General features: G+C 40.3%; 2 protein-coding genes, 1 long non-coding RNA gene and 1 pseudogene across 7 annotated transcripts; 2 read left to right on the forward strand and 2 right to left on the reverse strand.

Annotated features, from left to right (window-relative positions):
• Positions 1–27,835: 27,835 nt before the first annotated feature.
• LOC309644248 (uncharacterized protein) lies at positions 27,836–54,996 on the reverse strand. 2 transcript variants are annotated; one of them, XM_082427912.1, is made up of 4 exons: positions 46,146–54,996; positions 45,117–45,418; positions 41,475–41,618; positions 27,836–29,458 (listed from the first exon to the last, which is right to left on the reverse strand). In XM_082427912.1, exons 1-3 carry the CDS (start codon positions 46,156–46,158, stop codon positions 41,550–41,552), a joined length of 384 nt encoding a protein of 127 aa, XP_082284038.1. In that variant the 5' UTR covers positions 46,159–54,996; the 3' UTR covers positions 27,836–29,458; positions 41,475–41,549. The 2 variants fall into 2 exon arrangements, with proteins under 2 accessions (XP_082284038.1, XP_082284037.1); XM_082427911.1 differs by lacking the exon at positions 27,836–29,458 and adding an exon at positions 31,164–32,035.
• Positions 45,494–82,347, forward strand: HNRNPLL (heterogeneous nuclear ribonucleoprotein L like). Of its 3 annotated transcripts, none has more exons than XM_082427769.1 (13): positions 45,495–45,972; positions 56,491–56,609; positions 61,132–61,369; positions 62,834–62,914; positions 64,635–64,736; positions 64,825–64,897; positions 69,191–69,262; positions 73,498–73,715; positions 76,274–76,395; positions 76,850–77,051; positions 77,725–77,782; positions 77,873–77,971; positions 80,629–82,347. In XM_082427769.1, exons 1-13 carry the CDS (start codon positions 45,778–45,780, stop codon positions 80,682–80,684), a joined length of 1,635 nt encoding a protein of 544 aa, XP_082283895.1. In that variant the 5' UTR covers positions 45,495–45,777; the 3' UTR covers positions 80,685–82,347. The 3 variants fall into 3 exon arrangements, with proteins under 3 accessions (XP_082283896.1, XP_082283895.1, XP_082283894.1); XM_082427768.1 differs by having other exon boundaries at positions 45,496–45,972; positions 62,834–62,919; positions 64,640–64,736; XM_082427770.1 differs by lacking the exon at positions 69,191–69,262 and having other exon boundaries at positions 45,494–45,972; positions 62,834–62,919; positions 64,640–64,736.
• Positions 82,348–112,237: 29,890 nt separating this feature from the next.
• Positions 112,238–114,089, reverse strand: LOC309644259 (tyrosine--tRNA ligase, mitochondrial-like; annotated as a pseudogene). The gene is made up of 2 exons: positions 113,415–114,089; positions 112,238–112,995 (listed from the first exon to the last, which is right to left on the reverse strand). The product of its transcript is annotated as a tyrosine--tRNA ligase, mitochondrial-like (transcript).
• Positions 114,090–114,481: 392 nt separating this feature from the next.
• LOC309644299 lies at positions 114,482–142,114 on the forward strand. The gene is made up of 2 exons (XR_014254362.1): positions 114,482–114,524; positions 138,237–142,114. It is a non-coding gene; the product is annotated as an uncharacterized lncRNA (long non-coding RNA).
• The last annotated feature ends 2,065 nt before the right edge of the window (positions 142,115–144,179 follow it).

The raw sequence follows: 144,179 nt of genomic DNA on the forward strand, positions 1-144,179 counted from the left end.
CTGCCAACAGCCTGGACAGGGTCACGTGTAGATGGATTAGGGCCTAGTTTATATGGAGGCAATCTCTGACTTTCTTTTCTTCAGGGAACCGGAAAAGGACCTTGGGTATACACCCCTTCTTGTTCCTGAAATCCAAAGTTCCTTTAAGAAAGGATTAAGGATAAATATTTATTAAGGTCCGCATTAATGTCATATACTGTACTTTTATTATCTACTTTCCATAAGCAGAAAAAGGCTTCAAGTGGGACTTCCATGGCAGTCCAGTGGCTAAGACTCTGCGCTTCCAGTGCAGGGGATGTGGGTTTGATCCCTGGTCAGGGAACTAAGATCCTGCATGCTGTGGGGCGTGGCCAAAAAAAAAAAAAAAAAAAGGCTTTAAGTATGCACTGCTAGAAGAGAAAAGACACAGAGGTCATAAATAATAGTTATGCTTTGATGTGCCTCACAATTATCTACAGAGATTTTTAAAAATGCATATCCCCAGGCCCATACCTGGAATTACGGATTTTGTGAGTCTAGGGTGAAACTAGGAATCTGCTTTTTTCACAGGTTCCTCAGGTTATTCTTATGCAGTTTATCTGGGACCAGACCTTGAGAAATATTGCTCCAGGTTTTGATGGCTAATCTCAGATTTTTTTTTCCCTCTGATGGCAGAGGACTAAGATAGAGCTACCAAAAGCCTTAATAGGATTGTCAGATAAAATACAGGGGCCTGGGTTATTTCTTTTTTTTTTTTTTTTTTTTTTTCACACACACACACTGTATTTTATTTTTACAAGAGATAAATAGACTGACACCAAGCATTGTACATGGATGACCACAACAAAAGCAACAATGATTGCAATTACCAAACATGAAACACACTCATAGTATGTCATAATATTGACATTCAGTCCAGTAATCCTCCACTGTAACAGCTCCTTTACTTTGCAGTGAAAATTGATTTGTATATTCTTTGCCTCTGAGTCCTTGTGGGATTTTTTTTTTTTTAATTCAGACAGAAAGTCACAAAAATTATACTCATCCTCATCAGTTCACTCAGTCCCATGTAATTAATTTTTTTTTTCATCTTGATCTTTTGTTAGCACTTTTATGAGTTCATCAGTTTTTCATTAGAGTTCTGAAAATGCTTATTCATTCAGTTCAGCAGTACAGTCAGTTACCAGAAACCTGTACTTGTCAGAGTCTTTTCCATGAATTTCTTGAAGATGAAACCCTTTTATAGGAACATATTTGGGGCCTGGGTTATTTCTTTGCTAAATCTGTCCAGACAGTACTGGACCTAGGAAGGGGGACGATTCTGGAAGCCTGACGACATGTTTTACTTGACCACCTGTATACTCAACTCATCTTTGCTTGACACTGCTTTTGATTTGGTTCCTAGATACTTCATAGGGGATCCAACTAGACTGTGGTGAAAGCCAAAATGCATCTATGACTAGGAAATTAGGAGAATTGGGATCCCATTCCTGGAATCAGATGCTAATAAAACATAACAGTCTCTCAGCCCTGTCTGTGTAGTTTGAAGGAATACTTAACATTCTTGCCACAAAGCCTCAATTCTCATTCATGAATCGGGGGAATTCTGATAGCAAAGGAAAAAGAGAGCTTGCAGCAAGCTTCAGTGAAGCATAACATATAATAACAAAAAGACCCAAACAAGTCAAATTATAGACTGCACTGTACTCATACAATAACGGATAGGCACTTTTGGTGCTGCTTCATCAGAAATTCCCATAAACTCTGCCACCCTCATCAGCCCACTTAACATTTATGTGTATGCTGATTCAGACACAAGCCCTTTCTGCAATGCTGTATTAGCGAGGATGTCTTAGAATCTCTTCTGTGAGCAGGAAGACCGAATTTTCTTTTCTCAGCCACCAGTTCTCAATGTTCTGCCAAGCTCATGTTGTCACAGAAATAAATAAATGCATCTGGATGGCCAAAGCCAAGTGTCACCAGTGGGTGTCTTGTAGCTTGGCTTGTTGGAAAATGAAACATACCGTGCTGTCTCTCTAAGAGCTACACTTCTTGATTTCATTTTCCTTTAGCTTTGAAGGGTTTAACATATTGTCCCAAATAGGACTACTTTGTGCTAAGTCAGATGTCAGGCACAAATCTTGATTTTTCTTACCAAAATATCTTATTTTCTTAATCTCACAGTGATAATTTAAAGGAATATCTGTGCACTTAAAAAGGAGAAGAAGAAGAAGAAGAAGAGGAAGAAGAAGGAGGAGGAGGAGAAGAAGCTGAAATCTAAGGAAATATTCTCCATCCCAAATGTTGGATTGGGTTAAAAGCAAGGTAGTGATCTTGAGAATGATGAGAATGAAGCATTGTCAAATTTTAGGGGGTATTTACTTTTATTTGGGGGATAGGGGCTGAGGGTGAGGTTATGAGGCAAAGGGAGTGGGAACTGTGACATTTAAGTCAAAGAGGAGTTACTTAAAGTGGATACCTTTTCTTTCAGCCAGAGAGTGAGGTATCAGGGTGGACAGGTCAAGAATAAGGTCTGTTTTTCTTCTCAGCTGGAGGTTAGTCCCCAAAGCTGAATGCTAGGAGAGTCAGGAATGAGGAATCAAGGCCCTTGCTCCCTGGGCCCCGCCTCCTCTTTCTACATAGAAACTGCAGGTGGGCTGTTCCTAGGACCCATTAGACCCTAAGCCCATAAAGATGTCTCCAAAACCTTAAACTATTGACAGGCTGCTACGCAGAGGAAACTCTCTGAGATATAATAATAGTAAACTCTCTGAGCTATAATAATAAAACCAACTCACAATACCTCACAGTTTGTCAATAAAGAGACCTAGAATAGATTCTCTTCAGTCAGGTTGATACATTACCACCCTTCTGTTTCCTTTCTCCTTGCTCAGAACTCCAATAATGTTTACTGTCAGTTCTCTTCATCAGGTGCTCAGTATGCACTGTCTTAGATCATCCCTTATCTTTCCATGAATACATTTTATTGTTGTTATTGTTTATTCAACTATTGTCTCCCTGACTCAATTTTTTGACTCTTATATTTTTTTTAACCCAAACAACACTATATTTGGTTTCAGATGAAAACTACTTGTATCTGGAAGCCAGGCATACTTGGGAGAATGCAGTCGAGTTCATGAGAGGTAGGATTCTTCACAGTTCAATTCATCTCCATTTCATCAACAATTTTGAAGGAGCTGCTGGGGAAGGTATTATGGGGACAGGTGAGAAGTTGCTGAGGAAGATAGATTAAATTTTCCTGTATGACATGTTCATTTATCAAATAGTCAATAAGTATATGCCAGGCACTGTGCTAAGTGCTGGTTGTACACTGGTAGGTAAAACATGATCTTTGCCTTCAAGATGTTTATAGTCTAAAGTGATATAATGTTCATCTCTATCCTCCATAAAAACTTCAGTAAAATCTTCAAAATTCAATTCATAGTCAATGCTAGATGAAACAAAGTACTGGGACTGGCCTCAAGACAGCTTTAATTTCAGGCTTGCCCAAAGATGATCAGCCATATTGGGAATATTTTAGAATTCTCTAGCACCAAGCACAGTGACAGACAATTTTAGATGCTCAATAAATAATTATTCAACGAATACATCATACATTTATATATACAATTTTCTAGTGGAGAATTGGTTCTGGTGCCAGAAAACCCAAGTTCATGAGGCAACAGAACTTACTGTCTGGGCAATTTCTTCAACCACTTTGGACCTCAGTTTCCTCATCTATGAAATGGGAATAATATCACATGATTGACCCATCCAATTGTTAATTGATCACTAGTAAATATTAAGTACTAAAAATTTACTGAGCACCGTGATAAGCTCCCCAATGAGTCAGACACTGTTACCTTATACAGAAATTGAGACTTAGAGAGATCAAGTAACTTGTTCAAGATCACATGGTTAGTAAGTCAGGAAACCAAGATTTGATCCCGGGCTGCTTGACTACAGAGATAGGAGCATTTAACCACTTCCTTATATGCTGCCTAGAATTGTGGTCAACTGAGAACATGGATTCCAAAGCACTAACTGAATTCTAAAACATCACACTAATGTAAAATATTCATCTTCTAATTTTACAGTAATTGCAAGTTTTAAAACATCAGTTTCTGGAACTAGGTCACACTGGGTTCAAGAGGGCATTGTATTCACTTACTGTAGGTAAAGAAGGGCCCAAGGAGAAGAACTAGTCCTTGGTACCCAAAGACTCTGGAAACAAGGCACTCGTCACCTCTGGACCTATTATATACTCATTTTTTATTTGTTATTATGTCTCCTGCCAAGAAAATGAAGCTCCAAGAGAGCTGGAAATTTCACTGCTGCATCCCAGTACCTAGAACAGATTAGTAGATCACTAAAAAAATATTTGTTGAATGAATGTTTGAGTGCTAGAAAGGATGTGAAGCATCTCTTTTACAAAGCTGGTGAAAATCTCAAGTGATAAAACTCTGGAGGACAACTTGTCAATATCTAGTAGAGTCAAAGTGCATATAACTCAGCAATGGTCCATAACCAAGCAATTATATTCCTTGGAATATACCCTAGATGATCTTTTGAATATAGGCATAAGAATATTTACGGCAGTAGTATACATAAGAATGAAAATTTGGTTAAAAAAAAAAAAGAATGAAAATTTGGAAACAACCTAAGGTCCATCAATTGAAAAATGAGTAAAAATATTGTGGTAGGGGACTTCGCTGGTGGTCCAGTGGTTAAGAATCAGTCTTGCAATGCCGGGGACGCTGGTTCTATCCCTGGTCAGGGAACTAAGATCCCACATGCCCCAGGGCAACTAAGCCCTCACTCGCCGCAACTACTGAGCCCACGTGCTCTGGAGCCTGTGAGCCACAACTAGAGAGAAGCCCACGCACCACAACTGAGAGCCCGCACGCTGCAGCAAAAGACCTGAGCTGCAACTAAGACCTGACGCAGCCAAAATAAATAAATAAATAAATAAATAAATAAATAAATATTTAAAAAAATATATTGTGGTAGATCTATGTAATGGAATATAACATAACAGGAAAACGAATGCACTAGGGCTCCACAGGACCTCAAGCATGAATTTCATAATTATGATGTTAAGGGAGAAATAAATCAGTGGCAGAAGGATGCAGATATATCATTTATATCAAATACAAAAATTTGTAAAACAAACTAGATCTCCCAGAATTTGAGCCATTAATTCAGGGTCATTTAGCTTGGTAAGTTGTACAGCTAGGATCTGAACCCAGAGCACTTTCCACTATGTCAAAATGCTTCTGGTAAACACTGAGAGGCAGATATGGATTAGACCTTCGTAGAGCTCTGGAAACCTTATTGATTGATCTTTTCTTAGCTTGAGTCAGTTGTGGTGGCAAGCGACTGGCCTGGAGGGTAGGTCTTTTCTTCTCCTCATTCTTTGATATGAATAATAGATGTTTAAGCAAAATTATGTAAAGCAGCTTTAGAACAAGTCCCTCATCCATTACCTCTGGCTTGATTGTAGCACCTATTTAGATAAATTCTGGAGCCACAGCTAGCCTGAGCACATTCTTTCCTTTTATACAGACTAGATAGCAACTTCTAGGTATCTTTTGTGACAGCAATACTTTCAAGAGTCAAAACTCTTTTATTTCTGGAAGGTATAAACCACCTCAAGCCTGGCTTAGGCAAAAAAGGGAATTTATTGGCTAAAGATAGCGAAAAGTCTAGAGATGTTCAGGCATGTTCAGGCATGGCTGGATCTGGGTTAAAACTATGTCAGTAGGACTTGGTATTCCTCTTCCTCTTGGTTCTGTTTCCACTGCATTGGCCCTATTTTCAGGACTGCTTTTTCTATATATGATTTCTAGCATCCCCAGGCTTATATTATCCTATGATAGCAATCTTAAAATAAATCAAACTTCACATTCCCAGTAATATCAACAAAAGTCCCAGTACTGAATCTCACTTGGTCATGTGCTCTTCTGAACCAATTACCTGCTGCTTGGTAGGGTGGAGTCAGGTTGACCCAACAATATGGACCGAGGGTGGGAGGCGGAAGGTAATTCCCCAAGGAAAAATCTGAATGCTATTCCCAAAGAGAAAATGGATGCTGTTCAGGCAAAAACAATGTGTGTCCACCAAAAAGAGTAATGTCATTAGAGTGTTAGAAGTTGGAAATAAAAAATAACTACACAGGGAAGAATGTAAATTGATACAGCCACTATGGAAAACTGTATGGAGGTTCCTTAAAAAACTAAAAATAGAACTACCATATGACCCAGCAATCCCACTACTGGGCATATACCCTGAGAAAACCATAATTCAAAAAGACACATGCACCCGAATGTTCATAGCAGCACTATTTACAATAGCCAGGACATGGAAGCAACCTAAATGTCCATTGACAGAGGAATGGATAAAGAAGATGTGGTACATATATACAATGGAATATTACTCAGCCATAAAAAGGAATGAAATTGGGTCACTTGCAGAGACGTGGATGGACTTGGAGAGTGTCATACAGAGTGAAGTAAGTCAGAAAGAGAAAAGCAAATATTGTAAAATAACGCACATATGTGGAATCTAGAAAAATGGTATAGATGATCTTAGTTGCAAAGCAGAAATAGAGACGCAGACGTAGAGAACAAATGTATGGATACCAAGGGGGAAAGGGGTGGGGTGGGAGGAATTGGGAGACTGGGATTGACACATATACATTATTGATACTATGTATAAAATGGACAACTGATGGGAACATACTGTACAGCACAGGGAACACTACCTAATGCACTGCAGTAACCTAAATGGGAGGGAAGTCCGAAAGGGAGGGGAGATCTGTATGTGTATGGCTGATTCATTTCGTTGCGCAGTGGAGGCTAACACGACATTGTAAAGCAACCATACTCCAATAAAAATAAATTTAAAAAAATAACTACACAGGGAATTCTTGTAGAGAGTTCAAGCATTTAGAATATTTTGACACATCAGAGTACCTGTGTCTCATGAAGAGCTTTCAACATTTTGTCAGTGCTTTCAGTAGCAGGTGTTGCCACATCCTCACATCTATTCTTGTTTTACTTTTGCCTTGGTCTTTTGACTAATGTGGTACTGACGCAAACTTGCTGGAACCTTTCTCAACATTTTCAATTACCCTTCGGTTTTTCAAAGGACATGAGCCACCAACATTCTAGAAAGAATGTTAGCTTAGATCCAGCCTAGCCTAGTCTGAAGCACATTAATCTTTGCCTTGTCTGAAGACAAGGTGGATCAAGGAATTGCTCTCCAAGTTTATCTGAACTCCATCCCTCATAATATGGAAACATATCAAAAATCATGGGTGAAGATAATTCTTGGCATAAAATAGCATTCAAAAAACATTTTAAGGGACTTCCCTGGTGGTCCAGTGGTTAAGACTCCACCCTTCCACTGCAGGAGGCACAGGCTTGATCCCTGACGGGGGAATTAAGATGCCACGCTGTGCGGACAAAAAAAAAATTTTTTTTTTAAAGACATCTTACTCAAATAAATGTGGAGAATTCGCTCTCATGATTTTGCCTGCCTGATTCAGTAAGCTTTGATTCAGTCCCTTCCATATCTGCTAACCATGGGAACCAGTCATAGTGTGATCTTAATTCCTTAATTCCTATATGCTATGTCACTTGTTCAAGAGGTCCCAACAATTTTATAATTTCCTGCTTTTGAATGGATCATATTTGGCTCAGCTTGAATGATACATTTCTGACAAGATGTAATAAGCAATTTTTTTTTTTTGCCAAATCAGAACTTCAAAAAATTACTCTTTGATTAGTTAGAATTATATTTGGCTGTCTGTAACAGACACCCAAAATAATAGTGGCTTAAAAGAGATACAAGTTGATTTCTTTCCTAAAAACAGTCCAGTGGTAGGTATGTGAAGTTCTGGGGTTTTACTTTACTTGCAAGCTAATAAATTACTGTTTCACGGATGCTGGCTGAAGATACAAGATTCCTAGGTCTGAGACAGAAGATTTTATTACTCACTGCATCCAAGCATCATGGGCATCATGTTGGTGCTGGTTCCTCATGCCTTTCAAAACCCACGGAGGGGTACTTCCCTGGTGGTCCAGTGGTTAAGACTCCATGCTCCCAGTGCAGGGGGCATGGGTTCAATCCCTGGTCGGGGAACTAAGATCCCGCATGCTGCATGGTGCGGCCAAAAAAAACCATGGAGGCAGCATGGAGGGACCAAGATGGACACTCTACATATAGTGGGTTTGCATTTCAACTGAAATGTACCACTTTTACAGTGGCTGGTAAGCAAGCCTGCTCTTTGTCTGGGAGAAGACGTTACATTATCTCTTGAGCCTGTTGATTGAAAACTCAACTCTGAGAAATGGTTGGCTAAAAGCAGTCAAGGTCTTGCACTGCTGGCATACCCAAAAGGGATGTTCAGGGATGCTCAGGCTCACCACTGCTTGTTTCAACATGTGGTCCAAGGTTGGGATGGCAGCTCTGCTCAATATGGTCATCTGGGACCTAGGCTCCCTCTAACTTGTTGCTTCATCATCTGTAGGGTGTGGCCTAAAGTCCACTTGGCCAAGGAGATATGCCACCATGTCCACAATTAGAGGAACAGGGTGGAGGAGAGGAGACAGGGAGAGGAACTGTTGGAGAAAGGGCAGCCCCCCTCCCTTTAAGAACACATCCTGAAAGTTCTATACTTCACTTCTCTTCATCTCCCATTGGCCAGAGTGTATTCACATAATCATATCAATGTTCAGGGTATGTTGGGAAATGGATAATCTTTATTCTAGGTATTCTATTAATGTAGTATAAAGGAGAAGACATTGGAGAATAAGTGGCACTCTGCCATATTTTTTACTAAAAGTTGGTGGTATTTAAATAAATACTTTCCAGGGACCTTAGAGGGTTGCTAATCACCACTTTGTTCCTCCCATTCTTTGTACATAATGAGAATCTGAGCCTGTGGCTTGGGTGGGTACTGGTCGCAGCCAGATATCTATGAGTACACACTTGGGATGGGACTATGGTATCAGATTCTCTACAGGCACTGCCCAAAGTGAGAACACAGAGAAATCATATGACTTCCAAGGATCTGGAAAAAGACAGAGATTTTACTCCAGATGATGGTGTGTTTGTGAGTATGGTGCTAGAGACTCCAAGGATCAAAGTTGCAAGGTCTGGAAGAGCTCTACTTGGAGAAGTTTATTATGTCCAGAAGGTGGGTGGTGCAGCTTGGGAACCATTTTAAAGAGCCCAAGCCACACAGGATTTCCCCCCAACCCTCACATAAGTGGATCCTGTAAAAGACGTGGAGAACTCCAAGTCAGTCAGCCCAGGACAAGGGCTATTTCTGTCATGGAAGAGGAGACAGAACCACAGTTGGAGGGAGGGATTTCCAAGAGTCAGTGTTGACCCAGTATAGGTACAATAAGGAATTTCCCAAGGCCAACTGACTGGGAGTTGCTTGGGGCACTATCCTAAGTAGTACCCAGCTGAGGTCCCTGGGATGACCTTGAGGCTGGCAGGTGTTCTCTACTAGTTAATGGTGGCTCTGGCCTTCTAGTCCCAGGGAAGCTTCTCCTTCGTGGAAGACTTGAGCCTCTGCTCAAAGTAGAAGCATTGCCTCAGTCATATCCCTTGATTTTGTACCATCTCTTACCAAATTGGCTGTGTCTCTCTCCCTGCAGGTGGGTAAGACAATTATTGACCAGGTTAACTTTGTCCTGAACAGGGTTCTGGCAGAAGAAATCCTTGTCAAAAATTATCACATATTTAAAAAAAAAAAAAAAAAGACTAAGAATGAGGCCCTTAGAATGGTTTCAGGTATGTCAGCAGATATACCAAGATGTGTGGCATTGATTGATGAAACTATGTGGCTTCTCTAGGAAGAGAGAGAGAGCAGAGAAGGCAAGGAAGTGAGGGGATAGCATTTTAACAGCAAACGCTGGGGGCACAGGAGGCCTATCAGATGTGAGGCCAGGATAGGAAGGTTTATCAGAAAAGACTTTACCCGGACTCCTGGGGCACATTCCAGTGGAAATCGCTGAGGGAGTTTATCGCAGCAACTTTGGGGCACTGATAAATAGCCAAGAGGAACTGGGGCAGAGAATCTAGCTAGAGGGAAGGGGCCTGGTAAACAGTAATGACCAGGCTCAAAAGGTTACGGGGCAGCTCAGGCAGGGTCCAGCCAGAGTCAAGGTGGTCAGCTAGTCCATAGATGATTCCAGTAAATGAGCTCGTACCCTACTGTAAAGCAGGCCTTTTGCTCCCTGGTTTGTTGCAGACTGTCTTCTGGGTGTGCTATGGATTACAGTCAGCATGTCAGAAGCCTATAGGCAAATTCTGCCCTCCTTTTGGGTAGGCTTGAACAGGGAAAATTTTAGCCCTACTTCTATTCCTCTTCAAAAGGTCAACACTGAATTTAGGTCAGAGAATTGCAGCGGAATTGGCTGTTTCTTCTGGGCTCTACCACATTCTGTAAAGAAGTGTAGTTATACAAGGGCCAGGTGAAGTCAAGAGGAGACAGAATGTGACAGGCCCCTGTGTAGTGTTTTTTTTCTGACACCACTTCTGATACGAAACGTGTGTTGTTTTTCCACATACCAACCAATTCTATGACACTAATTGAGTGCCCAACAATTCAATTCAATTCTGACACTATCTACCTAGAATTAGGGTAAGATCCCATGAGTTAAGGGGCTCAGTCCCACATGACTGCCCCTACTTCAGACCAGCTGCAAATGGGGTACGCAGGCTCCCCACTCTTCTGCCTGGCTAACTACAAATTTGGGAGTTCCAACGAGCTCCCCTCAGGTTTTTTTTTTTTTTTTAATTTTATTTATTTATTTTTTTATACAGCAGGTTCTTATTAGTTATCTATTTCATACACATCAGTGTATACATGTCAATCCCAATCTCCCAATTCATCCCACCACCACCCCCCTGCCACTTTCCCTCCTTGGTGTCCATCCCCTCAGGTTTGATAATATTCTAGAATGACTCATAAAACCCAGGAAAAACACTTTACTTACATCTACCAGTTCCTTATAAAGGATATAACTCAGGAACAAACAAATGGAAGAGATGTGACAGAGAAGAAAAAAAATTTCCCTTACCCTTCTTGGTTCTTCTGGTTGGTCTAAGAATTAAATTGACATGAGAAAGATTAACAGGAGAAAATCAAACAAAAATTTAATAACATGTATACATGGGAGAGACCAAGGAAAACTGAGTAACTCACCAAAATGGCCAGAATCCTCACCTTAAACACCGTCTTCAGTTAGAGACAAAAGAGGATGTTGGGGGTAGTGGTTTGGGACTCTAAAGGGGAGGAAGGCAATTAACACGAGGTGGAAAAGCAAATGTTTGTTGGTAGATAAATGTTTGCTGGGTCATGCAGAGACAATGGGACACAGAGTGGAATTTTAACAGACTTTGCTAGGTTCCTCCCTGCCAATCATACCTAGTTCATACTATAGTTGTCTATGGTGATAGCTCCCTCCCTAGAACAGGGCCTCTACCTACATTCTTTAGGCAGTTAGGGAGAAGGTCAAAAGTTCTTCCTAAGTCTTTTGGGCCTTGACAGTTTTCAGTTCAGAATAATCTGCATGTCAAGAAATATTTTGGGGTGGCAAATTTTGCTCCCCTACAGATGCATAGGGCCAGTTATAGGGGATGGGGGTGGGGAGTGGGGATTGTCACAGAGCTTCCATGCTCTCTCCTGTCGTGCCATCTTCCCAGCACATGAATGTGTTCACCAACTTGGAAGCCCATGAACTTATTTTTTAGGTTTTTAATCAAGGGTTTATTAGCTAGGCATGATTAATTAAATTACTGGCCATTGGTGATTGAACTTAGTCTCCACCTCTCTCCTTCCCTGTGGAGGTCAGGGGCTGGGGCTGAAAGTCTAGCCCTTTCATCACTTGGTTGGTTTTTCTTGTGACCAGTCCCCATCCTGAAGCTATCTAGTGTGGGTCCCCCCACTTAACCCTCCTAAGGGTTATCTCATTAGCATAAGACACTCTTATCACTCAAGAGAGTCCAAGGATTTGGGAGCTTTGTGCCAGGAACTGGAGACAAAGACCAAATTTTTTTTATTATTACCACAGCCCTCAACTGGGTCCCACCACCCACTCTGTCTACCAGAATAACTAGGTCAAGGAGGAGAAGAGAGACACTTCCAGACAGGGCAGTGATTCTCATACTTTGGTGCACATTAGAATAATCTTGGAAACTTGTTTAAAATGTAGATTCTTTGGTCTGACTCTCAGTGACTCAGTGACAGTCACTGAGAGAGGAACCTGGGTATCTGTATTTTTATTTATTTTAAAAATTTTATTTATTGATTATTATTATTATTTTTTTGGCCGCTTGGCATGCGCAATCTTAGTTCCCCGATCAGGGAAAGAACCTGTGCCCCCTGCAGTGGAAGCGCAGAGTCTTAGCACCTGGACAGCCGGGGAAGTCCCTGTATTTCTAATAAACTCCCTAAATGATTCCCATGCTCGCTGAAGGTTGAAAGCCAGGGAATGAGCATTTCCTTTAGTCTTACCCCCAACCCGAAAACTACTCCTTTCTATAAGCTTGTCCAGTCAGAGCCCCAAGTCTGACTGTAGGTTACCACCTTCCCCTGACTTAAAGACGAGGAAGAATTACAATTGAGTACAAAGGACTCCCAGGTGAAGCAGATCTTTAGGATCCTGGAGATTCTGCCTCAGGTTGGAATCAGAATCTCAACAAAAGGAATCAGAATTAACACTGGTCAGTGTCTGCTGTGTCAGGGATGTGCATGCTAGGTGTTTTCATGTGGTTTATCTGTGAGGAAGGTATAGCTGTTATTATTTCATGGCTGGGAAAACTGAGACTCAGAGAAGATGTGGCCAACTAGGTACGGCCGGTATTCAAACTCAGGCCTGCCTGGCTCCAATACCTACCTCAGAATGGTAAGTAATTAAAAGCGAACATGCTGAGCTGGTGTGACTTAACTGTGGGCTGGAGTCGCTGCAGCCACAGTACCGAAGGTCAGTCACTCCATAATCACTGCTATGGAAATGGCAGCGCTGACATGGCAGCACTGGGCTGCCAAGTAGGAAAAGCTTCAGCCTACAAATGCTACTTACTGAAAAGCTACTTTCTCAGAGCCTCCCTGGGAAATCACCAGTCCTGCTGAATGTTTTCCTGTCTTTTTGCTGAACTCAGATCCCTGTGGTAGGAGAGCCCAGCCAACGGTTCTGGAAATTGCTGGGATCATCACATCTTGGGCTGAATCTGGTTGAGTCCAGCGTGGTTGAGTCCAAGTTGTTCCTCTTCTGACAGGAAGAGTGTGCCCTGGAGAGTTCTGTGCATCTAAGTCCTGTCGGCAAGGCCAGGGCAGGCCTAGTGGGAGAGTAGCCCTTCAGTTCATGGTTGGGGTAGAAGGAGACAGGCTGAAATAGGAAAGGTGTCACCCAAGGCTTTTTGAGTTAGCCAAGGTCAAATCCAATGGGAGCAGTGGGGAAATAAGTAGGAGAAGGAATAGAAAAGTCAGCATCCAGAATTTTTTAGTTGGTCAGAAGGAAGTGGACCAGGTGATAGGAAGTGGTTCAGGGATGAGTCACTGAGTGGACAGCTTGGCCACCACACCTGGAGTGTGTCATGGGGCAGGCGCAGGACCTTAGAAGAAATATGTGGATCTGGCCAGATTCTGTTCTGCTTCCATGTAGGTTCTTCTCGGTCTCAACTGGAGTCCACAGTGTGACATGACATTGATAGAAGGGGCAGGACAGGGAAATAGTGGTGTCACCAGGAGAAACTGGCCAAGGGATTACCAGGGTTTGGATTCACCCACGAGTCCAGGGTCTAGTCCTCAGCCTTTCAGGCAAGAAACTCAGTCTTTTTTTTTTTTTAATTTTTCAATGAACCCCCAAGTTTTTTTTTGTTTGTTTGTTTGTTTGTTTTTAAATTAATTTATTTTATTTATGGCTGTGTTGGGTCTTCGTTTCTGTGCGAGGGCTTTCTCTAGTTGCAGCAAGTGGGGGCCACTCTTCATGGCGGTGCGCGGGCCTCTCACTATCGCGGCCTCTCTTGTTGCGGAGCACAGGCTCCAGATGCGCAGGCTCAGTAATTGTGGCTCACGGGCCTAGTTGCTCCGCGGCATGTGGGATCTTCCCAGACCAGGGCTCAAACCCGTGTCCCCTGCGTTGGCAGGCAGATTCTCAACCACTGCACCACCTGGGAAGCCCAACCCCCAAGTTTTTTGGGGTTTTTTGGCTGCACCACACGGCTTGTGGGATCTCTGTTCCCTAGCCAGGGATTGAACCCAGGCCGTGGCAGTGAAAGCCTGGAATCCTAACCAGTAGGCCACCAGGGAACTCCCTATTGAAGTACAGTTGAATTATGATGTTGTGTTAAGGAAACTCCGTCTTGTTAGAGCCCCAGAATGAGTCCTGCCTAGGGCGACTAATACCAGCTACACTCTTATGAGACTGATGTATAAAATAAAAGCCCATTCTATTTCCTTAAAAGGAGGTTATCCTTTTCCACTGCCAGCCTCTAGTACTGAAGAACTAGTGATGATGAATTAATAATCAAGGACCATTTGATAAGCATGGATTGGAGCAGAAAGCTGGAGAGTTTGGGCCAGGTCTAGGCCCCCCAATATGTACTTGCTCGTAAGTGGGAGTTGTCTCTGATGACTGGATTGCTGACGCCCCACGGATTCAGTGCCTCCCATGGCGGGTGCGGCATATAACCAGCCAATGTTTGTATTTTCGACTTGGCTTTTTTTGTGTGCTTCTGATTCAGAGTGTATAATTCAACTTTGTTGTGCAGAGAAAATGGATTTTCCTATTATTTTGTCCATAACTGATGTGGTCTTCTCTTGAGCTCCCACCTACTGGTTAGTTGTTTGTGGTGGTGATGATTAGCCAAACGTCCTAACTGGTTTAAAGCATGGTAATGCTGATAATTGAAATGAGCCCTTTAAGTATGTTAAAAGATAAAGTGAGGCATTTAAAACTTTTTAAGAGTTTGTTTGAGCAAAAATGGATTGGCATAGGGCAGCACCAAACTGGAAGTGGTCAGGAGCTCTCCACTAACAGGAGCCTGGAGAGACACTTTTATAGAAAAAAAGTGGAAGCAAAGTAAGGAAATTATTGATTGGATATATATAGATTTTTGGCTGTGCTGTGCAGCTTGTGGGATCTTATTTCCCCAACCAGGGATCGAACCCAGGCCCTTGACAGTGACAGTGAGGAGCCCTAACCACTGGACCGCCAGGGAATTCCTGATTGGCTGTATCTTAAAGCCCAGTTGGCTATTTGTGACTGGTTGTCCTTAGGTTTCAATTTCCTAAACTTGAGGCATTGACAGGCTTAGATTTTGGTTTGCTTACATAGGCCGCTATGGCATTAGAGCCACCTCAGTTTAATGGCCTCCTTGTTGAATTAAACAGGTATGTTCAGTTTCTCTTGCATTAAAACAAACAGAAAACAAACCCCCCTCCCCCAAAAACAACAACAACAAAAAAATCCAAACTCTCAGATAACCTCCCCTCTCCCTGCTTCTTTTTCTAACTTGTTGAGCAGGTGTTGAGAAGAGGGAGGGGTATGGCTTATGAGTACATGTCACAGCAGGAAGAGCCAGGGTCCTCGGCTGGGGGTCCCTTGCCTCCTCTGCTCCCATGTTCACTTGTTCGCTACGGGCCTCACTGGTTTCCAAAGCTGCAGCCTGCTGCAGTTAACACGTGGCTGTTAACAGCCTTGGCAATGCTTCCTAGGAATGTTGTCCCCCCTCTCCCTTGCAGACTTGGCCTCCACTCAGCTCCCTCTGACTGTAAGCCTCTGCTTCATCCTCCAATGGCCTCCTGCCCTGGGGGTCCCCTGCAGCGTCTGCAGTGGGGTTTTCTTAACGACCTTTATCCTCTCTCATTAGTTCTACTGCAATATTCTCCAAATAGCCTCTATGGCCTCCTCCAATCTCTTTTTCTTTCTGAAACACCCACATAATCACATCACTCCCTTCCTTCAAAACTTCTAAGAGCTTCCAGTTTGCTGTAGGATAAAGTTTAAACTTTAGTGTGCTTAGCCTGGTATATAAGACTGAACAATTTGACTTCAATTTGCTTTCCAGCCTCATCTCCCCTTCTCCAGCCTCCCACGCCCACCTAACACATCATGCCCTTTCATGCTTCTGAGTTTATGTATTCTTCTGTCTGGAATTTTCTTCTCTCTACATTCTTTAAGGCCTAGCTCAAATGTGTTTCTGTGAAACAACGTTTTCTTTTTCTTCATCTTTGCATAGATCTCTAGTATGGCACTTATTAGATCTTTAAGGAAGATAAAATATTTTAAATTAAACTTAAAGGCTTAAGGAAAATTTGTGTCTTCGATAAATTATATAACAATTTAAACCCAGATTAACTATAAATGGTCTTTTCTGTGTACAACAAGCAGCCCCTGGACATTAAAGTAAACCCACTTTGACACTGACATATTTAGATAATTTTTAAATATAAAAGTCTCATAATTGGCTTGTTAAAAGTGCTTGCTTGTGGTTGCAAGTAACAGGATACTTGTTTGCAACAAGTCATAGTAGGTTAACAAAAAAGAGTTTTCTTTTTCTCACATAATGAGAAATCCAGAGCTGAGCAGTCCAGCACTGGTACAGCTGCTGAGAAATGCTGACAAGGACCAAGTCTTTCTGCCCCACCTTCCTTAGCTTATGGGCTTTTATTCTCATGCTTGTCCTCTCATGTCACCAACTGGCTGTTGCATCTCCAGGCCTCATGCCTGCTTTCTAGGCAGGAAGAAGGAGGAAGAGACAAAGGAACAAAAGGGCTCTGCCAGTTGTAATTATCCCTTTTAATCTGTAAATAAAACTTCCCTGGAAATCTCATCTGAGAGAGTTCTGCTTACATTGTATTGACCAGAATGAAGTCATACAGCTGCTTCCAGCAGCAAAAATGGAAAACGAAATATAGTCGTTGGGGGATTGGTTCCAGGACCCCTTCAGATACTAAACTGTGGATGCTCAAATCCCTTATACAAAATGGTGTAGTATTTGCACATAACCTACTCATATGCTCCCTTATACTTTAAATCCTCTCTAGATTACTTATAATACCTAATAAATGCAAATGCTATGCTAATAGTTGTACAAACAACGTAAATGCTATGTAAGTAGTTGCCAGCATGTGGCAAATTCAAGTTTTGCTTTTTGGAACTTTCTAGACTCTTTTTTTGCTTTGAATATTTTCAATCTGAGGTCGGTTGAATCCATGAATGCTAAATCCATGGATAAATACAGAGGGCCAACTGTATTTTGCTCTCTAGCCCCTATAGTGGAAAAGGGCGGGAGAAGAGGACATTGTGAATGGCTTTTGGGTTGCCAATCCCTGAAGTCTATCACAGGGCTCCACTGGGTTATATTATTCATGTGATAAATTATAAAGAAGGATCTTGATGGAAGGTGGGGAGAGAAAATGGTGGAATATTAGGATATATTGAATCAAAAACCTCAGGTCTGACCTTTGTTTCCTGGCCTTAAAGCTTAGCAAAAAGATTACTCAAATCCAAGAGACGTCTCTTTATGGCACTCTTTTCTCTTTCAGATTCCTCCTGGAGAACAGATTTTAAAAAAATCTTTATTGAAATAATCTGCAAACCATAAAATTCATCCATTTAAAGTGTACAATTCAATGGTGTTAGTATATTCACAGAGTTGTGCAACCACCATCCAAATCTAAGTTCAGAACCTTTTTATTATCCTAGAAAATAACCCCCTACCCAGTAGCAGTCACTCTTATCCCCACCCCTAGCCCCACAAGCCTAGGCAACCACTAATTTACTTTGAGCACACATTTTTAAAAGAGTGATTTTCTGCTGGAAAGTCAGTAGGAAGCACTATAAAAATGAGCTTTGGGGGTAGGTAATTTGATGTAAATATATCATGGAAGGCAATTCATCTGCTGTAGTAGAGTTTTGTGTGTGTGTGTGTGTGTGTGTGTGTGTGTGTGTGTTTGAAGGAACTGATGCAGTATTGCACCCAACGAAAGCAGAACTTTTAAGCACCTCATCTCTTTCCTCATTTTGTCCTATAGAATCATGTTGTTTTCTAAATCTTGTCTGTCTTATATTTCAGCCTTTCTTAAAGGTAAGTGAGATTTATAAAGACATAAGTTAGATATAAAGTTGCAAAACTCAGAATTCAAATGCAAAATCTCATTAGTGGAAAGCCTTTAATTAAAAAAAAGAAAAGAAAAGAAAAAAAAAAACCCTAAGGCCTGAAGGGGCCAAACATTTGCTGATTGAAAGTGATAACTGAGCCAGGTGCATTTCCTTCTCCCCTGGTACGGGTACAGCCCCTGTACCTCTTTGTGTTATCTGCAAGACAGAATATCATTTATCTACTGAAATGAAAATGAGCAAATGGGCCTAAGACTCAGAGTAATTGCTTTCATTATTGTTTGCAGCATTCCCTCTAACTGTCATATCCTGCTCTACTTCGTACCTGTTGTATCTAGATGAGAGAGAAAACAGGAAATGAGGCAGGTACTGAGCAAACAACTATCACCAGAGAGGTCTAGAACCAGGGTTTTCTGACCAGAGGTCTGAGGAACTTTGGAAACAGAAAATTTGTGCCAGATAATATTGAGAAAAGAAAATCCGTGCCCAAACAGAAGTGAGGGAACATTTCAATGAGACAGATTTTGATATTGGGTTACGTTCCACTTAAGGTAGAGATCTTACCCCTGAACACTGCAGATTTGAACGTTGTTCATTTGGTTTCAGACACAATCAAACTATCAAGTTTCTTTTCCTCTTAGCTACATTTTTCCTTTGCCTTTAATTACTATCACTATAGCAGGAAGACATTTTGAACCAGTTTGCCATTAAAAATGGTGTACAGTTAAGTTAGCTTTCTATTTATTTTTATCTTATTTTTTTGAGATTTAAATAAATCAACAGCTGCGTGGATGCTTTAATAACCAATAATTTCACCTCTGAAGAAAAGATAAATCCCTATTTTAAAATCTTTTTCCAACTTATAAAGTTCATAGGACTTCCCTGGTGGTCCAGTTGTTAAGACTCCACACTTCTGCTGCAGGGGGCATGGGTTTGATCCCTGGTTGGGGGAACTAAGATCCCGCATGCCGTGTGGCACAGCCAAAAAAAAAAAAAAAAAAAAGTTCATAAATGGGAAAGTAATATTTCTGGTTTCTAGAACAGTACGATTTCTTCATAAGCACAGTTTTTAATTCTCTGCTTATATTTTTGAAGCATGCAAAAAAAAATAGAGAAAAATATAATAAACAGTCAAGTTTCAAATCTTGGTTAAGAAATAAAACATTGCAAATACAATCGGCCCTTCTGTGTATTCTTCACCTAGTGCATTCCTCACTTTTCCCACAAAAGAAGAAAATTCATACCTGAATTTGGTTTTTACTCTCAGACATGCCTTTATAATTGTGATACATATCCATGTAACCCTTGTTAAAAACAAGACAATAGGCCCAAAATGGAGTCACTTAAGCTAAGCCCTCAGTCTCTCAACTGAGACTTAACTACAGTTTGGTTCTCCCAGAAATGAAATCTTAAACCAGTCAATTAGGAATCCCCTGATCAGCACTAGTTAGGTAATCTGCCTGACAGACCCCTGTCATCTCCTAAAGGAAAATAACCTTGCAATAACCAATCTGCCTTTTTGCCAAGTACAACTTCCTTGTACCTGCTCCCTTCTACCTATAAAAGTCATTCATTTTGTACCACTCCTTGGAGCTCCTTTCTATCTGCTAGATTGGATGCTGCCTGATTCGTGAATCATTGAATACAGCCAATAATATCTTTAAAGTTTATTCAGTTGAATTTTGTTCTCTAACATCCTTAAACAAAATCAGGTTTTCTGCATATTTTAAACTTTTCGGAGTGAAGGAAGCACTACAGTTCTGGCAGCAGCTTTGGCTTTGGGAAGGCCAAATAGCTGTATCCTGCTTCAAGATCATCTCTGGCACCCAGTTCAGGGATCAAGGCATGACCAATGATCACATGATCTTGTAGTTAACTTTATAGCTAATCAGTGCAGCTATAACAAATTACTTGAACAAGACGTGTAGTTTGGATTTATTGTTAATATCTGGAAATTCCTTTTCAAATATAATTTAGCTTTCTAGATATAAGTGCTTTAGATATATGCTTTTGTATGTTGAAATTCTATCAGTCTCTGAAGTAAAAATATGTATTTATTATTGCAAGAGGAATATGCCAGAATAATTAATGATGATTATGAAAGATGTTAATTTTATATGAAAATTATTAAGAACTTTTCAATAGTTAAATAAATAGGGAAATAGATGGACATTTAATACAACTATTAAGAGTGCATTTGCTAGACTGTTGTAGGAAGAACAATAGATTTATATTGAGTCAATAAACGTAAATCCTTATGAAAATAATAATACAAGTCAGAATAATACAGATTATATCATAATTTTAATAATTGTGCAATTATTTGTATACTGGTACAAAACATTAAATAAAATAATCTTTAAGAACTCCACTGTTTAGTTTTAAAATTCTGTTTAGATCATGAATTGTTCAAGAAACAGTGTCATTTGGGAAATTTCTTCTTTTTATGAAGATAAATTTAAAGTAGAATGTCAATTTTGCCAACTCAAAGTTTCACCAAGAGGGGAAAACTCCAAAATCATGTACAACATCTATAATAAATCATTTTTGGTTCAGACATAATAAAAGTATAAAGTATATGAAGAAAAGAAAAAAATATTGGAGAAAAATTAGATAATTCCCAAATACCTTGCTTTTCTACTGACCTCAGTTAAAAATGAGTGTCTATTTAGTATCACACATAGGTAGATCAGTGACTGCAGGAGTGAAATAGCATCTGACAGTGCTAAAGAAATGATTGTTTATGTATTATGATGCAATTACAATGTAATTACAAAATTAAATAATTAAATAGTGAGAAATACTTTAAGTATAATTCAGATTTTTTCCTGTATCCCAGAAGTCATTCTTTGATGTTGATATTTACCTTTGTCCTCAACTAAATATTGATTTCAACTTACTGGCCTTATGCCAAAATGTGTATTTGGTACACCTCTATTACACTTTATTTTATTTTATTTTGAATTTTTGAATTTTATTTTTTTATACAGCAGGTTCTTATTAGTTATCTATTTTATACATATTAGTGTATATATGTCAATCCCAATCTCCCAATTCATCCCACCCCTCTATTATACTTTATACTCTATTACTTTTTATACTTTATATATTATACTATATGCTTTAAATAGTCTTCTTCAACCTGATTTTTTGCTCAACTTTATATTTGTGAGATTAGTTCACGTTTTTACATGTAGTTCAAGTTATTCATTTTCACTAGTGCTGCGCAGTTTAGCATGAATTGTATTTACAATTAATCTCTATCCCTTTTCCTGTTGATGGAAATTTAATTTTTCAAATTTTCAGAATTACAATTTTGCTACGTGCATTTGTGTATGTATCGCCATGTGAGGGCTTCTTTAATATTTGTACCTAGAAATGGTAGTGACATGCTGGGTCAAAGTGTGCTTCTTTTTTTTCCCCATATGTTTTCCCTACAAGTGTTTATCCATTTTTATGAATTAAAAAGATCACCTTTTGAATGATGACTCCCAAATCTACAACTCCAGTCTGATCTCCCAGGCATCAGATCTCTCCATTTGCCTAGCAAATATTCTAAGTAGAAACTTGGATGTGCTGCCACTACTGTACACTTATCTTATCCAAGACAGAGCTCACTGTTTCCTCCCAAGCTTCCTCCTTACAAAACATGTGAGTGTTACAATTATAAAAACCTTGTGCATGCAAAACTGTTCGTTACAAAAAAATGAGCATCTTCTATTTAAAAATCTATTTATAATTCAGACATGTTTTCCACTTTTAAAAATCTATATACCTGTATACAAACATATACACAAATTTATATGTTTGGAATAAATAGAAAGATGGGCTGGCCTTTCCTGCCTTGCTCTAAAGCAAGGGTCAGCAAACATTTTCTGTAAAGGGCCAGAAAGTAAATAGCTCAGACTTTATGCCATATGGTATTCTTCACAACTACCCATCTCTGCCATTGTAGTTCAAAAGCAACCATCGACAATACATAAAGAAATAGGTATGGCTGTGTTCCTATAAAACTTTATTTGCAAAAGCAAGCAGTGGGCCAGATTTGGCCCATGGGTCATAGTTTGCTGACCCTCTTCTAGAAAATCAACAGTTTTCACTTAATAAATGATTACTTGCTTCCTGGACCATCTGCATAGAGCGGTGCATATGAGAAGCAGCTAGGTCACAGTTCTGCACATTAACAGTATAATTTGGTGAGCCTGCTCTTGTGGTTTCTGATTTCGGTCTCATATTTGAGATCACTCTTTGTTTTCCCTGCCTGTAATATCTTCATATATGTTGTGTGTCTCTCTCAGGGAGCACTCCCAGTGGCCTTATGCTATACTTCAGCATCAGATGCTCTGGACAGTACCACTCTCTAGTCCTCCCCCAGTGTGATTTCTTTTGCAAACCAGGTAGCCTATGTTTTATGTCAGATCTTTCTTTGCAAATATCCCACTTAAATTTAGTGAAAACTGGTCTGGAATCTTACATTTATTTATTTAATTAGCTATGCAATGGTGAGTTTTACCACTTACTAGTTGTATGATTTGGGCAGATTATGTAATTTTTCTGTGTCTGAGTTTCCATTTGTAAAATGAGACAAGTAACACTTACCATATAGGGTTTCTGCAATGATGAAATGAGCTAACGCATATAAAGGATCTTGTGGCCAGGCACATAGTGATGATGACAATAATAGCAAACACTCCCATTGCACTCGCCATGTGCTGCATTGTTCATGTGCCCTATGCATGTATCGACTTGAATAAACCTTATAATAATCCTATACAGGGTATTATGATCATCTCAATTTTACAGTTGAGAAACTGAGAGAAAAAGAGGTTACACATCTAGGAAGTGACATAGCCTGGATTTAAAACCAGGCAGTTTGACTCAAGAGTGCATGCTCTTACTCCTTTATTCTTAGCTTGCCCTAATAAGATTAAAAGAGCCAGGACATGCTCTAATTTACAGGCTATTGTAGTACTGCACTGTACGTCTTTGTTTTTATATCTTTGTTCATATATCAGATTACTTCTTAAGACCCTTGTGTATTTTTATTTACAATATGAAATCAAGGGCAAGCGACAGATGTGGAGACGCAGGAGTCATGCTGACGCACGTGCCAGGAATGAATTCCTGCGTGTCACTTGTACTGGCTGGATGGAGTGAGCTCTGAGCTCTAATAAAGGCCATCTATGACAAACCCACAGCAAACATCATTCTCAATGGTGAAAAACTGAAAGCATTTCCTCTAAGATCAGGAACAAGACAAGGATGTCCACTCTGCCACTATTATTCAACATAGTTTTGGAAGTCCTAGCCACGGCAATCAGAGAAGAAAAAGATATAAAAGGAATACAAATTGGAAAAGAAGAAGTAAAACTGTCACTGTTTGCAGATGACATGATACTATACATAGAGAATCCTAAAGATGCCACCCGAAAACTACTACACTAATCAATGAATTTGATAAAGTTGCAAGATACAAAATTAATGCACAGAAATCTCTTGCATTCCTATACACTAACAATGAAAGATCAGAAAGAGAAATTAAGGAAACAATCCCATTCACCACTGCAACAAAAAGAATAATATACCTAGGAATAAACCTACCTAAGGAGGTAAAAGACCTGTACTCAGAAAACTATAAGACACTGATGAAAGAAATCAAAGATGACATAAACAGATGGAGAGATATACCATGTTCTTGGATTGGAAGAATCAATATTGTGAAAATGACTGTACTACCCAAAGCAATCTACAGATTCAATGCAACCCCTATCAAGTTACCAGTGGCATTTTTTACAGAACTAGAACAAAAAATCTTAAATTTGTATGGAGACACAAAAGACCCTGAATAGCCAAAGCAGTCTTGAGGGAAAAAAACAGAGCTGGAGGAATCAGACTCCCTGACTTCAGACTATATTACAAAGCTACAGTAATCAAGACAGTATGGTACTAGCACAAAAACAGAAATATAGATCAATGGAACAGGATAGAAAGCCCAGAGATAAACCCACACACCTATGGTCAACTAATCTATGACAAAAGAGGCAAGAGTATACAATGGAGAAAAGACAGCTTCTTCAATAAGTGGTGCTGGGGAAACTGGACAGCTACATGTAAAAGAATGAAATTAGAACACTTCCTGACACCACACACAAAAATAAACTCAAAATGGATTAAAGACCGAAATGTAAGGCCAGACACTATAAAACTCTTAGATGGAAACATAGGCAGAACACTCTATGACATAAATCACAGCAAGATCCTTTTTGACCCACCTCCTAGAGAAACAGAAATAAAAACAAAAATAAACAAATGGGACCTAATGAAACTTAAAAGCTTCTGCACAGCAAAGGAAACCATAAACAAGATGAAAAGACAACCCTCAGAATGGTAGAAAATATTTGCAAACGAAGCAACTGACAAAGGATTAATCTCCGAAATATACAAGCTCTGGGTACATTGACAAGCTTCGTTGCCTGAAAGACTTTGCCGTAGAATAATTGGGTAGTGAACTAGCCTTATTATTGGGGGATCCTCTACTGTCAGTGTCTGGAGGTCTCTTCTTTGGGACTGTCTACTTTCTCTACAGGGGAATCTCTGATTGGGCAAGGGTTGGGGCTAGGTATATGCTTGGTTACTGGCATTCTGGGAGCAGGAAAGGGACATGCCTGGGGCTTCCATAGTTCAGTATATAGCTTCTTACATAATATACCAGTTTTCAACTCTATTACTTACCCTTGCCCTGCATGTGGCTTAGTCTCCAAGTCCAGAGCCTTTTGGGTTGATTTCTCCAGAGTATGAACTTCCATTCTCCTGTGCAGTGGTGAGTAGAGGGGAGTATTTATCTGGCTGCTTAGAGTTACGTGGGGACCTAGGACTAGAGATCCAACCATTTTCCACACATATAGTCACCAATCCCACTAATTTTAGAGTCATATCTTCACTTCTACCTTTTGTGGTACTTGCTGCCTCCAAACACTGAGACTTTCAGTTTCCAGCTCATTCACTGGAATTCCCCTCTGAGATGCTTAGATTTCACCTTCCTCTGTTCTATTAAGTTAGTTATAACTTCATTTACTTTCCATCTTCCATAGTTTGTTGAATATTCTTTGTTTCTATTTCCTTTCCAACGTTGTTGGGGGTAGTGCATTTTTATTGTATATTCCTTTACTGCTATTTTATTGGTGCTTGAGAGGAAGAACAGACATGTGGTCACTCTGCCATGTCTTTCTTCCTTTATCTAGTTAACTTGATTTTGAATCCCAGGAATTATGGTAGTGAGCATTCCCAATAATTGGCTGTAGGAATAAAAACCCCAGAGAAAGGTTTTGAGTCACTTTTTAGTGAAAGAAACCCTATGCAAACAGGCTCAAGCAAAAGGAGAATTGGCTCATGCAAGTTGGGAGGTTCAGGGGATTGAATGAACAACTTTGGTCTAAAAGAGAAATTCAGAGAAATAATCTATTATGTAGGAGGAACACAAGCTATCTATGTTAATTAGTATAAGTAAAATAAGTTAAATTAATAAATTCAGGACAAAGTGAACATGTCAGCTAGAAGTTTTGGAAGGAGACAAAACAAGAAGAGAAATGGGTAGGAAATGCAGAATGCCTGTATTTTTGTGAACACAAAAGCAAGGGCAGTGAAGAACACAGCGGAAATTGAATCTGGTGTGGTTCAAGCTTCACTCAATTGTGATATGCATGCTCTTTCCCCACAGTTGTTCTGGCAATAGAACATTCTCTTTATAATAATGACAAAGACCACATGCAAATGAAGTAAATAACTAGTAGGGGCAAAGTCATAGGTAGTCCAGCTAACTGAACCTTGGGGGACTACTTAGAGAGGAGTTTTGGAAGTGATTTGACCACAGATAAAACAGTAATATCATGAGGAAAATTGTTTGTTTGTAAAAAGGATTATCTATACCCTGTGGGCTTGAGAGAGCTTCTAGGTACTTCCAACCTGTTATTTTTCTCCCTGACTTTGGTCAAAGTTAACGAAGACAACAAATCATGTGCTTGCATATTCTTATTGTCTCAACAGTTGTTTCATTGGCACCAATGCCTGAAGGAAACCCTAGGAATCCAGGACTGGGAAATAGTGGGAGTTTCTACTCCTGGTGAGCTGGGTAGATTAGTCTGGGACTGGAGGAATTGAGCCCACTGCTCCAAAGCAGATGGTAGGAGAAAAAATGAGTTAACATGGAGTTAAAAGGAGTTAGGTATAACTGGATCCAGGGGCTCAAATGATGTCATCAGGGCTGTTTCCCTATCTCCTAGCTCTCCTTCTCTCTTGCAGTTTCATTCTGGGTTTCTCAAGTCCCAGATGCTTATGCTCCCAGCTTAGCAAATCCAGCAAAAAGAGCAGCCTTTCCCAGTAGCTCTGACAAAAAACTCCTGAAGGTGATTCTGATATGTTCTGCTAGGTCACCTACACATCTGTGAAACAAGCAATGACACTAAGGAAATGGGGAACTCTGGTTGTCCTGGTCTGGCCACTAGTGCACTCTTGTGATGATGATCATGTGGCCCTGAGGGAAAGTTCAGCCCCAACTAAGATACCCGGATTAGGTTCCTTACAGGAAAGAAGAGCTCTATTATAAGGGGGAGGAACCAGACTGTTGAAAACAAGATATGTCCCTTAGAGGTTCATTTGCCACTGATGGAGTAGAATCTTATCCTGTGTGCTAGCCAGTGTGGTCCCTAACAGAGATTACATCATATGATATAAAACGTTCCAAGCTTTTAGAATAAATATGGAATTAACTTGTTCTGAGTAATATTAAGTAAATTTTAATTTAGTGTGACAATCACAGTACCTGCAGAAATGATGCGATAGCCTCATTCTTTAGGCTTCATAAGTATGAGCTTAAAAAATTGGTAGCTGTGAACATGGAGACCATGGCAGTGGCTAACAGTGGAGGAATAATTTTAGAGTAGGGGATGTGCCCCTATTGGCTTGACAATGCCCAGACTTCTCCAACCTAGCCTTCATCTTAATGCTCTTCTTTGGGGACTTCCCTGGTGGCGCAGTGGTTAAGAATCCTCCTGCCAATGCAGGGGACACAGGCTCGAGCCCTGGTCCAGGAAGATCCCACATGCCACGGAGCAACTAAGCCCGTGAGCCACAATTACTGAGCCTGCGCTCTACAGCCTGCGAGCCAAAACTACTGATGCCCACGCTCCTAGAGCCCATGCTCTACAACAAAGAGAAGCCACTGCGATGAGAAGCCCGCACACTGCAATGAAGAGTAGCCCCCGCTCGCCGCAACTAGAGAAAGTCCGCGCGCAGCAACGAAGACCCAATACGGCCAAAAATTAATTAATTAATTAATGAAAACCTTGAGGATATTAAAAAAAAAGCTCTTTTTTTAAAAAAAAAAATTTATTTATTTATTTGGTCTTAGTTGCAGCAGGCGGGCTCCTTAGCTGCGGCTCCAGGACTCCTTAGTTGTGGCATGTGAATTCTTAGTTGCAGCATGCATGTGGGATCTAGTTCCCTGACCAGGGATCAAATCTGGGCCCCCTGCATTGGGAGCGTGGAATCTTATCCACTGTGCCACCAGGGAAGTCCCTCAATGCTCTTCTTTATCAAGTTTTTAATCCAATTTTTTCCTGACTAGAAAAGAATACAATGGTTCTGTGTATGTAAATGATACCTAAAAATGGCCACCTATGAGAAAATAGAGTTTTACCTATCAGAAAATAGTCAACTTTTCTGAAATATTTATTTTATAAAGTGAGGACTACCTAGGAAATATAAAACTGGGAAATGGCAAGGTATTTTTTGTAAATCAGATATAGTTTGAATGTCCTCACACCTAGTTAGCCCTTGGGAACCGAAAAAGTCACATCAACAATACATGCCCACCTAAAAGACTTCAATAACTTCCCCTCACAAAATCTTCACCAGTTAATTCAGGAGCTGTGAGTGGGTTTCTTGCATGTGCTTAGGAACAAACCTGCTCGTGTTCCTGTGGTGGTCCAATGTCCTGGTAGAAGTCCTTTGTTCAAAATCTGTTTGAAGGAGGCGCCAACCCTGTTGCTGGGACCTGCCAGGTAAATTCTGCTTTTCTGCTGCAGAATCCTACATAGCACTTGCTGTACTTGCTTTGCTCCACCCATTCGGAAATGAAGACGATGCCCCCAGCCCACCCTGTTCTTTATTACTTGGGTCTCAAAATAATACTGTACATGCCCAGTCTGACAAAATATCATGAGAAAGTTTCTTCAGTTTTGGATTCAGACTCTTCTTTGAGGGACCTAGTGGCTCAGGGTGGAGTAGAGGTGGAGGGGTGAGAGGCCACGCCTTCCACTCTACTCTTTCTAGATTCTTGTTCACAGTTGACTCTCTTTTCCTTTCTTCCTCAGCTTTCAAATCCCCCAAGCCTCCAGGCATAACTCTCTAAGAGTCAACACCCCTGTGTTTGTTTACAAATTCAAATATATGCCCCAGAACAGGAGAGGGTGTATGTCAACCATCGCCCTCTCTGACAAAGTGTAGGTCCACTGGATCACCTGCTTCTCAGATAGATTGCTTTTCAGAATAATGTCATTGAGACTTTTAAAAATAGCTTTTAATCATCTGTACTAATGGATCAGGGGACAGAATGGCTATATAAATTTTTTTTTTTAATTTATTTATTTTTGGCTGTGTTGGGTCTTCGTTGCTGCGCGTGGGCTTTCTCTAGTTGCGGCGAGTGGGGGCTATTCTTCGTTGAGGTGCGCGGGCTTCCTCATTGCAGTGGCTTCTCTCATTGTGGAGAACGGGCTCTAGGCGCGTGGGCTTCAGTAGTTGTGGCACGCTGGCTCAGTAGTTGTGGCTCACGGGCTTAGTTGCTCCGCGGCATGTGGGATCTTCCTGGACCAGGGATCGAACCCATGTCCCCTGCATTGGCAGGCGGATTCTCAACCACTGCGCCACCGGGGAAGCCCTATAAATGTTGACAATGGTTTTATTCTTTCCTAATCCTACAGTGGTAGCGTAGCCTACACTCTTCTTTGTCCTATATTCTATACTAGCCGTGTTACTCAGCACATGTTCATAACTCAAGTTCTATTTCTTGTGCTCACTTCCATTAAGTGAGAGAATGAACACTGTATTCTGCAAATGTTAGATACTGTAATCCCTAATACATTTTTTACAAAATTGGGCATTGTCAAAATGTTTTCAGTAACTTTCCCATTGAAGCCAAACATACAGTAAGTTCTTACTCAAATCCAGTGATGGGGAATGGTCATGAAATAATTCTGAATTCCTTTTTTTCTTGTATGAAGTTTCTTTCCTTTGAAATCAGTGGCAATTCTGAATGTGGGCTAAGTCCAAGAAGCATTCTGCAGAATAAGAATCACATCCAGTACTGTGAGTCATCCTGTCCTTCTTCCTTATCTGAATCACATATCAACTTGGCTTTATGGGTTTTTAAAAAATGATTTTGTAACCATCTAAATAAAGTTTCTTTTTTTTTTTTTTAAACTTTGGGTTTATTTATTTTATTTTTTTAATTTATGGCTGTGTTGGGTCTTCGTTTCTGTGCGAGGGCTTTCTCTAGTTGCAGCAAGTGGGGGCCACTCCTCATCGCAGTGCGCAGGCCTCTCACCATCGCGGCCTCTCCCGTTGCGGAGCACAGGCTCCAGACGCGCAGGCTCAGTAATTGTGGCCCACGGGCCCAGGTGCTCTGCGGCATGTGGGATTTTCCCAGACCAGGGCCCGAACCCGTGTCCCCTGCATTGGCAGGCAGATCCTCAACCACTGCGCCACCAGGGAAGCCCCCTAAATAAAGTTTCTTTTGATGATATGCTTATAGTGGGGAGATTAAAATTATCTCTAATAATGAAATGTATAATAATCTTTAAAGATTAAAACTCCTTAGAAGAGTTTGTGAATCATAACAGTACTTAATTTTATTTTAACCCGTGTGGTTAGGGCTCCATGCTTCCACTGCAGGAGGCACGCGTTCGATCCCTGGTTGGGGAACTAAGGTCCCACATGTCGCACAGCGCGGCCAAAAAAGAGAAAAAAAAAAAAAGCCTTTAAAAATTTTTCCAAATTTCCTTCCAGCTTTGTCTATACATGCATATATTTTATATAACTGTGATCACAGAACATACACTATACATGTAGTTCATCTTATAAGGATTCCCCCCCACTACCGCCCCAGACAGTTGGAAATGTCTGGAGACATTTTTGATTGTCCCTACTAGGGGCAGGAGTGCACTACTGGCATCTTGTGGGTAGAAGACAAGAATGCTGGTAAACATACTACAGTGTATAGCCCCCTCTCAAAAAAAGAATTATCCAATCCAAAATGTCAACAGTGCCAAGATTAAGAAACCATTGTACACACACATTTGTATTATGCTTTTTAAAACTTTGTTAAATAATACATCCTTTTTTGTAACAAGATTCTTGTAATTATCCCTTACTTTATCTATTTGACAATCATAATTTATCTAATAATTTCCCCTCTCTCAGATACAGATAATGTTATGAACATCTTCACACATACAGCTTCTAAATTAGTTTGGATTAAACAAATTCTCATGAGTAAAATTACTTTGATAAATGGTATTATCATTTTATGGCTCAAACTTGGTATAGGGACCTTATAAACATTAACTTTGGCAAAACACATTCATTATTAATAGCTTATTAAAGAGAATTAAAGTTTGCCTTTAATTACTGTTTCTAATGCCATAACTTTGTAAGTGGGAAGTAATGGTGCTGGGGGAGGATTATGTCTGACAGTTTTAGCTTTTTGAATAGGCAATGTGATTTCAGGAGCAGAGGATATCTCTTTATCCATTTTTATGTTCCCCACTATTTTTTGAAATCTCACTTAAGTCTGTGTGTGTGTGGGGAAGGTAACCATGTGCCTTAGCCGTCTTTAAAATATAAATACTGGGAATTCCCTGGCGGTCAAGTGGTTAAGACTCCGCGCTTCCACTGCAGGGGGCGTGGGTTCGATCCCTGGTTGGAGAACTAAGATCCCGCATGCCTCGTGGAGGGGAAAAAAAAAAAAAATTATATATATATATATATATATATATATATATATATATATACACACACACACACACACACACACACACACACACAAACACTGACATGGACTCAGAGAGAGTTGCAACGGTGTCTTACTCATCTTCGTATCTTTAGTGCTCACTGCAGCATCAGGTTGAAAATGTACATTATAAACATTTGTTGAATGGACAGAGAGGGGTAGGAGTAGTAACACACGAAGTGACTGACTGTGACTGACTTTATTGGGGCAGATGATAGCATAGAAAGCTTCGTGTTCCCATAAAACCATTAGCATTCATGTTGTGATTGGTTCTTATAGTTATCATTATACTTAAAGATTTAAGAATTGTTGCTCTTGCTATCATACTCTGCTAGAAATATCTCCTAAGGGTGGTGGTAGAAGCCCAGATATTAAAGGTCTGGGAACAAACACATGGCTCTTTCTCTCAGCCAGGATGAAAAAGCACTCTCTAGCAAGATAACATTGGTTTTTGTTTAATTTAACAGGGACACAAGGCATTAAAAATTAATGAATTGATTGATGAATTTTTAATAACTAGGGAATACATATACATGGCACAAAAGCTGAAAAGTATAAAAGAATATATCAAGTTTTTTTTCAAACTGGATTTCCAGCAATCTAGTTTCCCTCTCTGGAGGGACTAACATGGATATGCTAGGTATAGGCTAGAAACTGCCATAAACAACAGGTCCCCAAATAAGGCACACAAGCAAAATAGAAGTTCATCTCTCTCACGTAACAGTCTGGAAGTACATGGGGATGGCGCTGCTCCATAAAAATCATCCCAGGATCTGGTGCCTTCAATCTTGCTGTTCTGCTCTCCCTTTTAGTGTTGCACATGGTGGGAGCTAACTCAGTGCCACATCTGTACTCCAGGATCAGGAAGGGAAAGAAAGGTCATGGAAGTCAAACAATTTCTTTTTAAGCAAATGGTGCAGAAGTTGCACCATCATTTCTACTTATATTCCATTGGCAAGAACTTTTTCATATGGCCATGCCAACTGCAAGGGAGGCTGGGAAATGACGTTTTTAGCTGGCTGGCTATGCCTAGCTGAAAATGCAGAAGAGAGCTGAATTTGTAGCTATGGGTGTCTATAAATAAGAATTCTTTCACAACCTTGAAAGCATGGTCTCACTGAAAGAAGCCAGACACGACGGGCCACATATTGAATGATTCCATTTCTATGAAGTGACCCAAAGAAGTAAATTCATGGAGACAGAAAGCAGAGCAGTGGTGACCAGGGACTGGGGTGACAGGAATGAGGAATGACTGCTTATGGGGGGGTGGGATTATCTCTTGTGTTGATGAAAATGTTCTAAAATTTGTTCTGGTGTTGGTTGCACAAGTCTGTGAATATACTAAAAACCATTGAATTGTGTACTTTAAATGGGAGAATTGTGTGATATATTATCTCAATAAAGTGGTTTATAAAAAAAAAAAAAGAATTCTTTCACAATGTGGCAGTGGTGTCAACTGGATTATGAATCATTGAATCTGTCCCAGTAGTGAATTGTGAAGTCTGGCATGTCACGACTAGATCCCTCCAAAATACCGGGAGATAAAGTAAACAGCAATCAACAGACTTGATGATTCAATACAGTTCATTTCTAGATTGTCTCCTTTAACCCATTCTTCTCTTTCTTATATTTGAATCTCTAAGACTGGGGCATGATAGTCTAGAGGTCACTGGCAATCCAATCTTCCTTCTCCACTACAACACCTGGCAGAGTTAATCTTTTAAAGTGGTGAAGTAGGTGAAATTTATCTCTGGTGATCTTAGCTTTCCTTGCCCTCCTTCTCTTGGTATACAATACCCAAGGTGCCATGACCATTCAGAACCCCACACCATAGTACATACAAGACTGCTCTCCATGTAAGGCTGTGGTTACAAAATTCTCTTTGCTCACCTGACAATTACCCCCCTTAGTATTCCACCTCCAGCTGGTTGATAGGATTGAGAAATGGGGGGTATAAAAGGGGTGTAAGGAGTGGTCGAAATGTTACCACTTGTGAAAAGAACTAAATTTGATTAGGTAGAACTGTTGCCTTACCTAGTTTAAAATGACTTGAGTTTGTCTTACTGTTTGCAGGACAAAACCAAAAAAAAAAAAACCCCAAAAAACCAAAACCAAAAAAACCCCACAACCCTCCCGAACATATATATATATATACACACACACACACACATCTATCTATCTATCTATGTATCTATTAAGATGTCTGAATTGTAGAGGTACACATTGGTATTTATGCAGAAACATTTCCAAATACCATTTTTGTAAATTTTCACTTCTTTTCTGCAAAAGCATTGCACTATGGAAACAATCAAGCAGACTGACTTAACTTCTCCCTTCCTATGGTCATTTTGGTGTCATTGGCAGAACAGCTGAAGCCATCTTAAGATTTGCTTTCAGACTGAGATAACATACTGTATTAGTACTTTCTTTTCTCACTGTGCATCTTTATTACAAGATGTAAATCAACTATACTTCAATAAAAAAAAGAAAAAAATTTTATTACAAGAGTTGATTTGGTGATATGTAAGTTGATTATTCCTATTTTTAGTTCTCTTAATTTGTTGAAAGAATACTTAATATTTAAAAAAAAATCTGTGACTAATAAGAGATTCCAAAAAGAGCATATATACTGGCCAATACTTGACCAAGACTCAATAATGGACATATTTATTCAAACATTTATTCAAATGCTTCCCACATCACAGCACAGGTAGAAAATATTAATATTTGTATTGCACACTGATGTAAGCTGGAGCCACCTGGTCTGGAGGCTCTGCCTGCACCTGGCCTAACCTAACTGCCCCAAGGGTTGAAGGGAATCATTATCTCAGCATACTCCATTCATTGGGTAACCTGGTTGGAGAGGGCTTATAAAATGCTATTCAAAATGTGGTCTTCACATCAGCAGCATCAGCATCACCTGGGAGCTTGTTAGAAATGCAGAATCACAGGCTCTATTCAAATTTACTGAATCAGAATCTGCATTATCATAAGATTCCCAGGTGATTTATGTGCATATTAAAGTTTGAGAGTACCGATCTAGAAAATAGTGGGTAATACTACTAGATAGATGGGAGGCAAAATAGTAATCATTAAAATGTTTTTTCCCTTGCAAGAAGTTGTGCTGAAATGGCCTGCCTGGGATCTGAGATTTGATCATATAATTTTTCTGTCATCATGGAGCTTTATATATATATAAATTATATATACATATACTACAATATGTATAATTTCAGTATCCTATAAATGTGCAGCACAAAATGCGTGGTCTACTTAAACCAAACATTCATTTTTTTTAGGTGAGTATGGAACATAAACAGGCTTGCACCTAACAGCCATTTCATCCTCTTTCAAGCTTCAAGTATGCTTCCTGTAGGGCAGAGGACTGGTAAGCCAAAAATCACATTCTCCAGACTCTGTTGCAGCTAGTCTTATGGAAGTATGTAGGTTTCAACAAACAAACACTTTCATGTGAGATCTGGAAGTCTGTTTCTCTGATAGGCATAGCTGTGGAGGCAATTTTTTTCTACTATATCAGAGATAACAGAGTTCTCATTGTTCAGTCATTAGCTTTGTGAACATCAAGAAGCATGGGTGGTGCATCCATTTTGCTGGTTCAGATTACAGTTGGTAAGGTGTGATTCTGGAGCTGGCTGTGGAAGTGGCAGCTTCTTGATTCTGGTAGCTTCCAGACAGTGGCTGTGGTGCCGTAGTTCTGAAGATGTCAGGTTCTCAATGAGGAAGAGCACAGCTCTTTTGGTATCTTAGTTCTGAGGTGTGGTTTTGAGAATTGTTCCATTAATATTCTCAATTATTCTCTTCAAGTGTATTAATACTTCCAGCTAAAACTAACTGGAGTATATTCTGTTCTCTGCAACTGAACTTTGACTGATATAGTCTGCTCAATCTGTTTTCAGGACCACTCATTTTTCATTGATTTATTCAGCAAATATTTATTGAAGGCCTTCTCTGAACAAGTGTTGAGATACATATTAAATATATATATATTTTTTCAGATGTGTAAAACAATAGTTTTAGTTCACACAAATTATATGTAGCTTTAAAAATTATATTTCCAGCAAAGTAGTTCCATCCAAATAGAGCAGAAAAATTAAAAGTTCCATTTCCAATCTAATCACCATGGATAGTTCATATGTCCTCATTGGTATAATGAAAAGATGATGGGGGGACTTCCCTGATGGCGCAGTGGATAAGACTCTGCGGTCCCAATGCAGGGGGCCCAGGTTCGATCCCTGGTCAGGGAACTAGAGATCCCACATGCATGCTGCAACTAAGAGTTCACATGCCACAACTAAGGAGCCCAGGAACCACAACTAAGGAGCCTGCCTGACGCAAATAAGACCCCACGCAACCAAATAAATAAATAAATATTTTAAAAAAAGAAAGGAAAGATGATGAGAATTTAGGGACAAAACATTAGTCTTTCCAAACTTCATCTAACAAATGGAGGCAGTAAGGACCTACCCTACCTCATAATGTTTCTGAGAGAATCAAATGAGGCAAAGTATGTGAAACTGCTTTGCACATAGTAAAGGGCTACACAGTGCTGGTTATTTACAATTAGTAATAATAGTAACTTAATCCTACAAAGTTTTCAACATTGGATGCTATGATAGCACCTTTAAAGACAACTATTTTTGTTTGCCTAATTCTCAATTCAGTGCAAATTCTGATTTTCATATAAAGGTGTTCTTAAAGATAAATCAGAGAGTGACTACTCACTTTGGGAAAGGAATTTTCACTTTTGAAAAATATTCACAGTAGGAAATCTTTCATTAAATGTGCCTCTCTCACATTTAATACAATTGTTGATTTACAAATTTAAATAATACACATTTTGGTACATTCAGTGCACAAAATGAGCTATATTTGTTTAGTTGTTTGAAAAACAGAATTATATCTTACAAATGATCTCATTTCAAATATGGGTAAGGAGCAAATCAAATTACAGATCAGTCTTTGAGATACCTACATAGTCATAATTTGCCAAGTTCACATGCTTTATTTTATGCACTTCTTTTTCTTGAGCTATGCAAAAGAGAAGCTTGATCTAGATCAAGAAGTGTCTAGTTAGTGCCTCCTATGTACCTGGCAGTGTTTTAGGTTTTGAAGACACCAAGATGAATGAGATACAGTCATCCCCTATGTTACAGTTCAGTCCAGCACTGTCCAAAGCAGCAGCCAATTGTACATGTGGCCATAGATCACAAGTGTGGCTAGTGTGACTCAGAAACTAAATTTTACATTTTATTTAATTTAAATTAATTTAAATAGCCATGTGTGACTAGTGGTCACCGTGTTGGAGAGCACAGATCTAGGCCAAACCCAATAGGTGACTTGTGGTTACCAAAAAAAAAAAAAAAAAAAAAAAAAAAATGCATGGGCAAGACCCTTTTCTTCTGTCTTAAAATAAAGATGGCCTATTAATTTTCTGGTCTTAGGGGTGGGGATGGGGAAAGTGCTGCAATGGTTTGGAAAAGTATATAGCAACAAGAGAAAGTTATACAATTCTGTTTAAAATCTGTTCTGTTTGATTAAAATATCCCCTAACATGTTTAGAATGAAAGACATTGCCAGGCCAAGAAAGCTAAAGACAACAAAGGTCAAAAAACTGAGGTCTAATTCCATCCAAAAACAACAGAATATACTTCCTTCTTAAGTGCTCATGGAACATTCTCCAGGATAAATCATATCTAGGGTCACAAATCAAGCCTTGGTAAATTTAAGAAAATTGAAATTGTATCAAGTACCTTTTCCAACCACAACGCTATGAGACTAGATATCAGTTACAGGAAACAAACTGTACAAAATACAAACACATGGAGGCTAAACAATACGCTACCAAATAACCAAGAGATCACTGAGAAATCAAAGATGAATCAAAAAATACCTATAAACAAATGACAGTGAAAACACGACGGCCCAAAACATATGGGATGCAGCAAAAGCAGTTTTAAGAGGGAAGTTTATAGCAATACAATCCTACCTCAAGAAACAAGAAAAATCTCAAATAAAAAATCTAACCTTAACACCTAAAGGAACTAGAGAAAGAAGAACAAACAAAACCCAAAGTTAGTAGAAGAAAAGAAATCATAAAGATCAGAGCAGAAATAAATGAAATAGAAACAAAGAAAACAATAGTAAAGATCAACAACACTAAAAGCTGGTTCTTTGAGAAGATAAACAAAATTGATAAACCATTAGCCAGACTCAACAAGAAAAAAAGGGAGAAGACTCAAATCAGCAGAATTAGAAATGAAAAAGGAGAAGTAACAACTGACACTGCAGAAATACAAAGGATCATGATAGATTACTACAAGCAATTATATGCCAATAAAATGGACAACCTGGAAGATATGGACAATTTCTTAGAAAAGCACAACCTTCCGAGACTGAACCAGGAAGAAATAGAAAATATAAACAGACCAATCTCAAGCACTGAAATTGATACTGTGATTACAAATCTTCCAACAGTATGCTGGTTAAAGGTAAAGCCAAGTTTATGGGTGGATACTGTTGGTTCTGGCATTACCAGTGGGAATGACAAAAGAAAGTCACATAAGAGAACAGTGGCTGACAAGAACCCTTTCCCTCAGATGGTAATGAATGTAGCCCTAAAGAAAACAGGTGAAAGGTTTTAATGTTATCTCACTAAAATTTTTGTTTGAAAATGATGGAAAACTTGAATAGAAAATGGCTTCACAAAGAGGATTAGAGACGCATTAAATTAAGTCATTTGGAAAAAAAAAAAAAAAATCTTCCAACAAACAAAAGCTCAGGACCAGATGGATTCACAGGCAAATTCTATCAAACATTTAGAGAAGAGCTAACACCTGTCCTTCCCAAACTCTTCCAAAATACAGCAGAGGGAGGAACACTTCCAAACTCATTCTACGAGGCCACCATCACCCTGATACCAAAACCAGACAAAGATGTCACAAAAAAAGAAAACTACAGGCCAATATCACTGATGAACACAGATGTGAAAATCCTCAACAAAATACTAGCAAACAGAATCCAGCAGCACATTAAAAGGATCATGCACCATGATCAAGTGGGGTTTATCCCAGAAATGCAAGGATTCTTCAACAGATGCAAATTAATCAATGTGTTACACCGTATTAATAAATTGAAGGATAAAAACCATACAATTATCTCATTAGATGCAGCAAAAGTTTTTGACAAAATTCAATACTGATTTATGATAAAAACTCTCCAGAAAGTGGGCACAGAGGGAACTTACCTCAACATAATAAAGGCCATATATGACAAACCCATAGCCAACATTGTTCTCAATGGTGAAAAACTGAAACCATTTCCACTAAGATCAGGAACAAGACAAGGTTGCCCACTCTCACCACTATTATTCAACACAGTTTTGATAGTTTTAGCCACAGCAATCAGAAACGAAAATGAAATAAAAGGAATCCAAATCGGAAAAGAAGAAGTAAAACTGTCACTGTTTGCAGACGACATGATACTATACATAAAGAATCCTAAAGATGCTACCAGAAAACTGTTAGAGCTAATCAATGAATTTGGTAAAGTAGCAGGATACAAAATTAATGCACAGAAATCTCTTGCATTCCTATACACTAATGATGAATCATCTGAAAGAGAAATTAAGGAAACACTCACGTTTACCATTGCAACAAAAAGAATAAAATACCTCGGAATAAACCTACCTAAGGAGACAAAAGACCTGTATGCAAAAAACTATAAGACACTGATGACAGAAATTAAATATGAAACAAACAGATGGAGAGATATACCATGTTCTTGGATTGGAAGAATCAATATTGTGAAAATGACTATACTACCCAAAGCAATCTACAGATTCCATGCAATCCCTATCAAACTACAAATGGCATTTTTCACAGAACTAGAACAAAATATTTTGCAATTTGTATGGAAACACAAAAGACCCCGAATAGCCAAAGCAATCTTGAGAAAGAAAAATGGAGCTGGAGGAAACAGGCTCCTGGACTTCAGACTATACTACAAAGCTACAGTAACCAAGACAGTATGGTACTGGCACAAAAACAGAAATATAGATCAATGGAACAGGATAGAAAGCCCAGAGATAAACCCATGCACATATGGTCACCTTATCCTTGATAAAGGAGGCAAGAGTATACAATGGAGAATAGACAGCCTCTTCAATAAGTGGTGCTGGGAAAACTGGACAGCTACATGTAAAAGAATGAAATTAGAACACTCCCTAACACCGTACACAAAAATAAACTCAAAATGGATTAAAGACCTAAATGTAAGACCAGACACTATAAAACTCTCGAAGAAAAACACAGGCAGAACACTCTATGACATAAATCACAGCAAGATCCTTTTTGACCCACCTCCTAGAGGAACAGAAATAAAAACAAAAATAAACAAATGGGACCTAATGAAACTTAAAAGCTTTTGCACAGCAAAGGAAACCATAAACAAGACAAAAAGACAACCTGCAGAATGGGAGAAAATATTCGCAAATGAAGCAACTGACAAAGGATTAATCTCCCAAATATACAAGCAGCTCATGCAGTTCAATATCAAAAATACAAACAACCCAATCCAAAAATAGGCAGAAGACCTAAATAGACATTTCTTCAAAGAAGATATACAGAATGCCAACAAACACATGAAAGGATGCTCAACATCACTAATCATTAGAGAAATGCAAATCAAAACTACAATGAGGTATCATCTCGCACCAGTCAGAATGGCCATCATCAAAAAATCTACAAACAATAAATGCTGGAGAGGGTGTGCAGAAAAGGGAACCCTCTTGCACTGTTGGTGGGAATGTAAATTGATACCACCACTATGGAGAACAGTATGGAGGTTCCTTAAAAAACTAAAAATAGAACTACCATACGACCCAGTAATCCCACTACTGGGCATATCCCCTGAGAAAACCATAATTCAAAAAGAGTCATGTACCACAATGTTCACTGTAGCACTATTTACAATAGCCAGGACATGGAAGTAACCTAAGTGTCCATCGACAGATGAATGGATAAAGAAGACGTGGTACATATATACAATGGGATATTACTCACTCATAAAAAGAAATGAAATTGAGTTATTTGTCGTGAGGTGGATGGACCTAGAGTCTGACATACAGAGTGAAGTAAGTCAGAAAGAGAAAAACATATACCGTATGCTAACACATATATACGGAATCTAAAAAAAGAAAATGGTTCTGTAGAACCTAGGGGCAGGACAGGAATAAAGACACAAACGTAGAGAATGGACCTGAGGACACAGGAAGGGGGAAGGGTAAGCTGGGAAGAAGTGAGAGACTGGCATTGATATATATACACTACCAAATGTAAAATAGATAGCTAGTGGGAAGCAGCCGCATGGCACAGGGAGATCAGCTTGGTGCTTTGTGGCCACCTAGAGGGGTGGAATAGGGAGGGTGGGAGGGAGACGCAAGAGGGAGGGGATATGGGGATACATGTATACGTACAGCTGATTCACTTCGTTATACAGCAGAAACTAATACAACAATGTAAAGCAATTATACTCCAATAAAGATGTTAAAAATAATAATAATAATTGTGGGGGGAAAAAAACAACTGAGGTCTAAAAAACCTAGTTTAGGGACTTCGCTGGCAGTCCAGTAGTTAAGACTCTGAGGTTCCACTGCAGGGGGCAAGGGTTCGATCCCTAGTCTGGGAAATAAGGTCCCACATGCCACATGGCAAGACCAAAAATTTTTAATTTTAAAAATAAAAAATAAAACCCCTAGTTTATGTGTTATTGTTAGCATTCCTTGTCATTTTTATACTGGTCTCAACATCAACGATCAGGAAAGGATGAGGTTATTAATGACTTGCTTACCATGGAAACTTCCTTGATGGGGTGGGGTGGGCCATATCCAAGATATTTTTTTACTCAAATTTAAAAAGAAAAGAAGAACTGAGAGCTCATACTTAACAAAAAGGTATTACATGCTACTGATCACTTATAATTGGGAGTGATCTGTAGCACTTAATACATTTTTGTTAAACGTGAGCAGCTACCGGTTAATTTTGTTTTACTTATATTTTCATATGCAAGATGAATTTACTTTGATAAATTCTATTTACTCTAAACAGTGGACAGATGCTATGATTTTACTCTTTTTATTTATTACAATTATTTTTAAAGATGTCTAAACACTATCAATTTATATGAGTCAAAGAGAAAGGTGAAAATAAATATTATTTCTAAGACTAAAGGTAAGTGGTTATAACTGATAACAAGAATATGAATTTTACCTGTCATTGTCTGGTCATATACCAGATATCCTTCTAGGGTCAATATATTTATTTTTGCAGATCTGTCACAAATTGTTATTTTTTTGAAGAGGCCAAACACAGTGGCAGCTCCAGCCCCAAAGCAGATGTGCCTGATAACAGCATCTGAAAGAGAATACCATTGTGGTTACACTTGACTACACAGTGAGCTAATAGTGCTTGAGGCACTTCCTGCAGGGTGCATCCTCCTGGAACGCTGGTGTCTTTTCACATTAACTAACCAAATGTGGAGTGAATTAAAGGGGCTAGTTTGGGTAAAAGCACCATAGTGCTCGTTCTTGGTGATCTCTAACAAGGAAAGTGGTATCATCACAAATAGTATACTCTGGATTTGACAAACTTTCATAGGAACTAATTGATTCGTCTCTGAATGGACTTTGTTCTAAGCTGGATTTCACGTTAAACATGTCTTAATTAAAATACATCTCTAGGGTTCCAATCCTTTGGAAATATTGCTCACAAGTAAGGTGAAGGTTTTATTTGATTTTTGCAGAAGGAGAGGCAGGAAACAAAAGTTTTGTATATTAAGTGAAATAGCAATATTGGAAATTGAGTTTGGGTATGAATATCTTATAATTTGCATCTCTAGTTGTTCAAACGATGCATCCATCAGAAAATGGTGAGAATTTCCTTTTGATTTCTGTGCCTTGTCTATAGAAATTACATTTTAAAATGAACACTAAAACAGTGTATTATATTCGTAATTTCCTATGGAAGCTAATTGAATTTCATTATACCAACGAAAAAACGGATAATTATAACCTATTTATGCTTTCCCAGAGTTACAGCTGTATAAGCCCTAGTAGAATTAGTGAATAAGTATCATGATAAATGACTCTAAATTTGATCTGTATGTCCGTGGCAGTAAACAACGCAATACTTAAATCATCATTCTTCTTGACGAAGAGTACTGGCTCTGGAATCGGATGCTTGGGTTCCAGTCCTGGCTCTCTAGTTTACTAACCGTGGCTCTAGGGCAGGTGTCTTAACTTCTCCTAGACTTTCTTTAATTGTACAACGGCCATAGCAATAATAATGCCTCTGTTAGGGGGCTTTTGTCAGAATTTATCGACATGACCCTTGTAGTGGTTAGCACAGTGCCTGGCACATTGTAAGTGGCTGCTGTTATTACATGTATGTTAGATGTGCCTCGTAGCCTCTCTTGGGTATGTGTCCTGTTTCCTCAACTTGATTGCAAGCTTTGAGAAGACAGATACCAGGGACTTCCCTGGTGGTGCAGTGGTTAAGAATCCGCGTGTCAAGGCAGGGGACACGGGTTCGAGCCTTGGTCGGGGAAGATCCCACATGCCGCGGAGCAACTAAGAAGTAGCCCCGCTTGCCGCAACTAGAGAAAGCCCGCGCGCAGCAACCAAGACCCAACGCAGCCAAGAATAAAAATAAATTAATTAATTTAAAAAAAGAAAAAGAGAAGACAGAAACCAGCTCATATAGTTTTCTAGTCTCTTCATAGCCCAGCACAATGTCTTATAAATACTTTACATAGGTCAGCTATGAGATTTAAAACTGAAGGGCAATTTGGGGCTAGATTATAAAGGACCTTGACTATCAGTTTCCCTAGACCTTCCCTGGAGCTCTCTCTCACTCTAGTATAACCCCTAAGTCCCCTTCAAGCTGGGTCAATGGAAATTCATGGCTGCTGCCTACCCCAATCAACAGCAGCCAATCCAATCAAGCATTCAGACAATTTACCAAAGGCCTGAGGCTGTATGTACAGTAGTGCAAAAGAGATTCCAGGTTGAGCTAAGTGATTATCTGCACGCATTTAGGAGCTGTTTCTGAGTTTTAAAGGCATTTCTGGTTAACTGGGAAGTGTGTAATTTCTTGATCTCACCTAAATTAAATCGTGCAGAATATAATTTATGCCCTCCTTATTTAGCTCTTCTCATGTTTTAGTGATGAGCTAGTTAGCCTTTTCCATATTGAAGAACTTACTGTCACTGAACAATTCATCTGCAATAAGCTCAAAGGTCACTCACGGTCAATGTACTAATGGATGAGTTTTAAACATGCTTTCTGAGTTTTACTTCTTAGTCTTTTAAATTAACAATTTGATTTGAGCTGTTCGAAAAAAGAATTAAGTTTAATACTAGTACATATTGACTCTAACCTACTTTTAGTGAAGTAAATGCTGAGTACAGTAGCAAGGTTCAGCAAGGCTGGGTTTCCTACCAATTGATTGGTGTGAGAGCTGCATTTTAACCTGGTATAATCCATAGGTTGGATGCAGGCTTTGAGAATTTTAAATATTTTCACTATCACACAAAATATTTGGGAAGTTTGTACAAGGCCGTTCAGCTCTGCTCATTGTTCCCAGTGATCTGCCAACATTTCCTCATCTGCACCCAGCTCTGCAGCTCCCTCTTTGATACTTCTACTTCCATTTTATCATAATTTAGAAAAATAAAATTCGAATTGTTTTTTACTTCTATTTTGTCAGTGTACACCTGCAGGCGCACACGAATTTGATTATAGCTGTACGGTGTTGTGAAGAAGCTTGCAAATGGATTCCGAAACGACAGGCAGTGTAAATTACAAAAGTAACAAAACAAACGTAAGTTAAAGCACTGTCAGCAATAAATACAAATGGCTTTTTTGGGGGGAGGAAATAGCTTTGGAAAGAAGAGAGAATAGGCTGGGGGAGGGAAAAAATCCACACCATTAGGAAAGGAAGAGCCACACTTAGGGACGCATCTGAGGGACAAGGACATTAGAAACACTTAAGTGACTCTTGATCCTAGGCAATCCTCCAAGGGTTAGAGTCACAGAGGGCAGTTAGGTTGCGTGAGATCTGCCAGTTCCTCTTCTGACATCGGACCTTTATTTCCCAAGGCCCACTCGTTCAGCCTTGTTGAGTAGGGAACTTGCGCCCGGGACTGTACAGGAACTGGGTTTGCAAAGATGGAAAGAGCACAGTTCCTGTCTCCAAGCGCTTCTAGTCTTGAAAACAGAACATCCTAATAGGTGGGTATAAAGGGCCCTGTTGCAAAAAGAGAGAGCAGTAACTAGAAGCTCGCGGAGGCCTCAGGGCTCCACAGAGGAAACGAGCTGTGTGTGGTCCAAAGGACAAACACTTTTGATAGGCTTTCGTATCTTTCAAGAATAAATGATGTGAAATAAATAGATCGCCTAGAAAGGAACGGGTTGGCATGAAGGATGAAACTTTATGTGGGAGGTTTAAAACACATTTAATGGGAGCTGGGACTTGACACAAGTCCCCCGTAATTGTCAGGAAAGAAGGGTCCAGAAGACCCATGAGTGCTAACCGATCAAACGAGCGTCTTCTTCACATTTGCACCTCAGGAAATGTTGAGTGTTCTGGAATATCTACTTAGGGGCGGGGAGAGAGTCCATCCACTTGTATCAGATTTTGCACACAACATAGGGAGAAAGCTACTTTCACGATTCTAATCCCTTTTCTCCCCTCACCGCCTGTAGTTTCAGGGCTGCGAGATGTCTCTTCAGGGATTTTCTCTTTTGAAGAGAAGTAATAAAAGCATTTAAATTAACGGGAGGGCGGTTAACACCGCAGTCCTGGACCCACTATACGCCTCCTCGTCCGCCGGGGTTCACTCCGCGCCTCACCTCCCGTTGGCCCAACAGTGCTAATGGCCGTCGGGTAGCAACGGCTCCAGGTCCGCGCGCGGTGGGCGTTGAGCGATCAGGACTAGCAAACCAGCTGAGAGTTCGGAAGGCGCAGGGAGAGGGGCGAGGCCGGGCCCTGGGCGGCTTTTGACGAACAGCCCTTGCAGCCAATTGGAAGCCTGGTCGACTTTTCCCTCTGCCAATAGGGAGCGAGGCCCGGGCTTGGGGGGGGGCGCTTCCCGCGGGCTGCGGCTGGATTCGATCCTGCACGGCGGCCGCGAAGATGGGGGTGGAGGCTCGGCCTGGGCGGCGAGGAGTGGATTAGGGGAGGAGGGAAGACCGGAAGCCACGGTCGCGTCCCCATCCTTAGATTTGCTCCCCGGGACTGGGAGCGGAGACGGAGGAGGAGGGAGAGGCTGAATGTTGGCTCCGTGATAAAGGGGAGCGGCCGCTCCGGAGCCTCCTCCCGGGGCGTCCTCCTCATCCCGCGCACTCTCCGCACCCACCCGGCTTCTGGGCGCGCGGCCCACGCGGATAGCCGGGCCGCGCAGACCTTCGCTAAAGAGGCGCTGCCCGCGACGGGGACTGGCCGGCGGCGTCCGAGGCCCGCGCCCCGCCGCCACCCCCACCCGCTAGCCGGCCGGTGCCTCTGGCCGCCGCCATGTCCTCTTCCTCATCCTCCCCCAGGGAGACGTACGAGGAGGATCGGGAGTACGAGAGCCAGGCCAAGCGCCTCAAGACCGAGGAGGGGGAGATCGACTACTCGGCCGAGGAAGGCGAGAACCGCCGGGAAGCGACGCCCCGGGGCGGGGGCGATAGCGGCGGCGGTGGCGGCGGCCGGAGCTTTTCACAGCCGGTAACAAAGCGCGGCGCCCCGACAGCCGTGCCTGGCGGCTCCCCGGGAAGCAGGGCCCAGCGGCAGGGACTCGGCCTCGGGGCCTCCCGCCCGCCTCGTTTTCCCTTTTCGCTGCGCTGACCGGGTCGGGAAGCGCCGGCTCTTCTCTTTGGGGCTTTTATTCTTCGCCCTACCTGTTTCCAGCATCACGATCGCGAATCCGGTCCCGGCCTGGCCGCAGGCCCCGCATTGAGTCCACTGCCGGCCCGAACTTGGGGAGGGTCGCGGGGCGGGGGCGGCGGGGAGGCGTTGCTTCCGCTCCGGGGGGCTCTGGTGCACGATTAGCCCTTTGTTAGTTTTCACTCCTCGGGCGGCTGGCCGGCGTCTGACGACCCGCTCCCTTCAGCCCCCTGCCCGCAGCATCCGCGCGCTGGTCACGATCACAGGATGGTGGCGTTGGTTCCGCCCAGGGCTCTCTTCGCCTGGGTCCTGAGGAGAGCCGCCGCTAAGTGACAAATTACGCTCTGGGGCTCACCGCCCAGTTCCCCTGAAGGTTTAATTTAAAAATTTTTACTTTTGGCAGGCCTGGCTTGCATGCTTTGCTCCCCAGTTTCCTGATGATTGCTCAGTATAGTGTTTAGCTCTTCGGTTAAAAATAAAATGCGTTGGCAGGTGTTCGCACACGCCTACTTACAAGGAAAACGAAATCTTAAAATCACCTCAGTTCTTCATGGGCAGTGTGTTCTCAATTCGTTCCACAAAAAGAACTGAACTCAGGACTGCATCAAACACACGTTCCTGGATTCTTGTTTCTCTCATCAAAAAGCTTAGATGGAGGCAGAAGGAATGTGAAAATCGTTTTATCCACAGCAAGTGGCAACTCAGTTTCAGCTGGATGGAAACTAAGGAAACAAAGCAAAGGAAACGTTTTTGCCCTTTTTGGTGCGCTTAAGCTGTCTTAATGACTGGGATGTTCCTTAAACATTTAACACATTCTAATTGTGATTTACTTTCTTAAAGCAAACTTAACCCGAAATTTACGAAATAGTGCACGTATATTCTAATATTAGATTAAAATGTTTTTCACCTTTAATACGAGGCAAATTAGCAGTCTTTTAGCTCTTGTTTGCATTTTAATGTAAAAAATTCTGGTCAGTAATCCCCGGTGTTAGAGTTTACAAATACGATAATGTTGCAACACATTTTAAAGAGGAGCTTCTTCTTCCTCTAAATAAAATAGTTTATTTTTTTAAGTGAAATTTTATTTTTATTTATAATATTTATTTTTTTGGCTGCACTGCTCGGCATGCGAGATCTTATTTCCCTGACCAGGGATCGAATCCGTGCCCCCCCACCCCCCTGCAGTGGAAGCACAGAGTCCTAACCACTGGACCCAGGGAATTCCCAAAATAGTTTTCTTACGGCTAGATATTGCTTTCGATTTCTGTACCTGAATATTTGGAATATTCAAAATGTAACTTGAAAGTGTGAATAAAGAAAGTGCATTTTTTCTTAGGAAGTTTCAGTTCAAAGCTAACTCCATTGTGGAAATTGAAAACACAGAATATTGGACTATTATAACTGATACTTAGATGCATTGGATCAGTGTATTTCTTTTGCCAAAAATCTTGCTCGAGTTTTTGTGCAGTAGCATGAAATGTCTTCCATTAAGTGTCTTGGAAAGATACTTTAACCAGTTAACAAAAGTTTTTTTTTTTAATTATTAGCACCTTTAATTATTTATTTATTTATTTTTTGGCTGTGTTGGGTCTTCGTTTCTGTGCGAGGGCTTCCTCTAGTTGCGGCAAGCGGGGGCCACTCACTATCGCGGCCACTCTTGTTGCGGAGCATGGGCTCCAGACGCGCAGGCTCAGTAGTTGTGGCTCACGGGCCTAGTTGTTCCGCGGCATGTGGGATCCTCCCAGACCAGGGCTCGAACCCGTGTACCCTGCATTAGCAGGCAGATTCTCAACCACTGCGCCACCAGGGAAGCCCCCAAAAGTTGTTTTTGAAAACATTAAATATTAAGCCAATAGTATTATTTTGGATGTTGGGAAGAAAATAATGTATAATTAATACACCCCAAGTGAATTGTATCTAGCAGTGGAAATAGCACTGGACAGGTCTTGGGGAGAGTCAAGAGTCTTAGCTAGCATACAATCTATGTGACCTTGGGAAAGTCAGTTAACTACTGTTCTGAGTTCTCTTACAATGTAAAATGTAAAAGTTGAACTTCACGTTTTCCATACCTGAAGTTGTAGTTCAGTGATTAATGTAATGCAGCTTTTAAATTACCCAGGCAGGAACTAATGTATGCAGATTGAGTTATAAATTCAAATTTTGTTTATCTTATTGCTGTTGTTTCTTAGAAGAGGGTGAATTGCCTTTAACAGTAGAACCAATATTGTACTGTGAAATCTAATGAAGGATTATTTTTCCTGTTTTTAAACATTTTTCTTCATGTAATTTTGGGTACTATTTTGAAATGATTGCAGCTATGGAAACCTGTACATAATAAAATTTTAATTTTAATAAAATTTTACTAGGACAGGAATGCCCTGAATAGAAGTTTACTGTCTAGTGCGTCATCATCGAGAAATATGGTAATTCATCTAACGGAAAAGGGTTTGACTCAACTTCAGCCCAGCCCCTTTGTACAAAGTGTTTAAGTAAATGCAGATCAGGTACAATGATAGGTAATCCTTTCAATGCTAGTTGGAAGTTTGTAAAAGTGTACAGTAAGACTTAAGTGAATTACATTGTTTGGCTTTTCATTTTCCTTGAGTTATTTAATAATAACTAGATTTAAAGAGGAATGTGAGTATTTAAGAAAAACTTTCTACAGATGCTCCTGATTTAAAGATGAATTGATCATTGTGAATGATGTTTTAAGGTGTAAAGAGAAATGAGTTTGTAGTTTGGATATGAGAAGTAAGACACTCTTCAAATTTGTGTCTTCTGGTACTAACTTTGAAGAGCAAAAACTCCCAGAGTGTTTCAAATTCTTTGGGCTGCATTTTGAACAAAGCTTAATTATGGAGGTTCATGCTATGTATTATACAATTACTTTACTCTTGTGGAGTAAATTGTGTTCTTAAATTTAACAGGCATGATCTTCAAGATCATATTAATAGTAAATTTCTGTATCTGCTAACTTTTAAGAAAGCAGCTTGACTTCTGAATATTAGCACTTCACTTGGCAAAACTGATTTAGGAACTGAATTGGGAGTTTACTTACAAAAAAAAGCCTGCTTTTATAGAGATTGATATCAATAAAAATTTATGGAGTACTAATGCATTTTAGAGACTTTTAAGTTTTTCTTTCACTCTATTCTGCTAGTGACTAAACAGGCAAATCAAAGATTGTTAAAGTGATTGCTGATGAGGTGAAAATTTAAGTTTCTCAACTTTTAATAAATAGACTTGTAAGATGGCAAAATGCCAAGATAAAAAATACGGATCCTAGGATTTCCAAACAAAGGAATATGCATTATATAGAGAACCTAGTTTGAACTTAAGATATACTGTTAAACTTTAATGATCTGAATTACAGAGATGATAGGACTATTATGATGGCTTATTGGGATGAATATAGAATGGGAGATGGGATGAAGTCACTTTGTTAGCTTAGGTCCCACAGGAAAACTTTAGAGACTCTGACAGTGAGCATAGTAACTACACTCTGGTGTGCACCTCAGAGGTAAGTGCCAGAGCCTTGAGGCTTCTGTAACGGTAATGTCCTGTGTCTTATTTAGCTAAGCTGCTGCAGTAGAGTGAGAATTTTAGGCTTAGTTTTGGGAAGTAAATGAAAAGTAGTAGGTTTTACTGTCTTTTGATTTTAACAAGTGACAATTTCTTCATATTAGTACATATAGTGAAAAGTGCTGTTAATAGAGCCATAAGCCCAACCAGAGCAGGTGTCTTGGCTCTGCTACCAACATGCTTTGTGACTTAACCTCTTTGGAACTCAACTTGCTACCTATCACATGAGATGGTTGGATTAGATGATCACTGTGATCTCTTAGCTCATTAAAAAAATAATACTTGAGCCCTGTCGTGTGCTAGGTGCTGTTCTTGGTGATGGGATATAATAAAAATAAAAAAAAAAATTCCATATCTAAAAATCTGTGACCCTACATCATTTAGTGCTTTATTTTCCCTCTGTGAAATTGAATACAACTTTCAAAGCTTGCAGTTGCAGCCACAGCACCAACTCAGATGAGCTTAAACAAAACAAAAAGGGGGCATGGGTAGGGAATTTATTGGCCCGAATAACTATGAATGCCAAGTTGTGGCATTAGTTTTAGGCATGGCAGGATCTTAGGTTTTAGATGATGTCATAGGGACTAGATTCTATCTCTTTCCATGTTTCAGCTCTATTTCCTCTATGTAGTGATAAAGCTAGGCTTACGTTTTTATAGCTAGCAAATCAAGAAGAACAGTCTCTCCCTCAGAGTCCATAGCTATCCCCTCTGATCAGCCATTTTTTATATCTCCCTACCCCCAACTAGTCACTGGACTACCTCTGAAGTTGGGGAGTTAGGACTGTGTGACTGAGAATACTAGTGGAATAATATGGGGTTGAGGAGTTTTTGTTTGTTCATTTGCTTGTTTTTATGTTCAGCCAGATGAAGGGGGAAGGAGTTTTGGGCAGGCAAAACCAAAGGATTTCTACCACATGAGCAAAAAAAATAAAGATTACTTTTTAAGAAGTTATTTGAATCAAAGTTATTTTTAATCTTTGTTATGCGATCAAATGTTCCTTAAAACTTTGGATAGGGAAATTAAAGGGTTTCCTGTGTTTTGGATCTGCTCTATTAAGAAAAAGATCAAGTAAAGAGATGTGATTGTTTAATTTTAAGAAAAACTGGGACTTCCCTGGTGGTCCAGTGGGTAAGACTCCGCGCTTCCAGTGCAGTGGGCCTGGGTTCGATCCCTGGTCCGGGAACTAGATCCCACATGCATGCTGCAACTCAGAGTTCGCATGCCACAACTAAGACCCGGTACAGCCTGAATAAATAAATAAATATTAAAACAAAACAAAAAAAAGAAAAACCATGTACTACTTAACTCTAAGTATAGTGTGAGTTAAAAACTATTTGCAGCTGTCCCTTAAAACTAGTTTGTCCTTGATCTATGTGAAGTATCTGTGACGTATCCGAAGTAAAAGGGGGGATAATCTTAAATATCTGGAAATCTGTACTCATTTCTTGGTCGTACTCTGATAAATTCTAATGTATCCAGAAAATGATTACCAGAATAGAGAAGGCACTCAAGATCATATCATAAGAGGAATGACAGAAGACTCTGGGGGATATTTAGCCTGAAGGGTAAACTTAAGTGTGATTTAAGAAATCATTTCAAATTATAGGAAGGTTATGTAGTAGAAGGAAATGAAGATAAGGATAGGAGGTGGCAATTAATGTTTACCGAACCCTGTTAATAACAACATCTAGCACTGTGCTAGACATTTTATGTTTGTCCTATTTGTTGTAATTTTAAGTGATGAAGATTTTGTTTTATTTTTTAATTATTTTTTATTTTATTTTTTTATTTTTGGCTGCGTTGGGGCTTCATTGCTGTGTGTGGGCTTTCTCTGGTTGCGGCGAGCAGGGGCTACTCTTCATTGTAGTGCGTGGGCTTCTCACTGCGGTGGCTTCTCTCGTTGTGGAGCACGGGCTCTAGGCACACGGGCTTAGTAGTCGTGGCACGCGGGCTCAGTAGTTGTGGCTTGCGTGCTCTAGAGCGCAGGCTCAGTAGTTGTGGCGCATGGGCTTAGTTGCTCTGCGGTGTGTGGGATCTTCCCACATCAGGGCTTGAACCTGTGTTTCCTGCATTGGCAGGCGGATTCTTAACCACTGCGCCACCAGAGCAGCCCTGTTTTATTTTTTTTAAAAGTGAAACTGAGGTTCAGAAAGGTTAAGTAGCGTAGTGTAAGATCACAGAGCCAGTAAATGTCCAAAGATTCAAACGCTGGTCTGACTTCAAAGGCCATTTTGTATAGGAAGTTACAGGGAGACAGATTTGGATGCATATTATGAAGAACTTTCTAAAAATATAGTAGATTGTCTCACAAGGTAGTGTGTTTTCCTGTCATTGGAGGTGATTAAGGAGAGGCTGATAATCACTTGCAGTGGGTCTGTGCACGTTTGGTTTTGGGGGATGAATTACTGAATTTGAGGTTGGTTTTTTTTAATCCTATATTTATAGGAGGGCAATAAAGGCTGTTCAATGGCTGTTGAGCACGTGTTATGCGTGGAGATGTTGGGAAAACAAAAAGCCTGAGGACATTGTGCATTGCCTTTGTGAGTTTACAGTTTTACTATATCGAGAATTTTAATGGGCCCTTCTCATTCCTCTCATATGGAAGCTTCATTTATATTCTATTCTATTCTGAGCTTCCCTTCTCTTTAGTTAAGTCTGGTTTTCAGTCTGCAGTCGTCAAAATTAGCACTCAAGATTGATGTTATTGGAGTTTGTCTTTGAGGTAGCCTTTGAAGAGGGGCTGGGGGTTTGTAACTGGTCTGTAGCTTGCAGTGAGGACCAAATAATGTCTTCATTATAGTTGACCCAGTTTACCTAAAGAAGGGATTGAGTAATTAAAAAAGAAAAAAGTATACGGAAATTGCAGGTATGCCTCCATTTGCTGGGTACTTATTTGGAATATTCTTTCTCATCTGATAAATAATAGATATAAATAGACCAGGAGAGAGCCTAGATAAGTAAAACATTTGAAATGAAAAGAATTTGAGCTTCTCGGACTTCCCTGGTGACACAGTGGTTAAGAATCCGCCTGCCAATTCAGGGGACACGGGTTCAAGCCCTGGTCCGGGAGGATCCCACATGCCGCGGAGCAACTAAGCCCGTGCGCCACAGCTACTGAGCCTGCGCTCTAGAGCCCGCAAGCCACAACTACTGAGCCCGCATGCCACAACTACTGAAGCCTGTGCACCTAGAGCCTGTGCTCCGCAACAAGAGAAGCCACCGCAGTGAGAAGCCCACGCACCACAATGAAGAGTAGACCCTGCTCGCCTGCATGCAGCAACGAAGACCCAACGCAGCCAAAAATAAATGTAAATAAAATAAATAAATTTATTGTTGTGATGAATTAGGAGATTGGGATTGACATATATACAGTAATATGTATAAAATGGTTAACTAATAAGAACCTGCTGTAAAAAAAATAAATAAAATTAAATTAAAAATAAATAAATAAATAAATTTATAAAAAAAGAAACATGTTAGTATTTGGGGGGAAAAAGAGGGGTGGTGAAAATATAGTTTGAAAAGGTACCTTTAATATATCAGTTTTATATTTGGAAACAACACTAGGGTTTTTTTATTTTTTAAGTAAACTACAGAAAGAATGAGAAAATTTTAAGTTCAAGAAAAGGGGACATAATTTAGAGATAGAGAAATATCAAGGTAGATAAACTCATGAAAGGCAGAGTCATTGAGTGCGAATAAGGGAAATACAGAGGGTATGGGATATATTCTCAGCCTTGAGGTTGAGATAATCATATCTTCCCCTAAGTACCATATTGATTGCATTTAACATCTTTCAGCTTTTAAAGAATAACTTAAATCTTGATCTGTTTCATTTAAGAAATATAATTAAGTAGTAATATGTTAAAATCAGATCTTTTGAGAGATTTTAAAAATTGATCCTATAATCCTTTTCTTTGTAAGAAGACCAGTTTGAAAAGTACTCATTTTTTAGCACTGTATTCAAGATAGTGGTTATCTGTGTTGGGAAGGGAGGTAGGAAGAAGAGATGTGTTCAACTCCCTCTTCCTAGTGTTTTATTTATTAAACTGGGTGGTGAGTTAATGAATATTTTTATATTCTTCATACCTTTTCGTAGGTCTTAAATATATTATACAATAATTTCCCAATTTTTTATATTATGTAAAATATTTAATTACATATGCCCTTCACCTAGATTCAGCAGTTTTAAACATTTTGCCATTTGGGATTTTATCTCTATATGTGTATATATTTATATACATACTTTTTTTCTCTATACTATTTGAAAGTAAGTTGCAGGTATCATGACAGTTCATCCCTAAATAACACAGTCTTTCTAAGAATAAGGATATTCTTTTCATATAGCCATTGCCATCATAATGGTACCTAAGACAATCAAAAACATCTTACAGAGAAACCCAAATGAACTTTTTGGCTAACCCAATAATATCCTGTTTATGATTCAATTTCTCCAATTTTCCCTAAGATGTTTTTTATAGCAGTTTTTATCAATTATAAAATGAAAGCTCACATACTGCATTTGGTTGTTGACTGTCTTTACTCTCAGTCTGAAATCTTCCACTGTTTTTTACTTTTTGAGGCGCCCAGGCCAATATAGTTTTCTTTTGCATTTTTACCTTTCCTAGCTCATTTCTAAGGACCAAAGGATATGACTGTCTTATTTCTTGTAGTTTATTATTGTCTAATTATTTTTAGAGTAAAACTTACTATTTATACTTTAAATGTTTTCTCTAAATTAGGTTTTTAGGTATTAGAGCTTTCTTCCTGCTTTATTGTCATCCAGTAATTAAGAGCTTAATGATGATAATGTACATTTGGTTGTTGAGTTTCACTGAGGCAGTAGCATTTGTTAAAGTTGCTAACAGGTTGCTAATAACGTGTTGGTATACATAGGGTACAATTAGAATGATTCATTTCAGACTTAGTGGCATGTAATGAATATCTGTTTAACCATAGAAAAGACTCAGCATAAGCAATTCAAATAAAATTCCAAGGACTGAATTAGTATTTGCAAAGGATTTAATTTATTTGCTGGATTTGACAAGAGTGTAAGAATAGTCTCATGGTTACTTTATATACTTAAATTAGTTCTTTTTTTAAAATTTGACATTTTTTTATTGGCATGGCACAAGACTGTTACAGTATTTTCTAACAGTCTATGATAATAAAGCAAAGTTGGTGAGTCTTTAAAAATAGCCATAAAGGGATTTAATGTTCTTAAAATGATTCTTAAGTTTTAATGGTAAAACATTTGTGTTTTTAGATTAGGAGGAAAAACCCTTTTTTCCTGTTTATAGGAGAAAAAAACCTTTCCTTTAATAGATTTTTTTGGTATATGTGTGAATTGTACATGGAATTCATTTCTTTCCTTTTAGAAATTACTTTTTAATTGCAATATAGTTGATGTATAATATGTTAGCTTCAGGTGTACTGCATAGTGATTTGACTTTGCATACATTATGAAATGATCACCATGATAAGTCTAGTAACCATCAGTCCCATACAGAGTTATTATATTATTGACCATATTCCTTATGCTGTATATTACATCCCATGGCTTATTTATTTTGTAACTGGAGGTTTGTACCTCTTAATCCCCTTCACCTGTTTCACATCCCTCCCCCTCAACCACCCATTTGTTCTCTGTATCTGTGAGTTTGTTTTGGTTTTGTTTTGCTTGTTGGTTTATTTTGTTTTTTAGATTCTGCATAATACCCTTTAGATCCATCCGTGTTGTCACAAACGGCAAGATTTCATCTTTTATGGAGGTCATTTCTGAAGTGATGCAAGAGAGGTGCCCAGTGGCTAGTTGTAAATACAGATCTTTGTCTTAATAGAACTTGAATAAGTAAATGAGAGCTATTTTCATTTTCAAGCTAATTTTCCTACATAGTCCCTTTTAAAATAAAGTTTAAGACCATATGTTTTAAAACTTCTTGCTGGGCATACTCAAAGATACACAATACTTCACAGAAGCCCAGGAAGGCTTGTGTTTTTTTTTTCTTTTTTTTTGGGCTGTGCCACACGGCTTGTGGGATCTTAGTTCCCCAATCAGGGATTGAACCCGGGCCCTGGCAGTGAAAGCACCAAGTCCTAACCACTGGACTGCCAGGGAATTTCCCAAGGCTTGTATTTTTGAGTACTCCTTGTTCATCAGCAAAGATGGTACCTTGTATAAATTTAAGTTGTCAGGTGTACTGAGTAACTTCAAATTATTGTGGGACCAGGTAACCAATTAAATAAGGACAAAATATGATATTAATCTATATTCCAGGAAAAATAAAGTATATAATCTTTATATTAAAGAAGAAATTTTAATTGGGACTTTTTGTTCATTTGGTCTACTTGAGATTTTGATTTTTATGGAAGTGAAATTATAAAGTATGTTTCCAATTGTAGCATGCTCTGTGTATCTGCTGATGTTTTTTCTGAGATTTCCTTGAAGTTGAAATAAGTTATTTTTTTATTGAAGTATAGTTGATGTACAATATTATATAAGTTGAAGTTGAAATGAGTTATTAAATAACTTATCTGTAGTTCTTATTGAGAGAGAATGCTCCCTTTTAAGAAATCAGAATTTTCATGCCAAACATTTAATTAGTGATTTTACTCTCGGGTCCTTTCGCTAACTTGTGAATTGCAATTTGGTTTGGGATTTTTTTTTTTTTTTTTTTTTAATGTTTGCTTTTTAATGCAGAGATGGGTTTACTAAAAGATGCAATTTATTTAGACTTCTAAAGTTTTTAACTAGAAATTATTTTATCTTGCTAGGAGGCAGGTGGAAGTCATCATAAAGTTTCTGTTTCACCCGTTGTCCATGTTCGAGGACTCTGTGAATCTGTGGTTGAAGCAGACCTTGTGGAGGCTCTGGAAAAATTTGGGACAATATGGTAAGGCCAATAAGGACTTCATACAGATTGTGAAAACAGTATGGTAGAACAAACTTTGCTTGCTTGCTATAAGCCTTGATGTTTAACCATAGTATATATTGTTTACCTATGACTGTATATCTTTGAAGCCTTCTGAGGCTTTCTGGGATTATGCATGGATGAATTTTTGTGGATCCATGATCCCCTCTCACTCCTCAACCAGGTTGTGTGTAAAATTGATTATTGCATCTTTCATCTGATTTTCAAATGAATCCATGATTCCTTCTTAAACGCTGCTTTTAAACCATTGAGTTAATTATATGCCCTTCATCTTCAGAGTTTCAAATAGTGGTACTTAAATACTGATTTTGTTTTGTTTTGTTTTTTGTTTGTTTTGAACTATTTAAGAATCAGTTGGCAATGAAAAGTGGGTAGATTAAGGGTAGGCATTATTTGCTTAGGTGCATGTTGCTGTGAGTTCTTCTGCAGATCATGAGCGGTCAGTGTTTTATCCTAGCTTGTCTTCCTTTTGTGTTTTGTATTCACTCAGGCTCCTCCTTTTTCCACAGCTGGTGTGTACTTAAGAATATTGACTTAAATGGAAAACATAATTAGAAAAGTGAATCTGCTGCAAAAATAGACACTCTAAAACATTTTGTAGATTATTTTTGGAATATGCCTGGCTGTTCTCTTCTTAGTATGGATAATCTAGAGTTTATTTTATTATTATTTTTTTCCATTGATGAATACGTTTGGGGTTTTTGTTATAGGCATCAGACACAGACTAAGTCATAATATATAAATAGGAGAGAAATTTCAATATATTTGCTGAGATTGCTTGATTGCTTCAATTTTATAAAAATTTATGTGAAGTTTTGAGTATTGAAAGGATGGTGAATAAATAGATGGGGAGGGAGTGATCAGAGGTTCCAACAGAGGAATCATTGCTTCAACGGAGTAGGGGTTGTGTTACCTTCCATCATGGGATCTTTTTAATTAATTTATTTGGTGACCTCATTGAGAGATGGATGACTTAGCAAACTTGTTACCCTTAACTTATGTACCTCAGAAACCACTGTTAACATATTGTTGATCCTTGGAGGTACAAATTGGAAATCCACACGGGCATTAAAAAAGCCCATTTCTTGAAGTATCACTAAGATAACTATATCACTTCTTAGTCATTTGGAGTGGATATTGGAAGTTAAGTTTGTCTGGACAGTTACATAGTATTGAAGCAGACTCCTTAGACTATATTTAGACTTGCATGTTGATACTAGTCTAACCCAGTCACTATAAGGACCTTCTAGGTGGTGCATTGTCTCATGGAGTTATAAAAAGATGGTCATCTCTGAATTATTACTTTCTTCTGTTCTTATATATTTAGGGTTTTTTAAGTTATTTTCTTAGAGCCAAGAAATACCAAAGCAATGTCAGAAAACAAGTTGCTGAGCAAATACAGTTGGAAACTTTAGGGAAATAATAACTATATTGATATTTTGATGTTAATTATGACCATGACCTGAATGTTGGGGATTAAAGAAATAGAACTATTTGTTTAAGTTTGTAAGTAATTTGAATTACTTCTGAATGGCCTGTCCGTTTTTATTATTTTATTTATATACTTTAAAAAAATATTTATTTATTTATTTGGTTGTGCTGGGTCTTAGTTGTGGCAGGCAGGCTCCTTAGTTGCAGCTCGTGGACTCTTAGTTGCAGCACACATGTGGGATCTAGTTCCCTGACCAGGGATGGAACCCGGGCCCCCTGCATTGGGAGCTTGGAGCCTTATCCACCGCGCCACCAGGGAAGTCCCAGTTTTAGACTCTATACTGTTCGATACTTAGTCCATGGTAATGTGTTCCATATATGAATTTTATTTAGTTAATTTGCGTAGTACATTGTTCTGTCCTCAAGATTGGTAGTTATGTGGATAGAAAAGTCATGAAATAATCGGAACAAATTAGTGTATAATTACGAGCTTAATTGGCATAAATATGATAATAGGAGTTTCAGTTGTGTGGAATGATCTTGATCTTAGCTACTAAAGCTAAAAGAACCTTGAATAGCCTCCTATGAGGAGTAGGTGTTTTGCTTCGAAATGTTGCATTTATAGAACCTTTCCCTATTTTTTTATTTGTTGATTTATTTAGTAGTGTGTGTGGGGGGGGGAGGGAATTACAAAGACTGTATAGAAGCTGCTCATCTTAAATAGGTGAGTCACCAAGTTCAATATATAGTAAGTTGATACTTAAAAACTAGATGTATAGGAAAGAAGTTCAGGAGAAACTATAACAAGATCTTGAGAATGGTTCTGTCAGGATAATAAAATTGCTATTTTTTGGTCTTTATTTAATCAAAAGAATATTTAGAAATATATACTGAGTCTCTTTTCCTCCCTTCTCCCCTCTCATTAAAGGAGAGGATGCTAGGTAGTGATTAGCTATACCAGTTTAAATTTTAAAACAAAACTTTTGGGACCTAATTTGTGTAGTAAATCTCTTGCTTCCTCCTGTTTTTATTTAAAAATTAGTAAACATGTTTTAAGCTATAAGTTGAAAGCACCCACGCTACCTACCATGTTCCTTAGACTTTTTGTTTATTTTTTCTCTCTTTGGTCTTCCAGTCTTTCTCATACTAATGCTTTTTAAAATTTTTTTAAAAATTATGTGCCAAACAATTTAAGTGAATTCTAAAATGTCTTTGTGACATTCTAATTTTGCCTTCCCTATCTTCATATGATGCCACTTTTCCTGGGTAACCTGTTTAACTTTTAGCTCTGTGCTTCTAGATTACTTCTTACAGTAGTTATTGACAGCACTTTTTACTACAAACAGGTGAGTCTATTTTAATAGGCCAATAAAGAATTTAAATATTTTTGGGCCTTTATAATTTTTCTGTGTTTCCAAAGAGCCAAAGGGCATTATTAACATATTTACTTGGTGATATCATTTAGCTATAAAACAACATATTTGTGAGAGGAGAATATTTATTATTCCTTAATTTCTTTAGCGTAGACCTGATTCCAGGGTTTTCTGTTTTTTTGTATACAAGACTTTAGAACTTCAGCTAGGAGTTTGCGTTTCTAAAACGAATGTTTCTCTCTGGGAATTTATATCTTGCATTTATAAACTAATCCCAGGCGTTATTGTTTCTGTGTTTTATTCTTTAATTTTGAATGATGTGGGTTGAGAGAGCTAATAAGCCTCATAGACCAACAAATATTGATTGAATACCTGTCACGTGCCAGGCTCCGTTTCTAGATTCTGAGGATGTAAAGATGAATGAGGCAAGGCAAGCAATACGTATGCAGAAACTGTAATCTTGACGACAATCCTCCCAGTTGTATAAATGAGGAAGCTGAAATTCATAAGAAATTACATAATTTGCCAGGCTACAAAGTGGTCTCTTTCTTACTAAGAAACACTTGCTAGGTTTTGAAGTTTAGTGGTTGGTCCTGGACGCCTGATTGAGAAGCAGTGCTGTCTCTGAGTACCTGACCTGATGTTATTTCTCTGGCCTTCTGCTATTATAAAAAGCACATTGATTTTAAAATATTTTTAAGGTCCTTGTTCCTGTGAATAGAGGACATGTTTCCCTGTTCTGATCCATGTGTTCTGATTTCTTGCTAACCTCCCTTCCTTCATGTCTTTATTTTTCATTTCATGGATTAAAATATATTCCCCTTCCCAAAGAGTATACAATGAAGAGTAAATACTTCACTGTCTTGGCCATAGTGTCCACGATTACCATTTTCTAGTGAATATCTTTTTATGGATTCTTTAATAGTTAAAAATATTTAAGAATTTTAGAGGAGATTATTGTATGAAATTTGGTCTGTTTGTAGTTGCTTCTTTTTGTCTTTTGGTTCTCTGTTTTTAGTAAGACAAATGGAAGTGTAGTCATTTCTTAGTGTGGCACTTACTTATTTGCAAAATTCAATAGAGGTGGTAGTTTCTGTTGTCGAGGGGACCCATCTGCTAACCTTCTCTTGAGTTTTATCTCTGTTGATTTCTTTTTAAAAAATTTTTTTTATTGAGGTATAGTTGCTTTACAGTGTTGTGTTAATTTCTGCTGTTCAGCAAAGTAGCTCAGTTATACATATATATTCTTTTTCATATTCTTTTCCATTATGGTTTTTCACAGTATGTTGAACATAGTTCCCTGTGCTACACAGTAGGATCTTCTTGTTTCTCTGCTGATTTCTGTATCTAGGTATTTTCTAATGCTGCTTGGAAGTGGCAGCCTGAGGAATAAACTGGATGGCATGATTAACAACTGGTAACAGAATTGTGCTTGAGGAGGGCATGAGGTAGTTAGAAGCTTTCAATCACAGGAGGAGGAGGTTTCAAGTATGTACCATCTACCTGGTGTACCACAATTTATGTGGATAATTTAAGAGTTGACTAATATTGGATACAGGTAGTGAAGACTACTAATCTGTATGACTTGAGACTTTTTTATTAAAGTCTGCTTTTACTTGATTGAGAAAAATAATGTTAATTGAACTTACTATATTATTCTTTCCCAATCTCCCTTTCAGCTATGTGATGATGATGCCATTTAAACGGCAGGCTCTAGTGGAATTTGAGAACATAGATAGTGCCAAAGAATGTGTGACGTTTGCTGCAGATGAACCCGTGTACATAGCTGGTCAGCAGGCTTTTTTCAACTATTCTACAAGCAAAAGGATCACTCGGCCAGGAAATACTGATGATCCATCAGGAGGCAACAAAGTTCTTCTGCTGTCAATTCAGAATCCTCTTTATCCAATTACGGTGGTATGTATTTCAGTAAGACGAACTAAATTAAAAGTGATTTTGGAATTTGTCTTGAGTGACTAATCTGTAGTTTTCTTCACTGCCATATAGATATTTGAAAATAGTGGATTTTTAAAAAAGAATTATTAAAATTAATTTTAATTTTGACTATCAAGTTTAATGAACAAAGACATGGTGAGCACTGAAGCTATAAAAAGGTCAGAAGCACAGTTGTCATAATTAAATAAGCACATTAAATTTTTTTATTAACATCAGTGTTAACTGTCTTTCTGATAATAAAGCGTTAGACGGACTTGGTGGAAATGATCCAAGAAATCTCTCTCTAATATGCCAGCACGTGTATTAAAAGCATCTTCTAGGTAGTGACAGAATTCCATAGTACAGTAAGGTACATTTATCATTATAAGCTGTTTAGAGATAGCTTGTTAAAAACTTCTCTGATTTACCTAAAAGTTCCCTTCTTCACTCTTTAAAACAGTGATATTAGAATTTAAAAGGATTCATGTTCTTGAACCAGTTCAGTTTTCTACTTCATAATAATCACATGCTGTTTAATAATAAACTAGTGATAAGGACACTGTGATAGTGATAAGGATTTTTGTAATGAATAAAATATCACAATAAGAGGAGCTTCATTTAGTATGACTTCTAGTAAGGGTATATGATATTTGGACATAAACTTAAAGCATAAGACACTATTTAAATTTAGTTAGACATTATGTATCTATTTACTTTTGTAATATGTATAGACTTATTAATAAACAGTATTAATATATTTACAGTATTTGGTGTTTTGGGAAAAAGAATATAACTAGTACCAGTACTCCGATTTGTTTACTGTATCCTTAGTACCTAATGGTGTGGCTGTGTAATTGTAGGTACTCCGAATTTTGAAAGTTGAAGAATTGTTCCTAAGTGGGTATTTAGGGTTCTCTCTTAGATGATTCAGGCATCTTGTTTGGTGAAATTTAACTCAATATAAATGATCTTCCCTGGGTCTTTTATCTATAGCCATTGTCCTTGAAAATAAATACTGAGTTGTTCTACTACTACTTTTTAATAAATATTTATTATTGTGATTTAAGCGATTATAGTATTAAACATTTCAGAGTCACATTTGGGAAAAAACAAAGTGATTACAGCCTTGGTTTATTAATTGTGTATTGTCAGAGATTCTTTTAGGTACCTGTTAAGAAAATAAAAATTGAGGATTCATTTAGGAGATTAAAAATAAGTAATAATGTTTTTCAAATGTTTCATTGGAAGTTCTCTAATGTGGGTATATTGTGTAGGTGAAGAAATAACTTTAGATCTATTAAAGTGTAACAGTTTTTAAAAGTTTAATTAGTACTTAATAGAAATGACATCTTGACAGTTTTTTTTTTAGTAAAACAAAATAGAGTATAGCTTCATTATTTTTCTAAGTATAAAATGTGATGAAGTCTTGTTTTCTTTCCTTCATAGGATGTTTTATATACTGTATGCAATCCTGTTGGAAAAGTGCAACGTATTGTTATATTCAAGAGAAATGGGATACAAGCAATGGTTGAATATCCTTTATTTGTAAATTTTGTATTGATGTGTATTAATACTGTGTAATATAGATCTTATTTTTTCCTGCTTAATCATTTCTAGACAAGTGGTGTTTATTCTCCCCACCGTCCCCTATATCTATTTGTCTTCCATTTAAAGAATGAAACTGCAGTACCCACAGAGAATTTTACTGTTTTTGATAAAATAACTTGCTACCATAAAATAGTCCAGTGTTTCATTTTACAGTGTGCTTTGCCTTTTTAATGAGGAAAAAATAACACTGTTTGATAATATGTTCACTTGTACCTTTTTGAAATTTTTCCCAAATGGACTTTTCTGAATCTCTCTTTAAAGTAGGCAGCTTGGAAGTATCAAAACGTTGGAGTTAATAGACCATTTCTTGCCTTTCTTCATTGAATCTTTTAAATGGTCATGGTTTATGTAAGACCTGCTTCCCTATGTTAAATTTGTTATACATTGAGTAAAAAGAGCAAGTTGCAAAATAGTACATATAGTATAATCCCATTAAAAAATAATAATTAAAAAAAAAACCTAACCTATGTGTACATGTGTATGCATAGAAAAAGGTTGGGATATACAGCAAACGCTTTTTTTTTTTTAATTTTTAAAAAATTTATTTATTTTATTTATTTATTTTTGGCTGCATTGGGTTTTCGTTGCTGCACACGGGCTTTCTCTAGGTGCGGCGAGTGGGGGGCTACTCTTCATTGTGGTGCACGGGCTTCTCACTGCAGTGGCTTCTCTTGTTGTGGAGCACAGGCTCTAGAGTTCAGGCTCAGTAGTTGTGGTGCACGGGCTTCTCATTGCGGTGGCTTCTCTTGTTGTGGAGCACAGGCTCTAGAGTTCAGGCTCAGTAGTTGTGGCTCGCGGGCTCTAGAGCGCAGGCTCGGTAGTTGTGGCACACAGGCTTAGTTGCTCCACGGCATGTGGGATCTTCCAGGACCAGGGCTGGAACCCGTGTCCCCTGCATGGACAGGCGGATTCTTAACCACTGCGCCACCAGGGAAGCCCTACAGCAAACTCTTAATGGTGCTTACTCTGGGAAGTTGTTTTTGCTTTTTTTTTTCCTACTAATTTTGTGGTTTGATTTTTTTTAACAATTAGAAACTTAAGTAATTTTTTAAAACCAGTAAAATGAAAGATAAAGATTATAAACTCAGCCTTCTCAGAAATATATAAAAATCAAGTATTTCTTTTGTATTATATTGATTCTTTGTAATGTTCTTCCTACTTTATTTATTTATTTTTGGCCATGCTGTGCAGCTTGTGCAGCTTGCAGGATCTTAGTTTCCTGACCAGGGATTGAACCCGCACCCTTGGCAGTGAACGTGTGGAGTCCTAACCACTGGACTGCCCTGTTCTTCCTACTTTAAGAGTAAAATATTTCCTGTTTCAAGATAGCAAGCTGGCCTTTGCTAGGGAATGGGGCCATGCTCCATGCTCCCTCTCCCACACCCCAAAACCCCGGGTTATAAAGTACTTCTGATGACCTAGAAGGATTTATGTATTATAAGTACTTTTGGTTGTATTACGTTTTCTTTGGTACCCTTGACCTTAAAAATAAATTCTCCTACTAAAATTCATCTAGAAATTTTATTTGGTAAAGCATTTTCAGAAGCGAGAAAGTGATTTCTCATTTTTTCCAGTCCATTTCTTATGGAGTGAATAATGATAAATTTTGGACACCTTAAACCAGATTTCCTTAATAGAGCTTATGTTTGAATCAGTCCTTTGTGCCCAGAAAGCTAAAGCAGCACTCAATGGAGCAGATATATATGCTGGATGTTGCACACTAAAAATTGAATACGCAAGGGTAAATATTTTTTTTTCAACACTTCACTAAAGAAATATATATGCTTTGGATATATAATTTGAACTTACTTTCTTTTTAATCTTAACAGCCAACTCGTCTAAATGTTATTAGGAACGACAATGACAGTTGGGACTACACTAAACCGTATTTGGGAAGACGAGGTAAGTATTTTATGCATTTTAGATGTACTTACATCTGCTGCCAAATTTTTACATGCAGTTAGAGTCCTTTTTCCTGAGATGAGCTAGTTCAATGATGAAAACCTTGTTGGTGAAGCTCTTGTTGCAAAAGACCTTGTAATGCTGGAAAAGAACCTTGAACATTAGTGCCCCTTACTGGTATGTACTGAGTTATTTATATTTAGTTCAACAAGGAGCCCACACATACAGGCACGCCCGCAGTTCAAGGACTTGCATTTCTCCAAGCAGCTCTCTCTCTTTGGAGGAGAGGAAACTGATTCAGAATATTACTTACAAACTGCAAACTTGCACACTGCTTCTCTATGGAAAGGACTTTTCCCCCAAGCTGGACGAGGCATTAAGAAGGATAGAGGACTCCAGCAGGCTGACTCTACACTTCATCACGCACAACATCGGCATCAGCAAAAAGCCCTCTGAAAAACTCAGACTTGCAATTCACCTTGACTGCATACTGCATGCACCATCACCCCAAGTTTTTAAAGGAGGACACTTAACAGTACTTCAGACTTGCATGGGATGAATACCATGATAGACTGTGCCCATTTATTCAAGTTGTATGTATATATTGGTTTGATTTCCCTTAAGGTTTCAGTTGTAGAATTTAAAACTTTTCACTGACGGATACTAGATTTTATCTACAATGTTGTAAATCTTAATGCCCGTTGCTGTAACTGTTAGCAGCTTAGATTCAAATTGTTAATTGACAAATAACCAGGGCCAGTTTATCTACAGGTCTTGGGAATTATAATGCTCAACCAATCCACACAGATATTAAAGATAAAAGGATTAGAAAGGTGCATACTTGCTGCACTTAAGTTTACCTTTTTTTTTTTTTCCCTCAATTGTGGACATTGAATAGAATAACATAATAATGAAAAGGTGCATTATATGTAAAAGACGATTTTCTGTGTGGTTTGATTTTTGTAAAGTGGCTGTTTATAAGTTGTCACTTTTTGTAACAATTTAAGGTTATCACTCATGTTAATTTGTGTAACTAGAAATTTTGGCATTTCAAATGTAGGTGAAAGTACCATGTCTGTTCAAGGTAGAATATATTTAAACTTGATAAAGCTGAAAATAGGAGCATTTCATTTGAGATGCATTTTCACCTATAACTTATAAATGCTAGATTTCATGAGCATAGATTTGACTGATAAAATTGTTCAACTAACTGTGTGGCAATTCTGGAATATACAAATCAAAATGTGGATCTTGTAAAAACAAGGGGGCTGCAGTATTGGCTGCATCTCAACTACAATATCAGTGTCTGAACCATGTGTTGGAAAAACTCACCAAGATGAGTATGTCTGTAGAAGTCAGTAAACTAGGAAAAATTTTTATGGCATCCAAAATATCTTGGGCAGTAGGGACTCCATAGTGCATGTACTCTTGCCAAAAGAAAAAAATGAGACAATGCGGTGATCCTTTGCATGTTCGAATATTTAGGATTTTTGGATGATTGGCCCCTTTAATTCTTAGTTCTCAGGAAATCATCTTGCCTTATGCATGGGGTTGCAAACAGGTTTGTTTGGTAATGCAGCTTTGGCTGGACCCCACATTTTTCACTACTCACAGAAATCTGCTTGGCAGAGTCTTGGTACAGTTGAATACACTATTGAAAAACAAAGCCTTAGTACTCAAACAACAGAACAAGTGGTTGATGAGAAATCTCTCACTTCTGTTGAGTTACAGTTACTGAATATTCAGTTTGTTTTTTTTTTAACTCATTTGAAATAGTGAGTTTTGGTTACATTTCTCTTAATGTCTCTTAAAATATTTATAGATATGTTTCTTATTTTAATAGTGTTTATTCTTTTAAAAGGTCTGAATTTTACAAAAGCCAGCTTAGATTTTTATACAAGGAATTACAGTCAGAAAGTTTAGAAATGTGTAAGGTAGATATTTAAATAGGGAAATATAATTAAAGGAGGTAAAACAGAGTTTTAGTTATTTATGCTTTCAAGGGAAAAGAATTCTTGTTTTCTAATTCCTTACAGATAGATACTTGTCTGTATAGCAAATATCATATGGCAGTTTATGTTTTTGTTTTTGTAATGACTTTAGCTTCCACTCAAGTTGATACTGAATTGTAACTTTTTCTACCAAAAAAATAGTGATTTTATAAATATAACCTCATTTCAAAAAGTTCTTTTCAACTCAAATTACATTTTAGTGCAAAGAATTCATAGCCTAGACTCCAGAGAATCCCTCCAGAAATGTTAAGCAATACTTGTGTATGTGTGCATCTTTTGGGGGAGAAAAGGTCCACAGCTTCCAACAGATTTCAGACTGAATCCATGAAAGGTTACACACCACTATTTATAGACCGGATATAGTCAGTGTTTGACTCTTCCTCACCCTTCTTTATGTGACCTTATATTAGGTAGTAAATGCTTCCAATAAAGAGAATTATTGAAGAGAAATTACTGTGAGAAATATATTATGAAGAGAAATTATTAAAGAGAAGTAATGACAATGTTTGGCTGAAAGATACCTTGGAGATCGTCTACTCTAACTTCTTCATTTTATGAATGAAGATTGTTTCTATGATTATATAGCAAATTACTGGTTAAGTTGAAATTTTATGATTCCCGATTCAGTGCTCTTTCCTTTATAGCACACAGTTAACTATATCAGTAAAACTATGCCATGAAGACTTTATGGTGGTTTTGGTTTAAGATTCTTAGATCAGATAAGGACTTATATTTAGCATTTGGTGGCATGCTTAAGCAGAGGGATGTTAGCAGAATGGAATAGCAGACTGGATTGATTGAAGAGGAGTGAGACTTAAATGATGATGCTGGAAGCCGTGTAATGGAAAGAAGGAACTGTGAATGTTTAGACTGGAGAAGAAATGACTTTGGGGAAATGGAGGATCATAATAACTCCTAAGCATTTGAAAGGGTTCTTGGAGAAAGACTAAGTAATGAGTAAGGCTGTGAGGCCCTAAATGGAGTAGAATATATGTAGAGGAGAAATTTCTGTACAATATAGAAATTAATTTTCTCATGATTTAGAACTAACTGAAAATGTAAGGGAAAGTAGTAAGTACCTTGTTACCAGTGTTGGGTAAGCAGAGGCTAGATGGTCCCAACTGATGGTCTCAGGGATGATGTAAAGAGAATTTAACACTGAATAAAAGTTGAACTAGATGACCTCCTAGGTCCCTTTCAGTGCTATGATAACTTGGAATAGGTAATTAAAACAATACTTCTGTAGACTGAAGTGAAAATTAAAGTATTTCTCATCTCCCATAAACCTCATTTGTTTAGGTGACTAAGGATATGTAGAAAGCCTTTCTCTTTGAATTTTCAAAGATGAGAATGATCAGACTCTTAAGATGCATTTAAAAAAAATCTTACTGAACACCAAAATTTGATCAGCAGAACTTCCCAAAGTATTATACAATGATTTTTAAAATTTACTAACATAGGATGTGCTATTTTAGAAACTTAGAAGTAATTGTTTTATTGATGTCTCAGATTTGGGAAAATTGGCATGCCTTCCCTGAAAATGTAGTTAGCATAAAAATTATCCTGTAGGAGTATTGTAGTACTCTCGTCCAATAATGTAGCCCCCTTGGTTAGCTTTAACTTGGCATATTTAAACTTTGGGGAGTGCTTCTAGTTCTGCCTGGTGTTAAGGTCTATAGACAATGGCCAGTCCATGACACAATATGGACCAGTGATGTGAAAATTTCCAGCTCTCCAGTCAGTAGGTGTTTGTAAATATGTGTATATACATACAAAATACTCTGTGTTTACTGATTGTGAAACCATGTAATACAGGTTGTTGTTGGCTTATGCTGAACTTCTTGAAAGAAGCCCACTTTGAAAATGTGTTGCTGTTGAAGCTAATAGTATGCATCAGGTACTGTCTTTCAAAAGTACTGCACTTAAAGCTTGTTTTAAAGACATGTATTGGTAAAAACTTCTGTACAGTGTCAAACTCTAGCATTGTGTACATCACTTTCTGAAAAGTATCCATTCTTTCCTTTAATTTGAAAGTGTGATTGTATTTGGCATTTGCCAAAAAGATATTCTCAAGTTAAGTGGAATTTGTTAGATAGAATTATTTTCTTAAACTTTTGGTGTTTGTATTTAAATTGGATATGAATGGATGTTTAACGTTAACCAGGAATCACATTTCTCTTATGAATTGTAATGGATGTTTTGAATGGGTGTTTCCCATGTGAGAACTCTGTTAAGTACTTGGGTCAAAATTGTTAAAACCATGTTTCTACTTTTGTGTCAGATAGAGGAAAGGGTCGCCAGAGACAAGCCATTTTGGGAGAACACCCTTCTTCGTTTAGACATGATGGCTATGGTAAGTTTGTCAAGGCAGAAGGAAGGTAGTATAGACAAACTATTAGAATTTTTGCATTTCTGATGAAGAATGGCACAATTCTTGTCTCTATTTTTCCTGCTCACCTGACTTGGTTCATGGGATCAGTCCCTTATAAATGTACTCCAAAGGAGTTGTCCCAAATCCTTTGTTTTCTTAGGCTATTGTTATATCACATAATCTTTGAGATAAATGAGAGCTATTGTTTGGGATTGAAAGCTTTTTTACCATTATATTTTGTTTTGTTTTGTTTTGGCTTTGATTAGTAAGGGGCTCTAGTCTGTCAGAGGACCAGAAAGAAGTATATAGCTCAGTAAGTGTATTTTCTTCCATTCTAGCAGTTATGAGTAAAGAGGAATTTAGAGTAATAAAAGGCAGAGAGAATGGGGTATTTGTTGAAAGGAAACATGTTTTTGGTTAGATCCTTAATTCTTTTAGTTCTACAGTTGGTACTTCAGCTTTGGTTAAATTTGTATTTAATTATTTTTTAAAAACTTCTCAGTTTTAATGTTTGCTATGTTGATAAGTTAAGATTATGAAAGCTAGAATAATAATCTTCCCCAGGAAGAAGTTAGGTATCAGACTGTTGTCTTTGTTAAGTAGTTGAGAATTGTTATTGCTAAAAGTTTAAACTAGTTATAAGTTCTGTGTTTTTAAATATTTTTTTAGTTTTTAGCAGTAGTTATTGACCCACCTATTCTGTGGTTTAAAGTTGAAGTACAATTAGAGGTACTGTTAGAAGTGGTAGAAAATAGAAATTGCTATGTTGTACTCTTGGGAGTTATTATGGAAAAGCCACCAGTGTTTTCCTGTTGTCTGAAATATTTTCAAATTGTGTACATGTTTGATGACCATTCTTAGCTGTGAGTTTTAGCTTATTCCCTAGTGTCTTTATTTGAACTCCAGGAATTTACTACCCCTGTGCGTGTGTTTTTGTGTGTATGTGTATTTGTTCAAGTTTCTGTGGTAGTCTATATTGCAGAAGAGATTATGAAACAATCTCTATGTTATGTCAAAACAGTAAGTGTGGTATAGAAGGAAAATCTCACTACAGTTGTTTCCGTGTGTTCCTTGATCATTTTTCTTAGTTGTTTCTTTAACAGAGTAAATATTAAATATGGTCATACGAGTAGTTTTCTGATCCTGCAATGATGAAACACTTATTAGGAATCTACTGTGCATTGTATAATGGAGGATTTCAAAAGAATGGCTAATCAAAGTTTGTAGTATAGTTGTAGAGTATATAAATGTGTCATGGCAGTTAGCTTAAGGCCAGAAATTGGTTAAATGTTCTGTTAAAGGGGGTTAGAAAAATCTGTGAGCATATAAATGAAGGACAAAGAACTCTACTGTAGTAATGTTGACACAGACCGTTTTCTCAGTATGGCTTTTCAGGTTTGTCTTCACTTAATAAAATACAAGAAAAATTGCATAAACAAGAATATGTTATATGCCCTAGAAGAACTTTATATTTTCTAAAAGCCTATTGTGAAGTTCTTTGTCAGTTTCACGCCCTTATTTATTTAGAGTGTTTGTGTGTGTGTGTGTATAAATATTAAAATGTAAGCTTACTTAAAGAGAGGTGCAAAATTCTTTGGAATGACGTTTGTTAAATACGGATCATTCAGGTTCTGGAGAGTCCTGCTGAGGAGGAATGGTTATGGTGGGGTTGTGTAGGGGCGTCCATTCTGAGCTATGTCCATTGAAACATTTAACTAAGGAAAATCTGTTCTACTTTGCTAGGGAAGTAAGCAGAATGGGATATAGGAGATAGTGATAAATAAAGATTGATTGAGGAGAGAAGTAAGATGAGGAAATTGGGGAAAAAGCAAAGGTGACAGTGGGTGCTTGTGATATTAGCCTTTTTACAAATGCTTCAAATCACAGCTGTGTCCCTTCAGAACAGCAGTTCAACAAAACAGGTTTATTTGCATTTTAATGTCATATCATAGGTAGCTTTTCCTTTATGATGCTATGTGAGAAAGAAGGAATAGAAAAGGTTTATTTAATAGATTAAATTTATTCACATAGTTTATTATAGCAGTATAAATTTGTGCTTTCAGAATTCTTTAGATCTTTTAATTTGGTAAGCCCAGCCATGTGAGATGAACTGATAGAAGCCCTCATATTTGAAAAGTGGCAAAAAATAATGTACAGATTTGTTTGCTCTGAGCACAAGAAGAATTTCTATATTAATTGTTAGCATCTTTGGATATGGTTCCTGGACCAAAGATATTTAACGTATCAAAGATGGGAAAGGCCTTCAAAATGTTCAAGATGCTGTTTACGTAGCATTTTTCCATGTAAGTGAATTTTTTAAAACCTGAAGCACCAAAACATTTTGCATGAACTATTTAGTATAGGAAGCTTTTAAGAGACTTTTTTTTCTTATCTTCTTAATATAGGTAACAATTTGAATAGTGTAAGTAACATAATTTAATCCTGGTGGCCCAGTGTCATAATTACAAACATCAGGTATTCTTTTGCACTGAAGTTAATTGTTACCTATGGCAGTAGATTGCAAGAGTTTTTAGACCTTGGTCAACTTAAGCAGAGTGTGAGTTTCCACTGCCCATCTACTGTACATTTTTCCACTTACTGTGAAAAAATTTACTGATAATAGTATAGTGTCATTACTGTACTAACAAATGGTAGTAGTGGGGGTAGGGCTGGGTGGAGTATAATATGCATGTGTATTTTTGCAATAAGGGTAAGAATGATTGATATTTGACCCCAGTATATGTATAATAGTCTAAATTAGAGACCAAAATACATAATAATTACAAGTAACTCACCATGAGCTATATTGATTGTCTTGATAAACTAGATTACCAGCAATAAGAACAGTTGAAAACCATGACCAATTTAAGGCAACACTGATGATGATGTATTGATAAAGTATGCCTCCATAAAATTGCAGGAATTTACACTATATTTGCGTGTGCTCGGTGGTAGTGTTGCTTTGTTGTTATGAATGGCAGCTATAATTAGAATACTGATTTGGAGTCCACATAAGCTGTAATAATGTGCTATGATACCAAAATATAGTAGTTCTTAGTAACTCACCTAGTAGATGACAAGTGTCCCTTAGTCTAACATAAAAATCAAAGCCAGTAACATTACATATTCTTTACTTCTTGAGAAATGAGGAAAGAACTTGGGTTTTTGGATTGGTTTCTTGCACACCAGGAGAATTGTTGCATGCACCCCAGAGTATGCTTCTATAATCACTGACTCAGGAGTGCCTAAGATGTTGGTTTATATTTTTGAGTTACGTATCTCCATCTTAGTTGCTTCTTCTGAGTTCTTACACCACTCTTCTTGCTGCTGTAAATGTGCCCTGTGCAGACTTTTAGTATCACAGTTTCTCCAGACTCCCTCATTCCCGTCTATTCCATTCACCCTAGCTGTGTTTTTCCTGTTACTTCTAATCTATTATGGATGGAAAAACAGGATAAATTAAAGTTGTTTTGAACTACTCTAGAGTTAGCAAGTTGATTCTTAATAAAGATTCTTAGTATAAGAGATGGATTTGTTTGTGTTTCTGTGACAGCAGTTTCAGACACACTCAAGCATTTTTTTCTTCTGGATTCTTGATGTTGTTTCAAAAAATGGAAGTTGCTGAATAATGACGCCTCTGAGTATGTGTGTGTGGGGGTTATTAACTAAATCTAGGGTTTTAGTTTCCTAAATTATAATCAGGGGAATAAAATACTAACCTGCAAGTACATTAATAGTAAAATATATTCAAGGGGACAGCTTTTCAGTGGAACTAAAGATGTTCTTTTTGTTATATCTGTATATAGTTTACTAGATTTCACTGTAGATTTTATTATATTATCTTCCAAAAGATGTTGGCAGAAGTTTTTTTTTTAATTTTGAAGTATAATTTATATATAGTGGCCCAGAGTTTTACACTGATTCCTCCTCTATCTGTAGCCTGATCTTGTATACTTTTTTGTTAAACTACTGTTTTTTAAAAATAAGGACTTAAAGCCTGGTATATGCAGGTGTGTGCAGGTCAAATTTATTGGATCTGGTGCAAATAAATACAGAGTTTTGTTAATTTCCACAGGTTATATTTGAATATTCATACTCATATATTTGAGTTTTCCTTGGATATACATCAACCTAGCTAATATTAAGAGTCTGTTTTTGTGTGTGGTGAAGTGTGTCTGCTAAAGTTGTGTTTTGTTTTGTTTTGTTTTTTTTAATAGGATCCCATGGTCCATTATTACCTTTACCAAGTCGTTACAGAATGGGTTCTCGAGATACACCTGAGCTTGTTGCCTATCCGTTACCGCAGGCATCTTCCTCTTACATGCATGGAGGAAATCCCTCTGGTTCAGTTGTAATGGTTAGTGGATTACATCAACTAAAAATGAATTGTTCAAGAGTCTTCAACCTATTCTGCTTATATGGAAATATTGAAAAGGTGAGTTTCATTTAAAAAAATTATTATTATTTTTAAGTTTCATTTTATATTAGCTTCTTTTGCTAGGATATGTAGTAGGAAAATCTGAAAAGGCTGCAAATATGTGTGTCTTCTCATATTTAGGAACTGCAAGTTCTTTCAGTAGTGATCCACATAAGCTAAAAATTCATTAGGTAGGAATTCTAGAAATTGTTTTTTGTAGGTAAGTGATCAGAATAGGATGTTGGTACTAAAAATATTTTTTAAATTACTAAGATAAGTAGAAGTCCAAAACAGCAAGTAGTTTAATCAAGTACTAGCATATTATAGACATAAAGCCTGTATATTTTTTAATCATTTCAAAGATATTCTAACATTTAACATGTTGAACTATGGAATTTTGAAAAAGCAGTTACTTTCTTGGAGCTAGGTATACATAAACATGTCTCAGAGTTTGGCCATAGCTATGAATTTTAGGAGAGTTCTAGATTCATGTATTTGCCTCCCAAATACTAGAGTTCTAGTATCTTCTGAGGAACAACATACTTTAACCTCAATCAGTATTTGAAGTTGATCCACTTTGATAGAATGTGTCCAAAACTTTCTGTCTGGAGGCTTACACTCAAAACGTAGCAAAACATTTAAATTTCACACATTTTGAAGATCTTTAAAATTGTAACTTTATTTTCACCAGATAACTCTGTGGTTTCCCCAGATCTGTGATGTTTTATTTTTTTATTTATTATTTTTTTCAAAGAGGTCTTTATTTTATTTTTGGCTGCGTTGGGTCTTCGTTGCTGCACACGGGCTTTCTCTAGTTGCAGTGAGCGGGGTCTACTCTTCCTGTGTGGTGTGTGGGCTTCTCATTGCAGTGGCTTCTCTTGTTGCAGAGCACGGGCTCTAGGCGTGTGGGCTTCGGTAGTTGTGGTGCACGGGCTCAGTATTTGTGGCTCACAGGCTCTAGAACGCAGGCTCAGTAGTTGTGGCACACGGGCTTAGTTGCTCTGCAGCATGTGGGATCTTCCTAGACCAGGGCTCAAGCCCGTGTCCCCTGCATTGGCAGGCGGAATCTTAACCACTGCGCCACCAGGGAAGTCCTGTTCAATGTGTTATTAATGTTAGTGGTACTTAATAGCTATTTAGGGATTTTCCAAGGTGTAGGCACTATGCTGAAAGATAGTCATACTTTATTCCATCTAACCCTTACAGCATTATATACTAAAATTGGAATAATATAAGAGGATAAGTATGGCTCTGTCAAAGATGTCATGAAAACTTGTGAAGTATTGCCTATTTTTTAAACTGCCCCTTCCTTGCCTAAGCCTTCTTACTGGCAGTGCTATCCCAAGGCCATCTTGTGTTATTTCTTATATAGTATCTTGTTTATTGCTTAAAGCAATAAACAGCACTCTGAATAGTTGGTAATTATTATTTACTTTAAAATTTCTGACCTACCTACTGGAATATAAGCTTTAAGAAGACTATGGGGCTTCCCTGGTGATGCAGTGGTTGAGAATCTCCCTGCCAATGCAGGGGACACGGGTTCGAGCCCTGGTCTGGGAAGATCCCACATGCCGTGGAGCAACTAGGTCCGTGAGCCACAACTACTGAGCCTGCGCGTCTGGAGCCTGTGCTCCGCAACAAGAGAGGCCGCGATAGTGAGCGGCCCGTGCACCGCGATGAAGAGTGGCCCCCGCTTGCCACAACTAGAGAAAGCCCTCGCACAGAAACGAAGACCCAACACAGCCAAAAATAAATAAATAAATAAATAAATAAAATTAAAAAAAAAAAAAAAGACTATGTCTATTATGTTTGCCATTAAATCCCCAGTACTTAGCACAGTATGTTTATTAGAACATGTTAGGCACTTAATAAATACTTATTGAATGAATAAATATTGATGAGTCCTGCCAAATGTTATCATTATCTCCATTTTAAAAGGAAGTCTGTGGCTCAAAGAAGTGAAGTAAATTGCCCCAAATCACACAATTAATAAACAGCAGAGTCAGGGCAAGGCTATGCTCTTCTTTAGTGTGTGTGCTGTACAATAGACTTGTAGTCTTGCTTTTAAACTTCATTGAATTTTTTTTTTAATTAATTAATTTATTTATTTTTGGCTGCGTTGGGTCTTCGTTGCTGCACGCAGGCTTTCTCTAGTTGCGGCGAGCGGGGGCTACTCTTCGTTGCGGTGTGTGGGCTTCTCATTGCGGTGGCTTCTCTTGTTGCGGAGCACGGGCTCTAGGCTCACGGGCTTCAGTAGTTGTGGCTCGCGGGCTCTAGAGCGCAGACTCAGTAGTTGTGGCGCACGGGCTTAGTTGCTCCACGGCATGTGGGATGTTCCCGGACCAGGGCTCGAGCCCGTGTCCCCTGCATTGCCAGGCGGATTCTTAACCACTGCGCCACCAGGGAAGCCCCACTTCATTGAATTTTGATAAGAATGTCTAATAACAGAGCAGAATAAAGTTAAGATTCCAAGTGATCTTCTTTATTTGACATCAACCACTTATAGTACCTTTTAGAAATTCTGTTACCGTGAAAGGGAATTAAATGTTCACCTTTTTGGGATTTTGTATTTACAGGTAAAATTTATGAAGACCATTCCTGGCACAGCACTGGTAGAAATGGGTGATGAGTATGCTGTAGAAAGAGCTGTCACACATCTTAACAATGTCAAATTATTTGGGAAAAGACTTAACGTTTGGTAATTATTTATCTTAAGTGGTAAATTTTTAAAATATGTATCCTTTTTATTAGAGACATTAATTTCCATTTCAGAATATCTGAAACTAGCAGCTATAGTGATGTCATTTTAGACACTTAGGGTCGTATAATTTAGATTTTCCATATTACTTATACCTAGTTTTAGTTTTGTGGTCATAAAATAACATGTTAAAATGAGCAAGTTTTTTTTATTAAAGTTTTCTAATACGAAAATATATTCAATAGATTTTTCTTTCTCAGTGATGTCTAAACTAAGAGTGATTATAACTCAAACTAAATTTAAATATTAGTAAATATTGAAACTGTAAATTGCTACATATGCCTTTTTTGTTAAGATTGATATAGGCCTATATGTTAACATTTTGAGACTGCCTACTTGCTGCTTTTTATCTAACAAAGGTATGTTCTGTACCTCTTTCCTTTCCGATCTTTAGTGTGTCTAAACAACATTCAGTTGTTCCAAGTCAAATATTTGAGCTGGAGGATGGTACAAGTAGCTACAAGGATTTTGCAATGAGCAAAAATAATCGCTTTACAAGTGCTGGCCAAGCATCTAAGAATATAATCCAGCCACCCTCGTGTGTGCTGCATTATTATAATGTTCCATTGTGTGTCACAGAAGAGACCTTCACAAAGGTAGGCACTGGAATACAAATTGTGTAGAATGTTCCTGTTTCCTATTTTAAAATATATCATGTTTTAGCATCATTTTAAAGTCTTGCTCTGTTCATCTTCTGCTTTTGATATTATTGGTATTGTTACTTATTTGGTACTTAATATAGTACATCCTTTGACCATTACACTTTTCTGGCCTCCATCCTTCACTGGTCTCTTTGTTGTTTTGTGGCTCATTCGTTTTGAGAGTTGGAATTAGAATGAGGTACCCTTAGTCCTGCATTCAGAAAGTTCTTTTACCATGTCCTTAGATCTCACCCATAACAAAATTTTATATATCCGTGCATTTTCCCCTAACTGTAGGAAATGCTTCAGAAAAGAATTGATTTTTCTGGAACACTACTCCCTACCTTAGGTACTCGATAAACCCTGGTCAGCTTTGAGAATATATATTTCAGTTACAAATCTTGTTTTTATTGTACAACACTAAAATTATATACATAGTTTATAGGATATCACTATTTTAATTGATTTTCTCATGCACCTTGTTAATCTAAAAACATATTTGATTTAATTCAATCATGCCATACTCAAAACTTAAAATGCTACCATAAAGTTTACTTTCTGGGGGGAAAAAAGGGTAGGAATCTTATTTTGGCTGTATTTTTAATGGAGTTTTACATCTCTTTGACAGTTGTGTAATGACCATGAAGTTCTTACATTCATCAAATATAAAGTGTTTGATGCAAAACGTAAGTGCACATTTTCTCTTTTTAAGTTTCCTGGTTAATTTGATGATAAGCAAATAACAACTGGATTTGTGTTTCTTTGTTTTGTTTTAGCTTCTGCCAAAACACTTTCTGGGCTGTTAGAATGGGAATGCAAAACTGATGCAGTAGAAGCCCTCACAGCACTAAATCACTACCAGATAAGAGTTCCAAGTAAGTAAAATCGTGTCATAATTATTCAATGGGAGTTACCATCAGAAACATTGTTGATAATTTAAAAGTAATATTTATTGGTTGTTTTTTAATACAGAGAAGTTCGAATTTTAAAAAGGCATATAAATCCCACAGCCCTCATAATTCTTATATAAGTTACCTATTGCTGTGTAACAAATTATTGCAATATTTAGCAGCTTAAAACAGCAAAACATTTATTATCTTACTGTTTCTGAGGATCAGTAATCTGTGTACAGTTTCGCTGGGTAGTTCTGGCTGGTAGTTCAGCCTCTCACGAGGCTGCCTGCCGTCAGCTATAATCTGCGGTCATTTCAAGTCTTATGACTGGGGGCTGGAAAATCCACTTCCACGCTCACTCATGTGGTTCTTTGTAGGGACAGTAAGCCACATTGGCCATTTCATGGTAGCTCTTTTCTTTCCAAATGAGTGATTCAAGAAAGATGAAAGCAAAAGGCCAACGAAACAAAAGCCACAGTGTCTTTCATAACCTAATACCGGAAGTAACATACCATCACTTATGCTGTAATCTTGTGGTCACACTGACCAACCATGGTCCGGTGTAGGAGGCAGGGAACATTGGGGCCATCTTGGAGGCTGACTTCCATAATTCCTGTTGATCTTTTTAGAAGAAAGTGATAAATATATATGGTTAAAAAACTCAAACAGTACATACTGGTACAAATGAAAGTTAAAGCTTTCTATAACCTCTAACCTTTCTGTCTTTTTCCTTTTATTCCTCCTCCCCAATGTATATATCTACATTTTAAAAACTTACACAAAATGGTTCTTCTATACATACTATTGTGTACCTTGCTGTTTTCACTTAATATATCTTGGAGCTGTTTCTCTGTCAGCAAGTGCAAAGCTACCCTGTTTTTTTTTTCCCCACAGAGTAGCTATTTTTAGTAGAGATGTACCACAGTTTATTCAATTTATCCACTTCCCCACTGATGAACACTGGTTGTTCCCAATTGTGTTTTTCTATTAGTGCAGTAAACATCCTTATAGTTGCACGTTTTGTGTTTGTAGGGCAGTTGCCTCATAGTGGAGAGCATAAAGTTTTATATTTTGGTAAATGTTGCTAGATTGCCCTTTAAAAAGGTTACACAACTTTACCACCTGTGGTATATGAAAATGCCAACTGCCCAACACTCTTACCAACACCGAGTGTTGTCAGACTTTCAATTTTAGCAATATGATAGATGAAAAATGGTATTCCACATTAATTTGTGTCAAATGAAACTGTCACTCTCTTTGTTTATTCTCTCTATAATGGTAAATGGCCTCTTTTTTACAGTGCAAAGAACACTCAAGTATTTAACTTTTGAAGTTTGTGCTGTGTAATTTACTTTGATCTTGCATCTAAAGAGCGTTGAAACTTTATTTTTCTAAATGATAGGAGAAAAATTATTATTAATTTTATTAGGTGTGATGATGAATGATTGTGGAGGGGGAAGAAATGAATGCACACTGAAGGATTTATGGGTGGAATAACATATCTAGGATTTGCTTTAAAATATTCCAGCCCCTCAAGAGTGTGTGGAGAGTAGGTGGATGAAGTAATAAGACTGCCAAATGTTGACAATTATTGAAGCTATGTGGATGTTTATTATACTGATCCATATATTCTTTTTATGTTTGAAAATTTTCTTAGTAAAAAGTTAAAAAATAAGTAGGAATACCTCTTTTCATTTCACCTTTATTCACAAAAGTAAATTTTAAATAGTGAGTCACGCTTAATTTTTGATGGAAAATTTTAAAAGACTTTATATGCATATTTGAGATATATTCAAAATAGTGTATGAATTGTAAACTCCTTGGAAACAGGTACAATTATTTCTTTTTTTATCCTCTGCATGTCTTGCAAATATTTGTTGATGTATATGCTTTTTCTTTTATAGGAATTTTTTTTTCCTTAAGGAGTGATAACTTTTAATACTAAAATTCTGGTACATTAAGATACCAGAATTATTTCTGCCTGTTCTGAAAAGTTAAAGAGGAATGTGTAAAATGGAAGTATTTTTGTGGATTATACCTTTTTTTTTTTTTTTTTTTTTTTTTTTTAGCAATTTTAAAATTCATGTGCCCTGTTGATGATCAGAGATTTAATACTTGCTCTCCTGGAACTTTTTCAGCTCATTGATATCTTCTTATACATTCCAGTCTTATACCATTTCCCAAGCTATATTTGAATTAACTTTTATAGAGTAATTACCATTGGTAATATTTTCTGCAAAGTAGTTTTGCTGATGGACTTAGATAAGCCTGATCCTGATACTATTTATCTGTAATGACTAATTCACTAAAAAAAATTACGGGAGCCGCCTATGTGTCAAATAATGTTTAGAACAATAGGAATGTAAAAATGGACAAAGTTCCGGCCTTCATGGAGCTTACCTGCTAGTAGGTATGAACGAAAGTAATCTTGCCCTTCCCTTACATAAAAATTTTCCTTCTTCCAATACTATAAAAAGGTGAAATATTGGGTCGGTTAAAAAGTTCATTCGGGTTTTTCTGTAAGATGTTACAGAAAAACCCGAATGAACTTTTTGGCCAACCCAATAATTTACTCTGCTAACTCAAGGTAATCATGAAAGTTTAAGGGAACTATTAACTTTGTTTTTTAATTTTTACAGATGGTTCCAATCCCTATACATTGAAGCTTTGCTTTTCTACATCATCCCATTTATAAGAAGAGAAGAGCATGTTAGAATTTATGTTTACCTTTATTACAACTTCAAAGCTACACTTCATTTTAAAAAAGAACTAAAATGGTTCATCTAATGTTGCCTTGCTTACTTTGATTCAATATCCTGTTCTGTAATAAATATTTTGCCTTGAGTAAATTTGTTGTAAACTTAAATATTGAATTGCTTTCATTTTAAATAGAATATCATAATGTAGACTATCTACAGCTTTCTTGTAGATTACACAAATATATGATTTCTAATCTTATTTTTCTTCCACAGTGAAAATATATTTGCATTCTTAATGCTAATTATCTGCAAGTATTTTTCCATTGTGTATGAGATTAATGCAGGTGAAAGTATTGCATTTTAATATTATAGAATTCCAATTATATGTTTAGATGTTTAAGTATGTTGCAGTTATTCGTATTAAACATAACTTGTATTTATTAAGTATTTTAATCAAGTTTGAGAATAACATTGCATATATGAAATTTTAAGTACTACAGATTTAGCTGATTTTATATTTCTGAAAGGCTAACAGACATATGGATACACTTGTACAATATGCACTCAAACTTATTTAAACTGGTATTTTTTTTTTTAGGTCATTGTCCATTTGTATTGACATGCCTCTGTTTCTAGTTACAGTTTGGAGATTTTATAAAGTTACAACAATGAGTTAATGTGTTCATCTTCATTTGTTGCATGTGACTTGATCTTGAAAACACACCTGGTATTTGGCATTGAAATTTTAATAGAAGTTATGATTAACAGTTCCTCTTCTAGGTAATCTGAGGTCCATTGATGCGCTTTAGGGAGTCTGTGAACTCCCTAAAATTGTATGTAGAATTTTGGGTACTTGCATTTTTATTTTTTACTCTTAAATCCATCAGTAATATATGTATTTTTCTACATGGTACAAGGTATAAGGATCTAATTTTATTTTTATTCCAAACAGATAGCTATTTGTTTCAATACCATTTATTAAACATTCTTTCTCCCACTGGATCTGCTTTTTTTTTTTTTTTTTGCCCTTTTTGGGAAAACAACATAACGCATACCTAGGCAAGTAAGATATAAGGACTAAGCATCGTATGAGAGACTATACTGTAACACACATGTTATCAGGTTCACAGCTTTTTAGTAATAGAAAACTGATCTAGCTATTTTATTTTCATCTTTAAAAGAAGGGAGAATATGTTTTATCTACCTAGAGTAACTGTGAAGTCTATAGTTGGCAATAGCAGTTTTGTGATCCTTAGAGTTTTAAACAAATTTGTATATAGAAGTTTCACTTAGATCTTTTGAAAAAGCTTTATTTTGAATTTTAACAAAATTCAAAAAAAAGCAGTTTGCCTTAATCCTTTTAGAAATGATGCAGGGGTTTAAAAAAATTTTAAGAGCTATTGAATAGAAAGTTTAGATGGAAATTAAACACACACGTTAACATTTATTTCTCATTGAATTTTGACAGCAGTGGACCAATGTCCCTTTAGCCCTCTAGATCTAGAAAATCTTAAATTCAATCTAGAAGCATTTTAGACCCTTATCATGGAACCCAGTAAGTTACGCCAAAGGTAACCTGTGAATGAACTATAAATGTATGATACTGGGCTGTGTACCTAAGTTTACCTGACTTTACAATAAATGAAGCTTTTTTCCCTCTTCTATAAGTACTTTTCTACATTTGTTGCAAAATTGGTATGTCTTAATTTTAAAAGGTAACTTGTGAGTTTATGCAATAGTTGTCTCCTTCCTTTGCCCTTCTCTGAAAATTAAGGTGGATGTCAGTGTTATAGATTATTTTGTGCCTAAAATTTTAGGAGACAAACCTGTGGATGGTGACAGGGCTTACTTAATTTATATTTGCTTTAAGTAGTATTGACTTTTAGATATAAATTCTATCTTAATGCTTTCTCCCCACCAAAGTGACAAGTAAATTCTTCAGGTGTAAGTGAGTTGGTAGGTTGGGCCTTGCTGATTTATGCACTGATGTGTCAGTCCTACTCTGTTGCTGTCAGTAATGTCTTTGACAGTTTACTTGGGTATCGCCACTGTTTTTAATCTTTTACTTTTTAAAAATAATTAATTAATTTTACTTTTTGGCTGCATATTGGGTCTTTGTTGCTGGGCATGGGCTTTCTCTAGTTACGGCGAGCGGTGTGCGGGCTTCTCGTTGCGGTGGCTTCTCTTGTTGCGGAGCACGGGCTCTAGGCGTGTGGGCTTCAGTAGTTGTGGCTCGTGGGCTCTAGAGCGCAGGCTCAGTAGTTGTGGCTCATGGGCTCTAGAGTGCAGGCTCAGTAGTTGTGGCGCACAGGCTCAGTTGCTCTGCGGCATGTGGGATCTTCCCGTACCACGGCTCGAACCTGTGTCCCCTGCACTGGCAGGCAGATTCTTAACCACTGGGCCACCAGGGAAGCCCAAGGGTATCACCACTGTAATGGAGTTTGCTTTGGCAACACCAGCAACATTCTTCCCTTTGTTATCTTTCTGCTTTTAAGAGAACATTAAAGATTAGGTCTTATAGCTGTAAAGAAATAGTAGTTTTGAATTTATTTTTTTAATACTGAAATTCGATTCCATATCCAAATCCCATGAATTATTTGATAATAAATCTACAGAAGTGATTTACGGAATATAAGCTGCCTTTTAAAATTCCTACTTTCCTGCAGAGGGTATTACCCTACCAAATAAAAAATATTTGCAGTTGCAGCTGACATGAGACTTAGCAGCAGCTTAGTGATTTGATTATCTAAACAGTATGTTTTCTAGGACTGAACTGAGAGATGAGGACAAGAATGACTAAATGGGGTCAGTTATGTTTCATGTTTTCTTTACATTGCTATCTGGAGGAATAGATAGGTTGCTAGGTAAATGCTTCTTAGTAGTTATCAGTGATATTCTCTTTCTAGAATAAAGAAATTTTGAGTGCAGAACATTCTTCCATAGTTAGGAATCTAAAGCACAAGATTTGCTTTACTTAAAAAGTTCAGGTGACAAAGGTCCTTGTACGAAAGGTAACTTACAGTAACCTTTCTGTCTCCATATGGCTGTCTGGCTCAAGAGACTTTCAGTCCATTTGAGGGGCCATGTAAAGAGAGCCTTCTTATTCATAGTACTGCTGGTTGGGCTCATAGAGTTAAGCCTTAAGAAAACAATGCCATTTGATGAAATGAAAATGTAGGGTTCATAGGTTCTGTCTCTCAGCATGTTTTATTCAGAGTTTTTTTTTTTTTTTTTTTTTTTACTATAATGATTTCCAGTGTCAACCAAAAAGTAAGTGAGTGTGCAGACATGATTCTTGTTTAAGCCAAAAAAAAGTTGGTGGGGATTTTAAATCTAGTGGCTGTTTAACCTGTGATGTCATTGCTTTTTCCTAAAACCTAGCATTTCCACCAAATGGATTCAAGTGTTAATTAAAATGATCTATTTTATTTTAGTAAGCTTGTCATTTTCCTTGCCACCTCAATTTTAACATGCTTTGAACTTGAACAAATACAGTGGATTTTGCTTTACTAGTAAAAGTTTCTTCAATATAAAGCCCCTTATCTGAGGGAACACTTGAAATTCTCTTAGGTTTAATTTATGAATGAGGAAGTTAGAAATGGTAGGTATTGCTGCGCCTCCGCCCTTCCCCGTTATGTAGAGTAATCAAGGTTTGAGTGAGCCTTGTCCCTCTAGCCCAGTGGTTCTTAATAACAAAGGTACCACCCCCTTGGAGGACATTTTGACAGTTTGTAGGGGTCCTTTTTCACAGCATGGGGGATACTATAAATATTTGATTGGCAGAGATCAGGAAAAATTGCCCCTTGCCCTACAATGATTTTCCAGTATCCCGTCAGATATTATCCTAGAAAGTAACTCTTTTATATTTGTAAACACAAAATATTTTTGTACACAGTACACTGAATTTTCTAGGAATGCAACTACCTAATAAATCAAGGAAAGAGGATTGTTTTATTTGGAATATTTCCAAGAGTTGTTCACCACTTTGGAAAATTACATCATCCAAGTGCTATTTGAGTTGACATTGCAACATATCAGGGTCAGTTTTCATCTGTAGTGGTCAAATTCATCTCGTTTTGTCTTCTGTGGTAGCCATTACTGAGCATTTATGTATCACAATATGCATTTTATTATAATTTTATTTCTCCCTTATATTACAGTTAGGGTTTTGTTTTGTTTTTTCATTAAATGGTGTGTGTGTGCGTGTGTAGGTAGTTAGGTAGGTATTATCCAAGAATTTTATTTCAGCATAATAAAAGGGTGTCAGATTGTCTAGGTTGGGAACCGTTGCTTTAAGCACAGTAATCTGGGGACTTCCCTGGCGGTCCAGTGGTTAAGACTTTGCCTTCCAATGCACAGGGTGTGGGTTCGATCCCTGGTCAGGGAGCAAAGATCCCACATGCTTTGGGGCCAAAAAACCAAAACAGGAAACAGAAGCAATATGGTAACAAATTCAATAAAGACTTTAAAAATGGTCCACATAAAAAAAAAAAAATCTTAAAAAAAAACACCACAGTAATCTTGTTCTGGGTTGAGGAAGTGAATCTAGGTTAATCCAAAAACAGTGAAGCCTAGGATTTGTGGTAGAGTTGGTGAGGAGATGCTCTCCCAAAGGGACATGGTTTGCATGTGTGAGGTAAGCCTGGCTTTGCTCTAGCCATTTTGCTCTCTTGAGAGAAACTAGCTGGAAGAGAAAAGATGATACACAGAGGAGGGTAGAACTAAAGTCACCCTAATTTAGACAGCATAAGGAAACCACTGTGAACATAGGCTACTTTGATCATACAGTATTAGCTGTATTAACCCAAACTGATTGCTCTGGTAAATGGTTAGTGGTTACCAGAGAGTGGGAGTGGGGAGAATAGGGAGTGACTGCTAATGGGTGTAGGAGGTCCTTTTGGGGTGATGAAACTGTTCTGGAACTAGATAGTGGTAATTGTTAACCACATTGTAAATGTACTAAGTGCCACAGAATTGTACACTTTAAAATTGTTAAAATGGTTTTGTTAAATGGTAATGGTAAAATGGTAATTTTATGTTATGTGTATTTTACTACAATGAAAAAAAGTCTGGCCCAGAAATCCTTCCATTCAAACAAGGGCCGATACAGTGCTTCTCTTTAAGCTGGCTAGATATGTTGAGAGAGGGGTGTGGGGACGTAATTCCAGGTCTGGCTTATGGTTATATTGCTGTGGTGGCTGACAGCTTCTGTTCTCAAGTCACCCTGGACTGTTTATCAGGGGAGTTGGGGCCAGAGGAGAGACTGGGGTCATGTGCACAGTGAGCAGTTAGGAAAGGATTTGAGACGGGGAGGGGATGATTCCATGAGTAGAAACTAGAACTTCTCTGTGTTCCTAAGCCAAAGTAATGCACTGGCTGCACAGTTCAGGTTCTGCTGGGACTCTACTATGTTTTGAGCTACCCTGACTTAATGAGTCTCAGCCTGCAGGAAGACGTATTCGTGAATATGTCTAAAATTTCCTTGAAGATTAAGAGACTATTTTACCCACTCTACCCAGTTTTATTTAGACTTTCACCCGTGTGCTAACATGTATAGCTGCTTCAAAGTCTTGAAGAGGAATTCAATAAGAGATTGATTTACATAGAAAACAATACATAGAAACAAAAACATTTATATATAATATATGTAAGTTCTTCAGAGGGCTTTAGGAGACTTTTATCTAAAATTGTTACCGAACCAAATTTGGATCCACTCGCCCGCACACTCTAAAGCCAATCTACTGACGCCAGATTGTGGTGAAGGAAAGTGCAGTGTTTACTGCAGGGTGCCAAGCAAGGAGTCCAGGCAGCTAATGCTCAAAAAACCGAAACTCCACAATGGCTTTCAGGCAAAGGTTTCTAAAGACAAGGTGAGGGAGAGGGTTGCAGGGTGTGTGATCAGCTCATGGACATTCTTCTGATTGGTTGGTGGTGAGGTAATCGGGGGTCAGCATCATCAACCTTCTGGTTCCAACCCATCTGGGGTCTACATGCTTGTGGGCAGCATACAGTAACTTTTTCCACCTGGTGAGGGTTTCATTATCCGCAGAAGAGCTCAAAGGTTATGGCTCAGAATATTATCTATAGCTCTTGAGGAGGAACTAAAGGTCCTTGACTTTGTTTAATGGCTAAACTATTATTATTTTGTCTTGCTTGACTGTTTTCCTTTATTTCTGCATTTTCTCACTTCTCTGATTAAATTTATTCTTTGGAACTTGGGAAAGGCCTAGGAGGCTAAAGTTTTTCTGTAGACAGGAGGCAGGCAGGGGACTTCCCTAGTGGTGCAGAGATTAAGAATCCACCGGCCAAGGCAAGGGGACATGGGTTCGATCCCTGGTCTGGGAAGATCCCACATGCCGCGGAGCAACTAAGCCTGTGCGCCACAACTACTGAGCCTGCGCTGTGGAGCCCGCGAGCCACAACTACTGAAGCTTGCGTGCCTAGAGCCCGTGCTCCGCAACAAGAGAAGCCACCGCAATGAGAAGCCCGCGCACTGCAACGGAGAGTAGCCCCGCTCGCTGCAACAAAGATGCAAGCAATTCAGCCAAAAAAAGAAAGCAGGCAGAAGATGGGTGGGGGGTGAGGGGTGGGGGCTGGGGTGGTCTGTTCCAGAATGGTCCTGCTTGGTTACAAAATGAGAATGCAAATGCGTTTTGTTTTAGGCCCTTGTGTGATACATGATAAAACCTGAACTTTTCTGCCTCATACAAAATGATAGGACTGATGCAAATGTCAATGACCGCAATCATGGTAGAGCTTTTCTTATTAGACTGTTACAAGTAACATCCACAGTACTGTTGCTAGCACAATTCAGACTTGTCCTACAAAGGCCTCATATGCCATGATACCTATCAGCAAAGTGCTGATATCTGCTGAAATTTCCACCCTTGACCAGAGAGACTAAAATAGTTCTACCACCTCTTGTACTCCTTCCTGCTGTGTAATCTTTGCTCCCTACGGTTTCTGCTCAAAACACTAGTCTCCGAATCAGTAAAACCTGTTATTTTCCTTAGTTTATTTATGTTTCTGAGGAAGGCGGGACTGCTTTGGGGAGCTATTTCCATCACGTGTGACTGAGGACCACGTGGTTTATAAATTCTAGAGAACGTACAGGGATAACATCTTGGAGCCTCAGCCTCAACCTCCTCGCCACCAGGTGTGACATACTGGATTGATCTGTAACCTAGAGCTGCATCATGGGCCATGATGCTCTTCCAATGAGCAGCAGGTAAGCATGTGATTGTGTATAAGGGAAAGGGCAGAGACTGTGAGGTAGGAGAGACCTGTATTACAGTGATGGTTCCTAGTCTACTTCCACATTGATACAATGTAGAGTTTAGGCTAGATGACATGGTTTGCTAAAGAATACAGTTTTATTCAACGGTGATATTTTTTCTGATTCTTTTTTGACCCAGCAGTTACCACTTGTGGAAAGGGGCTGTTGTAATCTGTAGGGACATAACACTGTACATCAACTATAGTTCAATTAAAAAAAAAAAAAGACAACAAACAAAGAGCTTTACTAGCTTTAGAGCTGCTTCTCCCACTGCACACAGGCAGGGAAACTAATTTATAGCCCTGGTGATTGCTGAATACAGCCTTCAACCTGCCGGACCAGGGAACCTAACCTGAGGATATGGGAAGCTGTGTAGCCCGTCCAGTAGCTCTACATACAGTGGGACTTGAACAGAGAGCACAGCCCATGGCTTTCCCCATCTGCAGAGCAAAACTTGTGGCCTCACCTGACCAGGGAATTCAGTGCACGCTGGCCTGACTCAGGCCCCCAAACAACAAGCCATGCGGGCCCTGGCTGCTATCCTGCTGCTCTGCCAGCACAGGGAAGCTAATTCATAGCCCCGTGTACTACCAACTATAGTATCCGGTCCCAACCGTCTAGTAAGCCTGACCAGAAAATCCAGGCAACAGTGAGGCCCATCCTATAGCCTCACTTGGGAACCAAGTGAGCAGTTCTATCCAACTGTTCTCAGGGCAAAACAACCCCATTCCCATCCTCAGAAAAAAAAAAAAAAAAAAAAGATCAATAGGTAAAATTGTTATTGAGTAACAGTTTTATTTTTTCCTGAATTATTCAGATAGGTTTCTTAAACTGATCAGGTTAGTTATTCTTATTCCCTAGTAATTTTGCTTTTGTAGCAGTCTTAGTGAATAAAGGAAAGGATTAGGCTACCCGGTATCTTGCACCATGAATGCTCATGTGATGATCCTTTTTAAAAAAAGTTTTTAATTATAATTGACATATAGAAGGTACACAATGAGTTGATTTGATACATTTATAAATTGCAGTATGATTATCACCACCATCGTGTTAGCTAACACCTCTGTCACTTCACATAATTATCATTTTTTCTCTTCCAGTTTTGGGATACAATTGACATGCAGCACTATATAAGTTTAACGTATACAGCATAATGATTTGACTTACAGACATCATGAAATGATTACCACAGTAAGTGTAGTGAACATCAATCATCTCATATAGATAGAAAATAAGATGTAAAAAAAACCCTTTTTCCTTGTGATGAGAACTCAGGATTTACTGTCTTAACTGTCATATATAATGTACAGCAGTGTTATATTATGTTGTACATTATACCCCTAGTACTTACGTATCTTATAGCTGGAAGTTTGACTTCCTTCCTGACCTTTTGACTACCTTAATCCATTTCCCCTTCCCCTACCCGCCACGTGACGAACCTTAAAAATGGTTTAGGTCAGGTAGCTTGGATTAGGGTAAGAACGTCCCATCCCAACATAAAGCTAGCTGAGGAGGCGGTTGCTAACAGTAGGGGTTCCATTCCATGGGTTCCCAAATGCCACCAGCCGCCTGTCGCTTAGGTTGCGGGTAGGGTGGATGGGCCCAGGATATGGGTTGGGTTGCCATGGTGGCGGGCAGGGAGTGACTGTGTTGGCACACCTAGGTGTTAGGTTTGGATATCTTGAAAACTGGTCTTCAAAGATCAGCCTGTCTGAGCTTGAAGAAATATCTGAGTACACAGATCCTAACTTTCGAGACTTCGAGAAAAGGAGCACGGTAGTTACGCTTCAAGGGAAAAAAAAAATTCTATGTGGCTTTGAGAAAAATCTAGACATTTGTGGTCACAAGAAAATCTCACTGTGCCATTGGCTATCTAGAGGTGAGAGGGATTGATCATAGGCATTTAAAAAACAGCTCCGTTAAGTGGGAGAGACTTTACTGGGAGAACCTGGATTATAGTCTATCTGGACTAGAGTCATACCATATCAACCAAAAATCCTGCTTTGACTGTGTATACATATTGCCAGCTCCCAAAGCTTCTTGAAAGAAATATCTGTGCTGGCAGACAGGTGGTTGAATAAACTGCAAGAAAGAGTGGTATTTTTCAATTAAGGCACAGTTTATACACATCCCAAGATAATATATTGGAATTAAGAAGGGATGGAAACAGAACTCTTACTACATTCTGGTTGTTTTGGATGAGTCAAAAATAATTCCTAATAACTTTGAAGGTAGTATTGTGTAATAGAGCACTGGGTTAGAACTTGTAAGGACTGACTTATCCCAGCTGTGCCACTAACAAGCTGTGTGACCTTGAGCAAGTCATTTAAATGAACTTTTAAACCTTAGATTCCTTTTGTGTAAAATGAGAACAATAATATCTGACCTACTTATTATTGACAATGAAAAAATACATATAAAAAAGCACTTTTGGTGATACTCATTATAAATCTTCAGGAGAGATGGGGCACTTCCATTTGAGAGGGCCTCTACACTGTCATGGGATTGACACTTGGGAAGGAAATACAGGCTGCCACAACTCAATCATTGCCATTTTAAATCTGTGTTCAGCTACTCCTTTGAGAATTTTTCAGCAATACAAATGAATTGTATAGATAAAAAGTAGTATAGCTCAGGTAACAGAAGATCCATCAAGTTGATGATTCAAATTATTTCAACCTATCTGGACAGTTTTTTTTGTTTGTTTGTTTTAAAAAAGACTTGGCTCACATCTGGCTTCTAAATGGGAGAGAAAGAGTTTTGCACAGACCCAAGGGCAGCATGGGGCACTTTCCCCATAAGTGCAGGCAGCCCTGATGATAGACTAACTAACAAAGAGTACGGCAGGGACAGAAATCTGGTGAGAACCCTCAAACACAGCTAAGCTGCCCATGGAAGTCTTTCCCGTGACCTGCTCATGACACCAGAGCGAGGGGTGGAAGCTGCCTTCTCCATCGGCCCGTCCCCTCCCTTGTGTTGAACAATCCATGTCCAGATCAATAAAAGCCCTCCTAAATTCTAGAGGCAGGCGAAGTTAAATTTAACTATTAGTTTAAAAGAAGTATATGATAGAACTTTACTTTTAATATTGGATATATGCAAATTATGTATATTTGTATGCCTATCTTATAATAAATGGAGATCTCTTATACAACCAGGATGTGGTACACATAGACCCTTTTATTTTTAGTGAATAGGGAGTTTGGAAGTCGTAATGCTGGATTTTAACACTGTGTTGGCCATATCTGATTTATTTGGCAAATATTCCCTTGGTCAAGACTCTTCATCATTCTTCTGGGAAATGGGAAACAATGAGAAAACAATTTAATTCCTAATGACCAATTTATAATATTTTCCAGAAACTCAGTGGTATGAAGACTGCCTGCCTGAATATTTCTGGCTACTTCATGAAAGTACAGAGGTTGTTACATTTCTTTTCTACTCTGTGAAGTACTTTTACAGGACTTTGAAAGGTTCCAACTAGGTTATAGCAAACAGTACCTGTCAGTTTTAGTTCTGTCTGTCTGGATTTGATAGAATTTTTCTTTTTTTCTCAGCTGTTAATATTTCTAGGCTGAAGAGTTCCACTTTTCTTTCTTTCTCCCTCCCTTCCTTCCTTCCTACCTCCCTCCCTTCCTTCCTTCCTTTCTTTCTTTCTTTTTCCCTAGTTTAGTTTATTCTAATGAAGTAGCTCTGCTTTCACCAAAGGCCCCAAATTTCCATCATTTAGTTGTCCTTTATCTCAGGTTCTGAGATGCGTCAAGCAGAACTGTATGTCAGCTGTGTAATCACTCCAGTTCATAGGAGGCTGTTTTCCGTTTTTGTTTCCTTACCCTTAGAAGGAAGAGTGCTGAGGCGGAAGGAGTGTAGGATTTGGAGTCAGACATCCTAGGTTCATGGCCTCACTCTGTCCTTTATTAGCTATATGAGCCTGAGAAAGTCCTTTAAAAATGTCCTGAGCCTCAGTTGTTTATTAATCTATAAAATGTAGAAGTTAACATCTACGTGTCTCATTTATCCATTCAAAATTAAATTGTCATAGAGTGGGCGTTGGGTACTGTTACGGTGACCCTATTTTTTTTTTTCTTTTGTTTGTGAAGGGTTCATTGGACTTTGAACTCCATAGGGCAGGAACCTTTGTATTTTCTTTCCCCTTCCTCTCAGTACCTCACCCATAGAGTCAGTCTCCCACATGAAATTATCTTCACAGTTGAGTGCTGTCTCCATTGGTGCCAAAGCCACAGCTTGACCTTGCCTAACTTTGTGTCTGGGAGGAAAAAGCAAGCATGCTTATCAAGGGGAAGATAACAAATCTAAAAAGAAGTTATAATACTGAAGACCACAGAGTCAAGATTAAAAACTATCTTGACAGGCTGTGGCCCTGGGTTGGAAACAATAAGGTGAAATTAAACTGCGATAAGAAAAGGTTCCTCATTTAAGTTTAATATTTAATAATAATAGCTAATATTTATTGAGCATTTATGCTAGGCATCCTGTTAAATATACGTGTTATGTAATTCTTATGACAGTCAGATGAGGTAGGTATCATTATTATAAAGATGGGGAAATTTAATGTAACCTATCCAAGGTAGCTCAGCCATTAAGTGGTAGAACCAGGATTCCAACCTATGAGGAGTTCTAAAGCACACACACTTAACTGCTGTGGCAGTTAAGTTAATGGTAATTTGTTATGGCAGGAGTAGAAAACTAATACTGTTGCATTCATTTCCCAACAGAAACCATAGTCTAAATATTAAACCACACTACGATGAGGCTAAAACAAAACTAACAAAATAAGGATAGAGAAGCATTAGTTCTCAGGTCATGTCTTACTATTTTCTAGATTGGCCAGACTATTTCAGGAATATTGGGTCAATTCTGAAAGCCGTATTTTGAAAGTCATCAGCAAATTAAAAGTGAATCAAGCATAAGAGTGATGAGCCTCGGAGTCACAAAATTTTAAAACTCTGGAAATTGATGCATTTTGTACACACCTAGCTTTGTCCTATTCCAGTATCTTCTGGGAGTATTGATGTATTTCATCAAGGTATATAACATAGATTTTTTTGCTATTTTTTTTTCTGATTTCAAAGATTATCAGACAAAATTCAAACATCTCCAAAATATAAAATAGATGACAGAAGTCCACTCTAATCCCTACTCCTCCCCACTCTCATAGTCTTGCAGGATCTTACTCTTTTTGTTTATATGTCTATTAACCTATCTATATATGTGTTTATATTTTTGAGTAAAAAGCATCACAAGGTTTATAGATTATGAATCTTGAAAGACAAAACCTATTCCAAGATTCTACAAATATTTTCCTACACTTTATTGGCTTTTTTTTTTTAATTTAGATTTTTTGGTCTACTTGAGAATTTATTTCTGTGTACTATGTAATATACTGATCTAATTAAAATTTTTTCTGTATGCATAACTAATGGTCTTAACAGAATTTGCTGAATAATCCCACCCAGGTGGTGACCTTTACCATATTCTAAATCCCCATAGTGCTTGTGTCTGGTTTTGTATTCTCTAATCTGTTCCACTGGTCATCTATTCCTGAGCCAGTGCTGTGCTTTTGTTTAGATATCTGGCAGAGTATGCTACTCTCATTCATCTTATTTTTCATGCTTTTATTTATTTATTTAAAATTTCTTTATTTTTGGCTGCGTTGGGTCTTCGTTGCTGCGCATGGGCTTTCTCTAGTTGTGGTGAACGGGGGCTACTCTTCACTGCAGTGCGCGGGCTTCTTATTGCAGTGGCTTCTCTTGTTGTGGAGCATGGGCTCTAGGTGCGTGGGCTTCAGTAGTTGTGGCTCGCGGGCTCTAGAGTGCAGGCTCGGTAGTTGTGGCGCACGAGCTTAGTTGCTCCGCGGCATGTGGGATCTTCCCAGACCAGGGTTCGAACCTGTGTCCCCTGCATTGGCAAGCGGATTCTTAACCACTGTGCCACCAGGGAAGCCCCACTTATGATCGTTTGACTTAACGATTTTTCAACTTTACAGTGGTGCAAAAGCAAAACTCACTCAGTAGAAACTGTACTTCAAATTTTGAATTTTGGTCTTTTTCCAGGCTAGCAATATACCCTACAATACTCTCTCCTGATGCTGGGCAGTGGCAGCGAGCAGTAGCTCTCAGTCAGCCACTCCATCAAGAGGGTAAACAACTGATAACACTTGCAGTGATTCTGTTCCCATACAGCCATTCTGTTTTTCACTTTCAGTAACTGTATTGAATACAGTTATTTATTGAATGTATTCAGTAAATTACATGAGATATTCAACACTTTATTATAAAATAGGCTTTGTGTTAGATGATTTTGCCTGACTGTAGGCTAATGTAAGTGTTCCGAGCACGTTTAAGGTAGGCTAGGCTAAGCTATAATGTTTGGTAGGTTAGGTGTATTAAGTGCATTTTTGACTTATAGTATTTTCAATTTACAATGGGTTTATTGGGATGTAACCTTACTGCAAGTCGAGGAAGATCTACAGAGAAGCATCAGACTTGGGAACAAAGGCAGAGAGGATGAGTGTTGAGGCACCATCCTGAAAATGAAAATTATGAGAAAATCTACATATGGAAGGATGAGACTCCCTACACTTGGTCCTTATCCTGCCTCCTTTTCCTTCTTCAAACTAGGCTCTCTGGGCAAAAGATTGAAGAATTCTCTGGAGAACCTGTCTGGCCCAGGGCAAAAATACCACAGCTTCTGACAGTTTAGGGTTTCTTGGGAAATGGGCAGTTACCCTACAGAGATGGCTATTAGTGAACCATCCTTGCCCATGCATACAGAGCTTTTTAGTATCTCCCTCTTAAACAATCCCTCATGGGCAATGGCAGAGAATGTGGTCAGGCTGCAGGCAGTCCAGAGGCTGCCAGACCTCTCTATATAGCAGACAGTTTGTGGAAACATTGTACTAGCTTAAGGAGTCTAGTCCATATGGCATGTACAAATTTTCAATAAATGCCTAAAATTTTTTAAAAAATCAGCTCTTTTGTATCTCCCTCTTAAACATGAATAGACTGCCAAAAATATAGTCCTTTAACATGAAAGACAGAGACCCAAATAGAAAAAACGAAGTCCAGAGAACACAGACTATTAAGGAGCAGAAGAAAATTAAAAACAAAATCTTTTATATTCTTAGGGAAATGAGAAAGTTTTGCATGAGTGAAACAAGTATGGAATGCTTTTAAACAACAACAAAAAAGAACAGAACCATAAAGAGCTCTAAGAAATTTAAAAAATTAAAGTCAAAATTAAAGTCAATGAATACTAGCAATGAATAATCAGAAATTGAAAATATTTATAATACCACTTTACAGTAGCATAAAAAATATGAACTGTTTAGGGAATAAACCGGAAAAAAGATGTGCAAGACCTGTACACTGAAAACTATGAAATGTTGCTGAGAGAAATTGAAGAGGATAAATAAATTGAGAGGTGTATTTTGTTCATGGGTTAGAAGACTGAATACAGTTTAAATGTCAATTCTCCCAAAATTGACCTATAGATTTAATGCAATCCCTATCAAAATCCCAGCAGGCTTTTTTTTTTTAAATAACCTCATTCTAAAAATTCACATGAACTGTGAAGGACCCAGACTAGTCAAAACAACTTGGAAGAAGCAGTACAAAGTTGGAGGACTAAAACGACCTGGTTTCAAATATTATGATACAGCTACAGTAAGCAACACAGTGGGTGGTGGTGTAAGGCAGGTAGATCAGTAGAACAGAATAGAGTGTAGAAATAGATCCACACATCGCTGACTGATTTCTGACAAAGATGAAAAGATCTTTGGCAAACTCAGTGGCAAAATGATAGTCTTTTCAACAAATGTTGCTGGAACAATTAGATATACATATGCCAAAAAACCCCAAAAAACAAACAAAAAAACAAACCTGTAACTTCATATCTTATACCATATACAGAATTAATTCAAGATAAGTCAAAGACCTAAATGTAAGAACTAAAACTATAAATCTTGTAGACAAAAACATAGGAGAAAAATCTTTGCGACCTTCGTTTCGGTAAAGATTTCTTAGTTATGACACCAAAAGCATGGTCTATAAAGAACAAACTCATAAATTGGACTTCATCAAATTAAAACCTCTGATCTTAGAGAATGAGAAGACAAGGAGAAAATATTTGTAATGTGTATATATGATAAAGGACTTGTATCTGGAAAATATAAAGAACTCTCAAAAATCAACAATAAGAAAACAACCCTATTAAAACGTTTCATCAAAGAAGATACATGAATGATCAATAAGCACATACAAAGATGGTTAACATCATTAGTCAATAGGGTAATGGAAATTAAAACTTCAGTGAGATACCACTCCATACCTATTAGAATGGCTAAAATTAAGAAGTCTGACCATACTAAATGTTGGTGAGGTTTATAGAGGAACTGGAGCTATCATATATTTCTGGTGGGAACGTAAATGGTACAACACTTTGCAAAAATAATTTGGCAGTTTCCTAAAAGTTAAACCATGCACCTGTCGTGTGATCCAGCCATTCACTCCTAGAGAAAAGAAAGTATATGTTCATACAATGACTTGTACACAGATGTTCATAGCATCAATAGCTTTACTTATAAGAGCCCCAAATTGGAAACAGCCCCAGATGTCCATCCACAAGTGAATGAATAAACAAATGGTGGTATGTCCATATGTAGTGTCAGTTCTGCCCTGCCGCAAGACCAACCAGATTCAAGGGAAGGGTACACAGACTCCACCTCTCACTGGCAGTAGTGTCAAAGTCCCAGTGTGAGGAGAGCATGTGGGATGAGAGATATTGTTGAACATGCCACGGTGTCCTTAGACATACTAACCCTTTTTAAAGCCCTTCATCACATATCAAGCTCAGAACACAAAGAACCATTGTCCCATAACGTAGTACAGTGCTCCTGTTTGTTGAGAGCCCATTAACCAGAACAGCTCTGCCTCTGGTTAATGAAAGCTCGTTTCTGAGAGGCAACAGAGTGTGTCCTATCATACACTAAGTGCTCTTCAAGAATTGTCTGAGCTCAAAGAAATGCAGTACAGGATTGTGGCTTGAGGGTCAGATGTGAAAACTGTAATTAGCTTAGGTCAACACTTATCGTGGCTGCTGTTTTCAGTGGCGTATTTCTGGTTGCCAATCATGTCTGTGCATGGTGTGGCCAAACTTTTAGGCATTGTTCAGTTCTCCTCCAACCTCTAGACTTTTCTAGAAGATGCTCACTCTCTTGAAATTAGACCCAAGGGACTTCCCTGGTGGCCCAGTGGCTAAGACTCTGCCCTCCTAATGCAGGGGGCCCGGGTTCAATCCCTGGTCAGGGAAATAGATCCCACGTGCCGCAACTAAGAGTTTGCATGCCACAACTAAAGAAAAAGATCCCGCATGCTGCAATGAAGATCCCACATGCTGCAACTAAGACCCAACACAGCCAAATAAGTAAATAAATAAATAAACATAAAAGAAGAAATTGCACCCAGGCAGCTATTAAACTAGCTCCTTAATTTGAAAAAAAAAATTTTGTGGTAACCAAATGGCCCCAGATGATGAGGAAAAATCTCTTTTTACCAAACAATATCTCCCAATAATGTAGTAGGGTTGATAGCAAATCAACATTCTACAACACCCTTAAAGTCAGGCAACAATTATCAACGGTGTTGAAAGCATCAGGTTGATGGGAAACTTTTCATATAGAGCCAAAGTGATACCATACAGATTACTTCCCAGTTGCAGGGGAGAAAATGTAACTGTCCCATCATAGGATCACCTTCATCCAGTGGCTGATCTTAGCACCACTAATGGTAGGTCAACCAAATGTTACATGTTTTCTGATGTGCTACACAGGTGAGGTAAACAACACTACCTATGATGTATAGCCAAACTTGACTCCACCAAACTTTAATCTCCAGTTGATAAGCAATACAGAAAACAGGAGAAACTAATCAACACTGTAAAGAAGTATCCAGAAAAATCCAAAGGTGGCACAGACCATAGCACATCTGGCTTGGTCTGTTTAATAAATCAGTGTTATGAAGAGAGAAACTGTTACTATTTCGGAAGAGAAAATTATTATGCAATGTGTGGACTGTTTAAGCCAGATTTATAGGACATTTTAGGGATGACTGAGGAAATCTGAATATGGATTGGTATTAGAAAAGATTAAATTTTATTTATATGGAACAGTAGTAATCATTAAATAAAAATCCAGGTTATAAAATAGCATATATAATATGGTCTGACTTTGGTACAAAAAATACAGAAATATATAGTCGTATCTTGGTATCCCAGAGGGATTGGTTCCAGGACCCCTTGTGGATACCAAAATCCAAGGATGCTCAAGTCCCTCATATAAAGTGATGTAGTGTTTGCATGTAACCTATGCACTTCCTTCTGTATACTTTAAATTGTCTCTAGGGACTTCCCTGGTGGCGCAGTGGTTAAGAATCCGCCTGCCAATGCAGGTTTGATCCCTGGTCCGAGAAGATCCCACATGCCGCGGAGCAACTAAGCCCGTGCGCCACAACTACCGAGCCTGCACGCTAGAGCCCGCGACCCACAACTACTGAGCCCACGTGCCACAACTACTGAAGCCCAAGTGCCTAGAGCCTGTGCTCCGCAGCAAAAGAAGCCACCGCAATGAGAAGCCAGTGCACTGCAGCGAACAGTAGCCCCCACTTGCTGCAACTAGAGAAAGCCCGCGTGCAGCAGTGAAGACCCAACGCAGCCAAAAATAAATAAATATTTTAAAAATTGTCTCTAGATTACTTGTAATAGCTAATTCAGTGTAAATGCTATGTAAATAGTTGCAAAAAAATGTAAATGCTATGTATTAATATATTGTTGCCATCACAGCAAATTCAAGTTTTGCTTTTTGAAATTTTCTGGAATTTTTTTTCCCTAATATTTTCAATCTGCAGTTGGTGGAATCCATGAATGTGGAACCCAGGGATACAGAGGGCCAACTGTATATGCAAATTGATTGTCTAAACTGGAACACTTAGCAGAATAAAGGGGGGCACTATTGATACTTATGCCAGGACAACAGATATAAATTGGTTCTTCCAGGTGAGCCAGAAGAATGGCCATCCTAGAAGCAGCTGTTCTCAAACCTCATCGTTCTGTAGAGTTGCCTGGGAGTGGGTGGGTGTTGGGTATGTAAAATGAAGTTTCCGAGGCCCCATTCCCAGAGATTCTGACTCAGTAGCTCCAGGGTGGCCCAGGAATTGGCCTTTTTCACAAGTGCCCAGGTGATTTCTGATGCTGGGACCAGTGAGAGAATGGAGCTTGGCCTAAAGCAGTTTTTCTGCTGATGTCAACACTAAGCAGGGATTGGCTAATCTTTGTGGGTATATTTAACTGAATTCTGCTTTTTTTTCCTTCTTGAGTTAATGACTCAGCAATCCATCTGTTGCCTATTAAAAGAGACAGGAAAGTACAGCGGTTAAATGAATGGCCTCTGCAGTCTGATAGAACTGGTTTGAGCACCAGCTTTAGCACTTATTAGCTGTATGACACTGGGTATGTTTCTTAATATCTCTAGGTTTGTTTTCTTTTAGGCAAAATAGGAACATTGATAAAGTTATGAGAATTAAATGAGATAATACATTTAAAGCATATAGTAAGTCTCAATAAACAGTAGTTATGACTGTTATTATGATCACTGTTACTATTACTGAACAGGCAGGCATTGCACTGGGCTGACCCTGGAAGCGCGCGATGTGTGTCACTGTCTCTCAAATGTAGGGTGTCCCCTGGAAAACAAAATGAACTCCTCTTTCCTGATCCGTGCAGATGATTCATAAATGCTTGGTGAACAGCTTTACACTGCACATCTGTTCCCTGACAGCCTCTGAGAAGTCTGTGGAACAGTTTCCTGAGTCTTTGGCATGGGAGTCCTACACAGCACAGCTGCTTCAATATTGTGTTCTGAAATCTCGGTTCTGGTTACTGTGGAATAAAAAGCTGAGCACAGGAACTAGAGGGAAATTCCCCAGCCTTTCGAACTCAACTTGTCCTTTCTGGGTATGTTTTATTTCTTATCCAACGTAAGTCTAAGAAGGCAAGATTTTCATGGCAACATAATGATGGCTTACCCAATAAGGGGAGATGATTTCCTGAAAGATCCCTGCTCTTTCCTTAGCAGGTGGAAACTTCTGTGCGCTGCAGAGGCTGTGTGCTGTTAGTGTCCTTCCTGGGTTCATTCCTTCCATTCTGAGACAGGAAACAAAACATCCAGAGGAAACAATTGGTAGTTCTGTCCCTATTTGTACTTATGGGTGGTGGTGGGGGACACTGGTTTTTGAGGGTTTTTTTTCGCTTTGTTTTCTTTGTCTTTTATGCTTCCATCCTGTAACATTATCACCTATATTTTTTGAAAAATCAAGATGCATCCTTTGACACATGGCCTGATAAAATATTTGAAACTGAAACTGTCCTGAAAACTCTGGGGTTTCTGGTTGCTGTGAGTACTACTCCTGGAGGGGTCTTGGCCTAAAGCTCTGTCCAGGTCCATGTGAAGGATTAGAAAGGGTGCCCCGGGCTTCCCTGGTGGTGCAGTGGTTAAGAATCCGCCAGCCAATGCAAGGGACACGGGTTCGAGCCCTGGTCCGGGAAGATCCCACATGCTGTGGAGCAACTAAGCCCGTGTGCCACAACTACTGAGCCTGCGCTCTAGAGCCTGCGAGCCACAACTACTGAAGCCCGCGCGCCTAGAGCCTGTGCTCCGCAACAAGAGAAGCCACCGCCATGAGAAGCCCGTGCACCGCAACGAAGAGTAGCCCCTGCTTGCCGCAACTAGAGAAAGCCCGCGCACAGCAATGAAGACCCAAGGTAGCCAAAAATAAATTAATTAATTAATTAAAAAAAAAAAAAGGGTGCCCCAGGTATGTCCTACGTTACTTCATATAAGGCTCAGGGGCAATTTTACCCCTAAGCTTTAAGAAATTAAGCTTCTGCACCCCTCACTTGCCAGGGCCTTGTTCTTTCTAAGGCACTGGGAGGTGGCCTAGTGATGTGTTCATATGTTTGTGTATAAACAGCAAACATAAGATATTTTGTATTGTTTTCTATTAAAGATGATTTCAAAAATTGTATAAGCTTTAGGTCCTACGAATCTGGATCCACTCCTGACAAGGATTTCCTTTCTGGCCACACCTTTATATAACCAGATGGTAAGCAGCTTCAATTGCAGGCCAGGACACGCTGGAATGCCAAGGATCGAGGGGGAATGCAAGAACAGAGGCCTGTTCGTCACTCAATTAGCTACTGGAATGCAGAGAAAACTGCAAGCTGAAGCAAGAGCATACCTCCTGAGGACAAAAGAAGTTATAGACTCTGGTCCGGTGCAAAGGGTTCTTTCTTCAGAGGGATGGGTGGTTAAGTGGCAGTAATCAGTTATTTGTCTAAAAGTCTTTGAGAAAAATGAGTGATCTACCTTTAAATCCTCCACATATAAAAATACCATTGCCTATGTGCTGTGCCTCAACCACCCCAAGCCCTGGAAGGGTAGTCTCCTGCAGCGGAGAGAACCCTCCAGTGGCTACTCCTAGCCCCAACTACTTTGCTAAGTATGTGACTTTGGCCAAATTATTAATCCCTCCAAGCCTCACTTCGTTCATCTTTAAAATGAGGGTGTCGGACTAGGCAGCCTCATTCTGAAACGTGAATAATTTTATGGTATGCAAGTAGAAGTTAAATGTTTTCTATAGTGATACAAGGATATTTCCATGGGAAAATAGGAGGCACGTGTTGGGAGGGAGGTTGACATATGGAGAAAAATTGTACCATATGGGATTAGGAAATTAAAAATTATCTCCTCCTGCTCAGTAAATGTGCCAAATATGAGGTTCTCATCCTAAGAACTGTTTTTCTTTTAGCAAATCAGAAGAAGACATTATGAGCATTTCCAAAATTAAAAAAATATTCATGTCGTGTCAAATGTGAGATGGGTGTAGGCAGTGATGTGTTAGGTTCTAGGAAGGAAATTTGTATTTAAGATGTGCTCTGTGTTATTTGGGAGACTACAACTAAAATAAGACAGGGGAAACAATCGTCAAACAAAGCTGATAAGACATAACCATGAGCCAGAATTGATAATGGGCTGATTTAGTAAATCATAGTGCATCCATTCTATGGAAAACTATGTAATCCTCAAATAGAACGAATCACATTTATATGTACTGACTTGGAAAGGTGTAGAAGACATATTGTCAAGTGAAAATAAGCAAGCGTTGAACAATATGAAGGGAATGATCATGTTTTTAAAAAAGCAAAACTGAGACTCTAAATAGGCAATTCTGTGTTTGTATAATAAAAGTGTGGAATGATACACACCAACATCCTGCCACCAGTTACTTTAAGAGGGTGGGGTTGGACAGAGGAGGAAGAGGGAATTACTTTTATTTTTTTATCTTTCTGTAATTCAGTTTGTTTAAATTGTTACAATAAATGTGTATTATAATTTTTAAAAGTGCTTTCGTAAAACAAGCAAACAAAAAGCATAACCTTTGTTTCCTCAGGCCTCACCAGTGTGTGGACGTATGTTGGCTCATATGGTTCCATCTTTCACTCTGTGGTACCCCCAGCTCTGCACTAAAACTCACCGGGTGACTTCAGGGCCAGCCCTCTCCTATGTGGGAAGGGGCCTTAGCACAGCTCCGAGGCAGATGCCTGCCCTGAGGGGGCGCTGTCCATGCTCAGCCCTCTGCCAGAGCTGCAAGGTGGCAGGCACCCTGTTCCCTCGGATTCCCGAAATCCCAGCAGCGCCTTTGTTGGGGAAGGAGGAATGCCTTTCCTCCCCCTTCCCCATCACCCTTTGCTGGGTGGTCACCATGGGGGCCCGCCTGGGCTCTGCGAGCACATCAGCCCTCCCAGGCTGGTCCCACTCTTCAGAAATGCCTGGGCCCTCTATGTGGGATCCGCCTCCGGGGGCAGGCCCACACACCATGAATGCTAAGTTGTGTGGGGAAGGCAGAAATTCAGTGAAGGGAAAGGCCCAGGGTCCAGCCGGGGCTGGAAGGAGGGATGGAGATCGGGGACATCAAACTGTGAACCATAACGCCGGCCGTATGGAGAGAGTGGAGCGAGAGTGAGAAAGGGAAGGGCAGCCGGCCCACCACTGTTGGCCAGTCTGGGGCGCACTCTGCTTAAACACAAGCAGTCTCACTGAACATCTGTATCAGAGAAGACCACTCTGTGACCCTGATGGATCGAGACAAAAACAGGACCCCTCTGGAATCATGTCTGACCATAATCAAAACCAAGAAATTGTCCAGACCACAAAAATGGCCACCAAACATTCCCCTATCCTGGGTAACATGAGTAACTTTGTCTTCTTTAGCAGTTACAGCTGTGGGCTTGCCTTGTTCCTCCTGCCTTCTAGATAAGGAGTAAGGTACCAATCCTAGGATCATCTCTGCTTCCTGACAACATCCAATCCAGAGCAGAGCCCCACTTCCTTGAACCCTCCCCAGAATCACTGAACACAAGCCCAAACCCTATCCTAAGCCCTTTTTTAACACCGTCTTACTGAGGGTATGCAGTCTTCTCAAAAGAAGTGCAATGGTCACAGCTGGAGAAAATGAATGATGGGGGCATGCCGCTCAGCGTGTCCCATGCAGCAAGCCTTAGTGGGTTAGGGTGGAAGAAGAAATGATATAGTTAGGGACACTTCCAGAAAGGCAGCCAAACTCTGGGCTGGTGGGGACAGCAAGAGAAACAGGTCCCCTCAGAGTGCAGCAGTCAGCGGAGGGATGCCTACTTCTAACCCTTAACTCCATGGGCTATAACACCTTCCACTTGTGCATTGTTGCCAGGGTTTTGCCATCACACAGAGAAGGGCTGCTTCTAACCGGAAGGACGCCGCTGAGCTCTGAAGGTCAGTTCTGGCTTTCTTCCGCATTTTACTGTACGTGAGTGACCAAGGCAGGCCATTCCACTTTGGCCCGAGGGCAACTGACTCCAAGGAGGAGAAAACAGATGACAGATGTCAAGAGCTACATTTTGCAACCACTCTTTTCTCACCAGCGCCACCTCTGGTAGTTTTGGATTTTATAGTTGATAGTACCCCAGTAGACCTTCAAGCTAGCACATCCCTCCCTTAGCAAGGAACTTTTGGATCTGGAGCATTTGTATTTAAAAACAAACAAAACCCAGGGTGATTTTGAATGACATTAAAAAAAAAAAAATCCAACATGTACCATGCTGCAGATGGTGTTCAAGAGAGGAAAGTCAAGTCAATAGCAAGTTGCCCCTGTGATTTGAATTATCAAATTAACTAATGTTTATTGGGCACCTACTTTCTACGAGGCTGGCCGCTGAGGAATTAAAAGATAACTGAGCTGATCTTTGTCATCTAGTGGGGAGGCTGAAAGTATATCAAAAAATCTAATGCAAAGGCATAGGAAATGTACCCAGATCACCATGGTAATGGGAAGAAGGGGATGATTACATCTACTGGAAGGATCAAGGTTGTAAAGTTTGGATTTTAAAATCAGAAAATGATCGTGAGGAGTTCTTGATCTGGGCTTCAGTTCATTGGCCGACAGCCATGGACATAATGGTCACCTCCTTGCCCCTCTCCTGGAAGTGTGTGAGGGTCCTGGTCCCTAAAAGACATCCTCTCTGGCCCTCCATGTCTCTGCCTTGCATGCCGGTAGCCTGATAGAAGGACAGACTCAGGAGAGAGTCAACTGCTGCTCAGCTCTCTTGATCCCTAAGGAGTCTCATCCCCAAGGTGCAGAAGCCGTAGGAATTGGAAACTGATCATTATAAGACTCTCAGAGACTGGAGAAAAATGATAAGAAAAAGGGGTCACTAGTGTCAAAAGCGTAATTATGATAACTCATTCAGCTTGCTGAAAGGGAGTGGAGGAATTGGGAATTATGTCCCTACGCCTAGACAGTCTCCCTGCTTGATTTAACATGGTCACATTCTTTCCTGTTTTGAGAATGAAAAGAAGACAGATGCCTACTTTATAAATATAAAAACACAGCACTAGAGGGAATTCCCTGGCGGTCCAGTGGTTAGGACTCTGCGGTTTCACTGCCGAGGGCCCAGGTTCGATCCCTGGTTGGGGAACTAAGATCCCAAGATCCCACAAGCCATGTGGCACGCCAAAACCAAAAAACAACCCCCCCGCCCCCTGCCAGCACTAAGGTTTTTATAACACTGTTGATTTGGTGAGGGAATCCAATTAGCCTGTTTAAACTACTAATTAAAGTGTGTGTGTGTGTGTGCACGCGCGTGTGCCTTAAGTCAATAATTTAAAATGTTAACACAGTTCCAAGGTGCCTTGAGGGGAAAAATTTGGTTAAATCTTCAGTGTGAAAGTGACATTGGCATTGTGTAAACACTCCAGGAGACAGTAGTTCCAATGGTCCCCACCCCGTGCCACCCAGAAGTATTGGGTGTATATCCTAAAATCTTCAAGTATCTGGAAAAGTGGTTTCCTTCTTAAAATGGGTCATATCCTGCTCTGAGTGCAGGAATCTGACTAATTAGGAGAAATCTCCTCCCCCGACTGTGATAATTCAGCCTGGGGTGGGTCACCATGGATCACAGAGCAGTCTTTGGATTCTCACTGGGAGGGAGCCAGGGGCTGAAAGCAATGTTCCTTCCATAGAGAGAACACATCTCTTGAGAAGAGGAAATACTTTTCCAGCAAAGAAACTGCTGCTGATTCAATATTCAGTTCCAATTTCTGTGTCAAATGCTGGTGTGGAAAAAATTCTTGTGTTATGGGGAGTCTCTGGACTGATGACTACAACAGATTGTGCACAGAGACAATATTAAATAAACGTTGAGCTTTAAAAGCACTGTGAATAGTCAAGTATTTACAAATGAAGTGATATGAGATGAAATTTGGGATTTGCAGCTTACTGGAGGAAAGGATGTGGGGTACAGATGAAACAGAACTGGCCATGTGTTGATAATTATTGAAACTAGGTGATAGGTCCGTGGGGGTTCATTACAATATTTTCTCTACTGTTGTAAACATTTGAAAATTTCCATATAAAAAGTTAACAAAAAACCCCGAAAGTATGACTTTGTCTTGTTTGAATGAAAGATGTTTTTAAAAGTAAATAATTCGGGACTTCTCTGGTGGCTCAGTGGTTAAGAATCTGCCTGCCAATGCAGGGGACACGGGTTCGAGCCCTGATCCGGGAAGACCCCACATGCCGCAGAGCAACTAAGCCCGTGCGCCACAACTATTGAGCCTGCGCTCTAGAGCCCGCGAGCCATAACTACTGAGCCCTCGAGCCACAGCTACTGATGCCCGCGCGCCTAGAGCCCGTTCTCCGCAACAAGAGAAGCCACTGCAATGAGAAGCCCGCGCACCGCAAGGAAGAGTAGCCCCTGCTCACCACAACTAGAGAAAGCCCGCGCTCAGCAACGAAGACCCAACGCAGCCAAAAATACATAATAAATAAACAAAATTTTAAAATAATAAAAAATAAATAATTCATAGAAATTGCTTACTAAAATATAAAATATAGCTAACATTATCGGTGCTCTGTGCTTGGCATATAACTTTATATTATGTACATATGTAATTATGTATTTTATGTAATGTATAGATATACATATGTTATTTTAATTTGTATACATAATTTAATCTGTACATATATTAAATACACACACGTGTATGTAGTGTATCAATTCGTTTAATTCCTGTCAACAACCCCATGACGTAAGCTCTGTGTAAATTACCGGCATTTGCAGATGAGGCAGTGAGGTGATATGCAGGTTAAATAACGTGCCCAAGGTCGTTAAGCGGATTTGAACGCAGTCAAGACTCCGGAACTCACGCTCCTTCTTAAACAGCACCTCTGCTGTTGCCTGTATCCAAGCTGTTCTGTACATTTTCGCCGGCAACTTCCCGTATCAATTTATTTTTAATTTTTAAATTGATTTGGGAGTGGTGGATGGGCTGGAAAATTTTTTTACAAGAGTGTTCAGCAATTCTGCTGAAGCCGCCTGTGCTCCTTGGCTCCAGGCGCGGGTTTGGCGGGACCCAGCTCCCGGGGTGCGGTCGGGCGGGTTGGCTCAGGAGGCCAGTTACCCCGGGTCCTCCGTTCCCGGACCCGCCTCCGCAGCTGGAGCGGCGCGCGGGCCGCCGCGTGGCGCCACCTGGTGGCCAGAAGCCCGGCAGCGGCGCCTCCGAGGGGCGGGGCGCGCGGTCCTCCCGGGGGACGAAGCGGAGGGGTGAGCGAGTCCTCGCAGTTACAAACCCACGGCAGATGGGCCGCCCTTTAACTCTTGTCTGAGTGGAGCAGGCCTCCGGAGGGCGATCTGGGCCCGGCCAGGGAAACTGGGTGAGCCCTCCCTCCAAGCCGCCTGCCCAGCCCGAGGCAGGGCTCCCCTCAGAACCTGCTCCGCCTTCGAGAAGTGGGAATTCATTTAAGAGGGGGTGGTTTTGCCTAAGCACTCTGAAAATGAGCCCTTAAACATTTCCAAGCGGGACTTCCCTGGTGGCGCAGTGGTTAAGAATCCGCCTGCCAAGGCAGGGGACACGGGTTCGAGCCCTGGTCTGGGAAGATCCCACATGCGGTGGAGCAGCTAAGCCCGTGAGCCACAACTACTGAGCCCGCAGCCTAGAGCCCATGCTCCACAACAAGAGATCTCAGCCACCACAATGAGAAGCCCGCGCACCGCAACGAAGAGTAGCCCCTGCTCGCCGCAACTAAAGAAAGCCCACACACAACAACGAAGACCCAACGCAGCCCAAAATAAATAAATAAAATAAATAAATTAAAAAAAAAAAAAAAAAACATTTCCAAGCACTTAAAACTCATGTATTTTTGCATATAGGCACATGCTCATTTCTTTGTATCCTCACCTCTTTCCAGAAAGGGTATTAAAGCTGGAATTATGTCCTACAATTTTTTTCCCTCACAACAGTCATTTTAGGCTTGTGAAGAGCAAGTGTGATGACCCCAGAGCCCTGACCTATGCACTAAGCAATGCCGACCAGACTGTGTGGAAGGGCATCTGGCTGCAGAATTGAGCACCTCCTTGACCGGCAGCACAGCCCTTCCCCCCTGGTGCTGGAGGAAAATGACACAACCGGAGAGGCAGAAGAGTACTTTAGGGCCCTGGCAGAGGGCACAGTGCTCCAGAAGGTGCAGCCCCCATCAGAGCAGGGGCCTAGGTACCAATTCTCCCTCTTCCATTAGCCTGGCAAGAAGATCAGTGAGACCTGTGTAACTTACTACCTGCACAAGGTGAATTCCCAGGACTTCATTGGCTACCTGAACCTGAAGGCAACCCTCTATGGCACATGCTCCCTTTCCTATGGTTTGCACTGCCTTGGGGCTAAGCACATCCTGAAGGAAGCTCTTTCCTGGGTCCTCTTCAGCTTGCAGGCCACAGGCCACGTGCTGCTTGGCACCTCCTGTTACATGAAGCAGGTCCTGGGTGCCACAGAGGGAAGGCAGCCCCTCCAAGGTGGCCCCTCATCCAGACCTGCCCGGAGATACTTCAGTGAAGGCCCAAGTGTATGGAGCCTTTCCTGGCCCAAGACTAGACTGGCCATCTAGTTTACTTTGTGAATACTGTGTTATTGTGCTTAAGGGCACCCCTCTCCATGAAAAGGCAGGGTCCTATCCGAAGGGTGAAGTCATTTATTACGTCACTCTATTAAGGAGGAGGAACATTTCTCAGATCTGATCCTGAGATCTGAGCAGGGCACACTTGGGTGGGCTGTAGAGCCAGTGATCTCACTTTGTATAGAGATAGAGGATGTCAAGATTGCCAATGAGGGGACTCATGGGGGCAGGGCTGGAGAATGGTGTAGAAATGAGGGACCCAAGAGGGATTAGTGAAGACTTGTTTCAGACCCCTTGGGCAAATGTGTAGGTCTCTCAGATACTGAGTGAATTGGGCTTTAGTGCTGTGAACTCTGGGGACAAATTAGCTACGTTGGAACCAACCCCCATACTGGCAATGCCACTTGTTCTTAGCAGAGTCAAGGGAAAACCAACAGACGAGGGAAGGTGTGGTTCTACTCTTAGACTAGAGCTGGGACAGAAGGCTGTAGCCCCTGGGTACCAGTGCAGTACTGACTTGGTAACTGAAGTGAGCGCACCCAGAGGTTAGTGATGGAGTCGGGGCTCCTTAGATAATCATCCCTTCCTCTTTGACTTCTCCTTCTGATGCTAAACCTTGCAGGATCTAGGTTTAAGTTTTATTTAGGAAAACATTTTTCCTTGTCTTCCATGGTTCTGATATGAGCCAACAGGGAAACTGGTTAAGAAGGTAAATGCCAAGTTTGCTTGCATTAATAGCAAGCACAGCACCTGGGCCAAGGGATGTAACTATCTCACTGTAGTATACTTATTCTTTGCTGGTTGTCACCATTCCTCTGTTGGAAGGAGGTGGAGATGGCTGGGTCTTGGCCAGCCCTCACGGCTAGGTGAGCTTCAAGCACTCCTTTTCCCTCAGACTAAGTGAAAAACCTCTTTGGCCCCCTTTATCTGACCTTTTTACTTGGTTGATGAGAAGGCCTGGCAAAGCGACCACATTATTTCTCTTGGCCTAGAGTAGAGCTCTAGGCTAGCCACTCCCTACCTCATCTTCCTGGCTTCACCTTGGTCCTGCTGGCAAGGGCAGGTTCCATCCCCATGCAAGGGGCAAGTCCTGGTCCTTTTGACTGGAGGCATGTGCTTCTGCAGGATGGAGATCCTGAAAAGGAGAGTGGAAGAGGTCAGAAGAATGCCCAACTCTATACCCTCAACCAGATTCCAGCTGCCTCCTCTCCTAGGGTGGACTAAGGGAGCCTCGACCTTCCCCTCGTGGCTAAAGTGTGCCACGACTCTGGTCAGACCATCTCTCTAAAAAGATGTGTGTTCCGTTAGCATACAGTTAGCTAAAAGGTCATCCCAGATGACAGGCTTGGCAACCAAGAAACAGTTGTAGTAACTAAGGATGTTTGGTTTAGGATAAAGAAGGCATGCAAAGACCAGTCTCTCTTTTAAATATTCAGGAGGTTCCTGGAAGAGAAGATATTTTTTTGGGGGGGTAGGATTAGAGGACAAAATTGGGACCGAGGAGTAAGGTACTAGGAAGTGGATTTTTTCTTTTTTTTTTTTTTTTTTTGCTTCAATAGTAAGACTAGCCCCCATGGAGATATTCAAGGAGGTGTTTCTGACCACGTGGTGGTGCCCTGGGAAGGAACGTCCTGCTGGAAAGCCATCCATTCCTGCATCCCTTGTCTCAGGCCTTCTGGAACAGTCCTATTTTCACTATTCTGCCTGTGACGGTGACTATAAACCATCACATGTCCCAGAAACTCCAGTATGCCCACATTCACTCCATACCCCTTTGAAAGCCTCTTGATCTTGGAAACAGAATAAGGATGTTTTGGCAAATATATTCTGACTTGTGGTTCATAAAATATGGGCAAGGTGCTAGGGTTTTATCCAGTTCTGAAGGTCTGTAACCCCACATTTATCAGACAAGATTAAGTAATCACTTTAGATTATCTAATGACATAGTGGCAGAATAGGAGCTAGAACCAAGGATCTGACTTCTCTTTGGATGTTATTTGAGGCTTTTACAAATTCTGGCTCAAGAGGGGCCAGCTGCCCGTGATGAGATACAGGAATCATCTCTTGGTTTGGAACAAGCTCTGCCTGCTCCATTCTGCAGGTCTTTACTCATCCCTCCCCCCTCCTCAACACATCTCCATAGTGATGGCTTTCATCTGTTAGTTCGGTTGTCCCTGGCACAGTATGAGACCAGACAGAGTTCACTTCTGGGCTGAGCTGGTGTTTTTCCACAGGTGAGCTCTCAGCTGTATGTCTTTCCATCTACCCTTGGCAAGGACGAGCCCCGGTGCAATCCAGTGTCCCTAAGCTAGTGGTGTATTTGGAGAGTCTGCTATTGCCTTGGAGGCTGTAAGTCCTCGAGGGCAAGGCACACGGAATCATTACTCTGAATCTTCAGGCAGCTAATAAGGTGTTACAGCCTGCAGGCATTGGATAGATATTTGGTGTTTGCTTCTCTTCTCCCACATGAAATCTCAAGATTCCGTCATCTGGGGAGTCAGTTCCACCTGGTCGCTCCTCTTGCAAGCTCAGCTTCGGGAAATAGGGAGTGTGTCTTCCCACATACGGCTCTGTTTTCAACTTAATGTGTTTATGTGAGTACCTGGAAACCATGGTGACAGGCGCCACAGAAATAGAGAGAAAGAGCAGGGAGGTGGAATACAGAAAGGGAGGACCCCAAACACCAGGGGGCTGGAAGAAGTGTCTTTGTGACACCAGTGTTTATTTTGAGCTGGCAGGAGTATTTATCATGTCTTTGTGCACAGCCTCTCCCCCCCGGGGAACGTAAATGCCATCCACTTCCTTATGCACTTACATCCTCCTGGTCTCCAGAGGAGGAGAGACGCTGCATTCAGTGTATAAGGATACACATCATTATCACTACTTCTTATCTTTGTGTCACTTGTCACTTTTCAGTGCACGTTCACGCACATTACTTCCCTCGTTGGATCCTACCCCAGGTCAGATAGTATTCACTCCTATTTTTCTGATGAATTTGATGTTCAGACTAACTTGTCCAAAGTCACATGGCAAGTCAGGGGTCAGAGCTAACCTTCAGCTCTGCTTCCTTGAGCGGGCTTCCGTCTGCTAAGATTGGGCTGTGCAACGATGGAAATTCAAAGCAGGCGGGACCGATGGCTAGTGCATTTTGGCCAGTGTCATTCAGGTTAGAATGTGCTGTGTGGAGTGATCTGAGTCATGGAGTGACAGCTGGTGCTTCTGCAAGAAGCCCACAGAAAACGGTGATTGGCTGCAGGAGAAATTTTGCTAATTTTATGTCCCGAGACAAAGGAAAAGGTAAACCATAAATGGACCCTGTTTTCAAGGCCGACGACTCCTTGCCGGCACAAGTGAACTTCGGTGCTCTCAGCTTGATCTGCTTGTGCTGGTCCTGAGAAGGGCCACACAGATGTCTCTATCCCTCCTCAAAGCAGGCTGAGCCAAATGTGACAGGAAATAGAGTACTGGGCGTGGTTGGGCATGTTCCAACTTCATATCTATGACCCCCTTCACGCACGTCTGATGTAGCTGAACGGTGCTGCCTACAAGTCCTGCACCTTCTTTTTCTCGTGTTACCGAGCAGGACCCTATGAGGCCTTCCTGAGTCACTTCTCCCCCGTCCCCCGCCTGCCTATTGTTTGATTTGCATAAGCGAAGGTATAAGTTCGTATGTCTTGAGAATGAATTGTGGATAAGTTTGAACCACCAGAAGGATTTTTCATCATTGCTGAAGCCATTTTATAACGTAGAAATTTCTTTTTCCTATTTTAAGTAACCAAAGTCCATTCTTAAGAATACATTGTCCAACAACTAAAACAGTCTCAGAATGTGTTACTTGTCTGTGATTTATACTGATTCCGCCTTCTGTTATCATCTGATACCCTCGGGGTCCATTTGACATGGCATTTGCTCTGCAGCAGGTATCTAGGATGCTTGTTCCAGGGTCAAGAACTAATTCAGAAAATGAAGCTTCTTTTAAAAACTCTAAAAGAGTTTGATCAGACATGACCTCTAGCGTGTCTATGCTACTATGATAAAGGGCTTGTGTACACCTTTTAGCAGACTCCAGTCCTTCTTGTCTGCGAACAAGCTTTGTTACCTCTGCAGCGAGTCATTTCTGACCACCCCGCTTTTCTGGCTCTCTGACATGCAGCTACATTATGTGGTCAATCTCTGGAAGGGGCAGAAGAGCCAAGAGCTTCAGGGACGTTTCTACCAAATCATCTTGCTGCCTCACAAAGAATTGATACAATTCAAATGGAAATGTCTTATCTGTTTAGCCAAACAGCATTGCCAGCGGACTTTCCCAATTTTGCTCCAGTTGTAATTAGAGCAACAGATTCTAAATATGTCTTCTCCAGTGAACTTACGGATGAACTCATATCCAAACATGATATCGCCCAGCTGATCAGATCCACCTAGTTGGACCCGGCATCCATGAGGCTAGAACAGGTAGTAGCAATCATAGGCCTGGAGCACCTGGTATTAAAAACTTGGCCAGGGGCTTCCCTGGTGGCGCAGTGGTTGAGAATCTGCCTGCCACTGCAGGGGACACGGGTTCAAGCCCTGGTCTGGGAAGATCCCACATGCCGCGGAGCAACTAGGCCCGTGAGCCACAACTACTGAGCCTGCGCGTCTGGAGCCTGTGCTCCACAGCAAGAGAGGCCGCGATAGTGAGAGGCCCGCGCACCGCGATGAAGAGTGGCCCCCGCTTGCCGCAACTAGAGAAAGCCCTCGCACAGAAACGAAGACCCAACACAGCCATAAATAAATAAATAAATAAATAAATAAATAAATAAATAAATAAATAAATAAATAAATAAATAAATAAATAAATAAATAAATAAATAAATAAATAAATAAATAAATAAATAAATAAATAAAACACACACACACACACACACACAAAACTTGGTCAAACTCATGCGTTCCAGGCTCTTGAGCTGAGGCTGCATGCTCAGCCGGCTCAGCAGTGTGCCCCTGCGGAAGTGGCCGCCCACTGCAGCTAGGAAGTGCCCCAGGTGATACCTCTGGGACCACTGCGAGGTGTCCAGCAAGGTGAAGCTGCCCTGGGTCCGCCCGTTAGTGAGGAGCTGCCGGTGATCAGCCGCCAGGGCCTTGAGCCCTTGCCGCAGGGCGGGCGCGTTGATTCGCAGGTGCTCTGCGTCCCGTGCCTCGCGCTCATTGGAACCACCGCTCGGGTCTCCCAGGCGCGCCGCGGCGCCTCCCACCAGCGCAGGCGTGCTGTGGCCTGCTCGCTGGGAGTGAGACAGGCCCAGCGGCGCCAGCAGACGCCCCACGTGAAGTGAGCTGGCCGTGGGGTCGAAGCCGCGTGTAGAGGATCTGGGGCACGTTGCCCGCCGCGCCGCGCCGCGGCGGAAGAGCTCTGGGAGCTCTGTCTTCATCCCCCTCCCGGGAAAGAATTCCTTGAACAGACCCCGAGCCTTCTGCGCCACCAGAAACCCCTGAGCGCCCGTGTGGGCCTCACGCAGCCCCAGGGGCCAGACTCATGACCCTCCTCAGGTACCAAACCACCGACCCTGGGAAATGCACTGCAACAGGGGCGCCGCCATCTTGGCGAAGCCCCAGGCTAAGAGGAGGAGGAGGATGAGGATGGAGATGAACACGATGAAGATGAAGGTGGTCCACCTGAAGGATGTGAGGAAGAGGAGGAGGAAGAAGAGGCGGCGGAGGAGGATGAAACGGTGCTGGTCTGGTTTGGTCTTGTCCGATCTTTGAGACGTCTCTGGTGAGTGGCAGAACCTCGAGCGTGCGGACACCAGGGCGTACTTCCCTACTGGGGTGCCTTGATTGGAGATTTTCCTTTTTTGGGGGGGCGGGGGGGGGAAGGTGTAAGACTTGGTCACCTGGTTTTGAGCGGAGTGCCGCTTTAATTGGGTGTTGCCCTCTGTGCTGAGGAGTCCTTCCGCCGTCTGGCTCCGCCTGAGTGGTGCTGGGAAAGTCCGGTGAAGGCTGAGGCTGGGCTGTACCCCCGTTTGGGACAGTAGGTAGGTAGGAAATTTTCCATTCTCGTGCTAGGGAACTGCGACCCTGAGAGGCCATCGAGCTCTGGTTTATCTAGTTCTGGTCTGTTTCCGGTAATACCGGCCCTGTGAAAGAACAATGGGGAAACTGAAAGCCTGAATGATACTTTTAAAAAACAAGAGTTTCCGAGTATAGCTAGTGTGGAACAAAGTTCACTGGCCCGACTGCCCAGCTTGAGTAAACTTTGAAAGTTGGAATTTAGTGACAACATAATTTCTGGAGGCTTGAAAATCCTGGCAGAGAAATGTCCAAATCTTACCTACCTCAATTTGAGTGGAAACAAAATCAAAGATCTTGGTATAGTAGAAGCTCTGCAAAATCTTAAAAATTTGAAAAGTCTTGACTTGTATAACTGTGAGATCACAAGCCAGGAAGATTATAGAGAAATTATTTTTGAACTGCTGCAGCAAATCACATACTTAGATGGATTTGACCAGGAGGACAGGGGGAATCGGTCCCAGGAAGGCTCCATAGGGTTCTGCTGGGTTACAGACTCAGTCTTAAATTTGAAATGATCAAAGGTGACTGGAAAGCTATAGAATATGGCAAAGAAGTGATTAAGGGACCCACTATTTAGAAAAAAGAGGGATGAGCCAATTTGGACTAGTTGGAGAGTAATTATAGGACCAAAAATCATGTTTTTATCTCCCAACTAGTTGACATTATTCAATAAAATCTTTAGAATTATTTTTGCACTTGGCTGATCTTTCTTTTTTAAAATTGTGGGGAAAAAAGCCATAAGATTTATTATCTTAAACATTTCTAAGTGTACAGTGTTAAGTATATTCACACTGTTGTGCAACCAACCTCCAGAACTTTTTAATCTTGCAGAACTGAAACTCTGTGCCCATTGAACAACTTCCCATTTCCTGCTGCCCCCAGCCCCTAGTTACTATGGATGTACTTTATGTTTCTATGAATTTGACTTCTCTAGATATCTCATAGAAGTGGGATCATACAGGATTTGACTTTTTGTGACTGGTTTATGTCACTTAGCATAATGTTCTCCAGGTTCCTTTGTGTTATAGCATGTGTCAGAATTTCCTTCTTTTTTGAGGCTAAATAATATTCCATTGTATGTATACATACATTTTAATGACATCTGTTGATGGATACTTGGGTTTCTTCCACTTCTTGGCTATTGTGAATAGTGCTATTATGAACATGAGTATGCAAGTATCTCTTCAAGATCCTGCTTTGGATTCTTTTAGATATACACCCAGAAGTGGGATTGCTGGCTTGTCTTTGTCTGTTTGGGCTGTTGTAACAGAATACCATATATTGGGTGGCTTATAGACAACAGAAATTTATTTCTCATGGTTCTGGAGGCTGGAAAGTGCAAGATCAGGGCATGATTAGGTGTCTGGTGAGATTTGCTTCCTGGTTCATAGACGACTGTCTTTTTGCTGTGTCCTCACATGGTGGAATGGGTGAGGGAGCTCTGTGGGGTCTTTTTTATAAGGGCACTAATCCCATCATAAGGGCTCTGCCCTCATGACCTAATCACCTCACCTCCCAGAGGCCCCAGCTCCAAATGCCATCACAGTGGGGGTTAGGATTTCAACATAAGAATATTAGGGGGAAACAAACATTCGGTCCCTTACATGGGTCATATGGAAATTATATTTTTAATTTTTTGAGGAATCTCCATACTGTTTTCCACAGTGGTTGCACTATTTTACTTTCCTACCAGCAGGGCACAAGGGTTCCTATTTTTCCACATCCTGGCCAACAGTTGTTATTTTCTGTTTTTTTGGTAGTAGCCACCCTGATGGATGTGAGGTATTATTTCATGGTGGTTCTGACTTGCATTTCCCTAATGCATAGTGATGGTGAGCATTTTTTCATATGCTTGTTGGTCATTTGTATGTCTTCTTTGGAGAAATGTCTAGTCAAATCCTTTGCCCACTTTAAAATTGGGTTGTTGTTGTTGTTGTTATTATTATTATTATTGAGTTGTAGAAGATCTTTATATATTCTGGATAGTAACCACTTACCAGGTATATGATTCGCAAATATTTCCTTCCATTCCGTCGGTTGCCTTTTCACTGTTGATTGTGTCTTTTGATGAGGCTCATTTCTTTCACCAGTCTAAAGTTTTTGGAGGGCACGATTGTATATCAGGGGCATCTTCAGTAAATGATTGTGGAGCGAAGCAAGGAACATACGCTGAGGGGAATTAGACAACATGCTTTTAATGAGATGGGATTTAAGTTTTGATGGGCAAGGCAGGCTCCGAGTGGAAATGCAGATGGCATTTGTGTGTGGCCCCCTCTTTCGTCTGTTCCTCTCTGCTCAGGCATGAGGCTCTCTATCAGCAAGGTGATACTGAAACCCAGTTCAGTTTGACAAATGGTGTGGCAGGCACTGTGCTAGGGGTTACAAAGGAGAGCAAGGAAGGCAAAGCTCTACCCTTACCAGGTGCCATCCTGCAGGGAGATAAACAAGATGGGAACTTCAGTGTAATGTGAGGAGGAGGGCACCCTCAGGTAGTGGTTACTCACTGTAGGAAAAGAGGCGAAGAAGGGCACCTAACCTGGACCAACGGATGACGGAAACCTTTCTGGAGGAGGTGGTCCTGAGGTTGTTTGGCACCTGGCCTGGTCTGCCCTCAATAAAGGGCAGCCTTGAGCTCCTCCACTCCTCAGAACCCAGGGGCGGGGTCACCATCCAGAATCAGCCGGAAGAGGGCGCACCACTGCAGGAGCAGAGCTGCAGGGAGGATGTCAGGATCTACTGTATTGTGTTATATTTCCCCACTAACAAGCTCTCTATTTAAAGGTGCAAAAAAAATTCTAGACAGTTTATTGAGGAATTTCAATAAACTATTTCCTTTGGAAAACTAAAAGGAGCAATATATATGACTGATAAATTTATTTCAAAAATTAAGTGCTTAAGGAAATTCCCTGGCAGTCCAGTGGTTAGGACTCCACTGCTGAGGGCCTGGGTTTGATCCCTGGTTGGGGAACTAAAATCCCACAAGCCGCACAGCATGGCCAAAAAAATAATAATAATTTAAGAAATGCTTAAAAAAAGATTTATTGTATTTACTAACATATTATGCTTCTTAGGTGCCAGTTACAGCTCTAAGCACTTTACATGTATTTAACTTACATGTATTTACTCACAACAGCCCTGTGAGGTAGGTATTATTATTACTCCCCTAGGAAGACAGGGAAACTGAGGCACAGGGAGGCTAAGTAACTGGCCCAAGGCCCCCAAATTAGGAAGCAGCAGAGCTGAAATTTGAACCTGCAGCCTGGCTCTAGAACCTGTGCTCTTGGCATTGGATGCTTAGATTTAAAAAAAATTTTTTAATTTTAATTAAAAAAATTGAAGTATAGTTGATTTACAATGTTATGTTAGTTTCAGATGTTCAGCATAGTGAGTCAGTATTTTCATGGCATAGATTTCATGGCAGTATTTTAATGGCATAGATTATATGCCATTAAAAGTTATTACAAGATAATGGCTATAATTCCCTATGCTATGTAATATATCCTTGCTGCTTATCTATTTTATATATAGTAGTTTGTATCTTTTAATCCTGTAGCCCTAATTTATTCCTTCCCCCCTTCCTTCTCTCCTTTGGTAACCACTAGTTTTCTGTATCTGTGAGTCCGTTTCTGTTTTGCATATATATTCATTTGCATTATTTTTTAGATTCCACATATAAGTGGTATCATACAGTATTTGTCTTTGTCTGACTTATTTCACTAAGCATAATATTCCCTAGGTCCATCCATGTTGCTGTAAATGGCAGAATTTAATTCTTTTTTTATGACTAATATTCCATTGTGTATATATACCACATCTTCTTTACCCATCATCCGTTGATGGGCACTTGGGTTGCTTCCATATTTTGGCTGTTGTCAGTAGAGCTGCTATGAACATTGGGGTGCTTGTATCTTTTTGATGGGTGGTTTGATTTTTTTTTTTTTAATAAATTTATGTATTTATTTATTTATTTTTGGCTGTGTTGGGTCTTCGTTTCTGTGCGAGGGCTTTCTCTAGTTGCGGCAAGCGGGGGCCACTCTTCATCGTGGTGCGCGGGCCTCTCACTGTCGTGGCCTCTCTTGTTGCGGAGCACCGGCTCCAGACGCGCAGGCTCAGTAGTTGTGGCTCACGGGCCTAGTTGCTCTGCGGCATGTGGGATCTTCCCAGACCAGGGCACGAACCCGTGTCCCCTGCATTGGCAGGCAGATTCTCAACCACTGCACCACCAGGGAAGCCCGGGTGGTTTGATTTTTACCTGCCAAGAAAGTTTTTCCACTTCAACCAACTTGATCCAATAGAATATGTGTTATAAGGTCATCCCTTTTAAGACTCCATTTCCTCACTTGCACCTTCTGAAAAATTCACCGTTGACTTAGTTGTTTGATGTAGGACTTGGTGTCACAGAGCCCTGGCACATCACCCAGGGGCTCCTGAAGTCACCTCTTAGCTCTGTTGTCCAGGTGCCTGGGAACCTTACTTAAAGCCACACGTAAAAAAGGCTCAGAATAGGGCTTCCCTGGTGGTGCAGTGGTTGAGAATCTGCCTGCCAATGCAGGGGACATGGGTTCGATTCCTGGTCCAGGAAGATCCCACATGCCGTGGAGCAACTAAGCCCGTCTGCCACAACTACTGAGCCTGCGCTCTAGAGCCCACGAGCCACAACTACTGAAGCCCGTGTGCCTAGAGCCCGTGCTCTGCAACAAGAGAAGCCACTGCAATGAGAAGCCTGCACACCGCAACGTAGAGTAGCCTCCGCTCGCCACAACTAGAGAAAAGCCCGCATGCAGCAACAAAGACCCAATGCACCAAAGAGAAATAAATAAATAATTTTTTTAAAAAAAGGCTCAGAATAAATTAAAACAAACACGCAGACAAACAAAAAAGTGTCTTCCCTGGTGGTGCAGTGGTTAAGAATCCACCTGCCAGTGCAGGGGGCATGGGTTTGATCCCTGGTCCAGGAAGATCCCACATGCCACGGAGCAACTAAGCCTGTGCACCACAACTACTGAGCCCACGTGCCACAACTACTGAAGCTTGAGCGTCCTAGAGTCCATGCTCCGCAACAAGGGAAGCCACCACAATGAGAAGCCTGCACACCACAACGAAGAGTAGCCCCCACTCTCCGCATCTAGAGAAAGCCCGTGGGCGGCAACGAAGACCCAATGCAGCCAAAAATAAATAAAAAACAAAAAGACATAGACATAAGGGAAAAAACTCTAATGAGAAAGGATCTTAAAAAATAACCACAATACCATTATTACACTCAATAAAATTGAAAATAATTCCTTAATGTCATCTAATATTAGAGTCCAATTTTCTCTGATTATTTCTATTTTCTGTGATTATTTCAAAACTTTCTTTTCACAGGTATATTTGGTTTTAGGTCCCTTAAGTCTTTTCTTTCTTTCTTTCTTTCTTTTTTTAAAGATTTTTTTTTTTTTTTTTGATGTGGACCATTTTTAAAGTCTTTATTGAATTTGTTACAATATTGCTTCTGGGGCTTCCTTGGTGGCACAGTGGTTGAGAATCCGCCTGCCAATGCAGGGGACACGGGTTCGAGTCCTGGTCCGGGAAGATCCCACATGCCGCAGAGCAACTAAGCCCGTGCGCCACAACTACTGAGCCCTCGATCCACAACTACTGAAGCCCGCGTGCCTAGAGCCCGTGCTCCACAACAAGAGAAGCCACCGCAATGAGAAGCCCGCGCACTGCAACGAAGAGTAGCCCCTGCTCGCCGCAACTAGAGAAAGCTCGCATGTAACAATGAAGACCCAACATAGCCAGAAATAAATAAATAAATAATAAATAAATAAGTTTAAATTAAAAAAATATATATTGCTTTTGGGTTTTGGGGTTTTTTGGCCACGAGGCATGTGGGATCTTAACTCCCTGACCAGGGATTGAACCTGCACCACCTACATTGGAAGACAAAGTCTTAACCACTGAACTGCCAGGGAAGTCCCTCTTAAGTCTTTTCTGATCTATAAAAGAATGTCTTCCTTTTAGTTTTTATACATTTTATTTGTTAGCAAAACTGGGTCATTTGTCCTGTGGAATAACTAGGAAGACTGAGAAAATCGGCTTAAGATGTCTTTGCGACCCTCTTTGTCCCTAGGCGCTATCCCACTAGGTGTGTTCAGTCAAAATATCATGTTTTAAAATCACTTGAACTTCTTCTCTATGTGATTATGAAATCAATATGATACACTGTTAGTTTCATTTGTTCCAGTTTGTTTTTGATTGACGGGGGTTGCCTTTTCTAAATATGATTTTGTTTTATAATACTGCAAGATATCTACATGGCGGAAAGTCAAAATTATAAAAAAGATATAAACAGAGAAGTATATCTTCCATGTCTGCTCTCTTCCCCTTTCAACTGTCAGTCTCTTCCTTGCTTTAGAGATGTATTTTTTATTAGTTTGGCTTTATCCTGCCATTTTTGTTTATGTATGTCAACTTGTATTCCTCCTCACTTTCTAATATGATGCGTACTCTTCTGACCTTGTATTTCTGGAGGCCATCCTTATTCCGTTTTACAGCGGCATAACACTCCACTGTGTGTGCATTCCAGAATTTGTCCAACCAGTCCCATATGGATGGACATTTGAGTTGTACTCAAGCTTTGCTATTGCGGATTGTGCTGCAGAGAATAACCTTGAGCGTATGTCATTTCACAATTTTGGTAGTTATATTTGGGGTAGACTCCCGGGAACTGTGATTGCTGGGTCAAAGGGAAAAGGCACGTGCAATGTTGCTAGACATGACAAAATCCTCCAAAGAGATTGGTACATTTTGAATTCCCATCAGCAGTGTAGCAGAGTAACTGTTTTCCTAGAACCTCACCAGTAGAGTGTGTTGTCAAACTTTTGGGTTTTTGCTTATCTGAAAGATAAGAAATGGTATAGTTTAAATTTGCAGTTCTCTTGTTATGAGCAATGGGGAAGTATTTTCATTGATTTCGTTTGCTTTTCTTTTTCTGTGAAATGCCTATTCATATCTCATTTTTAAAATCAAGTTATTGGGCTTTTTCTTCAGAGTCTTTAATTGTTAAGGATATTAGCCCTTTGTCTATGATATATTGATAATTTGCAGTAATTTCTCCCAGGTTTTCATTTGCCTTTTGATTTTACTTAGGACTTAAAAAATGCCATGGAGCCAAATTTATTAATCTTTTCTCTTATTACTTCTGGATTTTGCCTCTCTTAAGTTATAAAATATTTCACCCAATTTTTTTCTATTATTTGTATGGTTTCATTTTTACGCTTAGAGCTTTGACCCATTTAGAATTATTCTGGTGTTTAGTGTGAGAAATGGATCCAATTTTATGTTTTTCCCTATAGGTGTCCAATTGTATGGTATGTGAATTATATCTCAATAGAGCTATTATATATAATGTATATATATAAAACCACTGTTTAAGTGTTAGGATATACTATTCCAAACATATATGTGTGTGTATATGTATGTATATATATATATATATATATATATATATATATATATATATATATATATATATATGTAGTGGTTGATTCTGGATGGTAGGATTGTAAATATTCTCTATTTTTTCTCTACATGAATAGATAGGCCCTATTCTATTCTCCTGTATTTGCAAGAACGTCTTTCTATGTTATACACCTCAGAAGGCTGGAATATTTATTTCTGAGAGGATATAACACAGGCCCAATAAAAACTTTTTTTGGAAGAAGTTTGTCGATTCTTAGTTCATACTTAGGCAGCCAAACAAGTATTTGCATGTCTCCTGTGCACTCTGAACCACGCTATGTGCTGGAGAAAATTTTAGAAAAAGCATAATGATCTAGACGGACATATCTAAAAGTCAGTGCACCTTGATGGGAGTAGGGGCCATGGAAAAAGTTGAGTAAGTGGTATAGACAGAGGATGAAGAATTCACAGGAGGGAGAGATCTCAATAGGCAGGGGTGGCCCTGGAGGCTTCAAGGAGAAAGCGTCTTTCAGTTAGTTTTTTTAAAATAAATTTATTTATTTATTTATTTTATTTTTGGCTGCATTGGGTCTTTGTTGCTGTGTGCGGGCTTTCTCTAGCTGTGGTGAGCCGGGGCTACTCTTTGTTGTGGTGCGTGGGCTTCTCACTGTGGTGGCTTCTCTTGTGGAGCACGGGCTCTAGGCGTTCGGGCTTCAGTAGTTGTGGCATGTGGGCTCAGTAGTTGTGGCTTGCAGGCTCTAGAGCACAGGCTCAGTAGTTGCGGTGCACAGGCTTAGTTGCTCTGCGGCATGTGGGATCTTCCCAGACCAGGGCTCAAACCCATGTCCCCTGCACTGGCAGGTGGATTCTTAACCACTGCGCCACTAGGGAAGTCGCTCCAGTTAGTTCTTGAAGGATGAATAGGATTTAGACTGACAGGGAGGAAACAGACACATGGAGGCAAGGACCAAATTGTGAGCAGAGGTGAATGGGGGCTCTTAAGGGCATTCAGGGGACCAGGAAGGCAGGGCTGGTCAGAGGGTCTGCCTTGAACATCTGACACTGTGCACTGTGACTGGGGGCACGGCTCTCTGCTCCTGACACGAGGTGAGCTGTCCTCAGTCTCCAGGGACTGGGAGCCTCTCAGAGGATCCAGTTACTCACAGAACCCCTCCGCAAGGAGCTCGTCTCTGGTGGTCAGCTGCTTGCAGGTGCTGAAGCTTGCAGATGCCCACAGGCAAAGAGGCTGTCAAGGTTTGCATTTGATTTTGCTCCTCATTATTCCATTCTTGGCTGGCACCCATGGTGTGCGGACCCTTGGGCCTGCACCAGGACCCAGCCAACCCTCCGCGGATGGGCACACGGCAGCTGCCTGGCAGGGCCTGTAGAGGGCAACCACCCAGGCTCTGATCGGCTTCTGCTTAGAAGAACTTTGGGCACAAATCTTCCTCCTCCTCCTCCAAGTGTCAGAACAAGCAATGGCATCTCTGTTGGGGATGGAGTCAGGGAGGAGGCGCAGGCGAGTCTACAGTCTAAAGCAGCCACCTCACCACCTGTCCTGCATCACAGCCTCATTCCTTTGAGACTTAGTGTGAAAAAAGGCCCCCAAATTTTCAGCTAATCTTTTTGATTGTGTGTGTGTGTGTGTGTGTGTGTGTTTGGTGGGGGTGGGAGGCTTCTGTGGCTCACCCTCCCCTGTGACTCTCTGGAACCACTTCCAGACCCTACACCCATGCCTCTTCCTCTGGGCTGCCCCTCGATTGCAAAGGGTGCCCTTCAGCACGCGTTCTCCCCATTCAGGGCAGGGCAGGACTCCCAAAGGGATTTCTGTAACTTCCTGAGATAATCCACTTCAGTTTTAAACAATCCTACTTATGTGTAACCTAACACTCTTATGTTGCAGAAATAGAGAATACCTGAATACCACCTTTTATTCCCTGATTTACAGACTCTACTGTTTTCCCCCTTAGAGGGCCACATGATGGGATGAACAGAGCATGGGTCTCAAGTCAGATGCAGCCCTGGCTCTGTCACTACCAGCTGAGTGACCTCAGGTGAGTGACTTAGCTCTGAGCCTCTTTCTGCCCCTTTGCCTGCTTGTGGTAAAGACTGAACAACACCAGCAGAGCTCATGGGCAGGATGCTGCGAAAAATAGTTTCGTTGCTACGTTCCAAAGCCCTCAGCCTTCTGTGTTTTGAGTCCCCTAACCTAATCCATCCTGTTTTCCGACACTTTAATCAGCGCCCCCTCTTTTGAGTGCATTGCTGTTCACTGAGGCACTGAACTCACCCAGAAGCCTCTACTGAGCCTGCACAATGAAAATATTCCTTTCCAGGCAAAATTTCTATACCAAGAACCGGCTTGTAGGCCCGATGAGGCTACCCCTGGAAGAGAGTGCCCTGGACACAGTTCACTGCACAGGAGCAGACAGAGGTGCCTGTGTTTACAATCTTGTCCTCAGTTCCCTGACACCGGTCTCCAAGGGAATTAGCAAAAGGCATCTCAAATGTCAGGGTACATATTTCTATCTGAGGTTGTGCTCTCTGTCTTGTCCCTCTGTGGACCTGTACCACATCCGCCCAGAAATAAGTGACCCAGCCTCCTTGTAGAATGGCCTGTACAGAAAGCATGCCTTCCTGGGTTCGGGATGAGAACTGGGACAATACACGAGGGAGAGTTGAGGCTTGTGAATTAAACAGGACACACATAGTGGTCAGGAGCCAAGTTATTAATATTTCTCTGATTTCCCTCTGGAGCAGTCAGGAACTGTTTTTCCCCTCACCTTTACTCCTCTCCTTCGCATCTTGTAACCCCTTTGACAATCAAGATGGCGGTATACAAAAGCAGGTACCCAATAGCTCCTCGTAACCTTATTTCAGTGTCTCCCTTCCTCCTTTGTCCTTGGGCAGCCACCCTCATACCCAAGTCTTCAGGCTGCCCCCTCCTCCCATCTCATTGTCCCCTGGGGCTGGTCCTACCCATAGAACTTCATTGCTTCTCACTATCTCTGTACCAAAGTGTTAAACTAATTTAATTAATGTTCCCAAGCCAAATGAGAGAAGACCAGAAGGTACTCCAGGTTCCCCGTTGAGTTCCCTGTATAGGTCGAGGCACACCATGGACTTAGTGATTCTGATGTTGGAAATTTTTCATAAAGTGGGAGACGCTTTTGGGCCAGTGGGTCATTCAAGTGATCTCATAGGATACTGGATACTAAAGTTCTTCATAAATTAAAAACAAAATTATGAGATAACCATCATCTTCATAAGCAATCAACTGAATACTGTGCTTGGTGATTGGGACCACTGCTCTAATTAAGTATGACATACAAAGATAATCTGATGCCTATTTAGTGATATTATTTTATGTTTCCCTCCAGCCCCCATTATAATTAGCCACCGAGGAAGAGTATCCTTTAATTTGACTTTTCGATGATAGTGTACGTTTTCTGATAAGTTGTAGTTTCTTTCTTCAGAACGTAGAGTAGTGGTCTTCAGAGCATGGTCTAAGAGCTGGCAGCATCACCACCATCTCCCGGGAATTTGTTAGAAAGACAAATTCTCAGGCCCCCCCCTAGTACTCCGAAATTAGAAATTCTGGGGGTGGGTTGCAGCCATCTGTGTTAGAACAAGCCCTCCAGGGGGCTGTGATGCACTCAAGTTTGAGAACCACTGGGGAGAGTAACCCATTAACCAGTCAGTAGCCTATTAACCTCCTGTAGCTTGGAGCACCAGCCCACCCCTTTGCAGGAAATCTCCCAGAGAAAATACAATTCTTGTCAACCTTGTCTCTTTTCTAATCAAGTTGCCTTGTTCTGTCTGGAGTAGTGAGTTGAGGTGAGGAAGAGGGACCCAGTCTTCAGGACAGCAAGAGAAGTACCTGCTTAGCCCAGCTGAGCTGCAAACAGAGGGTGCACCTCGGATTAAACTGAGCCAAATGGGAGGCTCAGACACCCACTGTGTCCTGAGGGCTGCTGGGCCCCACCGTCCCAGGAGTAGGCTCCTGGTCTGATCGGCCTCTCCTCATTCATCAGGGGGAAAGAAGAGCCGGATAAACATCTTTTATTGCTGTGTGGTCTGGTTTTAAAGTAAGTCAAGAACAGGACTTATCACAGGGATGGTCTACAAGGGTACAACCTTTCTCTTGACTAAGACGTGATAAATTAGATTTTAGATTGGAAAAGATTTCTTCAGAAGAGGTGTTAGAATCATAATGGTTCACACTGGCTGAGTGCTTCTTGCTATCAGTGTGGCCATACCAGCTGATGAAGCCTGGTAAATACCAACTACCTCATTGCATTTGCTACTTATAAGCCTTCAAGAGAGGCACTGTTATTAACCTATTTATAGATTGGGAAACTGAGGCTCAAAAAGGTTGAGTCAACTGCTGGTTAGAAAGAAAAAGAACTGGTGTTTAAACTAAACAACCTCAACACACAGCCACATGTTTAACCACCAACCAGGGCTCCCTTCCATGAGTTTAATGGACCAGAATCATCCTTTATTAATTTTTCATGAAATCTCAGCTTCTCTGCCCCTCCCCCATTGTCTTCTTGCCCCTCTCTCCCACTTAGTCTCCCTCTTCTTTCTTAGTTTGTTGACAGTCTTTTCTCCATCCTGACTGAATGCTTTGTTTTCAGGGGTCTCTATGGGCCGCTCTTTGCCTGATCCATCCATAATTAACCCCGAAAAATGATCAGAGACAGAAATTTGCATTTAAAATTTCTTGTACTTTCTCAGGCTAAAAAAACCAAAGGTTTTGAATAGTATTTATTTTCTGAATGGAGAACCAGCGTCAGGTCCCTCTTAGATGTTGACGGTCTTGGGCTGAGGTGGGTATTATGAGTAAACCAGTGGTTGCTGGAGCCCAGAGCAGTAATTCTCATGTGAGGTTGGATGAGTGGGCCACACCCCACAAGGGACATCTGAATATGAGCCTGGCTGTTCCGACTCTTCCCTCCCACTCCGATTCTGAATCCCCTGGGACAGGGGTCAGGACGTTGGCCTTTTTATGAGGTCCCCAGTAATACTTAAGATTAGACTCTTTGGGAAATGCTGGACCGAAGGAGTAACCTTGGTTGGTTCTCTCATTTTCTTGCACCTATTCTAGAAGCTCCCTTTGGAGATCCTGAGGCCAGCGGTCCCAGGACCAAAATTTGAGAACACTGCTCTAGAGCAGATGTCTTCAAACTTGAGCATGCATCAGAATCCCCCCAAAGGCTTGTTAAAACATGGACTGTGGGCGCCTTTCCTAGAGTGTGCGACCCAGTCTGTTTCTGGTGAGGTTGCACTTCTAATAAATCCCCAGGTGACGCTGATGTTGGGGGTCCCGGGACCACACTGTAAGAACTACTGTGCTAGATCATTCCATTGCATTAAAGAGTAGATTGGCCCTCAGCCCAGACCAGAGACTTTTCTTCACTTCAAGCTAAAATGTGTAACGATAGTAACTCTTGACATGCCAGGGCTTTCTCATAAATTACCAGGCTCCTTATGTACCTCTGTTCTCAAAAGGTACAGCAAGTGCTCTATTCACTGTTAAAACCAGGTGCTGGGAAACTTGGGTCCTAGGATTCCATTACAACCCAGACAATAATGTGAATGACCACAGGGAAGTCATCTATCTTTCTTTGGCCTGATTTCCCTCCATTTGCCAAATGTGACATCTTGAGGAGATAAAATGAGAGAGTAAATTAAAACACATTCAGAAAAAGTTTAAAGCTCAAGGTACAAATACTGGCCATGACCCTAAATCTCTCACTGGGGAGGTGAAGACTGGCTCCTGGGTCTTGGTTTTTCACTTACTTGTGGGGTGACCTGGAGCCAGTGGTCAAGCTGCCATTTCTTTTCTTTTCTTTTTTTTTTTTTTTTAATAAATTTATTTATTTTAGGCTGTGTTGGGTCTTCATTGCTGCATGCGGGCTTCTCATTGCAGTGGCTTCTCTTGCTGTGGTGCACGGCCTCTAGGCGCGCGGGCTCAGTAGTTGTGGCGCACGGGCTTAGTTGCTTCGCGGCATGTGGGATCTTCCCGGACCAGGGATCGAACCCGTGTCCCCTGCATTGGCAGGTGGATTTTCAACCACTGCGCCACCAGGGAAGCCCAAGCTGCCATTTCTTCATCTGAGCTAAATAGAACTAGACCGTGAATGGAGCCTCTGAAAATGTAGCTGCTTCCCCATGCTTACTTGTAGATTGCAAGTTGCATTTAAAATTGCCTTTAACATTCATTGCTTTAACGTTCATTCTCATTGATATTTTTCTTTGTAAGTTCTTCCATTTATAAGGAGAGAACTCCATCACAACGGCCCCTGCCTGGGTAGGACCAGTAGGCTGTTAGGCAGCACAGACTGGAGGTGGGGGAGAGGGGGCTGCTGCTGCATCAGCCTTAATCTGGGGAGCAATTTTTGGCTGCTGAGGAATGATATGACAACTAGTGAGATGTCATTAGAGTACATAAAATATAAACCACTAGGAACACTCATTTTTGTGATAGTTGGGACTGACTGATAGTAAGAGAGACTGTTTAGCCACGATCACAGGAATTATAAAAGAGTTGACACGCAGTTGTCTTGTAATTGTCTGTTTACCTGTCCACCGCAGCACCTAGACTAGAAGGTACCTTTCGGTGCGGCCAATCTTCCATCTTTTCACTGATATTGTCTCACTGCTATTAGAGTTGGCATTTAATAATTATTTGTTGAGTTAAATTATTGAATGCCATTGATGATAGATGTGAATTAACTTAAAAATGTCATCTTTTGGATAAATTGGTTTCACCTTAAATCCATTTTGTAACAAGGCAAAGATAAATATGTTAGTGAATGAGTGACTGAATAAACCAATGATCAGATGATAAAGGAAAGAAACAAATGAGAAAAAAAATACATCAGTAGCCTCTTGGCTGGTCTGTTTCGGGCTCCACAGAGGTCCTTAGTAGTCCAGCCCGATTTTGATGGAGGCTAAAGGAACGAGACCAGGGTCATTGGCTTGACCCATACAGGAGCCCTTTAGTTTTGCTCTGCCTGGTGGCCCAGGCTGCAATGCGGAGCCAGACCCAAATCAAACTGGTCCTGATAGATGATGGTGTGAGCAACACTTGCCTTCTCAGGGATCCTCCTTGTGGAGCAATTCCTTATCTTCCTACAAAGGCCAGAGACATGCTCCACGTCCCAGGAGCAAGTGCCCATCACACGAAAGACCACATTCCATGGGTCAGCTTTTCCCCCCATTTAATTCATCAGAGGGCCCTTCCCATGGTATTCTGCTCTGCTCTGTAGACAGTGAGTAAGACCTAGTTAGTACTTAACCTAGTAAAAGGGAACAGTCACCAAGAGGTGGAGACCCTCATGGTGCGAATGTCAGACATAACCGAAAGCCAGAGGAGAAGGCACTTCTGGGAAGATGGGCTACACATTCCTTCCTTCTGTAGGTTAGTTGTTTATGTGTTAGATACCAGGTCAGGTGCTGCAGAAGATTAAATACAGACACAGACAGACTGACAGGCGTGAGTGCACGTACATACACACACACACAGACACACACATTTTCTCCTCCAGAACCTTACAAATGGAGGAAGCCTTACAAATGCATAGATCATTATAATAAAGGCAATATATAATAAGAACAATCATTTTTTGTTTAAATAATGATTTGCTGATTCCTATAAATAGCCTCTCTTGCCCCTTGTTTCTTCCCATTAACCTTTCTTTCCCCTCTACCTTTACCTGATTGCACTTTCCAGCTTATGGGCGTTACATAGAATAGCAGTTCTTATGAAATGCAAGAGCAAGAAAAACAACAGCCTTTCAGTCCATTCTTGTTCACAGGAAAACACCAGAGACTGGAAGGGTCCTGTGAGTCAGTGAACTGTTGCTCCTGGCAGTTGAAATACTTAACTTGTGAATTAACACGTTGCCTCAGGACTGTTTTATGGAGCTAAAAACCATGGGGTTACCTGAGGTCTGGGAGTGGGTCGCCAGGACAGGGGAAGGGAAGTGACCGGGTGGGGCCCGGGCAACAAAGGCTCCAGGAAGGACTTGGCTTCTTATCTCTGCTCTGCCATGTCCTGCCTCTGATTTTGGGAGTCACATTGCTTCTCTGAACCTTGGTTTCTTCATTTGCAGCATGGCCATAATACCTACTCTGTCTACCTCACGGGGTTGTCATAAAGCTGAAATGCTCATTTCAGCAGAACTCATGTTTCTTGGTTCCTTGGAGAAGAGGTGAGATTGGCAAGTACCTGACACCCCCTTAAACTGGAGAAGTGATTCAGTGATTTCCCCACGAACCTTGCAAGGAAGCAAACAGCTTTATCAGGCATCTGCTCTGCAGTGATGTTTGTGATTCAATTTAATTATCCCAACAACCCTACAAGGAAGGTACTTTCTTCTCCCTTAAACAGAGGGAGAAACCAGAGCTCAGAAGAGTTGACTGTGGCATACCTGGGATCCCTCGGGGTTGGAACTCAGGTCTGTCTGACTCTGCACATTCATTGTTCACTGTGCCCCACTGGCTCATGCTTTGGTTGCAGTTGGATATGGAACTAAAACCTAGGCCTTTGCATTAAGTCATCAGGACCCTAGACACCCAAGCAGGCCATGGAGAAATGAGAGAAGAGACAATGGGACCTCTGGAAGACACGTTGCCTCAGGACTGTTTTATGGAGACAGCTGAGAGCTGGTGAGAGGCCTGTGTCTACCAAGTGGACATCACTTCTTCATCCTCTCTCTCTTTCTTTCTCCAGTATCTACTTAGGATGACCCCAAAGCCAAAGGTCCATAGAACACAGAACACATCTTCCTGGCCTCACACAAAGCTCTCGAAGCTGCCCAACTGACCTCCAGCAGTCAGGCCAGGTGGACACTTCACGAGGAACCTAGCTGGGGAACATCGTGGGAGCTGAGTGGCGGTGAAGGGTCGGCAGGGGCAGGCTTCACTCTAACTCCCTTTCTTGACGCAGTGCTGCCTCCTCCTCCTGGCCTGCTTTCTGATGTCCCCAAGGCCTTTCCAAGTAGGGAGAGTGGAAGGACAGAGTGGATGTGGCGAATCAAGAAACGCCATCCTCTAATCAGGTCACCCACACAGCCCCCTGTCTAACCCAGTTGGTGCTGGGCCTTTTGCCTGGGGATCATTCTGTTCTGTAACAGTAATGCTGACCTCAAGCTAGGCTACTCTGTCCAGATCCTTGTTGGATCTAAACAAGCACAGCAGCTATCTCTGGAGAGTTCTGTCTTGCTGGCAGGTCTCCAGAAGGGGGCGTTGCTGTTTAGCCAGGGGAGTCAGCAAATGGCTTTTCCTCCTACTTGGACTGCTTGGGTAACCTGCTGGTGGATTTTCCTCGGGTACAGAAGGATCCAGATTGTCTAGAGACATGTGAAAAAGAGCCTCAATTTCTAAGAGAAGGCATCAAAGTTGCTAAGTAGAAGCTCATTATACAAAAATCAATTTGCATTTTTATGTCACAGTTAGGAAACAAAAACTTTTAAAGCTTACATTTATAAGAGAAACAAAAGCTATAAGGGACCAGAAATAAATCTAATGAAATATATGCATGATCTTTATGAAGAAAATTATAAAACTTCACTGATTTAGGTATTCTTTGATAGATAGATAAGGTATGTTCATGATATGAAGATTCACTGTCATAAGATTTCAATTCTTCCTAAATTAATCTATAAATTCTAAAAATCCAGACAGGATATTTTGTGTAACTAGATAAGATGATTCTAGCCTTGGGCTTCCCTGGTGGTGCAGTGGTTAAGAATCCGCCTGCCAATGCAGGGGACATGGGTTCAAGTCCTGGTCTGGGAAGATCCCACATGCCGCAGAGCAGCTAAGCCCGTGCACCACAACTACTGAGCCTGCGCTCTAGAGCCCACGAGCCACAACTACTGAAGCTCACGTGCCACAACTACTGAAGTCCGTGCACCTAGAGCCCGTGCTATGCGACAAGAGAAGCCACTGCAATGAGAAGCCTGGGCACTGCAACGAAGAGTAGCCCCTGCTTGCCGCAACTAGAGAAAGCCCACGTGCAGCAACAAACACCCAACACAGCCAAAAATAAACAACAACAACAACAACAACAAAATAATAATTTATTAAAAAAAAAGATTCTAGCCTTGCTGCAAAAAAGCAAAGGGCCAAAATAACTATGAAATTTTGAAGAAAAGGAGATGAGTGACTTACTTTATAAGACTTATTAAGTTAAGGTGGTGTGGTATTAACCTAGAAAGAGACAAATAGACCCATGGAACAGAACAGAGAGCCCCCAGGCAGATTCCTGTGTATGCGAAGAATTGATATATGACAGAGGCAACATGCAGATCTGTAGAGAAAGGATGAATTATTCAATGAATGACACTGGAAATTCAGAAACCCATGTAGAAAAACAAAACCAGAAACAACCCATTAAATTCTAGGTGAAAAATTTGAAAAGCAGAACTTTAGGACTTCTAGGGGAAAATATAGAAAACTTTCAAGATCAGAGAGTAGGCAATAATACCTGAAAACACAAAAAGGACAGACTATAAAGAATAGTGATAAATTCATCTGCATTAAAATGTAAAGCTCCTTTTCATCAAAAGAGGCCATACCGCCAAACAACCAACAGGGAGGGAACCCAGCCCCACCCATCAGCAGACAAGTGGATTAGAGTTTTACTGAGCTCTGCCCACCAGAGCAACACCCAGCTCTACCCACCCCAGTCCCTCCCATCAGGAAGCTAGCAGAATCCTCTTAGATAGCCTCATCCACCAGAGGGCAGACAACAGAAGGAAGAAAAACAACAGTTCTGCAGCCTTTGGAAGGAAAACCACATTCACAGAAAGATAGACAAAATGAGAAGGCAGAGGACTTTGTACCAGATGAAGGAACAAGATAAAACCCCAGAAAAACAACTAAATGAAGTGGAGATAGGCAGCCTTCCAGAAAAAGAATTCAGAATAATGATAGGGAAGATGATCCAGGACCTCGGAAAAAGAATGGAGGCAAAGATCGAGAAGATGCAAGAAATGTTTAACAAAGACCTAGAAGAATTAAAGAACAAACAGAGATGAACAATACAATAACTGAAATGAAAAATACACTAGAAGGAATCAATAGCAGAATAACCGAGGCAGAAGAACAGATAAGTGACCTGGAAGACAGAATGGTGTAATTCACTGCCGTGGAACAGAATAAAGAAAAAAGAATGAAAAGAAATGAAGACAGCCTAAGAGACCTCTGGGACAACATTAAACGCAACAACATTCGCATTATAGGGGTCCCAGAGGAGAAGAGAGGGAGAAAGGACCTGAGAAAATATTTGAAGAAATTATAGTCGAAAACTTCCCTAACATGGGAAAGGAAATAGTTACCCAAGTCCAGGAAGCGCAGAGTCCCATACAGGATAAACCCAAGGAGAAACACGCTGAGACACATAGTAATCAAATTGACAAAAATTAAAGACAAAGAAAAATTATTGAAAGCAACAAGGGAAAAACGACAAATAACATACAAGGGAACTCCCATAAGCTTAACAGCTAATATCTCAGCCGAAACTCTACAAACCAGAAGGGAGTAGCATGATATATTTAAAATGATGAAAGGGAAGATTACTCTACCCAGCAAGAATCTCATTCAGGTTTGATGGAGAAATCAAAAGCTTTACAGACAAGCAAAAGCTAAGAGAATTCAGCACCACCAAACCAGCTCTACAACAAATGCTAAAGGAACTTCTCTAAGTGGGAAACACAAGAGAAGTAAAGGACCTACAAAAACAAACCCATAACAATTATGAAAATGGTAATAGGAACATACATATCGATAATTACCTTAAACATGAATGGATTAAATGCTCCAGCCAAAACACACAGGCTCGCTGAATGGATACAAAAACAAGACCCGTATATATGCTGTCTACAAGAGACCCACTTCAGACCTAGGGACACATACAGACTGAAAGTGAGGAGATGGAAAAAGATATTCCGTGGAAATGGAAATCAAAAGAAAGCTGAAGCAGCAATACTCATATCAGATAAAATAGACTTTAAAATAAAGAATGATGTAAGAGACAAGGAAGGACACTACATGATAATCAAGGGATCAATCCAAGAAGAAGATATAACAATTATAATTATACATGCACCCAACATAGGAGCACCTAAATACATAAGGCAACTGCTAACAGCTATAAAAGAGGAAATTGACAGTAACACAAAAACAGTGGGGGACTTTAACACCTCACTTACACTAATGGACAGATCATCCAGACAGAAAATTAATAAGGAAACACAAGCTTTAAATGACACAATAGAAAAGATAGATTAAATTGATATTTATAGGACATTCCATCCGAAAATAGCAGATTACACTTTCTTCTCAAGTGTACACGGAACATTCTCCAGGATAGATCACATCTTGGGTCACAAATCAAGCCTCGGTAAATTTAAGAAAATTGAAATCATATCAAGCATCTTTTCTGACCACAACGCTATGAGATTAGAAGTCAGTTACAGGGAAAAAAACGTAAAAAAACAAACACATGGAGGCTAAACAATACGTTACTAAATAACCAAGAGATCACTGAAGAAATCAAAGAGGAAATAAAAAAAACCTAGAGACAAATTACAACGAAAACACGACAATCCAAAACCTATGGGATGCAGCAAAAGCAGTTCTAAGAGGGAAGTTTATAACAATACAAGCCTACCTCAAGAAACAAGAAAAATCTCAAATGAATAATCTAACTTTACACTTAAAGGAACTAGAAAAAGGAGAACAAACAAAACGCAAAGTTAGTAGACGGAACGAAATCATAACGATCAGAGCAGAAATAAATGAAATAGAAACAAAACAATAGCAAAGATCAACAAAACTAAAAGCTGGTTCTTTGAGAAGATAAACAAAATTGATAAACCTTTAGCCAGACCCATCAAGGAAAAGAGGGAGAGGACGCAAATCAATAAAATTAGAAATGAAAAAGGAGAAGTTACAACGGACACCGCAGAAATACAAGACGTCATAAAAGACTACTACAAGCAACTCCATGCCAATAAAATGGACAACCTGGAAGAAATGGACAAATTCTTAGAAAGGTATAACTTTCCAAGACTGAACCAGGAAGAAATAGAAAATATGAACAGACCAATCACAAGTAATGAAATTGAAACTGTGATTAAAAATCTTCCAACAAACAAAATCCAGGACCAGATGGCTTCACAGGTGAATTCTATCAAACATTTAGAGAAGAGCTAACACCCATCCTTCTCAAACACTTCCAAAAAATTGCAGAGGAGGGAACACTCCCAAACTCATTCTATGAGGCCACCATCACCCGGATACCAAAACCAGACAAAGATACTACAAAAAAAGAAAATTACAGACCAATACCACTGATGAATATAGATGCAAAAATCCTCAACAAAATACTAGCAAACAGAATCCAACAACACATTAAAAGGATCATACCCCATGATCAAGTGGGATTTATCCCAGGGATGCAAGGAGTCTTCAGTATACACAAATCAATCAATGTGATACACGATATTAACAAATTGAAGAATAAAACCCATATGATCATCTCAATAGATGCAGAAAAGGCTTTCGACAAAATTCAACACCCATTTATGATAAAATCTCTCCAGAAAGTGGACGTAGAGGGAACCTACCTCTATGCAATAATAGAGGTAGATAATAATAGAGCAATAATTAAGGCCATCTACGACAAACCCACAGCAAACATCATTCTCAATGGTGAAAAATGGAAAGCATTTCCTCTAAGATCAGGAACAAGACAAGGATGTCCACTCTTGCCACTATTATTCAACATAGTTTTGGAAGTCCTAGCCATGGCAATCAGAGAAGAAAAAGAAATAAAGGAATACAAATTGGAAAAGAAGAAGTAAAACTGTCACTGTTTGCAGATGACATGATACTATACATAGAGAATCCTAAAGATGCCACCAGAAAACTACTAGAGCTAATCAATGAATTTGGTAAAGTTGCAGGATACAAAATTAATGCACAGAAATCTCTTGCATTCCTATACACTAACAATGAAAGATCTGAAAGAGAATTAAGGAAACAATCGCATTCACCATTGCAACAAAAAGAATAAAATACCGAGGAATAAACCTACCTAAGGAGGTAAAAGACCTGTACTCAGAAAACTATAAGACACTGATGAAAGAAATCAAAGATGACACAAACAGGTGGAGAGATATACCATGTTCTTGGATTGGAAGAATCAATATTGTGAAAATGACTGTACTACCCAAAGCAATCTACAGATTCAGTGCAATCCCTATCAAGTTACCAGTGGCATTTTTTACAGAACTAGAAAAAATATCTTAAATTTGTATGGAGACCCAAAAGACCCCGAATAGCCAAAGCAGCCTTGAGGGAAGAAAACAGAGCTGGAGGAATCAGACTCCCTGACTTCAGACTATACTACAAAGCTACAGTAATCAAGACAATATGGTACTAGCACAAAAACAGAAATATAGATCAATGGAACAGGATAGAAAGCCCAGAGATAAACCCACCCACCTATGGTCAACTAATCTATGACAGAAGAGGCAAGGATATACAATGGAGAAAAGGCAGTCTCTTCAATAACTGGTGCTGGGAAAACTGGACAGCTAAATGTAAAAGAATGAAATGAGAACACTCCCTAACACCATACACAAAAATAAACTCAAAATGGATTAGAGACCTAAATGTAAGACCGGACACTCTGAAACTCTTAGAGGAAAACATAGGAAGAACACTCTATGACATAAATCACAGCAAGATCTTTTTTGATCCACCTCCTAGAGTAATGGAAATAAAAACAAAAATAAACAGATGGGACCTAATGAACCATAAAAGCTTTTGCACAGCAAAGGAAACTACAAACAAGACGAAAAGACAACCCTCAGAATGGGAGAAAATATTTGCAAACGAATCAACGGACAAAGGATTAATCTCCAAAATATATACACAGCTCATGCAGCTCAATATTAAAAAAACAAACAACCCAATCCAAAAAATGGGCAGAAGACCTAAATAGACATTTCTCCAAAGAAGACATACAGTTGGCCAAGAAGCACATACAAAGATGCTCAACATCACTAATTATTAGAGAAATGCAAATCAAAACTACAGTGAGGTATCACCTCACACCAGTTAGAATGGGCATCATTAGAAAATCTACAAATAACAAATGCTGGAGAGGGTGTGGAGAAAAGGGAACCCTCTTGCACTGTTGGTGGGAATGTAAATTGATACAGCCACTGTGGAGAACAGTATGGAGGTTCCTTTAAAAAACTAAAAATAGAATTACCATATGACCCAGCAATCCCACTACTGGGCATATACCCAGAGAAAACCATAATTCAAAAAGACACATGCACCCCAATGTTCATTGCAGCACTATTTACAATAGCCAGGTCATGGAAGCAACCTAAATGCCCATCGACAGACGAATGGATAAAGAAGAAGTGGTACATATATACAATGGAATATTACTCAGCCATAAAAAGGAACGAAATTGGATCATTTGTAGAGACGTGGATGGATCTAGAGACCGTCATACAGAGTGAAATAAGTCAGAAAGAGAAAAACAAATATCGTATATTAACGCATATATGTGGAACTTAGAAAAATAGTATAGATGAACTGGTTGGCAGAGCAGAAATAGAGACACAGATGTAGAGAACAAACGTATGGACACCCGGGGGGAAAGCGGTGGGGGGTGGGGGGTGGTGGTGGGATGAATTGGGAGATTGGGATTGACATGTATACACTGATGTGTATAAAATGGATGACTAATAAGAACCTGCTGTATAAAAAAATAAGTAAAATAAAATTAAAAAAAAAAAAAAAAGAAGAGGCCATATGGGAAAAATAAAAAATAGACAAGCACAAACTGAGAGAAGAAGTTGGCAGTGGGGCAGCCATAAGGGGTGTGCTGCTTGGTCTTCCTTCATGAGAGAAACACCTGCCAGTTGTGTGATTGGCTGACAGCCAGTAGACGCCATGCCTTTAAGATCCACCAGTGTTCAAGCCAAGGCCACGCTCTCCCTTGCCTGGTCCCTGCCAGTGACTGAGCATGGTGGGAGAACCTAAGCTGAGCCATTCCTGCCCAGTGTTGGTCTCCTTTAAAAGGCAAACTTTCTTCTGGGGCTCCCCATTAGCCTGGCCGAGACCTTTCAGAACTGCCTACAGAAGAAGGCCCTTCCTACTCAATCCTCCTCTCTTTTCTCCCATCACAGGTATCAAGAGCTGCATTGGCATCTGAAGATTCTTCCCAACCACTCCTGTTCCTTTTCCCATTACCCTTCAGAAGCATTGACCCCCCAATAATTGTCTTGCACTTCCAATTTCCTCTTGGTGTCTGCTTCTTGGAGGACCTGAACAGACATAGCTTATAAATAACAGAGAACTAGTATCCAGAATGTATATGTAAAAACAAACAAACTACAGATTGATGAGATAAATAACTCAATAGAAAATTAGGCAAAAGATACAAACAAGCAAGCCACAGAAGAAATCTAAGAAGCCAGTGAATACACGAAAAGATGGCTGATCTCGCTAGTAGTCAGGGAAATGTAAATTACAGAAAACCAGATACCATTTTATACTCATAAGATTGGTAAAAACTGAAAAGAACAACAACAACAACAAAAAACCAAAAAACCCAAAACAAACAAAAAAACCGCAAAACATTTGCTGAAGTATTGGGTAAGATGTGGGGCAACAGGAACATGTGTGCTGTTGGTGAGAGGGTGAATTCATGCGACCACGTTGGACAGTTTAGTAGTTACTCATTTAGTAAAGATGAGGGGACTTCCCTGGTGGCGCAGTGGTTAAGAATCCGCCTGCCAACGCAGGGGACGTGGGTTCGATCCCTGGTCCGGGAAGATCCCACATGCTGCAGAGCAACTAAGCCCGTGCACCACAGCTACTGAGTGTGTGCTCTAGAGCCCGTGCTCCACAGCAAGAGAAGCCACCGCAATGAGAAGCCTGTGCACCGCAACGAAGAGTAGCCCCCGCTCGCTGCAACTAGAGAAAGTCAGGGCATAGCAACGAAAACTCAAAGCAGCCAAAAAATAAATAAATAAATAAATAAATTTATAAAAGACGAGAAAGTACTTACCCATCTTTAGAGACTTTCCCACATGTACATAAGGAGACACACAGAAGAATACATTGCAGAATTATTTGAAAGAGGAAAAGAACCTAGAGCAATCTAAATGTCCAGCAAGAGAAAAATGGATGAATACATTGTGAAACAGATATGCTACAGAATATCATACAGCAAATATGCTACGGAATATCCTACAGCAAAAATTTCCACATGGAATGGAAGTGAAAAACTGACTTTCGGCTGTGAAAAGTCCTAATAATGTATACTTTATTTATTTTGAAAAGTTAAAAGAAAAAAAAGATAGGGAGAGAGGCTTGTTTATCCTCTAGTCTACAGGAAGTAAGTTGACAAGTACTTTTGATGTGATTTGTCTTGGCCACACTAACTGCTGAAGGAGACTAATTATGATTTTGTAAATCTTTCATCTATTAAAAACAGATGGAAAAGTGTCATTTGTTAACAAATTGTTTTCTCATCAGTCCTAGCAGCTGTTGAAGTTGCCAGAAGTTTGGAGGTACTCTCTCAAATGTCTGCCTTGAGTGGGCCTGGCATTCGGAAGTACAAAGGGAGGGGAGAGGGGTGAGGAGGGGGCTTTCGTGGGGGAAGAGGAGGGGTAGGAGTGGGAGGGCTGGGGAGCTACCTCGCTGGCTCTGCCTTCCTCTAGCCTGAGGCTGACAGTCCATCGGCTGCCTCTTGTGTGCTGTCCTGGAATTCTTATTATGTCTCAGGAATCTGGCTCTGGCCAGTGATGAAATTACAGACAACAGTGCCCAGCCTCACCCATGTGACCTGAGAGGGGAAACCTCTCTTCTGGATGCCGGCTTTGGAAAACCTCCCAGACCTCTCTGCCAGGGCCTTGTCCCCAGTTGCCTTCCTGACCTGGTACTGACAAGCCCTGAGCTGTGCACCGGCCCCTCCCTTCCACTAGGAAAGTGTCCCTCTGCTGCCTTTGTCCACAATAGGTAGTAAGCACTAAGAAAGCAAACCAGAGCAGGTCTGAGGCTCAGAGTTTTCAATCAGAGGGAGAGTTATTTTATTTTTATTTTTAATTTTTAAATTTTATTTTTGGCCACACTGCGCTGCTTGTGGGATCTTAGTTCCTCTACCAGGGATCGAATCCGTGCCCTTGGCAGTGAAAGTGTGGAGTCCTAATCACTGGACCACCAGGGAATTCCCATTATTTTATTTTTAAAAATCCTATTCAGAAAATGTTCATTGAGCCTTATGAGATACCTGGGCGACAACATGGAACAAGATTCTGATCTTGTCCTCAAGGCAGGTAAAGCTCAGAGGAGAAAGAAGGTAGGCCTGTGAACAGGCAGTTATGAAAGGATGAGATAAGGGCTGGGATGGATAAGAGCAGGGTGCTGGTACCCACTGGGGCCAGATGAGAGATGCTGGTGCAGTGCTGTTGGGAAAGGAAGAGGTGTGTGGTAGGCAGAGTAACGGCCCACAGAGGTCCATTTCCTAATCCCCAGAACCTGTGTCACCTTACAAGGCAAAAGGGACTTTTCAGATGTGATTAAATTCAGGATTTTGAGATGGGAGGATTATCCTGGATCATCTGTGTGGGCCCAGGGTAATCAAAAGAATCATTAAAAGGTGGAAGAAAGCATATGGTCAAAGTCAGAGAGAGTGGAAGATGCTGTGCTGCTGGCTTTCAGGATGAAAGAAGGGGCAAAGAGCCAAGGAATGCAGGCAACTGGAAAATACCAAGGGAGCTGACTCCCTGCTAAAGCCTCTAGAAGGAACACAGCCCTGCTGACGCATTGATTTTAGCTCAGTGAAACCCATTTTCGGACTTCTAACCTCCAGAACTGCAAGATAATAAATTTGTGTTATTTTAAGGCACTAAGCTTGTAGTAATTTGTTACAGCAGCCGTAGGAAACTATCAACTAATATAAGGTGAATTGGTTCAAGAATGATTTAGTAAATAATTTGATGAGAGAGAGGAGGGGAGAGAAAGGCCTCATGGGATTTCTGGGTCAGGCATTAAGGTGAATTGAAGTCCCGTACCCTGAGCTAGGGTCCACTGGAGAGGGCTTGGGGGAAGAGGGATGGTGACGAGATACTCCCTTTTGGACACATTACAATGTTAAGTTTGAGTGTCTACCAGTGTCAAGGTGAAGATGTCCAGTAAGCAGTTGTCTGCCAGGAGAGAAACTGGCCTGGAGACCGAGGTTGTCCGTGGTAACTGAAGTCCTGGGTCACATGAGGTAACCCACAGAGTGACACTGGGGAGAGAGCTGAGGACAGAGCCCCACGTTGGAGGGAAAAATCTCTTTATAGGTAGAGACACAGAACAGAACACACCTCCAGAGAATTTTTTGTTCTGTAAGCATTTCTGTTCTTGTATCCTCTTTGCCCCCAGGGCTCTTACAAAACCTCCTCGTGTACAAATGGACAGATTTCGGTGCTGCACTCCTGGATTCTCCCTTTTATCCTGGTTCTCAGCCTCCCAGACACATACGGGGCTTTAAAATGTCCCTGGGCTCCAGCTCCCACTCTTTCTTCATGCAGAGCAGCTCCACGTGTCCTGCTTGGGGACATCAGGGTCTGCACACAGAGTCTGCCTGGCAGCAGCGAGCCCTGCCTCTTCTCTCTGGTTCTCCTGCTCAGATTTTGGTCCTGTCAGAAGGAGGCCACCTTCCTGACTCTGCTCCTGGCATTTGAACCTGAGCTTAATTTGACTGTTTCGGAGTTAGAGTACCTCAGCCCCGCTCCCTAGCTTTTGTATGTGCTGTTCTCTCTGCCTGGAACACCCTTCTGGAAAATACCACCAGGTCTGCCTGACTCAACTTGCAAAGCACTTCTGCAGGATTTTTTGTCCACGGGAGATAGTTTCATTTTAGTCTCATGTGGATCGTGAATGACTGTTTACTGGCCTGTGTCCCTCTTCTTGACCACGAGCTCCTTGTGAGCACAGACCCTGGTTTATTTATTTCGGTATCCCCAGCACCTAACAGAGTACACAATTCAATAAATGTTTTTGCTGAACTGAACCCATCCTTCTCGACTGCGTCTCTGTCTGCATCTGACAGCTAGGTGAGCTTGCACAGCTGACAGGCAGGCACTAATTAGCAACAGGTGAATAGCTGTGCTCAAACCCACATGCTTTCCTTACATAACAGCCCTCCTGGTTAGCTGGCTCCAGGCATCACACGAAAGCCCCTGTCGTCTCTTCCTCTCCCCGTGCCAGAGGCTGCAGGGATCACACATCTCGGCCTCCCTGACAGATACCTGTCTTTGGCCTCACCTATCTTGCTTGACAGTGTGAGCCAGGCGGGAAGAAATCGCCTCTGTCTTAGAATGTTCTGGCAGGCCCAGAACCCACACGGAGAGAGCCAGACTGAACGTGTGGCTGGAGGGAGGGAGGGGAGAGGGGCTAAAGGGTGAGGGTGGACCTGAGTCTCCAGCGCTATAAAATTCCATTTTCCCCCGGTGGGTGGGGTGTTGAGAAATGCTGGGATAAATGAACCTGAAAATGAAAAGGAACTGGGGAAGCCCGTGAGTGATCTCAGCTGTTACTCGCCTGTCACGTGCCGCCCTCTGAGTTCTGGTTTCCAAAGGGAAGGACCAGCTGGTGCAGGTCCTAAGGACACTTCTCAGTTGCCTGGCCAGTCCAGACAGCTCAGAGGGAGCCAAATGCAGCCACAGCTCTTTGTTTACTTTGCTGCGCTTCCCCCAGTCTAGAAAAGAAAGCAGATCCAGTGGATCCAATTACAAATGTGGCCTATGTACCTCCTCCTCACCCCCAAGGTTAAAATAGTTGACTCAACAGTGTACATAATAACCCTGGAAACGTTGAGTTACATGTCACTGAAAGTTTAAATACAAAAGCCACACAGAGATCGATAAGTAGTGAAAAGGTGAACTATTTAAGACTTTTATATAGCTCAGTGGGCCTGCATTCTGCTGAGGAGTGGTTCTCAAACAAGCCGGCATCAGCGTCACTGGAACCGGTTGCTGGCCCCGCCCCTAGAGTTGCTGCTGCTCTAGGTCTGGGGTCAAGTAGAGCATCTGTAGTTCTAACAAGTTCCCAGGAGATGCTGCCGCCGCTGGTCCAGGGGCCCCTGCTTTCAGAACCGCTGTTTTCTTTAACAGCTAAAGAAACTCGTTTAGAGAGAAATTAAACCAACAAATAAACATACACAAAAGCGTACTGGGTGAAAACCTGGCCTCAGGGCAGTTGCAAATAGAAGGCCTCTGGACACTTCTCATTGCCCCTTGTATGGTAGTTCATGCTCTTCCAGAACTATCCAAGGTGGAGGAGAAATGGCTTTTCCAAAGGGGGTACCCTGGGATTCACAGCCTTTCCCCTCTTGGCTCCCAAGATGTCCCTCCCACATGGCGTCTATGTATCCAGCCTCCTGGTGCACAACCAAGTGAGGACAAATCTCAGGGGACAGTACGTTTAAGACTGTGGGATTTGGAGGTTAGAAGGCTCAGCTTGTACTAACCAAAAATATTACTGTTATTTCCAAACCTTTCTAGTTTCCTGCTCCTCTCTATTCCCCTAGCCCTGACTTCTGAGTCTAGTATCTTCTAAAGCTGACCTTAAATGCCAATGTTTCTCCCCCTTGTTTTTCCAAGAACATAACACAACACACACTTCTCTGTGGAAACTGAGTTATTGCTTTTGTCCTTAATTTCCTGGATGAATCAAGGTAATTTTCTGCTTGGGCTCCATGTCCACCCTTTGATTGCACTCCAGTATCATTCTCCCAGAGGCTGGAACAGCCTCAGTTCCCTTTCACGAGACTTCCTGAGTTGGACTCTGCCATCTCTTCCCCGCTCCAAGATTACAGCCTCAAGCTCAGCTCCTCCAGAGAATTCTCATCCCTCTCCCAGTGAGCGGGCTCGCAAATGCCATGGCCTACTTTAGACGACTTTGCACTGTAAAGAGGTCTCTTTCTGTCTCTCTCCCCTGAGGATGATCTCTCACTTTCTAGGCAATAACTTCACTCAAATGCAACCTCTCCCTACCCCCACCCTCCTAGGCCAGATTAAAAATTTGGTGGAGGGAGGAGGGTGGAGGGACGGAGATGTTTTGCTACTGAAATATTC

The sequence above is a fragment of the Balaenoptera physalus genome, assembly GCF_965194825.1.
Source record: "Balaenoptera physalus genome assembly, chromosome: 15".
NCBI lineage: Eukaryota > Metazoa > Chordata > Mammalia > Artiodactyla > Balaenopteridae > Balaenoptera > Balaenoptera physalus.

What these genes read in the sequence shown, in the direction of transcription:
- HNRNPLL (XM_082427769.1), top strand. Translation starts at nt 45,778, where the DNA reads ATGTCCTCTTCCTCATCCTCCCCCAGGGAGACGTACGAGGAGGATCGG. An exon ending in TAAAAATTGAATACGCAAGG is followed by an intron (nt 64,737 to 64,824) that starts GTAAATATTTTT and finishes TAATCTTAACAG; the next exon opens with CCAACTCGTCTAAATGTTAT. An exon ending in GGGAAAAGACTTAACGTTTG is followed by an intron (nt 76,396 to 76,849) that starts GTAATTATTTAT and finishes TCCGATCTTTAG; the next exon opens with TGTGTCTAAACAACATTCAG.
- LOC309644248 (XM_082427912.1), bottom strand. An exon ending in CACTGTTGGGCCAACGGGAG is followed by an intron (nt 41,619 to 45,116) that starts GTGAGGCGCGGA and finishes ATTCTCTTTCAG; the next exon opens with ATGCTGTTATCAGGCACATC.